This window comes from Haemaphysalis longicornis, unplaced genomic scaffold (genome assembly GCF_048455015.1).
Source record: "Haemaphysalis longicornis isolate Haplotype H1 unplaced genomic scaffold, Haemaphysalis longicornis Haplotype H1 scaffold_4, whole genome shotgun sequence".
NCBI classification, from domain to species: Eukaryota; Metazoa; Arthropoda; class Arachnida; order Ixodida; family Ixodidae; genus Haemaphysalis; species Haemaphysalis longicornis.
This window is the reverse complement of record NW_027526361.1, coordinates 226278438-226422616: the sequence shown is the minus strand read 5'-3', so window position 1 is coordinate 226422616 and position 144179 is coordinate 226278438. Positions and strand designations below refer to the sequence as shown.

The 144179-nt window shown below is 47.7% G+C and overlaps 2 protein-coding genes, 1 long non-coding RNA gene and 1 pseudogene across 5 annotated transcripts; 1 reads left to right on the top strand and 3 right to left on the bottom strand.

Moving 5' to 3' along the window:
• Nucleotides 1–8253: 8253 nt before the first annotated feature.
• LOC144180247 (uncharacterized) lies at nt 8254–10080 on the bottom strand (annotated as a pseudogene).
• Nucleotides 10081–13416: 3336 nt separating this feature from the next.
• LOC144178091 (acetylcholinesterase-like) lies at nt 13417–27324 on the bottom strand. The gene is made up of 3 exons (XM_077705622.1): nt 27241–27324; nt 18770–20269; nt 13417–13606 (listed from the first exon to the last, which is right to left on the bottom strand). The coding sequence occupies exons 2-3, from the start codon at nt 20251–20253 to the stop codon at nt 13465–13467; spliced, it is 1626 nt and encodes a 541-aa protein (XP_077561748.1). The 5' UTR covers nt 20254–20269; nt 27241–27324; the 3' UTR covers nt 13417–13464.
• Nucleotides 27325–86400: 59076 nt separating this feature from the next.
• Nucleotides 86401–130981, bottom strand: LOC144179674 (oligoribonuclease, mitochondrial). 3 transcript variants are annotated; one of them, XM_077708122.1, is made up of 7 exons: nt 130748–130981; nt 129250–129333; nt 127052–127129; nt 120292–120512; nt 111806–111862; nt 99490–99541; nt 86401–86869 (listed from the first exon to the last, which is right to left on the bottom strand). In XM_077708122.1, the coding sequence occupies exons 1-6, from the start codon at nt 130892–130894 to the stop codon at nt 99529–99531; spliced, it is 600 nt and encodes a 199-aa protein (XP_077564248.1). In that variant the 5' UTR covers nt 130895–130981; the 3' UTR covers nt 86401–86869; nt 99490–99528. The 3 variants fall into 3 exon arrangements, with proteins under 3 accessions (XP_077564248.1, XP_077564247.1, XP_077564249.1); XM_077708121.1 differs by lacking the exon at nt 99490–99541 and having other exon boundaries at nt 130748–130980; XM_077708123.1 differs by lacking the exons at nt 99490–99541; nt 130748–130981 and adding an exon at nt 129850–129965.
• A 684-nt stretch (nt 130982–131665) lies between these two features.
• On the top strand, nt 131666–137364 carry LOC144179673 (uncharacterized). The gene is made up of 3 exons (XR_013324324.1): nt 131666–132167; nt 135543–135700; nt 137235–137364. It is a non-coding gene; the product is annotated as an uncharacterized LOC144179673 (long non-coding RNA).
• Nucleotides 137365–144179: the final 6815 nt, after the last annotated feature.

Below are 144179 nucleotides of genomic sequence, written 5' to 3'. Positions count from 1 at the left end.
CACCTAAGGGTGGCTCTTGCCGACTCTAATTTTGGTGGGCCCCGAGGTTAAAATTGCCACTTCGTAGCATAACTGTACACAACATAGTGCTGTCCCTGTCCGCACTGGCGTGAGCACTGTTGCATTAGACTTCTCCATCTCTTCTTAAAGAAAGTCGGGAGAAGCGCAAAGGCTTTCTAACATCGAAATGGCGTGAGAAATGCGGCGAAACCTTCGCTAAAAATGCATCCAATCGATGGTCAAGCCTTCAAAGGCCCAAATTGTAAACAAAGAATGAAACCATGCGACAATTTTTCACGCACTGAGTACACGCATCTACGAACGACCTAAATGTATGCCGATGCGTGATTTTTGAGATAAAGGTATACTTTTGAACTCCTTCTTCACGATCGATGCGTGTATTGTCTTATCCCGAAGCGTTCCTTTTTTCGCGATTTTCAAGTGACCGTTTTGACACAATGGAGGCTCGGTTTCACGCACGCGCCGTGTACAGAGATCTCATCAGAACTTTTCGGTCGACCAACCGGTCTAAGGGGAAATGCATTAGTTTTTTGAGAGGACGCACTTGGTCACACTATGAAGGCGTCCGCTTTAAAAAGTACAAGTTCAACTAAGCACTCCTTACGACGTAGCAAACGCAAGAGGATGATTGTCAGATGGCGGAACGTGAGCTCTCTCTCTCTCTCTCTCTCTCTCTCTCTCTCTCTCTCTCTCTCTCTCTCTCTCTCTCTCTCTCTCTCTCTCTCTCTCTCTCTCTCTCTCCCTCTCTCTCTCTCTCTCTATCTCTCTCTCTCTCTCTCTCTTTCTTTCCTGTGCTTCTTCCTCTTCCACTACATTTCGACGGCCCTTGCCCGGCTGTGCTTTTTCCCACTCGGTCCATAGGCCATCCTTTTCTTAATAAAGTTTATTTCTTTCGACTTAATTTTTCCGCGTTCGAACTGGTAGCGCGACATGTGCTGGGACAGCTCGAATCCTTTCCTCTATCCTTTGTTTTTGTTGAGTTGGAAGATGCTCGAGCTGACATGTTTTGTTTTTGCATTTGCTTTTATCTCCCCTCCTCTTCGACGCCGTTTTAACACCTTGTTCTTTGTTTCATTTACTATTGCAAAAACCAATCCCACGAGCATTCTTAATTAAACGGACGCTGGTACTCTCGGTTACGTATTTATGTACGCATAAGCCCGGGTTTAGACTGTTGCCGTAACTGCCGTAGTAACTTTAAAGAATGACGTCATTTCACGTCTCAGCCAACCGAACTGTGCGACACGCTGTTTTTTTTTTTACGTCCATAGGTCACGATATGCCTGTTGCGTTGGTAGTCTGACATAGCGTAAGGTTTTCTTTGCGCTTAATAATGCTGACACGTACAAGCCATGCCCGCTGTTATAGTAGTTTGGAGTAGTCTTGCTTCCATATACATTTCGCGTTCCATCATTCTATCACCTGCACTTGAATTATTCTTGCCCATTTGATTACTTACTTTTACAGCAATTGTATTCAACACCGTTTTGGCGCTCTTTTCCCTCGTTGGCCTTGCGCCATTAAACCTATAATCACCATCATCCCCATTCTATAAATTTTTTTTATCCTTGTTTCATCCTTCAGCTATTTTGTGTGCTATCTGTTGGCTTTTCAGTTGGCAATCTCGTTGCAGACCCAGGATTTTTTATTTATTGATTGTAGGGATTAACGCGCCGACGGAACGCAGGCGATGATACCCTCCGTAGTGGAGGGCTCCAGATTAATTTTGACCATCTGGGGATCTTTCACGTAAGCCGAAATTTCGTACACACGGGCGTTTTTGCTTTTCGTCTCCATCAGAAAAGCAGCCGCCGCGGCCGGGAATCGAACCCGTGTCCCCGTGCTCAGCAGCACAACACCTTAGCCACTGAGCCACCACGGCGGGTGACCCGGGATGTTCGACATCCTAAGTTCTGTGCTTTCATATTAAATCCACGGTTCCCACCCGTGAAGGCTGAGAGTATTAAAGTGCAGGCAGAAGCACGAGTGACGTTTACGATTTGGCGTCTGTCCTTCAAAGCAGGCGGGGACGACCACTTGCAGCCACTCAGACCTTGACCCCCCTTCCAACTCGGCGCTATGTTTCTACGCCATGTTTGTCTGGGTGGCTCGGGCGACCGCTGGTATGCGGAAGGAGAAGGCTGCACAGGCCATCTGAGGTACTCAGTTTATATATATGTACGTTTCTCATGTGAGGGGAAAGACGTGCTCAGACTGGAAGGGTTTTTGTACAACCAGACGAATTATTTCCTACGCTTTGTTATTACGAAAAAAGAGAAAGCACGCTGGAACAAGGACGCGCAGAGAATGGTGCGAATACGCCGCTTTAGTGGCTGTGATAACCTTTGGCTTACCTCGACGTGAGTGCACGAGAACAGCGAGTAAACAATACGAGAACAAAGAGCTCCAAGGTAAAGTTGTTACCGGGAATGATTTTGAGCCTTGTTTAAAAAGCAGATTTTCAACTAACAATGTGTATGATGTTTGTCTCCGGGGTCTCTTGGGGTGCCATCTAGGCCGGTTCACAGCCTGGTCGAGTTAGCGCGAAATTCAGCAGCAAAGAACAGCTTTGCCGTGGATTTGATTAAGACAAAAAAGGACAGGGCACATTCTTCATAGATGGCTATAATTATAATAACTCACATTGGATGAAAACATTCCCCACTACATCAGCCACCATCGTATTTCAAAGTTGCTTTTCTTCTTCCGCCTTTACACCTCAATTATTGCCACACAGAAAAATTACAAAGCAAAAAAATTCACAGCATATCCACGGGGTGAATGATGATGAGTGGGCGAAGCTCCTGAGGGGAAATCATCGGTAAAACCGTGACTCTTCAGTGAAAGTTCGCCCACTACATCTGTGTCCGAACGTAACGTCTAGAAAGTCTCGCTTAAACCGCGCGTCGGCACCTTGGGGCTGAGCTCGCCTGATGCGTTTTGCAGACGCCTCACGAGCTCTCCCTGCATCGGGGTCTGCCTGCCGATACGCGCGCTTTCTCGCCGTTTCCCGTTCTCTGACGTTTTGGAGATCCTCTTCGAGCCGCAGCCGTGCCGCTTCGCGTTCGGCAGGGTCCTCGCGCCGTTGCCGTGACGCTTGGGCCTCTCGTTCTCGAACGCTGGGATCTTGGCGGCGTCGTCGCGCAGCCAGACGACACGCTTCGGCCTCCCGCTCTCGTACGGCAGGATCTTGGCGGCGGCGTCGCGCAGCTTCACGGAGCGCTTCTGCCTCGCGGGCTAGCACATCTGCAGCCTTATCCATCGGGCGACTCCGAGCGCGCGCCAACAGCGAGCGGATTTTATTACAACGCTCCTCGCCATCTAGTAAACAATCCAAGAACTAAACTAGAGGTAGCCACGCCATCTAGTAAACAATCCAAGCGCATCTTTTCATCATATACAAGTACCGCCATCTAGTAAACAATGCAAGAACTAAACTAGAGGTAGCCACGCCATCTAGTAAACAATCCAAGAACTAAACTAGAGGTGGCTACATACATACGTCGAGGATGGACAGACCCACGCCTTAAGGAGCTTCGCCCCTAAAAAGAAAACGTTGAATACTGTGGGCTTACACTACGAGTGCGGCACATAAAGAGCGTTTCTTTCGGCATGGGGCACACGGAGCAGATGTGTCAGGGGATTATTAGTACCGGGTTTTGAAAACGCGGCATAAAGAGCGGGGCTTCCAGCTCGGGGAAACTGAGACGGGGTTTTCATATCGTGGGCTTTGGGCACTACCCGTGCAAATCGTTTATATCCCAGCACTTATTTTGTGGGTAGTGACCATACTCTTTATCGCAGTAGGACGATGATACAAATTTGGGGGTTTTATGCTTTTCAGCTACATTCTTGGATAAAACCAGCGCGAACTCAGACCGCTGGAAGTGAGACACAAGGACAGCCGTACCTAAGGCTACGCCTTAGGTACGAGGCGCGCAGTAGCGGAGGGCTCCGTAGTAATTATGACGACCTTGGGTTCTTTAACCTGGCTGAAAGCTCGACACACGGGCGTTTCGACCACGTCGGAGAAGCGGTGTTAGAATGCTTAAATGTTCTAAGATCTCTTGATACTCGAACCACACACAATCACACGTGTTATTTTCGGGTAAAGGCATTTAAAACTAAAAAAGTGTCGGAATTTTATCATCCCCTTCCTCATTCCATCCTATTCTGCCGGCTATTTGGCCCTGCAATCGCAGCATACTCCATTTTACAGCACGTGCACGTCGTGGCAGGACGTGTCAAGAAGCCGCGCGATGGGTCCGGCGCGCAGAGTGACTCGTACGAACGCAGCGCCACCACAGACGTGTCACTTTAGGCTCGGGGCTTGGCTCAACGTGCCCCTTTATTTTATTTTAAAATAACAAGACAAATTGTTGACGCTTTTCTGGTTATGACAAGTGACCAACTAGGCTTGACTAACTATGAATTTGAGTTCATTATCATCACCATCATAACCACCACCAGCCTATCTACGCCCAATATATACAGTTGCGAAACTCCCCTTCCGAATCCGGGCGGCGCTAGCCCCCTGCTCCGTGGAAGCTGAGGGGCAAGTCGACGCGCGCGGCACCTAGGAGAGAAAAACTGAACTTCGATAAACTGTTATTATTCAAACTTTTTTTGTAAAATAAAGATTGGTTTTTAATAAAATACTGTCACGCATGTGGAATGTAGTTAAGCTAATCCAGGTATAAAACGGCGAAAATAGGAACAAAGGCCTAGAAAACTTCGAAGCTCCTTGACAGAACGTGGCTTGTGGAAATCGCTTACTGCTTGTATTTTCTGTGGGTCAGGCCTGACGCCGCCTTTATCGACCAAAAGGCGCAGCACAAGCGTTTGGCGGTCTCCGAATCGGCACTTCTTAGAATTTAGGACTACGCTAGCTTTTTCCAAACAGTCAAGAACGGTGGCTAAGCGACTGTTGTGCTCCCTGAAGGTTCGTCCAAAAATAACGACATCGTCTAAGTAGCACATGGATATTTCCCACTTGAGCCCGCGCAGAATCGTATCCATGAAGCATTCAAAGGTGGCCGGGGCATTGCAGAGCCCAAAGGGCATTACGTTAAATTCAAATAGTCCATCGGGCGTCACAAAAGCAGTTTTTTCTTTATCCTTAGTGTCCATGGGAATTTGCCAATAACCTAATCTCAAGTCAACGGAGGAAAAGTAAGATGCTGAATGGAGGCAGTCTATTGCGTCGTCTATGCGGGGCAGCGGGTAAACATCTTTCTTGGTTATAGCATTGAGACGTCGATAATCTACGCAAAATAGCCATGAACCGTCTTTTTTTTTCACAAGAATGACAGGTGCTGCCCAGGGACTGCAGGATTCTTGAACGACGCCATTTCTCAGCATTTCCTGGACTTGCTCGTTGATTACTTGTCGCTCGGAAGGGGAAACGCGGTAAGGTTTTTGGCGAATTGGGCGTGCTCCTCCAGTATGTATTGAGTGGTGAGACCGAGTACCAGGAATCACAGGACACCGTTCCAGCTGAGAAAAATCGAAAACACCCGCGTGCTTGGAGAGAACATCGACTAGGGCGCGGCGTTCATCCGGTTCAAGTGACTTGTTAATCATGTCGAGAAGCTTGGAGGAGTCCATTGGGTGAGTGTGGACGGATGGGCCCGACTCTTCAGTTAAAACGGCTATTGAAGTGGATGTATACTCAGTTCCGTGGGCAACAATGAGACCACGAGGTAACATTACTGGTTCGCTGGAATAGTTGACCGTCCACAACTGGGACTGACCCTGCACAACTGAAATGGCGGCACGGGGAACTAGGACGTTCTTCTTGACACAATTCTGGGTTGTAGGCTCTACTACAGCGTCGAAACCACGGACTGGGGAGCCCGGCCATGCAACTCTCACAAATAGTGTTACGCATGTGGAATGTAGTTAAGCTAATCCAGTAACTCCATCCTCCAAGCTTAAGAACAAGAAGAACGGGTACGCTCGAGGAAGAGAAGAAAGAAGCTGGGACTTCTCGACGGTTTGGACAATCGGCGCACCAGTTTAAAGGGTTCGTGCGAGGAAGAGAAGAAAGAAGGTGGGACCTCTCGACGGTTTGGACAATCGGCGCACCAGTTTTCCCTCCGCCTCAAGAGCCAACGTTCTGCAAATAAACCTGTCCCGGACGTGACAGATTGGTGGAGTTACTGGATTAGCTTAACTACATTCCACATGCGTGACAACTTGTGTTTTTGCGACTTTTGTTTTTATGACTTACGGCAGCAGCCGCAAGCACTTGAGTACTTCAACGTTCCGCCGACAGACGACAGGTTAGTCAGCTTGCCCCGTGCTTGCCCCGGCTCAGGGGGGCAACCAAAGACCGGCTTTTGATACATGGGGCCTATGGGGAGTTTCGCAACTGGTACATATCCAGTAATTTTGATCTACGCCAACTGCACGGCAAAGACCTCTCCCATTATTCTCCAATTATCCCGGTCCTGTGCTAACTGCGAGCAATTAATCCCCGCAAACTTCTTGATCTCGTCTGCCCATCTAACTTTCTGCCGCCCCCTGATACGCTTGCCTTCACTTGGGATCCACTCGGTTACCCTTAATGACCAACGGTTATCTTGCCTTCGCATTACATGCCCTGCCCATGTCCACTTCTTCTTCCTAATTTCTACTAATATGTCCTTAACACGCGTTTGTTCCCTGACCCACTCCGCTATCTTCGTGTCCCTTAATGTTACACCTATCATCTTCCGTTCCATTTCTCGCTGAGTCGTCCTCAATTGAAGTTGAACCCTCTTAGTGAGCATCCAAGATACAGCCCCGTAGGTGACTACCGGTAACATGCAGCTGTCATACACTTTCTTCTTCAGGGACAATGGTAAGCTGCCATTCATTATCTGAGAATCCCTACCGAATGCACTGCACCCCATTCTTATCCTTCTAATTACCTCTGCCTCTTGGTTGGGATCCTGGGTCACAACTTGGCCTAAGTAGATATATTCGCTTACCACTTCCTCTGCCTCGCCACCTATATCAAACCACTGTGCTGTCCCGAGGTTATTGATCATGACTTAAGTTTTCTTCATATTAATTTTCAGGCCCACAGTCCACTCTGTTTGTTCAGTGTGATAAGCATGCTTTGCAATTCGTCCCCCGAGTTACTTAGCAAGGCAACATCATCAGCAAATCTGAGGTTACTGAGGTAGTCTCCATTAATCCTTACTCCCACCTGTTCCCAATTAAATGTTCTGAATACTTTTGCAAACATGCTGTGAATAACATTGTATAGATTGTGTCTCCTTGTCTTATGCCCTTCCTTATAGGTATTTTACTGCTCTCCTTATGGAGGATGATGGTAGCTGTGGACCAGTTGTAAATACCGTCCAGTATTCTTACATAATGCTCGTCTACACCCTAGTTCCGTAATACCTGAATGACTGCTGCTGAAGTTTCGACCTAGTCAAATGCTTTCTCATAATCTATGGAGGCTACATATAGGAATTCCGTATACTCCGCGCACTTCCCTGTCACCTGATTTATCGTGTGAATATGGTCCATTATTGAGTTCAAGAGGGCTGTAATATAACATAAGCCTGGCGTACTTGTGCGGTATAATCTTCAATACAAGGGTCAAGTGCTTTACCAGTATCGCTTTTTTCTGTCCATTTTACCTGTGAAAATATTACAGTTGTGCAATAAACATTGGTTGATCATTGTAGCGTTCGTGTGAATTACTTGTCTGTGACCTTGGTTTTCAGAATTTATTCCAATCCCTATCATAAAAACAGAAAATGGTTGATGGGCCTTAAATCATTTACTGGAAGGAAAAATCTCAGGCTTTAAAGTCCTGAATGGGTATACAGACGTAATACAAAAATGAAATTGAAGTCGGTACACAATTTACATCGTTTATTATCGAAGAAGTTAATGATCCTTCAGCGGATGAAAACACAAATCTTGCTATTATTGGTAAGAGAAAAACTATATTCGACGAAAGCACCAAACGTTCCTATTCCTAAATTTTCTAGTCATCAATAATACTCGATCTTCAGGGTTCTGAAATACCATTGTCATCAGCAGCTATGCTACATTTCTGTGCAAAAAAAATATGAATGGTATTTGACGGAATGAATTATTCATACCTGTAAGGCATCAAAAAGCATTTTGAACATTCTTCTAATAGTTACATTACCTAAAAGTAATGGTTCTACAGCTGTGACTAATAGTATTACACGACCAACGTGACCCTCGACCGGTACTTCTCATCTACTTCTTGCATTTGCAAAACTGCTTCAAGAGACTCCTTGACAAACACTTGGTATCATTGCTGTACCAATCAAGCCTCTGGACCAAGTCAACAAGGTAAGGCTGCTCTGTTTCATTATCAATCGTTCCGTGGACCTCGAAATGCGCATTGGGCTCCGTCGTCAGCGTGACACGAAACACCACTTTCCCAGCTACTTGCCCTCCAAGGACTTCTGCGTCGTCCACAGAGGCGAGCGACCAGCGCTGGCAAAGTCCAGGAAAAGAAAACTCTGCTTTCGCATTATTGTACGCCAGAACGTATCGCCCCAATGCCTCCGCCTGTTCGTGATTGGTCACAGCACTCCGTGAGCCCAGGCAGGCGCAGAAATGAATGGGAACGAAGGCGTCGCTGCAGCTCCTCTCGGCGGGAACGGCACCAAAGAGGCTCAGGCCCTTGTCGGTGGGCTTGGCGTGCAGCGATGGCAGGTCAGCCAAGGAGACGAGCGTGGCGTGTAGATCGTAGGCCGTAATGAGCCGGCGCTGGTTTGTCTGGAGGTGCACCGCAGCTTCAGGGTGCTGGCGGAAGAAGTGCTCGGGAAGCACCAAGAAGCAGAAGGGTGTGAGGTCTTCATGGCGTCCTGCTTCGGTCAGACGGACAGTTCCATAGCGCACGCCGTGGTCACTGAGGAAAAGCAGGGCCGTCTTTTCGAGGATGCCCCGTGACGACAGTTGGCGCAAAAAGCCTTCTAGCGGGTCGTCCAGGATGCCAAGGAGAACGTGGTTGCCGTGTGGAACATCGGTGATCCAGGCGTAAGCGAAAAACTTGTCCTCCATGCTAAGCTGATCGCGAAGATAGTCCAAGTAGAGCTGTGTCTTAAGGCGTGATCCGGCACAAAATTTTCTCCCCTGCTCGTCGACGTCAATTGCTCGAATTAGCGGCTGCGGGTAGAAGTCAGTGGGTTGGTTCCAAAAGCCGGAAAAATTTGGGTAAAGAAAAAGTCCCGCATGCGCCATTTCCTCCAAAAAGAGAGTTTTGTACCCTCGAGCCTTGAAGGTGTTCCAGAGAAGTGGTAGCCCATCGAAGTATTGGTGCATGTAAAGAGCGCGCACGGCGTCGCCCGAGAGACCGGATAAAAGGGGAATCTGATTAGGAAAGGAGTTCTCACCCAGTTTGTTGTAGCCCTAGAATTCTAAGGCATTCAATTCCATCATCAAAAAGCGCCGCGTCTTCTTGAGACGACGGTAAAAGTTGAGCCTTGACGTAGAGTCGAGGCCCAGAACCAACACGTTGAGTTGACCTTGACGCCACGTGGTATTTCCGCTCGTCTTGCGAGGAATCAGGAAGTACTCCTTGAAGAGGGTGCTAGAATTAACGGTACACCAAACCTCGAAGTATTCTCCGATCAGCGCTTGGCCAATAGCTACTGTACGTTCAAGACTCTTGTGGTACACCTTATCGGCATAATGTTGCCCGAGATTCCTGAATATTTCGCGGTAGGAGCAGCTGATTTCGCTCGGGTCAAGGCCGTACCGTTCTCGAAGCCGGTCCTTGTCCACCGCAAGACTGCTGCCATTCAGGTACACAGCGGCGGGTCCTTGGCAGGACCAGTGCAGTCGTTCGTCCTGCCCGTAGGAAACCAAGCGAATGGTCCAGTGGAAGGTGTCATATTGCGGGAACCTACAGCCGGGCAGGTCCATGAGGAGGTCGGTGTAGTGCAAGTCCATCCGCGAGAATACGGCGCGCATGAAGGACACCTCGAACGGTAGGAGGTAGCACATAACTAGGATGTAGACTACACTGAAAACCGCAATCTTGAACTTCCGGGTTGGCCGAAAGAGCCGCCGCATTCTCCTTTATCCCCGTTTTTCGCTGTGTCACAATTATCCTGATGATACCCTCAACGGCTCTATGCTTACTCAGGAAAGGGGATTGGCAGGAGCTAAAACTCAATTTCAGGTTTTCTGAACCCCAGGGGGACAGAAACGTTTTTTGTTTTTTTAGTTGCGAGGCGCTACGTGCCAATATCTTCAAGCGTACTCGAAGATGGAGATTTAAAAGTGGCCAGGATGCCAATTTTAAGAACATTTGAATTTAATAGTGACTTGGTGGATGGACACATTGGTCACACGTCCTGCGGCTATCTGCCGTTGCCGGTATCGCTCGTGTAGTGAGCAAAAGCAGGTGAGGGGAGTCCTTCGGTACCCTGCATAAAGGACAAACTGATGACGACATGTACAGGCTCAGCGCTCCGTCTGTGTACTCTTTTCTGTGTCGCCTTGTGTTTTCGCACTGTGTCACGCCAAAATACGTACTAACTATCCCCCCTTCAATCATAGATGCAGTTAATTTCTTCTACATCGGGCTTCTCTCGTTTTTTTCTTCCGCTGTGTTTGCTAGACTCGTCAATGGGCATCAATCTTCTAGCTCCAGCCTGTTTGCATTCATTCCTCTGGAATACTGCTACGTCTGTGTACTTTTTTCGTCATCTTGTGTTTTTGTGCTGTTTCACGCCTACATGCTTGCACAGAAATGTGTGTACTGGTTCTTGCGGAATAAACGTTCTACTTCATCCTAGTTTACTACTGCCGGAGCAATAGACCGGGCTAGTTGGCGAAACTTTTTGCTCCCCATACGTCTACAGACCGAGGAAACAGCAGCGAACGAGAAAGCGCAAGGCTTTGGAAGCGCTCCCTTCGCGTGACTGCCGGCGTTGCTAGGGAGACGCCAGTTCGAAGGTCCACTCGCCGTTTTCCGTTGTGCCGTTCGCCCTGCGTCTCGACGGGTCCCTTGTACGGGACGGCTTATACTCCTGGCAAAATGGATCCTGCAGCCAGTGTAGGGCTGTGAAAGAGGAAGGAATCGAAACGGTGGCGACGGGATGCTGACCATAGTGGACAGCTGTACGCGCGACAGGCAGCCAACTAAAGGGGGCAAACTGACCACGGAGACATTAGAGCACATAAGATAGTTCTCGGGCGGTGTACGACCAGCGTGCGAAAAACGCCCTGTTTGAAACTTTCAAAGCCGGAGGACGGAGCACATCGGGCCGACCTTCATTCGCAAGGCAGAGGAACGAGATGCTCTTGCAATCTAAAGATCCAATCATGGATCTTCCTATCATTATCCTACTCCATGGCGATAGTGTGGCACAGAATTGGTCACCTCTTTAAAAACATTAGCGCCCTTTTGAACAGAACGCTTCGTTAAAGGTGTGACTGCAGCAAACGAAACACTCCGATTTAGTGTGGTAAACTGTCAAAGTTGCCCCACAAGGAAATACGAACTCAAGTTAAAAACTAATCATTTATCAAGAACGTCACTCATCAAGAACGTCAAGGAGAATTCTGCATGCTCTTGCTGTGGGCGATAGTTATAATCCTGGAGGGAATATTCTGAAATGGTGTTTAATGCGTGTGCTACACGGCAATTTTTAATTGACAATTGATACCTCACCCACAAGTGTGCTCTTTGTATTTACGATGGGGCACTCATAGACAATTGGTCCGATGTCCTTTGGAAGGACTTTGAAACGGCCGTGTAGCACAAGTATAAAACATCACAAGTTCCAAAGAAACACTCCTAATATCCTCAATTGCTATAACTGGCACACTTTGAACTCGACAAGACAATTAGGTTGACAAGCAGCTGGGTAAATTTCCCTGAAACGTTCAATAATATCTGGCATTCCAAAGCTGTACTCCTCGCTTGCAAAAATATGTAACTCAAATCACACTCACTAAGCTATTTTTGTTATTTTTAATTGAATGCAAGTTAACGTCTAAAATTTTCAAGGCCCGGCCCTCACGTGCGGCCGACGCTAACTCAGGCCAAAAATACAAACAAACTGGCTTCGAGGCATGCGTGCAGATTCTCTATATGGCAAATTCAATTACAAAGCAACAAAGGTGGAAAGTATTTTAACATTAGGGGGCACGCCTGTTAGAATGGTTGACAGACATAAAATAGTAGGAATCACCTTTTCTGCAGATCTCACATGGACGTCTCACTTTGCAATGCTAGCTAGATCCCTGTCATCCTTCGCTGGTACGATATCGCGATGTTGCCTTTTGCTCCTAGAACGTAACATTTTCCACGCCCTATTTGCTACCCACATTAACTACTGCCACCTAGTGCGGGGAACAACTACGATGGGTAACGTAGATTTATTATTACGCCTGCAAAAGAGAGCACTTCCATTTTTACTAAATGTCCCTTTCAGAGACCCTAGGCCACCGCTGTTTTCCCGACAAGAAATAGTTAGCGCGAAGAATTTCTATGATTTACGTCTACTTCATTCGTATCTTTTTTCTAATGACAAGTTCAGAAACTTCATTACAACAACTTCAAGTATTACTCTTCAAACAAGCGAATCTCGCACAAACAGCGGTGACAGGTGGCTCGTTCCCCTTCGACGCACCGGGTATCATCTACAGTCCTTGCAATATTCATTGCCCTCCGCCCTTAACAAATTTCAAAAAGATGGTATCGACTACAGCAAATGTACGAAGACGAATCTGCGTAAATATTTTTTTGGCCAGATAGCTATTTGCCAGCAGCGTCTTTTATTCATTTCTTGCCCATACATACTTCTGATGTCATTCATGCATAAACAAGCGTACTGGTTTAAGGCATGGGGATGACTGTATCAGTCAACTACATTATTTTTGAAGCTCTAGAAACTGTGAAAACTAAGCTTTTTTTCTTGTGTGAAGTCATGATGCAGCAGTAACTAAATCAGTCTTACTCTTGTGCACTTGTGTTGGTTTTTATTGTTTGTTTTGCTTTATTTTTGTTTCACACATAGAAGTGTCACGTGCCTTGGATAATGTATAGCTGATTCTGTTATATTTCAGAATTGTGTTTATTGTGTCTATGCATTTTTTCTGTTGTTACTTAATGTATGACATGATTAATATTATCTAGGAACTTACGTACGTGTGTGTACACTTATATATTGTTGTTCGTATATAGGTGTTGTTTCACGTGTATATACATCTGTTAATTTCATGTATATACTAGCGTGTGTATGCTTTTTGCCGTTTCTAAACAGCTGCTGTGTATACGGTCTGCAAGGCACACTTCAGTGGTCGCTGACCGCTTTTTAGCCTGGTGGACCCCAACCCTCTAATGTTGGAATAAACTTGAAACGTGCAACTTGAATATAGGTTGACCAATCAGTCGCAGGATGTATTTGGCCATACCAATAAGACCGTCAGGTCACCCCGAACTGATCACAAGAATTTTCGCCATCCATCGCAGGCAGTTCCATAGTAATCGTTTACAAGGCCGTAATTTCCGGGCTGAAGCCACATGAAGTATGGGTTCTCTAGGGAAAACTGGGGCCATGGCAGACCTCCTGGAACTTGCGGCTCTCTAAAAAATGACAAGAAAAGAAAATGACAGCACATATTGCCAACGTGAAATCAGGCGGCTATCGATGCCAGAGATAATTCCTTGACTTTTCGCAGCAGTGTGCAAAGTGGGTGTGCTAGACACATCATGCGACTGTAATCCCAATGAAATGCTTCGGACGTCGTCTAGTCATGATGGTATCTGAACGGCTAGATAAATTCAACGAGCACCTCTTAAAAGGTATATCAGCACGCGTGCCAGCTCTACTCTTTGAGCCAACTGGCTTGCAGCGTGATCGCATTGCCCTCGAGGTGACCTAACTGTTTCGCAACTTAATGAGGTAGCATGGTGATCATCCATTCTCGGCTACGAGCGCACCAACAAGAACATCTAGGTTACTTTGTAATTTCCACTGCAGCACATTAATGGCAATAATTTTATTGAATTTGTCAGTTACGTTGGTTTGGCCGTGAAGTAATTTGCGCAGATAATGCGAAATATTTTAAGCAGTTTACAAACAAATAGTATTAAATTACAAAATTACTTTATTAACACGCACATTGTTGTCGTTATGGCACAGCTGCGTGCATGTTGCTAAACAACGTTCTCCATAGCAGTTAACGTATTTATTATTCAACACCCAACCATTTTATTTGTGCACAATAACGCTGTATTTGTCGCATAAACGCACAACCCGTTTTAACGTGTTCACTCGTAATAAACCTATAACATGACATGCATTAGGTAACCTAAACTAGCACTGCCAAATTTTATTCCATGCAGTTAAGTGCCCATGAGTGTCGTTGACAAAAAACACACTTGATGTTTTTATACCAAAGTCACCGGGTCATCAAATGCAAGATAAACAGCCTGAGCAAGAAAGCCAGCAAGCAAGCAATGCCTCATCAAAAGGAAAAAGGTGACTGTCGTCATAGTTCGTCAACACCAATGCTACCAAAATGACCGCTGCTGTAAAAATAAAATAAAGACGCATTTGGGTTCGTGTGGGATTTGATCCCGGGCCGCCGGAGTAGGTGCGAAGTAAGTGAGCCAAGCCCGTTAATATTACTGCGAGGTGCTGCTACTGCGCTAACTCGACACTTTGTTTTAATACATAAAAAAAATCAAGCCAAATTCACTCACGACAATTAACGCGCAATATAAAAGCCAACAGACAGCGCTGAAGCACAGCAGTCTATCAAAAGTCGGCACAGTTTCAAAACTCAGGAAAGCAGACGCATTCATTCCAAAAGATGCAACCACCCCGGTGGATCACTCTGTGCCGCATAAACGCTCCGCACCAATGCTGCCAGTTCCAGAAAGATAAACTTGGTCGGCCTTAAGCACGGAGCTCCATGGCCTAGAGGTTTCCGCATGACGATCAATCATGCGGCACTTCCACAAGCTATTGTTGTTGTGGTTTGTAGGGTGTAACGCACCTATACGCAACGCAGGCAATGAGGCGCGCCGTAGGCTCCGGATTGATTTTCACTACCTGGGGATCTTTAACGTGCGCCTAAATCTCGTACACACGGGCGTTCTTGCTACTTTCACGAGCTAAACAATCCTAGTAGAAAAAACAACATAGAGCACTCAATCAACATCTTAAAAAGGCAATAAGCGAATTGTGTATGGAGCGATATGAGTCCGTTGCTAAACGTCCGGAAAAACACATTACCATTTCTGCTTTTTTATATTCGTGAGGTTAACAAGGATCCCCCTTGGGGTTTTGTAAGGGAAGTTTCAGACGCTTTTAATGTCTTCGCTGCGCCGTCTTTTTTTTTTTTCTTTTTTCTGAGACCTGCTTAACGTTTTAACGAAAGCTATGACGAACGCTCTAATTAATAATCTGTTTCCGGTGCCGGTTTATCGCCAGCCCTACTTTTGTGGCCACAAGAGCAGTGATTTAAATCTTGTCAAACGTATGTGCGTGCCGCCAAATTCAGAAACATTTGTTTTCTTTGATTTTGTTCGCGAACGCTTCCAGTGATAAATTGCCTGCGTGATCCCTTGGCCACACAAATACCGCTTGTGCGATCAACCCGAGACCATTGATGATTTCTTTTGAGTTGGAGCGTGACGCAGTTTTTAAGCAAGGAGCTGTTTAGAAAGTCGCAATTTTTCGTGTCCACACTTTAAAATGTCAAGAAATTGCCGAGCGTGCGCACGTGGGCGCGGGACTCGCGGCGACTACCCGGCAGTTAAAAAACCAAGAAAATGCCTAGCGCTCAGGTGTGCGTGCCTCGCGATGACTGCCCAGCGTCCCCTGCGCACGTTTGTCAAGCCAAGCATACCCACTTAGGGAGATTGGCCAAGACTGGCAAAAAAATAGCTCCAGCGTTCGCCGTTATCGTAGCGACACTTGCTCGGAACAAGACAGACACGCATAGCGTACACCCCTCGAAGGTGATGTCCAATGATTATCACTTCCAAAAACATGAAGGAAGCTCGTACTTACAGCAACAATGATGGGGTATACGTCGTTGCGCCAGCCATTATGAAGAAGCAAATCGGCTGCAATCATGGAGTTAAACCGTCATGGTGATCGTGAAGGTTGCGCACAGCTTCTGTATATTCAAGTCTTACGGTTTAGTGCGAGCTTCTTTCATTTTTTTCTCTGGGACGTTCTACGCTAACTCGGCACGGAGCCGAGATAGGTGTTGTAAATTGTATTTGAACCTCGCGCTACACTGTCATGTGGTTCGAATGAGCCACGCAAGGCAGAGGACGAGGAAGAAGAAATGTGCGTGCGGCACGCAGCACGTGCAGTGCCTTTTGCTTTGTGTTTTGGAAAAGAACACGACGCTTGCTGAGATGGATGCCGGGTTTTTGCGTCTGTTTTCTTCGGCGCCACTAAAAGCCGAGGAGCGGTTTTCCCACGTCGATTTTTGGTGCCTCGTGACTGGTGAATGGTGAGCGGGAAGCACGTGCACGCGCGGGGTTTCCGCACGTGCACGTGCGGGAAGCATAGGGGCACGCGGAGAAGAGCTCTGGCTGTCGGGAAGCTGCCGTGCGAACTGCGGCCACCCTGCCAGCCGGGGTGATTTGCGTCAAAGGACGAAGCAAATAAAGCTAATAACTAGCCTCAAACACGATGTAGCAGGGAAGAAGAATTCGACAACTGTATGACATGCGTCGCCTTGGAGGAGGAGGAGAAGGAGGAGGAGGAGGAGGAGGAGGAGGATCAGGAGGAAAGGAGGAGGAATCTTTTTATTGAGCCTTCGGCTGGTTTACGATAGCGGTGTGGGCGGCGGTTTGAGGCCGGCAGCGACGTTGGCAGCACGGGTGACCAGAAGTATCTGGACCTCTGGGTCCGAGCTGCCCAGCGCTCCCTCCCACTGCTCTTCATTAACTACGGGTGGAAAGAGGTCTTGAGGACACGCCCGCATGGAGTGAACCAACGTGGCTAGGTCGCCGCAGGGTGGCCAATTTGGTGAGGGGGATTGCGAGGGTTGAATTCGGTGCAGAAGTGCTCGGCAGGCCAAAGAGTCGTGTACGTGGAGACTTGTCGTGGTCAAGTGGGTTAGGAAGCATTGAAACTGTCTCAGCGACATTGATGGTCAACTTAACCACGAGTTCCGCGATTTACTAAGGAATCGTGAAGAGCACAGTGCACAAAAATGACGCTCAAAATTGTCGAATAAATAAAAATTACTTTCAAACGGCACTGTGTTTTCTCTCAAGAAAGTACCACTATACTTTTTCCGGCAGCGTAGCAAACCGATTTGGATAGGAAATTGGGGCCGGAGCAGGTCACCTTTTTAAAGTCAGCAAGACGCTACCCAAGTTGGTGGTGGTATAGAGCAGACTCCTTTCAAAAAGCCGAGCAAAGTGTGCAGTTGTTTTGCTTTTTTTTGTATAAACGTCACTTTAGTGGTGCCCGATTAGGACCGGTTTCAGCTTGGAGCCCAATAATTGCGCTATAGCTCTACCTTCTTCGGGCAAGTGTTGTAAGGAGCTCATATGCCATAAATAGCACCTAAAAAAACACAATTGCAATGTGGCACCAGGCCTCTCAGTGAAGAACTGAGGCAAGCACGATGGCTAATTATTTCGAATACGGGAAAACAAAGGACCCAGCTCAGCCCGTACGGGGCGATCAACCAGAGCGTGTTTCTCAAACAAATGTACATAATATAGCTTGTTTGTGAACTCGGCTTCGAATACAATACTCACGTTAAAAATTCAGAGGGACACTTAAGACTACTTACGTGTGTTGTAGGCGATAGCTTTGGAGGCTGATTCTATGCTATCCGTACGCCATATAAACCGGTCATAAGCTTCCCATAGCAGCTACCAACATCCCTGGTCAATCTATCTGAGCGGGTAAGTGAGCATTGTGGGTGGTATGTTCACGTTGTAGCCAATGGGAGAAGACCTGTGTGCTGACGTCTCAGCCAACGATGTTTATAGTACAACGCCAGACACCAACGCCTGATTTCCTCACTTCTGGCCGTATGAACTATCGACATAAAAAGGATGCGCACACACAATTAGGCACACCAGTATCGATATTTGTTGAAGGCACTCGAGTCCCCTGACATAAGAAAAGACCAGGCTCTCTGAAAGAGGAAAAATCCTCGCAGCTTTTCTTGCCGTAAACCTCAGATTTTACCGCCACCGCTGGCACAACGTCGCGTGTCTTTTCTTCCGTGTCGTAGCGGCAGCTGAGTAGACGGCAGACTACCACAACCGAGTAAACTACCACTCACACCACGAGGACAAATGGCCGGCAGTTCATTGATATTCACCGTGTAGATCCGGCACAACCCCAGCTTTTCCCGCTCCGCAAGGCAGCTGCCGGTGCGTCGAAAGGAGCGGTTTGAGATAAACGAACGGTTTTGGTACACACTGGCTCGGGAGTTTGTTCGAAGGTAGAATCCGGACGGGAAGTGGTTAGCGAAAACTGGACGCACGTGAACGCTCCTTTGCAGCAACCCAAAAAAGCCGACAGAAGTCATGGAAACAACGACATAAAAGGCCATAAATCGCAGTTCTCACCATCTAATGAGGAGCAAGTGAAGAGAAAAAAGAGGGCAATAGTCGCCAAAGAAAAGCGGCAAAGCGCGGAAGTGACTTTCTGCCTTGCCTTCTACTCCTATACTATGTATACAGAATATCCACGTGCGACACGCAGGACACTTCGAATGCCACCAACTAAGATGCAAGTCTTGTTCTACTCACCCGGTTTCTGCGAATGATACCAAACTCTTCATCAACTGCCGGCTGAAGTTCCTGTCCTCATCGGTGTAGTTCCCTTCTTCGATGAACGGAATTCCAAACGTGTACACGACGTCCTCCATATGCGGCACTCCCATCCATTCAGGAAGCGGAGATTTCTTGGACCTGTGCGCGAACACCTGCGCGTACACCTTAGCCTCTGCTTGGGAATGTTTCTCGACGAAAAAACGGCTTGAGCAGTAGGTGTTTTGCTTTCCAAAGTAATCGCACGCCGTCGCTCTTAGAGACACTTTGTCTTCCGGGATAGCGTTGTCCAAATATTTAACGGCGAGTGGGTAATACTTGTCTTTTAACCACCCTCGAAACAAACTTTTTATCGCAGCTCGAAGCGTGTCCATGCTTAATCGTTCCAAATCGGGGTCAAGAAGTCGGTCGTCGGGCTGAAAGATGAATGGGAAGCTTCCTTCGTTGGCCGTGACACTAACCACTGCGTCGACAGGAGGGAACGCTCCCGCTTCACTGGCTTCCGATGGCAACCATGGTATGAATTCAGTCTTATACGTTGGCATGAACAGGAAAAACTTCGGCAATGTGGTGTTCGCCGTAATTGATGCCATATCACTAGCGGTTACATTTCGGAGACAGTCAAGGACTCGCTTGGTGTGCGTCGTGAGGTCCTGGTAGGGATTGGAGCAGTAGGCATTCACCGCTACTTTATTTCCTTTCGCAATACTTTCAGTAACAGAATCAACCTGTGAATCAGTAGTCAGTGTTCCACTCATGAGATAAACGCGCCTAAACAATCCCTTGGTCTGCGATGAGAGTACATGAGCGTGAACCAGCATCGCTCCGGAACTGACACCGAAGAGAGTAACCCTTTCACTGTCTCCGCCAAACACTGCGATGTTGTCCCTGACCCATTCCAGCACCAGCAGTTGATCCCATAGACCAACGTTACCTGGGCTACCGTCGTCACTTGCATCGAAAAATCCAAACGTGGACATGCGATAGTCGCACGTTACGACCACAACATTGTTGAGGGCGGATAGGATAGTGGCATTGTACATAGACTCATACATTGAACCAACTTCGTAGATGCCTCCGTAGAACCAGACCAGGACTGCCCGGCGCTCGGAGTCAGATGTGCTTGGTGTCCACAAACTAAGGTATAGGCAATCTTCGGAAAGGGGCACCGGGATGGGGAGGTTCTTAGAACGTCTCGTCTGCATGCAAGAGTCTTTGGACTCTGTTGCGTCATACACACCGCTCCAAGCATTCAGAGGTTCTGGCTTTAGGAACCTCCGCTTTCCTACAGGGGGTTCCGCGTATGGAATACCAGTAAAACTGTTGATGGGATGGCCGAAAATAGTACTGAAGCGGCCACGTAACTGGCCCTGAGAAACGGTGACGATAACGTCTTCGCTGGCGCTTCGAAGTGGTGTCAGCAATGCCCATACGAGCAGAAATGTCTGTTTCCTTCCTTCCATGCTCTGGTTGGTAAACCTGTAAATGCGCACGATACCAATTAGACGGGTAGGAGGGGGAAACAAAGAGAGAAACGTTTCAGTTTTTGTAAGCAGGAAATTTCATTTCGGTTTTAAATGTTAAGAACCGTCTCCGGATTGTGATCGGCAGTTATGTTCGATCACAATCCAGAAAGCAAAACGTCGTTTCAGGCGAGCCAAGGCTCCCTCGGAACAAGAGAGTGTCATAAAAACAATACAGCCGCAAAACATGATATAAACATAACAAAAACAACTCAGTTGAAAATAACGACAAGAAAAATTTCTGTAGTTTGTCGTATTTTCGCCTGCCGTACTGTCGTCTTGTCGTAATTTTGTCGCGTCGGGATTCTGATGTTCGGTCATGTGTCGTATTCCTACCCTCATTTTGATGTTGCGTCGTGGCGAATTCGTATTTTGCCGTGATTTTGCTGCTCCATTAGTAGTTGCAAATGGTTTGAATGTTACTGCCCATTGTGAAGAGTAGTGTAAATGGCAGTTCTGTTGTGACTGATGGAACGTTTGTCGTTTAAAAAATTAGCGTTGTCGATACGACAGAAATGTGTGTCGTAACAACAGATGGTTTTGTCGTCAGAACAGAACTTCTGTTATCACAACACAGTTTTTTGTCGTACGACAGAAATTCTTGTTAGGTTTTTGCAGTATTCCTGTTGTGATTTTAGACTGGGAACCATGAAAACAGTACTAGCGTCTACAAGTGATTGGAAACTGCGAATTCAGTGTGAGTTCAGTATACGGCACTTTTGCAATATAGTTCAGCGGTACCAAGCGAAGTGATCTTCGTCCCCTGTAATTTAACCATTGGTCGTCTGCACTTCAACAGCTCATTGCCCGAATTCCCACCGGCATTCCCGTAATGCACTTGCACCTACGTCAGCCTTCAAGTTACCGTGGTTGACCTCATCTTTTTTCTACCAGCCACAAAGCTTTAAACTATGAGTCACGGCCGACGTAAGGAGGCATGCCCCCGGAAATGAAGCGCCAACGATTCGATGCAGAAAATGAGAATATGAAAATGCATGTTCTAATCTCTACGACGAAAATACGCACCTTCCTGAAACCCGTTAGTTAGGTATAATAAGCAAAAAGAAAACAGGAAAGCCGTACAGGTCGCAAAGTGGGGAATAAAATCGTGGTGAACCAAATTTCTTAACCCAGGCAGCAGGTAGGCTGTTTTTCAGCATCAGAATACCCTACCTTTAAGAAAAATTCATTATGATTATCCCCCTTAATCCTGTTTTGAAACAATGGTTGCATGCAAGATGTCATTACTTGGACGCGTAATTCAGGCCGGCTTCGCGGAATATTTACACCAACACGGTATTTTTAACGCGTATGAAAATATTGTGAACACGGGAAATTTTTTGTAATGGGTAAGAATTTCAATGTGGACTAAAGGAGAAAACACGTCTGTCCGTCTGTAACACTTGGTGCGGCACACTTTCGCGGCATAGGAAAATGCTGTGAATAAGGGTGCTACGGCCTTCATTTAGTTTGATCGCACCGCTTGCACTGCCCCTGAAACAATGTCCCCTTAGCAACGCTGTCTGCAAAGTTGTGAGACTGTTCTAGGGTGCCCCCTGCGATGCACTCGATTGGTGATATTTGGGGTCGTATGCGTTATTCAATAAAAGACGTTATGGACTTGTTCCGTTGGTATCAAAATGTTTGTATTGCCTTTAAAAATTGTCATTTTCGCAATGTATTTCTGCATATTAGTGAAGCCGACTTCACAGGGTTGAGGTGTATAGCGCTCCGTATAGCAACGTTGCTCCGTACGGTACATTGAGGCCTATGGGGATACGTAATGAATGTATGTTGTGCCATCGCTGAGAGTGTTATCTTGTTGCACAGTATTTTACGCAAAACAACCTGCATTCAAGCACCCTTAATATTAAATTCTTAAATTAAAGTCTTTTAAATTCCTTCGAGTGCAAAACTGGGACATCAATTGTAATGCAACAACTCATCTACCATAGCGTCATCACGTCCAAACAGATCAGTGATTATAAAAGAGTACAAGCTAAGTCTATGTTAGAGCAGCACCCATATGTTATAGTAGCTGCATCTTGTACGTTTAAGACAAAGCTCCATGCTTGACTTAATGTCCCGGCACCCTAGAGGCATCTGAAGCCATGTGCCGATATCACATCCATTTTTTATGATAGTTCAGAACCACTGCGATATTAAATGCATTAAAACGTCTTTCCTCATAGCATACATTGATGTTACCGTTGTTCAAAAGGTGAAACACCGAACGTTGCATCTACGTTTTTTTTAACCAAAATATTTCTCGGTAAGCAACATTCAGGCAACATCAAACAAGTCCGCGATTTCTATGATGTAATTGCGAAGAAACCAAAACATTTTGGTTAGGGAGTAAAAAGTAAAAGGACTATACAGAATAGCCTTCCAGTCGCACTATACAATCTGTATGCACTTGAAATTTCTTGCATAGTCGCAAGCTGTAAATTTCCAGTGGGCGGTGGATTTCAGGTAATATATATATATATATATATATATATAATTTGCGTATCCATGGGAGGTTGTGGCCGTTACTACACCAGGGTGGCCAATCCTGCTCTGGCCACCCTTTTTTAATACCGGCAATGGTCGCCGGGGTCAGGCCGCACCCCAAGCCGCTTTGTGCAATTCCATCAATACGCGGATTATCTTTTTTTTTAATACGGTGGGAATTGTCCGGCACCGGGATTCGAACCACGGTCCTTCTGCATGCGAGGCGGGTGTTCTACCTCTACGCTATCGCTGCACCTCGGAAAGGTAAGGTGTAGTGACCACCGTATGGTAAGATCTAGAATTAGGCTAGATTTGAGGAGGGACCGCAACAAGCTAGTACGAAAGAAGCCGATAAATGAGCTAACAGTAAGACGTAAAGTAGAAGAATTCAGGATCGCGCTGCAGAACCGATATTCCGCCCTTAACGAGGAAGCCGAGCTTACGACACAGGAAGCCAGCGACAACCTTACACGCATTATCACGGAGTGTGCAGTAGAAGTCGGGGGCACTATGGCTAGACATGATACTGGTAAACTTTCACAGGAGACGAAAGATCTAATCAGGAAACGGCAAATCATGAGAATCTCTACCGCAGCTGACAGAAAATGGGGTTCGGTCGGCACCAGAATCCCGGGACGCTCGCCGGCGAGTCTGTACACAAAGCAGCCGCGTCGGCGGATTGCCTCGAAAGCGCGTCATCCCTATTTCAAAGTTGCCGCGCTTTCGAGGCGCTTTTTCAAAGAAAGTGCTACGAGTTGTGCCGCGCCTCCGCCAGATGGCGCCACGGGTCCCGCGACCGAGAGAAGACGCCGTGAAACATCCCCCTCGCAAGGGGCACGATCAAATGCAGAGCATTTCCGGGGGCGCACGACGTTAAGTAGTTTGCGTTACGTTAATGTTGTTGCACTTGTGGCTACTGCTGACGAGATAGCGCTCGTCAGCAGTAATTTGAATGAGTCAACGATATAAGGCACGTTCGAAGCGTCCCATTCTGTGTCGGCTTTGTGGCGCAGTGGGTAGAGCACCATGTACATTGCGTTCCGCCAGTAGGGTCGAGGGATCGAAACCGGGCGCCGGATAGTGTTTTTTTTATATAGTAGGGAGGGGTGCGGTGCGGAATACGGACGCCAACGCGGGTGACATCGTGAGTTACTTAAATGCTCTGCATTTAATAGAACTAGCAAAGCTTTCGAAGCTAATCAATAAGCGCAAGACAGCTGACATGCGGAAGTATAATATGGAGAGGATCGAATACGCTGTAAAGAACGGAGGTAGCCTGAAAGCGGTGAAGAGACGTCTTGGCGTGGGGAAAAATCAGATGTATGCACTTAAGGATAAGCAAGGCAATGTCATCACAAATAGGGATAAAATAGTCACAGTGGCCGAGGAGTTCTATAGGGATCTGTACAGTAGCCGGGACATACAGGATAATGCTGAACGAGACAGTAGTTCAGAGGAGATAGACATCCCACCAGTAACGACCGAAGAAGTAAGGAAGGCTTTGAAAGAAATGAAAGGGGGCAAAGCTCCTGGTGAGGATCAGATAACAGCAGACCTCTTGAAGGATGGCGGAGAGATTGTACTTGAAAAACTGGCAAACCTGTATACGCAATGCCTAATGACCGCAATGGTACCGGAATCTTGGAAGAACGCGAATATCATCCTAATCCATAAGAAAGGCGACATGAAGGACTTGAAAAATTATAGGCCGATCAGCTTACTGCCAGTCGTCTACAAGGTATTTACCAAGGTAATCGCTAACCGAATCTGCAACCTTAGATTTCAGTCAACCTAAAGAACAAGCAGGGTTCCGTAAAGGTTATTCAACAATGGACCATATTCACACGATCAATCAGGTGATAGAAAGTGCGCTGAGTATACTGAACCCCTATATATAGCCTTCATAGATTATGAGAAAGCATTTGACTCGGTCGAAACCCTAGCAGTCATTCAGGCATTACGGAACCAGGGGGTAGATGAGCATTATGTAAGAATACTAGAGGATATCTACAATGGGTCTACAGCTACCATCATCCTCCATAGGGATAGCAGCAAAATACCTATAAGGAAGGGTGTCAGACAAGGAGACACAATCTCTCCAATGTTATTCACAGCATGCTTACAAGAAGTATTCAGAACGTTGGATTGGGAACAGGTTGGAGTAAGGCTTAATGGAGAATACCTCAGTAACCTCAGATTTGCTGATGACGTTGCCTTGCTAAGTAACTCGGGGGACGAATTGCAAAGCATGCTTTCCGCACTGGGCGAACATAGTAGAACCGTGGGCCTGAAAATTATTACGCAGAAAACTAAAGTAATGATCAATAACCTCGGGACAGAAAAGCAGTTTGAGATAGGTGGCGAGGCAGTGGAAGTGATAAGCGAATATATCTACTTAGGCCAAGTTGTGACCCCAGATCCCAACCACGAGGCAGAGATAATTAGAAGGATCAGAATGGGGTGGGGTGCATATGGCAGACATTCTCAGATAATGAATAGCAGCCTACCATTGTCGCTGAAGAAGAAAGTGTATGACAGCTGCATCTTACCGGTACTCACCTACGGGGCAGAAACTTGGAGGCTCACTAAGAGGGTTCAACTTAAATTGAGAACGACTCAGCGGGCAATGGAGCGGAAAATGATAGGTGTAACATTAAGGGACAAGAAGAGAGCGGAGTGGGTCAGGGAGCAAACTGGTGTTAAAGACATATTAGAAGAAATTAAGAAAAAGAAATGGACGTGGGCAGGGCATGTAATGCGAAGGCAAGATAACCGCTGGTCATTAAGGGTAACAGAGTGGATCCCTAGAGAAGGCAAGCGTTGCAGGGGGCGGCAGAAAGTTAGATGGGCAGATGATATCAAGAAGTTTACGGGGATTAATTGGTCACAGTTGGCACAGGACCTAGATAATTGGAGAATAATGGGACAGGCCTTTGCCCTGCAGTGGGCGTAGATCGGCTGGTGATGATGATATATATATACGATAGAGAAGTCACATTGAAAAACATAACAATATTTATTCTAACGTTTCGACCGGTCGCCGGTCGAACCGTTCGAATAAATATTGTTATGTTTTTCGATGAGACTTCTCTATCGTACAGTTAACCTTACAGCCAGGAACCTTTTCTCTTAACTATATATATATATATATATATATATATATATATATATATATATATATATATATATATATATATATATATATATATATATATATATATATATATATATATATATATATATATATATATATATTCGTGCAAACTTTTCTACGTTCGCTTTCACCATAAAAACATCGACCATGGGCGGGATGCAAATCCTCGTACATCGCCACCAAGAGCAAAATCAAACGTAACGCTTAAGGTAAACGGAGCCATAGAAAATGGAAGCAAGTAGTCCTCCTTGGGATTATGATTAGCCATGCTGTTTGTTGTAAATCGAAACTATTTGGTGTCGTATGCTCTTTGGGCTCATCCATCATTTGACCTAGCTTCCATCGAAAAATGGTTTTACTTGCGCCGCTTCAAGCCAAAGTGGCGCAGTTCCCTTGAGTTTTGCAGAAAAAAGCCATATGCCTTGCTGCCTTCCATTACACTCCCAGACGCACTATTCCGTGCAGGGAATGTTCTCTTTTTCTGAGAATTTTCAGCTGTAATGTTGCTCAAAGGGGAAAAAGGAATACTTGATAGAGATGCAGGGAATTTGAAGAGTCGTTGACTAAACGTTAAAAATATGTCCGCGCACTGGACCTTGCATCAATCATTCATAACGCGAAATTGTCAGGGCGAATTTTGAATAAATGATATGAACAAAATCATCCCCTACACAAAAATAAATTGATCTGTTTGTGTACGGGCACCAGCCTGGGCACGCAGGGTAAGCATGGTGGTTTGTATAAAACGTGAAACGTCTATTATCGCATCTATGCCCTGTAATAATTTGTCAACTTCTACTGGGCACCAAAGGTAGGGGAATTTCATTCACGCTAGAACATTAAACGCCGTCTGAGTCCGCAAGGCTACATAAAGTAGGCATAAGTGGCGCTGTCTAACACCTAAAACCAAGCTGGAACCGACATAAATATCATTCAGTCACAAAAACAGCCTTCTGGGAAGTGTACAAGGATTAGTGAAGAAACCCGCGTGGAAACGTGCTGAAAGTAACAAATTTCTGCATTTAAAAATGGGACTTTTTCTGCACAGTGCAGAACATCGCTGACTAGATGTTATGCCACCTTCCACGTTACAAGTGCCGAATAATTTGGGCCCGCACAAGCTTCGGGCGTTAATAATTCGTTATGAAAAGAGCCCTAACACACGTTATTTCTTTCAAAGGGCCGTCTCCTAGCAAAGATTCCTAACGAAATTTTCAGCACCCTTGCAGATTACTACGTAGCAATGGATGTAAGAACGGATCATATGTAAATTCTCCAACCTGTGCCTCCCCGCCACGCTATGCTCACGGCGCTCTTCGTACAAGTACAATTGTAACCACAAACATCAAGCACTGCGAAAAAAGTATGTCAACTAGCGTTTCAGCCCACTTAACCAAAACGGATATCAACTAGCGTTTCAGTCCACTTAACCAAAACGGATATGCTCAGTCCGACAATATAGGTTCTTTTTATCATTTTGTTTATGCATATGTTTCGCACGTCCAGTTTCCTGTCAAAAATGATTGAACTGAACACACCTCCTCTGCTCAAGGGACATACTTTCCAATAGTGACGTATGATAGCGCACATTTGCTGTCCCATTAACGACCTACCCACACACTCCGTACGTGTTCACGGCGTCGGAAAGGAATTTTGCAATATTGGCCAATTGGGTGGCTGGACAGCGTCGAGGGGATTTGATAAACACCTGTTCATACTTTTTAGCAATAAATTGATTGACTGACATATGTGAATTCCAAATGCAGTTACACCGCAGGATCTTCACATGGGTGATGACGCACGCAAAGGCAGACAGAAAGACCGTCATTTATTCCTATTAAGTGCGAATGCACTTCTTAAGCGAGCCTGAAGCGTCCGCCGCCGTCCGCATAGCAACAGCTGCGGGTGCGCGCGCTCCTCGTCTTCCTTGGCAACGGGGGGAGATGGGCGCGCGCTGCCTGGCCGCTGACATGGCACATACCCACGTGGGGGATTGGCCAGGAATCTCCTCGTCTTCCTTGGCAACGGGGGGAGATGGGCGCGCGCTGCCTGGCCGCTGACATGGCACATGCCCACGTGGGGGATTGGCCAGGAATCGGGCGTGAGAAGGGCTAATGCACCCGTTTAAAGGAGTACTGACACGAAATTTCAAAGCTGAGATCCGCTCTAGCAATCAAGTACAACGACAACACAAATAGGTGTCTGTGAATAAATGCATCTTTCTTTCTTTGTAGTTGTGTGTGTGTGTGTGATCTCTCTTTCGCGAACATTACCGAACCGCGCAAATTCAACTCGTGCATTCGCACTTTCACATTCTTCCCCTCGGGGAAATGCGGGGAATTTTTTTTATGCATACCTTAGATGACAGAACATTAGAAAATTATGAAAATAATATTTTAACTTATGTTTTTTTTCCTTAAGCCTATGGCCTAGTTATGATTCAAAACAAACGCGGCTCTAAGTAAAATGTCAAAAGAATTACGCTAAGCCGAAAATCAGCCGCATTGGGCACTCGGCGCCATCAAAACCCAAGATAACGGGCCCAAGTAAAACTTGTGACAGAGGCTTCTAAAAATCCCGGGCCATCTCCTCTAACGTGAAACCTGGAGAGGGACGAAGCATGCAGTGTATAAGTGTATTCTTGGCACCTTGGCGTTTTTCCCAACGGAGATGAAACCGTTGGGGGGTAGAGGTGTACATCTTTGCTTTAAAAGTCTCTTGTCTTTGAAGCACGAAGCTCTCTAGCGCGAGGCGTAAACTAGTTTCCCGGTGTTTTACTACCGTGACTACGTGAGACGACAGTTACGACGACTCCATGCGACACCAAAAGCTCGATCCTCTAATGGGCTTCGCCCCTAATAAATCAGAAGGATAACCTATATTAGGCCGCTTTGAAGGCTGGCATTATTGTTTGCTGCGGAGTAAACCATCCAGTTTTACACTGATCTTGCTTCATAGAGTGCCTTCGATCAAATAAATTCAAAATAACCATTTGGGTGCTTGTTTGGCATTAGTGAACCCTGCGTTTACAGCATGTGAAGGCGGTGTGAAGAATGCATGCAAGCCGTCTCTGGAATGGGGCTTAGTGCGCTACCAAAGGCTAGCTCTTTTACACTGAACAAAGTTTTGAAAGGAGCGAAGCCCCTTAGGGCCCCGGACAGTCAGCGTCTCCTGTCGTCGTCATCGTTTCATGTAAAACTAAAACACCGGGACTAAAACACCCGGACACTCATTTTCCAACGCCTCGTACTAGAACGTAATGCGAACTAAAACAACACACCGGGACACTCGTTTTCCAACGCCTCGCGCTAGAACGTGTCGTTCTTTAAAGACACGAGACATTTACAGCAAAGCTGTATACCTCTACCCCCAACGGTTTCATCTCCGTGGGCAATAGAGCCGAGGCGCGAAGAATACACTTATACACTGCATGCTTCGCCCCTTCCCAGGTTTCACGTAAGTGGAGATGGCCCGAGATTTTGTTGTCTTCAAGAGCCCTCTAATCGCGTTTTCTCATCGAGACAGAGGTCATTATCGCTAGCGATAACGCAGCCTCGCAGCTTCAGGGGCCGCAGCAGCAATAGCGCGGAAATCGTCGTTTGGTGGGAGCGGACGACAGCTAGTGGATCATATAGAGGATCTTAATCAATATGAATGCCATTTCCAGTGAGCCTGAAGTTGCGGAAGAGAGAGCACTTGTACAAGAGGGTTGTTTTAAATGCGAGTCATGTTTGTGCAGCGCTCGTATACACTTGTTCAGGTAAGTTGTTGCGGGATTTTGACAGTCCATGGCGAATAAAAACGTGATTCAAGGGCTCCTGGCGAATGAATGGAGATTTCAGGAAAACAACGCTTCAGCTGGGAAAAATTACCCGGTTATCCAAAGAAGTAATGGCAGGAGAGAAGAAGACGTCATACGACTGGTGCAAGCATTGGCAAGCCGGATAGCCTACAGCTTTCTTTACTGCAACCTTACATCGTATAAAGAACGAGTCGACATGATCATCCAAGCGGCCAAAAAGGCGACTTTAAATATGCCACATTTCACAGCAAATGAAAAGTTGCGAACGCTGGGCAATTACAATATTTTAGCCGACACCTGAATTTCCACTCTTCCTGCACAAAAACAGGAAAAACAAAGACAGTACGTGAAACACCAGAGCGTACGGTCTTAGAGAGGCAGCACAACCTCACCCCAGAACTACGGAGCCACATACCAGCCCTACCCCTCCCGGAAAACATGCACCTCATTAAGCACAACGAAAGACGAAAATTTCGAGTGAACTTTCTCCGTCGAAAGTTTACAACCATGAAAACAGCGTACGTCTATGCGGCCAGCTACGAAGACACAAAAAACGCCTTGATGGCACAACAAACGCCTATCGAGCAAGGAGAGATACTAGGCCGTCTCGCACAGAAACAATATCAGTATAAATCGCGCTGAAATCGGGGCAGTACTACATGCCATATAGATCGGACATAACACTGAAACCTAAAGTTACAACGAACTCCCGACATGCAACCACCACAGTGGGGGGAATTCCAAAATAATTTCGGAATGTATACCTACCGATCAACTGGAGAAGGGGTGTGGCCCGAAACAACCCATTCCCTGTTGAACCCGTACCGTTTGAACCCATTCCGAAAACGCCCTTCCCGTTCGACCCGTCCCGTGTGCGCCCGTTCCCGAAACGACCTCCCCATTGAACTCGTATCGTTTCAACCCATTCGGTTTTTGGAAAATATGCGTTACCGTTTCTGAAAGTGCATCCTAGGAATGGGCCATGGAATACTGTAAAAACTTCTATGCAGCAATTTTCTGTAACCATTGCAAGCATACGGTCGATATATCCGCCCGATAAAAGTTTGCGAATGCCTGAGGCCGATACTGTGCTCTTGAAGCTTTTTAATGAAGGAAATGCTGCCGAATTTCTCGGTCTTCTGGCTTCTTTACGGAATCAAAAACTTAGTTCGTTCAATAATGGCTCCTAAGAAAAAATAATCGCGCTAAAACAAAGTTATGCTCTCGAAAGACTTTTCTGGTACCGGTGCTCCTACGGCCACCACAGCGATCTAACCAGTCAGGGCCAAGAAGATTTCGCTGCCAAAAAACTTGTGAACGGAACATCCTGCGTCGGTGTGGGTTCAAATCCTGGCGCGTTTTTTTTATATAATCAAGAAGCGGGAACCAGAGTGCAAATGATACTACTGAAGGGCCATTTGACAAAACTGCGTGCATTGCATGTATTGCATATCTGTTCAGGCATTTCAAAGAAAATATCTCAAGCCAGCAGCTGGTTAAAATGAAATCAAATCAAATCAAATCAAGTTTATTATTTCAACAGAAGAACACAGGGGGTTATGTTTTGCAGACAAGGGTCCCACAAAGTCCAACGACTGCGTTTGGACCCTCGAAAGTAAATGCAACGGAAGCAGTCCTTATGTAGGGTAGAAGCAGAGGTGAATAGAGAAAATAGAGCACCGTTTAAATGTAATTTACGCAAAAATGCATAATAATTCACAACGAAAACGCTTATAAAATAGATAAGAAAAAACATTGAAAGGGTACAGACGTTCAGTGAATGCCGTCTAAACAAACAAACACAGTTAATCGTCCGGAATGAATAATAAAAATGATACAAGGCATGAAGAAAGAAAAAAGCAATCAGCAGTCCGGTAATCACAAGCAAAAAAACACAAAAACAACAAAAGGTTCGACAAAAAATGTTTGAAGTATTAGATGGATGACTACCTAAATATTATGCACTATATTTACTTTTCCACGTACTACGTGCCCCCCAAAAAATGTACATGGAAATGCATAAAGCTTGGGGTGTTCTTAACACCTGTATAAAAAATATTCGCGAATCATTTCCTCTAAGACAAAACTTCATCTTTAGACACCAATTGGCATCATTTCACAGACACTTGCGCATATAGTGACCGTTAGCCCCAAATTAAAATGGATCGTAAATCCAGTGGCTCGGTCCATACTATAGCATGGGCCGAGCCAGTGGACAGTATGGATCTAGTGTATATAGTATGGGCCGAGCCAGTGGAATAATAAACGTATTTTCTGAAAACGATAACTTTAGTTACCGATTCCTTAAAATAAGCTCATTAGAAGTAGTTCGTTAGATTTGATAATTAAATTTCGCGAGATCTTTTACTGCGTAGAAATAAAACAGTAGCTCTTTACTGCCCTTATTAAGTTATTGATCGTATTTGGTAAAATACCCCGTTTCGTTCCAACCAAGATGCGAACGCTACAAACTGGCACAGCGCCTCTGGGAATAGGTTCTATTTTGTTCATTTCCGTATTTTCCTTGTCTTTTCGGTGTTACATATTGTTACGGAGAGGAATACGTGAAAATGAAGGTGTATTTCACACACAGAGAGAAGCGAACACCGCGTTGGACCTAGCCCGAACCTCTTCTCCCTCCCAGCTGAGCCCTAACACATGTCCGCAATGCTTGGGGCTATGTAGTAACATTTCGTTCTTTAACTACTGACACACTGTAACATAACCCCCGCGGCAAAAAGCGCCGTCTCGATGCTTCCTAGGGCGATGTTGTGCGAGGGCGATGGTACGGCTTGAGGCGGGAAACGTGGATAATGTCTGTTTTGCCGGTGCCAAGGTGGTAAGTTGGCGAAGGGGCGGATTGGGAGATTTCGTAGGTGACTGGGGTCACTTGACGGATCACATGGTATGGTCCCGTGTAAGGGAACAGCAGTTTTTCAGAGAGCCCCACGCGGCGGGACGGCGACCACAGAAGAACAAGAGACCCAGGTGAGAACTGCAGGTCTCGGTGGCGGGAATCGTAAAGCGCCTTTTGGGAAAACTGCGATGAGCAGAGGCGAGAGCGGGCAACTTGTCGAGCATGGTCGGCACGGTCAACTGCGGCTCGGGCATATTCCGAAGTTGGAACTGAAGGCGGTAAGAGAGTGTCCAGTGGCCAAACAGGCTCGCGACCGTAGAGCAGGTAAAAGGGAGAATATCCAGCGGTGTCGTGACGGGACGAATTGTACGCAAATGTAACGTACGGTAACGCCACGTCCCAATCACGATGGTCGTCGGAGACATACATTGAGAGCATGTCGGTAAGTGTTCTATTGAGTCTCTCAGTGAGACCATTCGTCTGAGGGTGGTAAGAAGTCGCGATCTTGTGTTGCGTTGAGGAAGCACGAAGAATATCGGCGACAACGCGAGACAAGAAATAGCGGCCCCGATCAGTAAGGAGCTGACGAGGAGCGCCATGATGAAGGATGACGTCTTGGAGAAGAAAATCGGCAACGTCAGAGGCACAGCTGGTGGGGAGAGCACGTGTAATTGCGTAACGTGTGGCGTAATCAGTGGCGACCGCGATCCACTTGTTGCCCGAACTGGATACCGGGAAAGGACCAAGGAGATCTACGCCTACACGAAAACATGGTTCGGTGGGTATGTCCACCGGTTGGAGAAGGCCTGCTGGGGATGTCGTAGGCTTTTTACGGCGTTGGCAGAGGTCGCAAGAGGCCACATAACGCCGTACAGAGCATAAAGGCCTGGCCAGAAGTAGCGACGACGCACACGGTCGTAGGTGCGGGAAACTCCGAGGCGGCCTGCAGTGGGTACGTCATGGAGTTGCTGGGGAACGTCCGAGCGCAGACGTTCAGGAAGGACCGGAGCAACTCTGGACCCTCGGGGCGGACGTTGTAGCGATAGAGGACCCCATTGCGTAACTTAAAGAGGCGCAGTGAAGGGTCATGGGAGCCAGAGTTGAGACGGTTCATAATTGCGCTGAGAGATGGATCACGGCGCTGCTCGTCCCCACACTCTAAACTTTTTTTCCACCCATATACTCCCTATAGGTTCTTTTTCGCCTGTCCTCTAGTGATCCTCCTTGTAGGAGTTTTTTTACTACATGGAACAGGGAGGTTTTGTTTACCTCCTCAAAACAGGGTGTTTTTAGGTGATAGAAAGGAGGTAGTTAGGGAGTGTTAAGAAATGTTAGGGAGAATTTAAGGAGATCAAAATGGAGTATTCTTTACTTCCTCAAGGCGTTTTTAAGTGATGTTTATGGACTTTTTAGGCGGTTGAATAGGAGCCTATTATGGCTCCCTTGGGAAGTACTTATGTTATTTTAGGGGCGTTTTGAGGAGGTTCAAGGGAAGCATTTACTTTTTTTGCATGGAGTTTTACGTTTTGTAGGCCTCGCGAGGGGAGTTTTTAGGAGGTTCAAGGGAAGCATATATTTCTTTTGAATGGAGTTTTGCAAAGTTGGGGCGGTTTTGTAGGCCTTCCGAAAGGAGTTTTTTCAGGGCCACAAGGGAGAGTTTCTAGTTCCCTGCGGGAGTACTGATTTCACACGGTTTTTCTCGGTTTCAGGTTTATTTCAAACGAACTTTCGCATACAAGTTTACATGGTACATGGTGTACACAAGGAGGCTCCGAAATAAAAACTTTGGGCGACCTCCTATAAGAAAGCAAAAATGGTGAATTGCTAAAAACACGCCAGTTAGGAATGGAAGACAGCAATAGAATGCTAGTTGAACAAACCGTAGAATTAATATTACTACAAGAACTGGAAATACGCGAAAAACAAAGATAGGCGCAAACACAACCACATGGTAAGTGAAATCATTACATAATAATAGCGGGTCGGGAACGCGTCAGTACTTATCAGAACTTATCAGAACGCATCAGCACTCAGTACAGAAAGTGAAAAAAATGGTTGCAGTGGTTTACAACAACAAAAAAATTTCAGTTGGTGGTGAAATGAGTGATCTGTGTGCTAGTTGAACAAACTGTAGAAACAATATTACTACAAGAACTGGAAATACGCGAAAACCATATAGGCACAAACACAACGGCGTGGTAAGTGACATCATTATATAATACTAGATGATTGAGAACGCGTGAGTACTTATCAGTATGTATCAGTACTCAGTACACAAAGTGAAAAAAATGGTTGCAGTGGTTTACAACAACAATTTTTTTTTTCAATTGGTGGTGAAATGAGCGAGAGCTGTGTAACGATTTGATATTGAAAGGTAACGAGCATTTTGTAGATGGTAAAGGCACAAGAGATAAATGATGTAGGAGACAGACAGCAATGAGATGGCTATGGATAAATGAGTAATATAAAGAACGAGAAATATGCTGCGGAAAATACCAGTGCGTTTTGATAAAGACACAAATGCGCCAAGAAAAGTGACCCAGTCTGAGGGGTTAATTGCAAGGATATAGAACAGAATGCGTGGTTTTGCGACAGCTTCTTCAGAGTGAGAAGAAAAAGCCATGTAATTCGTGTTTTTCCGATAATTTTAAGTTGATTCATTTGGCACCAGTTGCCAACATTATTTAGATAATTGTTTCAAGTTATATTAGTTGGTTAATATTATTGCTTCACTAAAAGATAGCTGTATTATCAGCATACTGAAGGGCCCATCAAATATCCCCTGTTCAGTAAAAAAAAAGAAAACGTCAGAAACATAATACGAAATTCTTTAAACTACTATCCAATGATTACAGGATTGAAAACAAATAAAATATTGGTGAGGGATATTGATGCGATAAAAGTTAATTAGTTCTAAATCCTTCACACGTGGTTTGGTGCTGGCAAGGTCCAAAAAGGCATGTTCCACAAACGTTAGAGCTCTGTTAGCCTTCTTGGGATATTGAATGTTGAAAACCCAGAACGATGCAAACAGACTACACAGTCCTCCCAGTAAAGATGATGCAGTCAAGACACTCTGGCCATCGATGCGGAGGCTAATTTCCCCGTTCGCGGAATGCAGGCAGGGAGTCAAAGGAACATCTACCTGAAAAAGCAAAAAAGAAAAAAAAATGACCCACATGTAAAATTCAAAACAGACACTATGGTTAAATGAAATTAATAATTCGGTACAGTAATAAAATTGTTATGCCAGGTTCCCTGCGAAGATTCAGTACTTAAATTAGGAATGCAAAGGCTTCATAAAACCAAGCGCCAGTACATTAACCATCGTGGCTTTTGCAGCAATAAAAAAGATATTACTTCCGCACAATATACTCGAGCACAACTTTAAATGACAGTGAAGTTAAAATGCAAGTCTCTCTAGGTTGATAGATTAGCTCACGGAGAACACTATTATACCCCTCTTACACCTGGCATTTTTTTTAAAATAAGGTTGAAACTAGCAAAAACACGTTTTCACCGGAAGGGCTTAAGTGGCCTGACGCGCACAACTTCTTTCTTGGCTGCCGCTGGATGGTGCTACTCGTCCATACTTGGGGTGGCAGTACCGCTTTCCAAGGGAGCATGCGAGCTACGCATGAGAAAATCGTTCGACGCCAAAACTTGCGGGGCCTCAAAAGGCCAATGTTTTTCTTTAGTGAAGCGTAAATACTGATCACAGGTCCAATGGAGAAACATTTTGCTTAGTGGTCTCGAACGGCAAATGACAGGGGAGTTTGGGGAAGCATGAGCGATTTGACCGGAACTGACCAAACTGCTTGGTACGTGGTAATGTTGTATTCAGTTGCTTGTATACTGCTATTAATCACCGCTGCTTCACTTGCTTCCGGTTTATCCTGATGCAAACAGCGACTGCAGTCGTGTTTGCGTCACGTTTGATGAGCAGTTGAACAGCGATTTCTCAGCACTTAAGGCATCTTGGCACTAAATCAATGCTGAAATGGCTATGCGGAGGTCCGACTTCCGTTTGAAATCAACTTGCTGGTTGTCTTCAATGACCCTTTAACAACAAGTTACCCTTATGCCTCATCACTGCAACCGATTGTTCCTCCGTGTGGTGCAAAGTGTGTTACTGTGAGTATTTTCAACGTGAAACGAACCGTTTCTGTGATTTGTAGGACTGATTCTGCTATTAATTACTGCAGTGACAACAAGCTATGAAAGAAAATCCCGCCATCTCCACGAAGTGAATGATGACGAGAGGGGCGAATCCAAAATGCTTATCAGCAGACAATGTGACGCATTAAGTGCAAGCTGCTTTCATATTGTGTGCATTGACATTAGGATATGGCCCCCTGGCAGAATGATGCGCTGCGCGAGATTTTGCCGTACCTAAAAGGACAGGCAACTCATTTTTACGGAGTATAGGATCTGTAAAAGGGTTGCGAGTTGGGCGAGTTGGTAATTATGCATTGCGAAAAATAAACTGCGCGCAAATTAACGAGGACAAGAACACGTGAAGACGGCACAAGCGCACACTCGCAACTAGTTTATTATTGCACAATTCAAAGCTTTATATGTCCAAGCGCCCAATTGCCGCGCCCCCAATGCGTCACAGTTCTCGGCGCACTCAGCCGAAAATACTCAAAACCGTAACAACAAAACCACAAAACGAACTTTGAGGCGCAGGAAAGGCGAAAAATCAGCAAAGATAACCGCATCATACATGGATTAAGACCCCCCTCCCACCCCCAACACGCATTCCCAGAAGAAGCACCGAAATAGCGCTCAATGTGCGTCTAAATATGCGACTTCTCCATTAAGCAGGGCGATAGAGGGATGACTGACACATTCGGAACCAGCTTTTCTGATGTGGCTGGCTTCTACAATTTCTCGCGTTCGCTGGTTCTTATGTCGCAAAAGGATGGCTGTGCGCTCAAACACAGGGACACAATCAGGTCTGCATGCGCGGCAATGAGAAGATAAGTGGCTCAGGTCACGTTGAAAAATGAAAAAAAAAAAAAAAATATACGGTACTTTTAGACGTCGTACGCTCGAGTTTGTGACAACGTACCCGTGTGCGGCTCTGTCCTGAAGTTCGGAGAAATGCAGGCGGGTTGTGTTATATTTCTCGTCTTGCATTACGCTTTCTTTTATATATTAGCGCCCTCTTTCCCGATCTCTCTACCTTCCTTCCCGCTTCCGTCTGACTGCGCTGATTTTCGCCAGCACGAAGTAACCGTCACGTTGCTTTGAAACGACGCCGCGCGCGACAAACGATTTTATCTCGAATGCCCTGTTACAAACCGGCCTACAAAAGAATGCGAACGCATACCCCAAAACCCACAAACAAGTAAAATAATACGAGTGTGCGCTTTTTTCTTTGCCCGTGCGTGTACGAGCTGTGAGCGGCACGGGTACCCGGGTACTTCGCTGTTAACCCTATCCAAACGTTTGACACGCATCGACTGATGAAAGACCACTTACCAGCGAGCTGTCCACACCTGTCGCCGTATCCAAATGCTGTTTGCGGCCGTTCCTCGTGTGACAGGGGCACATGAAAATCTTTCCACCAAATGGCACTACTAGTCCTTCACAAATACGAAAAAACGACGGCCCAAGGCGAGGCTTGAAGCTCCGGCCGCGCCGAGTCACCGGCCGCGCTGCGTTGATAGTTGTTTACATCCGGGAAGCCAGTCGTGCCGCCAGGGCAAGTTGAGTCGCTGCAGTCGGGTGCGTTGGCGCGCTGGCACGAGAATTTAAATCGTCTATGTGTGCGCAAGCAAGCGAAGCAGATGAACATTGCAATTATTTGCAACGGCGAGAACTGCATCTTCGTTAGCAGCAGAGTTTGACAACACCTATCGCCAAAATAAACAGATTGAGACAACACGGCCGCGCTCTCTGCCTGTGATCGCGCTGGTTGAAGCATCTATACGGGTATACGTACGGTATTGGTTTTGTAGCTGCGTGCAACCGTCGCGTCCTGCTTACTCGTTCTAATTAGCATTAGGCCACGGTTGAAGTGCTGGTGCATCGAGACAACAGAAGACTAACATGGCGACCGCCCGCTTGAGATGATTACCTCAGATAGGGCGTTTATTGTGGACGTGGTAGTATACAAGGAACGGAACGCCATCTCACAAATGGTGTTAAGTTGTTCTAAATCCTCCCTTTTGCTACCCGGATGGGCAACGGTACTACCATGGAGGTTCGTCCACTTCTTTAGATCATGCCTAGGGAGTACATTTTTTGCTATAGGTACTTTTCAGGGCACATTACTTGATTAAAACTCCATTTCCGGCTAGTTTGCGTTTACAGTGCAAGGCGTAACAAATCCGTTATTGCGAGCACACTACTTGGGTTTCTCGAAACAGCAAGGTCGGGGTTGTCAACCGGGTAACGGGACAGGCAATCGGAGTCTTGATGCAAGCGGCCGGACTTATAAACTATGGTGTACGAATACTCCTGCAGACGCAGAGCCCAGCGACCTAGGCGTCCTGTAGGATCTTTCAGAGAAGAAAGCCAACAGAGCGCGTGGTGGTCGGTTATCACCGAAAAGGGGCGTCCATACAGATACGGGCGAAATTTTGCTACAGCCCGCACCAGTGCCAAGCACTCCCTCTCCGTGATTGAGTAGTTCTGCTCAGCGGACGTCAGGAGGCGGCTGGCGTATGCAATAACACGGTCTCTACCGTTCTGTCGCTGAGCGAGGATAGCGCCAATGCCATGTCTGCTAGCGTCAGTCCGGACTTCGGTGGCGGTAGTGGGATCGAAGTGGGCCAGGATAGTGGGATCGAAGTGGGCCAGGATAGGTGAAGTGGTGAGAGCGGATATCAATTTAGCAAACGCTTCTGCTTGAGATGCACCCCAATGGAACTCAGCGTCCTTTTTAAGGTCTGTCAGAGGGCGCGCAATGTCAGCAAACCCCCGTATAAAACGCCGGAAGTACGAGCATAGGCCGATAAAACTGCGGACGTCCTTGGATGAGCGAGGCTCGGGGAATTGCTTGACTGCGCGTACTTTGTCAGGGTCGGGTTGAACCCCGTTATTGCCAACAAGATGGCCAAGGATGGTTATCTGGCTGCGGCCAAAGCGACATTTTTTTTAGTTCAGCTGGAGGCCTGCACGTCGAAATATTATGAGGATGTCTGAAAGGGGCTGAAAATGCGTTTCAAAAGAGGGTGAAAACACTATCACATCGTCCAGGTAGCATAAGCATGTTGACCATTTGAAACCGCGAAGAAGAGAGTCCATCATTCGCTCGAACGTTGCGGGAGCATTGCATAGTCCGAACGGCATTACTTTGAACTGGTAAAGGCCGTCTCGTGTGACGAAAGCGGTCTTCTCTCGGTCCAACTCATCAACAGCTATCTGCCAGTAGCCAGATCGAAGGTCAATAGAAGAGGAGGAGGAGGAGGAACAACTTTATTTAGTCAATACTCATTGACTTTGATTAATGATGGGCTTCTTCTTGACACCGTGAAGTGGCCAGAAGACCTTGCTTCGTGGCGACTTCTAAAGCCCAGTCCACGGCCTGAATTTGGGTCTCAGGCTTGGAGCTGGTCACCGCAGTCTCCCACTCTATTTGGTTAGAGAGATGCCATTCGGCTTTAGGTTGGAGCTCAGGGCATTCATATAAGATGTGGGCTAGGTCGGCTTTTTCGGCCTCACATATTCTGCACTTTGGGGTGTACAGACCTGGGTACATTAGGGCCAATTTATAAGGGTTTAGAAAGGTATGAGATTGGAGTTGCCTCCATGTCGTTTGCTGGATTTTCGTTAGGGAATAATGAGGCGCAGGATAAACCAGTCTTTCATTTCTGAAGTGAGATGTAATTTCTTGAAAAGTAACCATACGCTCCTTAGACCCTCGCAGGCACGATTGGTCCACCGCCTGGTTGACGAGTTCGCAGGCAAAACTGTGGGCCGCTTCGTTCCCTGGATGGGACGAGTGCGCAGGAATCCAGATAATCTGGATCTGGCGAGGTTCGAAATGATTTCGTAATAGAATTTGAGATGCCGCTTCGTGAATTTTGTTTTTCGCAAAATTACGCACAGCCGTTTTGGAGTCGCTGAAGATAAATTTTGCTTTGGTACTAATAATTGCAACAGAAATTGCAGCCTCTTCCGCTTCTTCCGGCCGCCTGCCATAAACAGTGGCTGCGGTGATGTGCTTGAGTTTGTTGTCGATGGCTGCAACTGCAAAGGCATCCTGCACTTTGTATTCGGCTGCATCCACGTAGACTACCTCCTCGTGGTGTTTAAACAGTTTTTCGAGTGCTTTGGCTCTAGCGTTTCTTCTTTCCTTGTGATGAATAGGGTGCATATTTTTAGGAATAGAGTTAATAGTGAGGTGCTTAAATATATCTCGAGGGACCGGGTTCTCCCTTGTGTGTGTTCCTTCGTAAGATATACTTAGATCCTTTAAGATGTACTGTCCTGTCGGGGTCTTCGATAATCTTTCATATTGAGCGATTCTATGGGCCTCTATTAATTCTTCGAGGGTGTTGTGTAGGCCCATTTTCAAGAGTTTATCAGTCGGAGTACACCTCGGTAAGTGCAAAGCTGCTTTGTACGATTGCCTAATCAAACAGTTTACTTTCTCCTTCTCCGCCTTGTGTAAACTGAGGTATGGAAGGGAGTAGACAAAGCGACTCAGAACAAAGGCTTGAACTAGCCTCGTGAGGTCTATTTCTTTCATCCCCGTATGTTTGTTCGCTATGCGGCGAATTAGACGGTTCGTCTGATGTACACAAGCTGTCAGTTTACTGAGCGTGGCGGTGTTCTTGCCATTGCTTTGTAAGTACATCCCTAGTATTCTGATCGTTTGGACTTCGGGTACTAGTGCGTTATTCATGCGGATTTCTATTGGGACTGGTGTATCCTTGGCTTTTCTTCCAGGAGCGTAACGCATTACCAGGAGCTCGGACTTTTTAGGAGAGCAAGACAAGCCTATAGCCCTAGAATGTTCCGAAACTATGTCCGCTCCGGTTTGCAACGTGTACTCTATTTCTCCGTCGCTGCCCTTCGTTGTCCACAACGTAATATCATCAGCGTACAGGGAGTGGGACAAATTAGGTACTGCCGCTAGCAGCTTGGTCATGGGTATGAGTGTGATGTTGAATAGCAAGGGGGAGAGCACTGAGCCCTGCGGTGTCCCCTTGCTGCCTAGGGTGAAAGGGTCGGACTTGAGCTGCCCGAAATGAATCTCAGCTGTCCTGTTGGACAGGAAAGCCTTGATGTAGCTATGGGTTCGCTCACCGACCTGTAGGGCTGACAATGCTGCCGTAATCGCCTCATGCTCGATATTATCAAATGCTTTGGTTAAATCCAAAGCGAGGATTGCACGGGTGTGTTTATTATGTAATGGATTAACCACCTCTTCTGATATTCTGAGCATGATATCTTGTGTTGATAGGTGTGGTCTGAAACCTATCATAGTGTCTGGGAAGAGATGGTGTTTCTCCATGTGTGTTTGAATCCTGTTAAGGATCACATGCTCAAAAAGCTTCCCTAAACAAGACGTGAGGGAGATAGGTCTTAAATTTTGAATGTCCAGGCTTTTACCTGGCTTAGGAATAAAGGTGACTTTGGCATGTCTCCAAGCAGGCGGGAGTTCTCCTTTTTTCCAGCAGTGATTGAAAAGCTTAGTGATTGCCGTAATTGAGCTATCGTCTAGGTTTTTTAGAGCTTTATTTGTAACTCTGTCTGCCCCAGGGGCAGAGGAGGTGCGGAGTTTGTGCATTGCCGCCCTAACTTCCGCTGTCGAGATCTCCTCATCCATCTCTGGATTTGAGGAACCCGCGTACCCTGGAAGTTCTATAGGACTAGATGTATTTAAGTATATGTCTTTGAGCGCCTTTAGGAGTTCCTTATTTCCCAGCGGATGACCATGGATGATTCGTTCAATGTTCTTACTGTGTGCCGACTTACAGTTTTCCGGGTCTAGTAGGAACCTAAGCAGGTGCCATGTATCTTTAAGATGTAGGTTGCCGCTCATCTGATCACAGGTTTGCCCCCATTGCTGCTGTACTAGTTTTTTCGCATATTCTTCCATGTCTTTTACCAGACGCGCGATTTTGATTTTGAGTTTCTTATTGTGTTTTTGTTTGAGCCATCTTTTTTGGAGACTCTCGTGGGCCTGCCACATATGTAATAGTCTGCTATCAACGGACTGCATCTCTGTTGTAACCGGGACTGAGTCGGTTGCTGCTTCAACATCGTCCTCTAGCTGGTTAATCCAGTCGTCGAGATTTTCAATTTCTTCGGCAGTTTGTGAGCGTAGTGTCCTAAATTTGTCCCAATCTGTTATCGGAATTTTTTTTCTTCCCTTTCTCTTAAGGGAAGAAACAGGAACAACAGTTTCAATTATATAGTGGTCACTACCGAGGCTTTGCGCTGTGTTTTTCCATTTTCCATGTCCAATATTTTTACATAAAGTGAGATCCGGGCTAGTGTCCGCCTGAACACTGTTTCCTATCCGGGTGGGTTGCAGCGTGTCATTAAGCAGGGAGAGACCCTCATCTTGGATGTAATTCCACAATGCGGTTCCCTTTTTGTTGTTCTTTCGGTATCCCCAACTCGTGTTGCACGCGTTGAAATCTCCCACTACTACTAGAGGTTTGGTTCCGCATAGTCGGAGAGACCTGCTTATGGCCTCGAGGATTGGGGGGTGGGGCTCTTTTGGGGAGCTATATACATTAAGCAGGAATAGGCTAACGCTCCCTCTCGTTTGTGGTATTATCTCGACGAGGAGGCAGTCTACGCCTACTATATCAATCTTGTGCTCAATAGCTGTGAGATTCCTGTGAACCAAGACGGCTACGCGTGGGTTTTGCGTTCCGGGTATTTCATGAGCTTTATAGTTTCTAAGTTTAACTCTGGCTAGATTTTCTTGTAGAGCAATAATGTCTGGGGCCTCGGAGTTGTCCAAATTTTGAATGTGGAGCTGCAGGTTCTCCCGCTTATGGCGGAAACCTCTGCAGTTCCACTGCCATATTTTTACTTCTTTATGGTCCCCCTTCATGATGAATTACTGTCTGCATTTGAGTATTTGTGGCGGCGGGGTTGACGGGAACTGCGAGGGTCTCGGCGAGTTTTGCATTCGGCTTGGACACCATGCTAGCCTCCGTCTGGCTTTGTCTAGCTTCCATCTGGCTTTGCCTGGCCTCAATAGCCTCTATGCGTGTGGACAACGCACTCATCCACTTCTGGGTTTCGGCTCTGTTCCTGTCAATGTTAACCAGCAGTCTCTCCTCAAGCTTTTGCATAAAAGTAAATAGATCCTTCAACGTGGGGGTTTCATCTGCCTCCGTTACCTCAGTTGTTTTCCTTTTGATTGGGGTACCGCGCTGCGGTGACGGGGCTCGCGAGGATGTCGCGGAAGGGGGTAGCGAAATATTTTGCCTTGGTGTAGGCGAGGTTTGGATTGCAGGGGGAGGCGACCTGTCCTTTACGGATAGTAAATTTTGTAACATTTCTTTAATTTCTTTCATTTCCTTCTCCTGCCGTCTTATTTGTGCCCTGAGCTCCGCGTTTTCTCTCTCTAACTGGGAGTCCTGCGGCTTCCAGCTCACCTGGTTTGTACGTTCCTTGCTCTCGGACCTCCGGAGGGGTGGGAAGGAGTTGGAGCGGCTTCTGCTGTGCCTTCTTCCTGATGTGGAGTTAGACCTGAATTGACTTCTGGACTGACGATGCTCTCCGTTTGCCTGTCCTTGCTGCTGCTGTCCGCGTTGCCACGGGTTCTCGGTGCTGGTAGACGTCCTTCGCTGGAAATTTCCGGGTCTCTCGAAACGCTGCTTGCATTTCCTGGTGCCAGTGAAATGATCCCCATTGCACAGGATGCATTTGGGTGTACAGTCCGGTTGTTCTTTGACGGGGTGCTGCCCTCCACACCTGCGGCACAAGCCTGTCTTCTCCTTTGGGCACACGTCCGCCCTGTGTCCTGTTCGTCGGCAGTTGAAACAGGTCTCCACTTTCGCCTTGAAGGGGTAGCAGGTGTAGATCGAACCGAAGAAGACGATTTCTCTGGGTACCTCCTTCGTCCCGATGAAAGTTATCAGGAGCGACTTGGTTTTGCCTAGTTGCCTGGCATCGGCAATCGTGTAGTTCCTGCTCTTGTTCAGGTTTATGATGTCTTCGAAGATTTCGTCTTGGGTTTGGTCGTAGACCGCATTGTAGATGATGCCCTTGATTGCGTCGTCAGGGGCTGCCACGTATGCCCGGAGTGGGTGTTGCTGGTCCTTGATTTGCAGCTCTTGGAGTTTGACGTAGCGCTTCATCCGTTCTTCGGACGGAGTGCTGATGGTGAAAGAGTTGTTAAAGGGGTTGATACGCAACTTGTCCTGTGTGCGAGCAATGGCGAAATCCACATCGGCACACCGGCAGACCGTCTGCAAGAGCATGCCGCCGTTCACAGGTCGCAAGTCCAGGCCTCCTCCCGGTCTGTAAATTATCTTATAATCGGACATCGGAAGGCGCGGTAATGGTTGTCTTCTTTTGATTGGATAGTTGACTCTTTTTTGGGTTTCTTTCTTGGCATTTTTGCCCTGGCCGTTCTCGGTTCCGCCGGGTGGTGATGCGGTGGTGTCCACCGATTTCTTCTTCGCGAACAAGTGGTCGTGAGCCTTGACGGCGCGAGACCACAGCTTCTGGTCATTATATTCCTCCGGAGAAATATCTTCCCCTTCCACGGTATACTCCATCTTGCCTGGCACCGAGCGCCGGCGTGGCGGCGGTAGGAAACCAGACCGGTGGCGCTAGGCCTGCCCGGCGGCAGCTGAGCAGCCCTATCGCGGTAGGCGACGTTAGGCTTAGCTCGCCAAAGTGCAGTTCACGATCAGAGATGAGGAAAACACGAACGGGTCCTTCACAAAAACGTAGCGGTTGGGTGCCAGGCACCTTCACTGACCTCGGTGAGTCATTTCCAGGTCTCTTCGGTCCGAAATTCCGCTGACAGGACCCAAAATTCGGAGCCCATGTGGAACCGGTGTTGCTCGTTCGGCCCCCTGGTGGCGAAAAAAACGGTCAATAGAAGAGAAATATTTAGCACCGTGTAAAGAGTCGAGAGTATCGTCAATCCTGGGTAGGAGGTAGACGTCTTTTTTTTTTTTAATATGATTAAGGTGCCGGTAATCAACGCAGAAACGCCAGGTGCCGTCTTTTTTTTTACCAGCACCACTGGTGAGGCCCAGGGGCTGCACGAAGGCTCGATAATATCCTTGGAGAGCATCTTGTCAACTTCGGCTTGGATGACGTCCCGTTCAGCGCGAGATACCCGATACGGGCGCCTGTGGATGGGGATGGCGTCACCGGTGTCGATTCGGTGAGTCACGAGGCTAGTTCGACCCAGCACTGGATTGTCCAAGTCGAAGATGTCACCATACGAAGCCAAGAGCTCACGCAGAAGATGTACCTGATCTGGGGAAAGATCAGGGCTAATCATTGCGTCGAATTGAGTGGTGGGCGGAGGTGTAGCGGACGAAGTGGACGGATGGGATATGGGGTTTACGGTAAAAGCAGAAATATGTAAATGGGAGACCGGACAAACAGTAGCGGCAGTCATTCCTTGTGGAAGAACCTGGGTGTGGAATGCGAAGTTCAGGAAAGGCAAGGAGACGTGATTCTGCTGTATGGATACAATAGTATGGGGAAGGGCGACGTTTCGGGTGAGTAGAACGTCAAGGACGGGCGCAACGACGTAGTCTCCATCGGGGACGGGCATGCTTGAAGAGAGAGGGACATAAGTAGCGGCTTGAGGCGGCAGGCGAACGTGCTCATCAGAGCGTAAGTGGAGGAAAGGTGGGGCGTGGTCGTCGGAGGAAAGTGGGAGCTCAAGTCGAAGCAGACCCGTCGAACAGTCGATTAGGGCGGAATGGTCTGAGAGGAAATCACGGCCGAGAATGACGTCATGAGGGCATTTGTCCAGAACAAAGAACATAACAGTGACGGGGTGGCCAGCTATGTTCACTCGGGCGGTGCACATACCCGCGACAGCCGAAGTTCCTGCGTCAGCAACGCGAACGTGCGAAAGGGCAGCTGTGAGTACCTTGCGGAGGCGAGAGCGCTGCTGTGCACTCATGACGGAGATGTGGGCACCAGTGTCGATTAGGGCATTAACAGGGACGCCCTCAATTTCAACTGCTAGCAAATTGTCTTCAGTCGGCAACGTCAAGAGAGGGTTTGCGGGGTCGGTCGTTGACGCAGCGTCACCTCCGGGAGCTGCATCAGCTAGTTTCCCGGAGATGAACGGCGATAGTGGTGCGGCGAAAGTCGACAAAGGTTCCGGAGAGCGAGACGGGCGACGGCGTTGGGAGGTTGTACTCTCCGGTGGAGCATCTGCTGGTAATTGGGTCTCAAGGTGGGGCTGAGAGCGATAGTAGGTTGGGCGGTGTCCATCGTTGCGGCGGGAGTCGTCCCAAAAGGTACTCCTGGAGGACCAGCGGTTCCGACAGTAGCGCGCGACGTGCCCAACACGCCTGCACGTGAAACAAATCGGCCTGTCATCCGGAGTTCTCCATTCAGCGGGGTTTCGATAGCGCGTAGGGCCGTACACATTGCGTGGTCCGGGTGGGGCATAACTGCGGCGGGGAGCAGGAGTTACGGCGCATACTGGCTGGAAGCCCATGTTGGTAATTTCGTCACGAACGACAGCTTGAATGAGCGAAATGGCTGGAACAGGGCTGGTGACGGCATGGGGCATAGTTTCGGCAGGAGCTGTCGCTTCAAGTTCTCGGCGTACTATCTTTTGGACGGTGTGCTCTAGGGCGTCGCGGTAAGAAGGGGCGGGCGAAAACGACTGAGGGGCTGGTGCGTCGCAAGAAGAAGTTAGCAGCGGTGTTGGGCAGCCGTTAGAACTGCTGCGTGATGCGCCGACTCTTCGCGCATTCTTTCAGGGTAGCATCGACTGTCGTACAGTCCTTGCATATTAGCAAGTGAAAGGCGTCGTCAGCTATTCCTTTGAGCACATGCCCGACCTTGTCCTGCTCGTTCATGCTCGCATCGACCTTACGGCGTGGATGTAGGCGACGTACGGCTCGGTCGACGTTTGGGCACGGGAGGCAAGTTCCCTTTTTGCGCGTAACTGGTGGGCGACAGGGTTGCCGAACTCTTCCAAAAGCTTGGCTTTACAATCGTCCCAGCTGGTGAGCGTGGATTCATTCGTCTCATACCAAGTGAGGGCCGTACCTCTGAAGCAGCAAGGGAGGTTGGCGAGCATGATAGTGGGGTCCCAACGGTTGTGGGTGCTGATCCGCTCATAGTGCTTGATCCAATCTTCGACGTCAACGTTGTCAGTGCCGGTGAAGAAACCAGGCTCGCGGGGCCGAGTAACGACGACCAGCGGAGTCGCCGACTCGCTGGGCGGAGCCATGGTGGCAGGGTGAATATGACGCCCGCTGCGGAGTAACGTGATGAATGGTCACGAAGCCTCGAGGATTTCAGCGCCAAGACGAGAGGTAAGGGATGTCGGGCAACCTCCACCAAGATATTACGGAGAGGAATACGTGAAAATGGAGGTGTATTTTACACACAGAGAGAAGCGAGCACCGCGTTGGACCTAGCCCGAACCTCTTCTTCCTCCCAGCTGAGCCCTAGCACATGTCCGCAATGCTTGGGGCTATGTACTAACATATCGTTCTTTAACAACTGACACACTGTAACAATATGGAAAGAATCGCTTGTGTGTTTGTAAAAGAAATTCAATACTTTGAAACTCTTATGCAACCGTTGGGACTCGAACCCTGACCGCTGCCGGAGTACGCATGCGAGCAACACGCTCCAGACCACTCGACCAACCCGGAAGTAGACGGAAGGCTGCAGTTTCAGCTGTAATTCACCAAGTCGGACGTAAAGCACCAAACTACCAGTTATTTTGTCAATTGACGCCACGTATCGTACAGCGAACTACTGCAATAAGGTTGTGTAGATTAATGACGCCAGCCGTAACTTTTTTTTTACTGTGAAATACGTTTGACGTCACTTCAATTTAATTTTCAGGTTACGTCGGACGTAACTCAGAACATTGGGTTAAATTACAGATGGATACAGCTTTAATTTCAAAAATCACACCCCTCGGTCTGAATCACCCGAGTCGAACCGCGTACGTTATTCCGGGAAGTGTGGCCAGATAGGAAAATATGAAACGGGACTCGTTTTGTACTGGGTTGATTCGGGAGGGAACAAATGAGAAGGTCGAAAAGGGAATGGGTTCAAACGGCAACCTTCCACTGGAGATGACTCAAATCACCACGTGGACACCATGTGACGAAAGTCTAGAATGGACAAACTCGGCCGTGTGCAGTATCTCATGCCACAGAACCGAGTAAGGCCCCACGCTCCCCTTCAAACAAACATGCGGAGAACTCGTGTTCCGACACTCATGAGCTTTGTACCGTGCTTCACGCAAAGAACTCACGGTACATGAGGCACAACTCCAGAAAATAGAGACAAATATATTCATCCAAAAATCCACGTGGGCGAAGACACTGCGGCAGAAGCACCGGTAAACGACAGAAGATTGCGAATGCCAAAAAACGGCAATGCTTCTCAGCGCAACTTCGTCGTTTCCCCGAAACTGAGGGTCAAACAAAGCCCACACCCTTCCCCCATACTAGGTTATGGGGGAATGTTGCGGCCATTAGTGGGCCATGGGAAGGGCCCCTGCTTGGAGCCCCACTGCACGATTAGTTGGGCCTGCTGGAGGGAGCCAAAACGGAAGCTATCGCTACTGCATCCCTGGACTGGGAACCTTCCCCTGTGGCTCACCTTTCAATCACGACCGGCTCCCTCACCCTCGCTCGCCACCCCTATTTTTTTCAAAGAAATTTCCATTCACTCATTGAGGATACAAACAGTATAAACTGAACAGCAGGGCGGGGATGAGAAAGCGGTATTTTTTGCGTTACTTTTCAGCGCCCGGGATACTGCGCTGGCTCGCGGCTTTTGCACTAGGAAAGCCGCCCACTTTTAGGCTCTGTAAACGTTTTTCAAACGACCGGAATTCCTTTTTAGCGGAACGTGCTAGCGCGCGTTCCAGGTATATCCTCATTGGTGAATCGGTGGCTGCGTCTCCGGCTTGTGTTATGATTGCTGGTCGTGGCGCTAGAATTAGCGAGCCTGTTCTTTCAAGTGCAGAACACTTTAGGGGCTCGCCTTGCCGCCGTAGCTTTTTTTCTTTATTGTCTTCTTTGACAGGATGACAAAACAAAACACACGTAACTGATTATGTGTACACTCAATACTCAATGCAAACACTACAACTGCAGCCCTTCTTGGGCAAGCGGGTGATTCCAATATTCTTTAATTACCAACAATGTTTCAATTGTGGGTAGCCACTCTGGTTTACAGGGCTGAAGTTTCTGTATCTGCACAAAACAACCTACTGAGTATTTAAAGTAGTGTCCGGTGGGTCTGGCATCTGGGTCGGAGTAGCGTACCGCCATCCTGTTTCTCCAGATGCTACGTAGTCCATACAGCATAATTGTGTCAAGCGGCACACCCTACTCATTTTCAACCTTCAAAAACCTATTGCCGTAAGCATCCACACAAAAATATTTTTGAGTGTTCGCTGGAGGATGTCCCAAAAGAACACCGCTCGCCAACAGTCCAAGAACACGTGCTCAATTGTGTCTGGCTTTCAACACAGAAACAGTGCACACCCCATGGCACAAACCATGTAGCTGGCCCCATGGCATACTGTCATCACGGCGTCACACACAGGCTTCGAAAAACAAGCCGTTTATATAGTCATAACCGCTTGAAACTTGTGAACCGCTGGCGCTTGTCGTACATCTCCCCGTTGCTTATAGCAAAGAAAACTGCAGGTAGATTTGAGGCAAAATACATGTTATTAACCGGCAGGCCCCACGTTCATTTAGTTAGGAACGCTCGTTGTGTTGGTTTCTACGATAGTAGGCGGGAAAAAGTGGCAGTGCAAAGAAAAAATGGCGCGTGCCAAACTGCGCAGCAAGGCGTTCACGTGAGGAATGAAAAGCAAGCACACAAAAAAACTGCCGCTCGCGCTATTTCCGGCAGGGGTCGCGCAAGCACTGCGAAGGCGAGAAATTTGAAATGTGTTAGACAAACCTCCATACAATTCATCAGGAGAGGAGTCTTGTCTCCGTCATGTATTCGGTCTTGAGTGAGTCACAAGCAAGGAGGTTGGTTCTGGAGGTAGCCACGATGATGGCTTACTGCTGCCCTTGATGTTGGGAGGCGTCTGTGTAGATAACAGCATGAACACCACCGAGGGTGGTGTTGAGCGCTTGAGCCCGTGCTTGTCGGCGACCCTCGTGGTGTGAGGGGTTCATATTTCTAAGCAAAGGGAGCATCTTTAGTTCTTGTCGCCAAAAGTCCAGGAGTACATCAAGCGGAGTGACATTCTGTGCTGCCCAGCCAATCTGGTGAAGGATGCGGCGACCCGCCACAGTTCTGCTCATTCGGAGCTTCTGGATAGAAAGACGGCCCTCTATCAGCTCTTCCACCGTGTTGTAGAGTCCCGTGCTAAGCAGCCTCTCTGTGGACGCACCCATGGGAAGACCAATGGCTTGCTCAACCGCCTTCTAACCATTATATAAATCATCTTTATGTCCTCCTTGCCGAGAAGACAGGAGGTTGACGTAAGTGATTCTCGAGAGGACAAAAGCTTGAACTTATCGAAAGGTATCGGATTCCTTGAGGCCTCGTTTCTTTGTGGCAACTCGCCTGATCATGTGTATGATTTTATTGATGCTGTGTTTGAGGAAGGCTACGTCACTCTTGGTGTTGGCCTGAAGATGTAGGCCCAGGATCTTGATGCTGAGGCTTGGAGTGATGGCCTGGCCACCAAGGAGTATTGAAATGTGTTCCTTGAGGTGTCGTTTGGCGTGAGAGACGACGATAAAGAGCTGAGATTTTTTACGTGAACACAGCAAGCCACAGGCTTTAGCATATTGGCGTGCTAGAAGTGAGATGCCATGGGTTGGTGTGAGCTTCCTTGAATCGCTATCGCGTGGCATTCAGAAGGATGCAGGGGTTAAGCCCGTAGATGTGCTTAGTGAGTGCACCACTTGTCGTCCCCGACTCCGCTTGGGCTCGTAGCTACATCGGTAAGCCAATGGGCTCTGGCTTTGTTACTGTATTTGTTCCACGTTCGATTCCTGGCGGTGCCAGTAAATTCTTTTATTTGTTCGCGATTCGCGGGAGTTTTCTGTTGACACCAACGGTCGCGAAAGAACCCTTGGGGGGTAGAGGGGAAAAGCTTTGCTTTAACATTTTAAAAGCTAAAAAAACAACATCGGTCTCGAACCTGAGCCTTCTCGTTCAAAACCAAGTACTGTACCACAGCGCTACAGGACAGCTGCAAACGCCGCTTTTCAGGGAATATTTATCCCATAGACTCTCCGGGTAGCGTTCGTAGCCAATAAGAGGCGACTGCCTTGAGAAACTTCTGACGCTAATTCTCACGGGTGCCGTGATAATAGACACTACAAAAAAAACAAATTTGTTTCTAGATTAAAACCAGAGAAGAATTCTGAATTCGTTTTAATCAAAAATACTGCGTGTCAAACCTTTTTCACGAGGCCGCCCAAAGGTCAAATACTCTGTGTGTAAACGGCCCTGCACAGTCGCCCAACGTCTCCGCTGGAGCAACGCTTTCAGCACTTACCGCCTTCTCCCTTCTTGAGGTAAGGTAACTTTCGCGCAGCTCTGAAGTTAAAGGTGGCACTGAAGTCCTCAACACTGGTTTGAATTGTTTTTCGCCAAAATGCTCGAGCTATGCCACGCTAAAGTAGCAATGTACGTAGACGACTGTACAAACGAAGTTTTTAATTTTAGGTGCGGAGTACCTTAGGACCGCACAATGTCCGTCCGCGTCCGTGCGGACGGACGCGGACGGACGCATTTACAATCGCAAAAAAAATCACACCGGCACCGTTACCGGCACCAGCAGGATTCGAGTCTGTGTCTGGTAGACCAGACAGAGTTAGGGCCGTATTCTGAGTCCCTCCTCCACTCAATTCGCTCCCTCCACTCGGCTAAGGTGAGGATTCCGCAATGCTTATGCACGGGGAAATCGATTTTAAGGATCTCCTCCACTAGAGGCTCAAGTGGAGGAAGGATTCAGAATACCAGGGTTAGTGTCAGTCTTCTTATCCATTGGGCTACGACCGTGAGTTAGTACCCGAGAGTCAAACGGCTTCGCCCGTGATGATGCGGAGTACGTTAGGACCTCCCAATGTCTGTCCGCGTCCATCCGTGCGCACACCACCATCAAGCGAAAATCAAGCGAAATTCGATTTGAGCCGTGAGTTGCGGTTTCATTCAGGGAATAATCAAGGTGCAACTCACGGCTAAAATCAAATGACGGTCGCGGCGCAACTTGGATGTCACTTGAGTCCCCGTACTCCGCACCCTCGCCATCATCCACGGAGTGGAGATGCTGCCATTTTTTGCCCAGGTAGACTCATTTGCTGAAATAGTAGTGAATGGGCCATGTGACAGGACCGTTCGTCGGTGCAGCCCTCCCTCAAAGTTCGAAGGATGCGAGCCCCAGATGCTGAGCGAAAAAAAATGGTCGCCATCCCGCCGTGCGAAAGTGGATATCCAGCGAAGCTGTTGTAAACCACTACGAACGCTGATGGGGGAGGGTATGAAAGGTTCCTTGTCGTCTCGGCGGGCTTCTCGCTTGCCCTCGGCTTCTCTGGCGGCGAATGCTGGGTCCCGACTAGCCTGACGCATGCGCTCGGCGTCTTGGGCAAGAACTGCTCTTATTAGTGACAGTAGTCGTGTCTAGTCTTCAAAAAAATCTGCAAACATACCGTAATTACCCAATTTTAACGCGCCCCCGATTCTAACGCGCACCTGACTTTCCAGGCAAAAAACCGAAAAAACTTGCACCTCCGTTTGTAACGGGCAAGGAACTTTGTGAGCAAGAACAACGAATGCGAGAGAAACGGGCGATTTATTCCCCGAAGTAATCTGACTCATCTCACTCCTCGTCGCTCTCCGAGGGCTCCTTGTCGCCTTCCGCTGACCGCAATATCTCGTCATTGGTGCCGTCAAGCGCGTTCGCGATGCCACACTTCTGAACGAATGTTCAACCATGTTCGATGGGATCGTGGCCCACGCCTCGCATGCCCATCCCGCGAGCTTCTCCAGAGGCATACGCTTCAGCCAACCGCTCGTTGTGAACGCGTGGGAGCCGCTCGTAAGCCGCGGAAGCGGCGCACCTTCGTTGCCGCTACTGCCATTGCTGTTATCAAGCACGCAAGTGGAATAATTTCACGATTTGTGTGAACGCCGAAAGAAAAGCCTAGGCGCCTAGATCCGAAAAATTGTTGCTAAAATCTTTGGCGCCATCTTGAGATGGCGATGGTGATGGGTGGAACGAAATTTCAGCTGTTTTGGCAGTTTCGGTTTCATAGCCGATTCTAACGCGCATGCGATTTTTCGGCCTATTTTCGGAAAAAAGGTGCGCGTTAGAATCGGGTAAGTACGGTAGTCTTTATCAGGAACAGACGGGGGGGGGGGGGGGGGTCCCATTGTTCACAAGAGCCTTATCATCCATAATGCGGTTTCGACGCGTGTTTTGTTATTTCCTTAAACAAATTCTCTGCTCTATGCGGTATGCCTGATTAGTCTGACGAATGCGCTCGGCGTCTTGGGGGTGAGCTGCTTGGTCCTGCCTGGGTTTCTTGTTTACGACGTGGAATTATCCGTCAAACTAGAGGCTAGCACCTTCGCTGTAATAAACAAGGAAACCAGCAAACAAACGAACGTTCTGTTTGCGTGAAATCTACCCACTTGGCGAGCGTACCTACACAGCGCTCTCCCACTCGCCTCCGACGTAAGACAATCCACATGACCTGGTCTCGTAATTTCCGCACAATGGGAGGCCTGCAGGCAGCGCAGTCGTCGCCTGCGCACGTTAGTGAAAGTGGGGTACCGTGGCCACTTCACGGAGAAAGGTCGCAGCGGGCAACGCCGAAGCCAGCGTGCCTGCTTCCTCGCTTCCGCATAGCCTTGCAAGAGACGGAGGGCACCACGGCTGAGAGGGATGAGTAAGCTGGTAATCGTCGAGCTCGCGAGACCCTGTAGACAAGATGAAGTAACGTTTGTTGACAGAAGAACACTAAGCCGTGCACAAAGGGCTTTTCAGCGGGGAAAGTTGATCCCACCGGCTATTGTCCCCCTCTATCAGCTTAAGCTAGTTGAAATTGGCCCTGTGTGCACTAATCCCTGTCTTTGTTACGCATGGCGTGGTTGACGTTGGCGGCGGAAAAATTAACCCGGTAAATGAGATTGCACGTTTCATCTCACGGGTATTAGCGAAGAAACTACGAATATGGCTCATTTATAACTGAAGCAACAACCATTCTTCCGCCTCGGGTAATCGTTGTGGAATAGCGTGGCCACCCCTGTAAAAAGCGCCGGTTTCCATCCCCCGTCCTCCACCACGCTGATTTGGCGACGTTTGACACGCTCGTTAAAGGAGTACTGACACGAAATTTTTATGTTACGTTTTTTTCGCTGCTATGCGTGCCTACCAGCCCACTAATCATAGAATGACAGATTAGACGGTCGAGCGCAGCGTAAACATTCATTTACGGCGTCGTTTATTCGTGCCAGTTTCGGTTTCGACAAAAAAACGCCCAGCGGCCGCCATGACAGCATGTATGACATGGCGTCACCATTCTTGCCGTATCGCTGCCTCTCTGGAAGCGCGCGCAAGCGAGCGCACGCGCGCGCCCAGACCGGCCGAGGTCTTCGCCGTCCCCACAGGCCCGGGCAGCATGACGTCAGCCCCAAAACCATGACGTGTACACACGCCCGAGCAGCGCGCGCCAACCACAGCCAGCGCGACGGCTTCGTCACGGGAGCCCCGACGTCGGCAGTTTGGGGCACGTAGCAGATGATGTCACGTCGGCCCGCTCTGGGCTTTCTCGTGCGGGCGAAGATTAAAATTGATTTTAAATATGTTTCGCTGAACGGTTGCTGTTGAAACTTGCTGGGAGATATCTCCTGATAAAAAGGAAGCGTTTTACATAGTTATCTCAGCTTTGAAATTTCGTGTCAGTACTCCTTTAACATCCGCTGGGGAGAATCGAATGAATCGTGAACTTGTTTAAAGGTACCCATCCTGCAACACTTTTTTTTTACTTTTTTTTTCGAAATCTTAAATGCTTGCAGAACGTAGTTCACAAAACACATCCAGTACTTAGATTAGGGGGTCGCAAAGTACCTCAGTCATAAATCACTGCTCTATGCCCATCAGATAACTTGGAAGCTTGCTCAAAAGAGTTTTTCCTCTTTCTCAGGCTTGGCGTTCTTCGACCGCTGAAATTACATCATTAGAGCGATGTAGCGGCTATTCGCCGACTTTCCTTCAGTTTCAGCGATGAGTATACGTTCGATAGCCACGTTGACAAGAATGCCATAAAAGCAAAGCAGAAATGGAAGGCGTGTCTGGTGCGACGAGCAAATCACACAGTGCCGCTCCGCGCTTGAGATAACTATATCTTTCGCAGTGCTTCCTGACGAGAAGGAAAGAGTGAAAGTGTTTATCGGAAGGGTTGCAGAGTTCCTTTAACCCCTGCGCACTGTCGCTGAGCGGAAAAACAGTTGCCGTCAACAACGAAATAGGTTACGGTTCAGATTTCGACGACCGAAACCGCCCTGAAAACCAGTGCGACGTCGCCGTATTCTAAACCATTTTAAAGGGACCCTGCAACACTTTCGATAAGCGCTTTCACTCTTTCCTTCGCGTGTGGAACCGCTGCGAAAGCTATAGTTATCGCCAGCACGCAGGGGCACTGCGTGATTTGCTCGTCGCACCAGATACGCCTTCCATTTCTGCTTTGTTAATGTGGCTTTTTTTTTTTTGTAGTTGCTATCGAAAAGCGTTCATTTCTGCAACTGAAGGAAAACCGGAAAACAGCCGCTAAATGGCCTTAGTGACGTAATTCGAGCCGTCGAAAGACGTCAAGATCGGGAAAGAAAGAAAATCTTTTGAGTGAGTTTAAGTCATCTGATGGGCATAGAGCAGTAATTTTTGGCTGAAGTACTTTGCGACCCCCTAATCCAACTACTGGGCGTGTTGGGTGACTACGTACTGCATGCATTTAGGATTCTTAAAAAAAGTTGAGAAAACTGTTGCAGGGTCCCTTTAAAAACAGTTGTTTACCGAAGGGTGGTTTTATTAAATTCCAGTGCACGTCGTGCGTATATGAGAGCACACCCATTCCGCGATGTACAGACATGTGCACACGAAACTCAACACCAACGCGTGAATCCGAACACGCCGAAACAAACATTAGGTTGTCACATATTTGCGTTCTTGGAGCATGTTTCGACCGTGATGTCAGTGGACGTTACTATTGTAACAGTAACATGGCTACGCGATAATATTACGTAAATGGAAAGTAACCGCGCGGTTTCTCTGTTCTTCACATTTCCGCATCCCCGTTTCATTTGCGGTGCATGACTGTACGTCAGGGGGAACCGTGGGCTTGCTGCCTGTCAGCTAACTCCTGCCAGGCCGCACCGTCGGAGACTGAACTAGTCAAGCATGGAATCGAACACTCTTAACAAAAAATGCTAGTAAAAAGGTAGTAACGAGTTGTATTTACTAACTCATTATGAACTTCACTACCCCCAGAACCGTACGTAGGTCCTGCCACTAAGTATGGAACCTAAATGCTGTCGTTACGAGTCTATACCGCGCACTTAGTTAAACTGCTGCTTCTTTGAGACTAACCTTCACTGAATATAGTAACAAAATTCTATGAAATACCGAACATACTAACTTCAGCACTTTTACCACTCCAAATCACGATGTTTTTGTTTTAAAAAAAGTAAAAGTACATGCTGACTTGTATATGCTAACATTAAAATGCATAATTCTGAAATTATCGCTGAAATATTTGATTTTTGGGACAAGCCCACAGACCCTATTAGAGGACTATCCGCTGCTGGCTGGCAAGAAGAGAAGTATTTGTAAGATACCTATGTTATACCCGCTATCCTCGTGCATCCCGTTGGTTTTCTTGCCCAATTTATTTGTTGACTAAGTGAGATATGTCCGTGTTCAATGTGTCTCTGTCTTGCTGCGCGCTCAGCCGACCCACCTTGTTACGCGATACTATAGGCTATCACTAAGTACCCTGTGGATACTGTGACAAGTAACTGGTTAGTGTTCGGTTAGGAAGTACCGCAGCCTATTCTTAAAGAGTTAACCATGCTGAAAGATGAACCCTTCCAGGTTGAATTCCGGAATTTTTATTGCGGACGTTATTAGGAACTACAAACAGCTTGCGCCATCACTGCAACTTTTGCTTTTTTTTTTTACTTGGGAGACTGAATAGGTGGCCCCAAAATAACACGCAATCACAATGGTACTCAAAATTTCAACTTTCGAGGTTAATTTCTCTGCTCTCTAGGGGCTAAGCTCCTGGTGCGCGTATGGCGATAATACCCCTAGTCGTGATGCTTCGCTTACAAATCCTAATTAAGTGCTGGGCCCCCCGGGAGCAAAGAAAAAATAAAGTCGAAAGAGGAAATCGTGTCCTCTTAACTTTTGACCCCGTGTGTTCAAATCGTCATGCTCCCCGTTAACTCAGGTTGTAGTACACAACATACACTAATACATCTTAACCTTTCACTGGCAATAAGAGGGTAGGGAGGAGCAATAAAATATCAAAATGTGCATTGTAAGGTTACCTAACGGTCCCATCAGATAAAAAAGAACTAAACACAAGTACCATACACGAGGCGAGCAGTAAAAGTCACAGCAGCCGGACACCCTTACGATTGCTGCATGGACATAAAAACGAAGCACAACGCGAAGAGTCACGACGACGACGCAGGTGACGACGTCGATGTCAACGACGGCGGCGGTGGCGATGTCCCGGACTGTGGCTGTGGATTCTTTCCCGATCTCGCGCCGATTATTTGGCCCTGCTCCGCGTACCGGAAGATTCCGGGCCTCCCGTGCAGACCCTGTCCGCCGTGGCGGCCGGCACCGAAGAAGTTGAGGAGCAGTCCCACGGGGCGATTCGGCTGGTGCAGACCCGGGGTGTCCAGTCGCATGTTGAGGATCGAAGGCACGCTCAGACCCAGGCCCGTTCCGCCGAGCCCCGTGCCCAGCTTCATGTTGAAGATGTGCGGGATGTTGATGCCCATCTTGAACGGCTCCAGGCCCAGGTGCTTCGAAGTTCGCTGCCTCCACGGAAGGACTTCGACGACTTCGGTGGCCCCCACCAGGACGCTGCCACGCCCTGATAGTTGAATCAGCGGCACAACAATCACCGCTATGGATGTCAAAACGACCACCTCGGAGACCATACGCGCCTTCATGGCGACGTTCTGTGCAACTGATGCGCGGACAGCGGCGGGTGGCGAGGCTTCATTCTTCCAGCAAGAAAGTGAGACAAGTTACTGCAGACCTTTCGCAATGTCCCGGAACAGGAAGCTTAACCCGTTCGGAGCGGAAGTTCGGGCGGAGGGGTATAATTTAGGCATGCAAGAGAGAGCTGGCAAGCAGCCGCGCGTGCACGCACCGTACCTTCTTACGAGGCAGGCAGGCTTGCTCAGACAGGGAAATAACGCGCACGAAAGCGAGCACAGTGTTTTTGCCCGCCTGGTTGAAGCGGTTAACAACGGGTCTCCGAACCGTTGCGGTTCAAAGAGTGCAACGCAACGCCAACGTGCGCTGAACGTATACGCAATTTGCTCATGCCGTACGTGCGCTTCTAATCGTATACGCAACAAAAATACAAATCCTGCGTGATCCCCGCTGTTATATTACAACGCGAAAGCGTTAAAACAGCCACCGGTAAACAGGTAGCCTCCCTCGTAGTACGACCGACGCAATGCATGTTTGAATCGGAGGGTCGAACACATTGTGAGCTGCTGGTGGCCTGCATATTTCGTTTCCTCCTTTCTTGTTATGGTTGACCTCTTGCCGAGCATTGTTTTTAGAGGCGAGACAGGCAGCAACAAAGCACCTAACTGCACGGCAAGAAAAAATCAGTAAAGAAAGGCGGCTGCGACGGTGAACAGGGTTCACGCCACAATACTTCCCTCGAGTACATTTTTGCCTTCGCGTCCGATCGTTCTGTGCCCGGCAATCACCACCCGTAGTTCCCCGAAGGGCGCGAATGAGTAAGTGAGCGAGAGAAAGAAAAGGAGAGTCTGTCTAGGAGGAAGTGATTTCGCAGCGAGCGCTAGCCGTTCCAGTTTGCGGCTTCGTGCTTCCTGGCCTTTTACTCATGCAGCGCGCGTGAGGTCCGCGTGCAAGCGCAAACGTAATAATGCAAATGTGCCCGCATATAACCTATTTCGTGGCCGCAGCTGTTTGGCTAAGGGGGAAAGCATTCCACTTCAGAGATATTCCGCGCTGAAAGTTGGTCATTGCTCCCAGTGGCGGCAGAAATAGGGGCGCCGGATATAATCCGGGCTGTTTGTGTTTGTAAATATTTTTTTTTTCATTGAATTATACCTCAGTAGGTATTTCCCAGGACAGCGCGCACGTTGCGATTCCATCGGCGTTAACGAAGAAAATTTTGGATGTTGTTTGGTGTACCCCCAGATGGATATCTAGCAAGCGTGTAAGTGTCGTACAACAATTGTGGCGTCGTTACTCGTACCCGGTTGCATATTCAGCAGTTTTTTAACGGAATGTTACCTGAGTTTAGGACGAAAGCCCCAAATGGGCCATACAGACAAAATACAAGTTTGTTTTATTCGAAATATTTCGTGTTTTATAGTGCCCCCAGCGCTTGTCCGGAAGCAAACGATGCTTTATTCACTGAGAAATTAATAAATTAAGTTAAAATTTTTATTCTCACGCCAGGCTTTGGATACATTTCTCGTTATTTATCCTGGGAAAGTCCCGGGCGACTGGAAGATAGCGCGAGTTGTGCCCACATATAAAAAAGGTTCCCGGTTTTCTGTAGACAACTATCGACCCATATCTTTTCTATCACCGTGTTCCCAAATAATGGTGCATATTGTTGCTAACCACATTGACGATTTTGTCCAACGTAACTCCGTACTAACCAGGCATCGGCACAGATTTAGGAAAGGATATTCTACATCCACCCAATTAGTTTCTGTGATACACTCCTTCGCTTCCGTGCTAAATGGTAATGGCCACATTGATGCAATATTTTTGGATTTCAGTAAAGCCTTTGACAAGGTCCCTCATCACAGTTTAATCCTCAAATTAAGGAATATTGGACTGTCTAGTGTTATTTTTTATGGATTGCGGACTACTTAACTGATCATAAGCAATTTGTTTCGCTCGGCGATGAAAAATCAGACTTTCTTCCAGTTTTCCCTGGCCTTCCCCAGGGAAGTGTCTTGGGACCATTGCTTTTTTAACTTTTTGTTAATGATATTGTGTGTGAAGCTTGCCCCGGTGTGGAATTGCGGTTATTTGCTGACGATTGTAACTTCTTTTGTAACATCAGGTGTCCAATGACCAAGGAAACCTCGCTAGAAGCCTCAGTAGCATAAGTGATTGGTGTTCCCGCTCGGGAATGGTTTTAAACACGGGTAAAAGTGCCCTAATGCGCACGACATGCAAGAAGATACCAGTGAGCTATAACTGCATGTTGGGATCATCACCATTAAAAGACGTCACTTCTGTAAAATATCTGGGTTTGACATTATGATGATGATTTAGGGTTTTATGGCGCAAGGCCGACGAGGGCAAAGAGCGCCATGACAATGGTGGGATGCTGTGAGAGGATGTTAAAATGGAATCTGTAAAACATCCACTACATTAAAATTAAACTATGGAAGTTGGTGTATAGGGCCATAATTAAAAGCAAGAAATAATGGTATGCAAGGTGTTAAAAACCCCACAATACCGCCATTGTTTTGTGACGGAACATGAGACCAAGTGAGATCATGGCGAGTATGTTATGTACTTTAAGAAGTCAACATCGGCAAGGTAATTAAAGACTCTTCTGTAAGAAAACATGGGACTATCTGCTAAAAATAATGAAGGGTGCAAGGGTATGCAATGAGTGTATATTTCTTGAAAGTGACGTTTTCTCTCTATGTTGCACATCTCGCATTCAATAAGCATATGAAGAACTGAGAGCTGCCCCCCACACCGATGACAGTGTGGCTTGTTTGCGTCTGTTAAAAGGTATGAGTGTGTGATGTGTGTGTGGCCAATTCTCAATCTGCATAAGGCTACCTCCACAAATCTGTCATGTTTTTCAGCAGGGGGCTTTTCTATTTTGGGTTTAACGACACGTAATTTATTCTCTGCTTCTCTGTCCCATTGTTGCTGCCAGTGGCACGGCCGCTGGATGAAAGGCGCACTGACGTGCGGCCTGCCGCGTGCCTCCAAAGCGGCGTGAGTGCGCCTAAGCCAAATACTGTCACCGCGGCGCCACCGTTCCGGGACTGGTTGCGGCGAGCGCGGCCCGCGGGACGCCGGCTTTCGGGCCGCTTATTTCTAAGTGTGGGCTTATCATCGACGTTCCACGCTCCACTTAAGACATCTACCACCACAAATGTTACGCCTGTTAAACGACGAACACGATTAGCGGCTTCCGAGCTTCATTTGGTCAAGATGGAAGGTAAATTCCGCTCGCAGCAGCAGCATTACGCGTTGATAGTGTGCCTTCTGTCTCGCATTGCTCTGTCGTGTCTTACATCACCCGGAATGCTCTTTGTGACCTCACCCCCGGCAGAGATTTACGTTTTGTCTGCAAGCTGCGACTGCAGAGAATATATTAAAATTCCGGACAAACAGGAACAATGTTTTTGTGACGGCGCTTGTTATTTGTGAGTGTCAACACTTCTCAATGTTTAAGACATAACCAACTTTTATGTGGGTTTTTCCTCGTGCACTAAATAAAACGCCACAATTCGTATTGATCTCACGGCCCATATGACTTGATTACACGTTGTTTAGTTATGAAGTAGTACTACTGTCACAGCTATGTCGGACCTTTTTTATTTTGACAATAATATATATATATATATATATATATATATATATATATATATATATATATATATATATATATATATATATATATATATATATATATATCAAAGTTGCAGTCCTCATTGCCAGTGCTGTTTGGCGTTTTAACAGTGTTTTATAGTGCCGAATGAGCTATGATTGCCTTTTTTTTAATGCAGGAATAAATAATTGAAAATTCAAGTCGAGAAAAAATGCGCCGTTTTTTCCGGAAGCGGGAATCGAACCCACAACCTCCGCATAACGCGTGCGGTGCTCTACCATTGACCTAGTTCCGCGGCGACTTCTCTTTCGACTATAGCGCGGGGTTTTGTATTTACGACTGCTCAGAGCCCGGTCAACTAGCGCCTCCCCTCGACCACCGCGGGAAGACGTAGAACGTCTTTTTCCCAGCGGCCGCACGTAAGACGTGGTCGGAAGTCGGGGATAGCCAAAGGCATTTCAGACTGCTGAAGCCAGAACCCTCGTCTTACGTGCGTCTTACGTCTTACGTGCGGCCGCTGGGAAAAAGACGTTCTACGTCTTCCCGCGGTGGTCGAGGGGCGGCGCTAGTTGACCGGGCTCTGAGCAGTCGTAAATACAAAACCCCGCGCTATAGTCGAGAGAGAAGTCGCCGCGGAACTAGCTCAATGGTAGAGCACCGCACGCGTTATGCGGAGGTTGTGGGTTCGATTCCCGCTTCCAGAAAAAACGGCGCATTTTTTCTCGACTTGAATTTTCAATTATTTATTCCTGCATAAAAAAAAGGCAATCATAGCTCATTCGGCACTATAATAGCACTGTTAAAACGCCAAACAGCACTGGCAATGAGGACTGCAACTTTGATATGTGTCCTTACGGAATCCCTCGTCCCGTACGTCTCTGTTCTACAAAATGCATTACGAGGGTTCTGGCTTCAGCAGTCTGAAATGCCTTTGGCTATCCCCGACTTCCGACCACGTCTTACGTGCGGCCGCTGGGAAAACGACGTTCTACGTCTTCCCGCGGTGGTCGAGGGGCGGCGCTAGTTGACCGGGCTCTAAGCAGTCGTAAATACAAAACCCCGCGCTATAGTCGAGAGAGAAGTCGCCGCGGAACTAGCTCAATGGTAGAGCACCCCACGCGTTATGCGGAGGTTGTGGGTTCGATTCCCGCTTCCGGAAAAAACGGCGCATTTTTTCTCGACTTGAATTTTCAATTATTTATTCCTGCATAAAAAAAAGGCAATCATAGCTCATTCGGCACTATAATAGCACTGTTAAAACGCCAAACAGCACTGGCAATGAGGACTGCAACTTTGATATGTGTCCTTACGGAATCCCTCGTCCCGTACGTCTCTGTTCTACAAAATGCATTACGAGGGTTCTGGCTTCAGCAGTCTGAAATGCCTTTGGCTATCCCCGACTTCCGACCATGTCTTCCGTGCGGCCGCTGGGAAAACGACGTTCTACGTCTTCCCGCGGTGGTCGAGGGGCGGCGCTAGTTGACCGGGCTCTGAGCAGTCGTAAATACAAAACCCCGCGCTATAGTCGAGAGAGAAGTCGCCGCGGAACTAGCTCAATGGTAGAGCACCGCACGCGTTATGCGGAGGTTGTGGGTTCGATTCCCGCTTCCGGAAAAAACGGCGCATTTTTTCTCGACTTGAATTTTCAATTATTTATTCCTGCATAAAAAAAAAGGCAATCATAGCTCATTCGGCACTATAATAGCACTGTTAAAACGCCAAACAGCACTGGCAATGAGGACTGCAACTTTGATATGTGTCCTTACGGAATCCCTCGTCCCGTACGTCTCTGTTCTACAAAATGCATTACGAGGGTTCTGGCTTCAGCAGTCTGAAATGCCTTTGGCTATCCCCGACTTCCGACCACGTCTTACGTGCGGCCGCTGGGAAAAAGACGTTCTACGTCTTCCCGCGGTGGTCGAGGGGCGGCGCTAGTTGACCGGGCTCTGAGCAGTCGTAAATGCAAAACCCCGCGCTATAGTCGAGAGAGAAGTCGCCGCGGAACTAGCTCAATGGTGGAGCACCGCACGCGTTATGCGGAGGTTGTGGGTTCGATTCCCGCTTCCGGAAAAAACGGCGCATTTTTTCTCGACTTGAATTTTCAATTATTTATTCCTGCATAAAAAAAAAAGGCAATCATAGCTCATTCGGCACTATAATAGCACTGTTAAAACGCCAAACAGCACTGGCAATGAGGACTGCAACTTTGATATGTGTCCTTACGGAATCCCTCGTCCCGTACGTCTCTGTTCTACAAAATGCATTACGAGGGTTCTGGCTTCAGCAGTCTGAAATGCCTTTGGCTATCCCCGACTTCCGACCACGTCTTACGTGCGGCCGCTGGGAAAAAGACGTTCTACGTCTTCCCGCGGTGGTCGAGGGGCGGCGCTAGTTGACCGGGCTCTGAGCAGTCGTAAATACAAAACCCCGCGCTATAGTCGAGAGAGAAGTCGCCGCGGAACTAGCTCAATGGTAGAGCACCCCACGCGTTATGCGGAGGTTGTGGGTTCGATTCCCGCTTCCGGAAAAAACGGCGCATTTTTTCTCGACTTGAATTTTCAATTATTTATTCCTGCATAAAAAAAAGGCAATCATAGCTCATTCGGCACTATAATAGCACTGTTAAAACGCCAAACAGCACTGGCAATGAGGACTGCAACTTTGATATGTGTCCTTACGGAATCCCTCGTCCCGTACGTCTCTGTTCTACAAAATGCATTACGAGGGTTCTGGCTTCAGCAGTCTGAAATGCCTTTGGCTATCCCCGACTTCCGACCATGTCTTACGTGCGGCCGCTGGGAAAACGACGTTCTACGTCTTCCCGCGGTGGTCGAGGGGCGGCGCTAGTTGACCGGGCTCTGAGCAGTCGTAAATACAAAACCCCGCGCTATAGTCGAGAGAGAAGTCGCCGCGGAACTAGCTCAATGGTAGAGCACCGCACGCGTTATGCGGAGGTTGTGGGTTCGATTCCCGCTTCCGGAAAAAACGGCGCATTTTTTCTCGACTTGAATTTTCAATTATTTATTCCTGCATAAAAAAAAAGGCAATCATAGCTCATTCGGCACTATAATAGCACTGTTAAAACGCCAAACAGCACTGGCAATGAGGACTGCAACTTTGATATGTGTCCTTACGGAATCCCTCGTCCCGTACGTCTCTGTTCTACAAAATGCATTACGAGGGTTCTGGCTTCAGCAGTCTGAAATGCCTTTGGCTATCCCCGACTTCCGACCATGTCTTACGTGCGGCCGCTGGGAAAACGACGTTCTACGTCTTCCCGCGGTGGTCGAGGGGCGGCGCTAGTTGACCGGGCTCTGAGCAGTCGTAAATACAAAACCCCGCGCTATAGTCGAGAGAGAAGTCGCCGCGGAACTAGCTCAATGGTAGAGCACCCCACGCGTTATGCGGAGGTTGTGGGTTCGATTCCCGCTTCCGGAAAAAACGGCGCATTTTTTCTCGACTTGAATTTTCAATTATTTATTCCTGCATAAAAAAAAGGCACTCATAGCTCATTCGGCACTATAATAGCACTGTTAAAACGCCAAACAGCACTGGCAATGAGGACTGCAACTTTGATATGTGTCCTTACGGAATCCCTCGTCCCGTACGTCTCTGTTCTACAAAATGCATTACGAGGGTTCTGGCTTCAGCAGTCTGAAATGCCTTTGGCTATCCCCGACTTCCGACCACGTCTTACGTGCGGCTGCTGGGAAAAAGACGTTCTACGTCTTCCCGCGGTGGTCGAGGGGCGGCGCTAGTTGACCGGGCTCTGAGCAGTCGTAAATACAAAACCCCGCGCTATAGTCGAGAGAGAAGTCGCCGCGGAACTAGCTCAATGGTAGAGCACCGCACGCGTTATGCGGAGGTTGTGGGTTCGATTCCCGCTTCCGGAAAAAACGGCGTATTTTTTCTCGACTTGAATTTTCAATTATTTATTCCTGCATAAAAAAAAAGGCAATCATAGCTCATTCGGCACTATAATAGCACTGTTAAAACGCCAAACAGCACTGGCAATGAGGACTGGAACTTTGATATGTGTCCTTACGGAATCCCTCGTCCCGTACGTCTCTGTTCTACAAAATGCATTACGAGGGTTCTGGCTTCAGCAGTCTGAAATGCCTTTGGCTATCCCCGACTTCCGACCACGTCTTACGTGCGGCCGCTGGGAAAAAGACGTTCTACGTCTTCCCGCGGTGGTCGAGGGGCGGCGCTAGTTGACCGGGCTCTGATGATGATGATGATGGTTGGTGTTTAATGGCGCAAGGCCGACGAGGGCAAAGAGCGCCAGAGAAGTTATTTAATGAAAAGAAGTGATTCCCACAAAAGGTAGGTATAAAAAGAGTAAACTGGACATAGTAAGATCGATAAAGATAATGGCGATGGCTGGTGTGTAGGGCCAGGTGTGATTACGCATGGTAGGAAATGAGGTTTAAAAACTTAACATCTGAGAAGTATTTAAAAACGCGTTTTACAGAAACCATGGCATCGTCACCTAGAAACAGAGACGGGTGTAGGGGAATATGTTGTCTGTAGAGTTCTCTGAAGTGTTTGTGTCGTGTTGTGTCAAGTGCCTTGCATTGTATGAGTATGTGGACTACGGATAGGCCCTCCCCACACCTGCTACACAGGGGTCTTGGAGATCCCGTGAGCAGGTGCGAGTGCGTCACATGTGTATGGCCTATCCGTAATCTATAGCTAAGGTAACTTCAATGTGCCTGTTGTGTGAGTCAGTAGTGTATTGTCCCAAGTGTGGTTTTATTACGTGCAGTTTGTTGTCTGTCTGTTTGCTCCAGTCGGCTTGCCACGTTTTACGGAGTTGCTGTCTTATGTGTGGCTTGAGGTCTGTGTAAAGAAGTGTTGTTATGTTTACTGTGTTTCGGAGTGCAGCATTGGCGGCCATTTCATCCGCCAGTTCATTTCCGCCGATGCCAGAGTGGCCTGGCACCCAACACACAGTCACTTCAAGGTTTGAAGAATACGCCAGCATAATTGATTTCAGGAGAAGGTTAACTACATGGTTTTTCGATGACTTTCCGGATAATAATGCACGGACGACGCTCAGCGAATCTGTATAGATGATAGATTTAGGAATATTATGTTCAACTATGTGATTTACAGCCAGAAAGATGCCATATGCTTCTGCCGAAAAAATACTTGTCTTTGCATTCATGGCTCTACCTCCTTCAAAATTGGGTCCATGAGCAGCACAAGACACCGCAGTGAACGTTTTGGAAGCATCAGTGAAAAACTCTGCAGCCCTGTATTTATCCTGCAGATACATGAAATGCTGCTGAATCGCAATTCTTGGTGCCCTGTTCTTATCAAGATGCGTAAAAGACAGGTCACAGAGCACAGGGCGCAGATTCCATGGTGGTATAAAATCAGTGATGGGTGTCTTGTGAATGTCTAAAAAGGGTACCTCATGCTCAGAGGCTTCCTCTCTCACCCTAAGTGAAAAGGGCAGAGAGATGGATGGACGATTTAAGAACAGTTGTTGTGAGGATGTGTTATTAATGGTGGAATTAAAAAGGTGGTCAGTCAGGGCCATGATTTTCGAGGCATACAACAAATCCATGTAAACCCTCTGGTGATATAGGGGCCATTTATCACACTCGGCGTAGAGGCTCTCGACTGGGCTAGTGCGAAAAGCACCACATGCAAGGCGAAGACCCAGATGCAGCACTGGGTCGAGCATTTTCAGTGCCGTTTTTGTTGCAGACCCATAAATGACGCTTCCATAGTCCAATCGGGACCCCACTAGGCTTGTGAAAATACGTAAGAGGAGTTGCTTGTCCGTTCCATAAGACTGGTGGGACAAGATTTTAAGAATGTTGAGAGCCTTTAGACATTTATGTTTCAATTGCTTAATGTGAGGTATGAATGTAAGTTTTTCATCCAACACCACTCCTAAAAACTTGTGTTCCTTCCTCACAGGAAGCGAAACGCCATTAAGTGTAATGTCTGGGTCCGGATGGATCCCACGCTTCCTGGAGAAGACAACACAGGTGCTTTTTTCTGGATTAAGTTGAAACCCATTCTTGTCTGCCCAGCTGGCAAGTTTATTGACAGCGAGCTGGACTTGACGCTCACAGATGGACATATTGCATGATTTAAAAGATACCTGGACGTCGTCTACATACATGGAATAAGAAACTGTAGGTGGCAATGCCTTCCCAAGGGAGTTCATTTTAACTATGAAAAGAGTGCAGCTTAAAACTCCACCTTGCGGAACGCCGTTTTCTTGTACATGAACCCTTGAGAGTGCGCTACCAACTCTCACACGAAAAGTTCTTTCGGACAAATAACTAGCAAGAATGTTCATCATGTTCCCTGAGACACCAAATGACTTCAGGTCACTGAGGATCCCGTAGCGCCAGGCGGTGTCATATGCCTTCTCAAGGTCAAAAAACACCGTTGTGCAAAACTGTTTGTGAATGAAAGCGTCCTTTAAGTATGACTCAAGAGCGACAAGTTGGTCATTTGTAGATCGCCCCGCCCTGAAGCCTGCCTGGCAGCTCTCGAGAAGACCATGGTACTCTAAGAAGTACACGAGTCTCCTGTTTATCATCTTCTCAAAGAGCTTACACAGGCAGCTTGTCAGGGCAATGGGACGATAACTGGCGGGAGAGGAAGGGTCCTTTCCTTCCTTCAAGAGAGCCACCACTATGGCCTCCCTCCATGAGCGAGGAATGTGCCCCGAAAGCCATATGTTGTTGTATAGATGTAGGAGTGTTTCAAGAGTGTCTGGGTGTAGGTGTTGTATCATGGTGTATGTGATTTTGTCTGCACCTGGAGCTGAAGGCTTACATGTGCTGAGAGCAACCTTCAGCTCATGAATTGAAAAAGGACAATTGTAAGAAGTGCGAGACTTGTTGTGATCACGCAAGGACTTCTTTTCTACAGATGTTTTGTGTTTCATGAAAGTGTTCGTGTAGTGTGCTGAACTGGACACGTGTTCGAAGTGTTGTGCAAGCGTGTTAGCCTGGTCTTCAAGTGTGTCCCCTGTTGTGCTAACCAGGGGCAGGCTGTGTGTCTGTTGTCCTTTGAGCTTGCGTATACGTGTCCAGACTTTGTGTGTGTCCGTGTATGAATTAATGGATGTCAAGAAGGTGTGCCAACTCTCTCGTTTCGCCTCACAGCGCAAACGTTTTCCTAACGCCTTGGCCCGTTTGAACAAAATGAGGTTACCCGACGTGGGGTACCGACGAAGGACACCCCACGCCTTGTTCTGGGCCTCTCGCGCCCGCCTACAGTCCTCATTCCACCACGGCCTCCGCTGGTTGCGCGGGGCACCAGAGGCGTGGGGAATGGACTTTTCGGCGGCGTCGACGATGCGCGCCGTGAGGAGTTGGGTAGCTTCTTCAACGTGTAGGTGTCCTATGGATGTGTGGTGTAGTTTGGATGTCTCTGTAAATGTGTTCCAGTTAGCTCGTGCTTCATTGAACCTATTATGGGAAGATGAACTGCTTGGGCCTTTACCTATATATGTAAGTGAGGTGGGGAAGTGGTCACTGCCATATGGGCCAGTGCCCACACCCCACTCAAGACATGGAAAAAGAACTGCGGAGCCAATCGCCAAGTCAAGACATGAGTATGTGTTGTGTCCTATGTTATGGTATGTAGGCTGTTTATTGTTGAAAAGGCATGCTCCTGAAGATGTAAGGAATTTCTCTATAAGGCGACCTCGGGCATCCGTGCGAGAAGAGCCCCAAAGAGTGTTGTGAGCATTAAGGTCGCCTGTCAGGATGTATGGTTCGGGCAGCTGGTCAACCAGCGCCTCGAAGTCAGAGCTTAAAAGTGAAACATCAGGAGGAATGTATATGGAGCATACCGTTATCAACCTATTAAATATTATCAAGCGTATTGCTACAGCCTCAAGGATAGTGTTCAGAGTGACAGGGTGGCAGGCTAAGGATTTCCGGGCAATTATGGCCACACCGCCAGAAGAGCGTGTGCAGCCATCCCTGTCCTTTCTGAAGACCATGTAACTATTCAAGAAATTTGTGTGCTTGGAATTCAAATGTGTTTCCTGAACACACATTACACTTGGCTGACTAGCATGCAGTATTTCGTATACATCGTCAAGATTTTTAAGAAGGCCTCTACAGTTCCATTGAATTATGTTTTCTCTTCCCATTATTTAGTGTGAGAGCTACTGGAGTGTGTGTGTTTGCTTATGTGTCGTCTTTCGGGGCTGTGACTCTCGCCTTTTTGGGCTTGTCGGGAGGCTTTGGTGTCGGGACGCGTTCCTTGCGCTGCGTTGCAGGCAGGAACGGCCCGACATCCATGTCGTCGTCGGATGTCCGAGGGGTGCCCGACGGACCGGGCCCCCCGGACTTGGCCCCCCCTCGGGAGCCCTTCGTTTGAGCCGCCACCGCCGAGGGCGTCCGGGGCGCCAGAGGTGGCACGGGCGGTGCGGTGGCGGTGGGAACCGGTGCGGGGCCCGTGGTGTCCATCACCTCGGTACCCTCCAACGCATTGGAGGATGGGGAGACAGAGGCGGGAGCGGCACCGGTCCCGACGGAAGAGGTTGCGACCACAACCGCTGCTGCCTCAGCAAGCGGCGTGGTGGCGGGTTGGGCTGCCAGAGGCAACCCAGGGGGGGGCGGAGGAGGGACCAGGTCAGACTCGCTGAACTGGGTCCCTGTGGAAACCAGACGCCGCTCCGCCCCCCGGCGAGCTGCGTCGGCGTACCTCCCCAGAGGGAAAGAGGCGAACCTCTTTCTCGCCTCTGGAAAGGTGATGTTCTCAGTGACCTTTACATTTATGATTTGTTTTTCTTGCTTAAATTTCTCACAAGTGCGAGACCACGCTGCGTGGGGCCCCTGGCAGTTGGCACAGGTGAAACTCTGGGTGTTGCAGTTTTCGGACGGGTGGTCATGTTGGCCGCATTTCGCACAGGTAAGGCGGCCGCGGCAGGAGTTGGTGCCATGCCCAAACCGTTGGCACTTAAAACAGCGCCGCGGGTTAGGGATGTAAGGCCGGACCGGACATCGAACAAAACCTGCATTTATGTATTCTGGAAGGCTCGACCTGTCAAAAGTTAGGATAAGATGCTTTGTAGGTATTTGTTTGTCCTCTCTACGTATGTTTATGCGCCTGACCCCTGTTACGCCCTGACCTCGAAGGCCCTCCAGCAGGTCGGCTTCAGTTTCGTTCAGTAGATCGGGATCGGAGATCACGCCCTGGGAGCTGTTTAAGCTGCGGTGGGGCGTGACCCTGATGTCAAGATCACCGATTCGGGTCTGGCTCAAGAGTTTTTCTGCCTGCTGCTGCTTGGTCACTTCGACCAGCAATTGCCCAGTTCTTTGTTTCTTGGCTTTGTACGCCTCACCAATTATACTCGTCAGGAACTTCGATACAAAGAAGACAGACAGTGAAGCGACAGATCTTTCTGTGTCAGTTGACTCAACTACAAGAAAACGGGAATAGTTGTTTACAGTTGTTGGAAAGACAGTTGTTGAAAGAGGTGGAAATTGAACTTCGGTGCGGCCCCTTTTCGGGGGCCGATCACGTCTGGGGGGGGGGGGGGTTTGAAAATGCCATATAGCATAGTATAAAAGCAGGGAGACGGGGGTACTTTCTTCTTTGACCTTACCCTGGTAGCCAAAAGAGGTCCCGGAGCTCCCTGCCTGGTAAACAGACAGGGAGCCCATCCGCCGGAGCTTGACCTGGGCTCCGACGGCCACCGTTCGTGGTTTCTAACCCTCCACCTATAAACACATCGCCACGGTTGGATTCAGCTTATGTTTGGGGGCTCGGGGTCCGCGGTATCGCCAGTACCGTCACCAGGATTGCTCAAGGTGCCCCGTGCGGGGTGACCGGGCTCTGAGCAGTCGTAAATACAAAACCCCGCGCTATAGTCGAGAGAGAAGTCGCCGCGGAACTAGCTCAATGGTAGAGCACCGCACGCGTTATGCGGAGGTTGTGGGTTCGATTCCCGCTTCCGGAAAAAACGGCGCATTTTTTCTCGACTTGAATTTTCAATTATTTATTCCTGCATAAAAAAAAGGCAATCATAGCTCATTCGGCACTATAATAGCACTGTTAAAACGCCAAACAGCACTGGCAATGAGGACTGCAACTTTGATATGTGTCCTTACGGAATCCCTCGTCCCGTGCGTCTCTGTTCTATATATATACAGTTGAATGAAAAGCGATTCCAGTTTCTACCTGATATTATTACTTGCTCCCTGTAGCCTCGAAAAAAAATTAAGGAGAGCACGTGGGATGTACGGGTTCAAAAAACTTTTTAAAAATATTTGGCGAGCTCGGCAAGCTAAATTTTTGCCCGGACACAAAAGAAAAAAAGCGAAATTGTACAGAAATTACGAAAATTGCCTAATAATGCGTAAGCATTTTAACACCGTTTTTCCATTTGACATTTTCTTCTTTTCTTTGCTATTTTAAACCAACAATCTACATCTTGAATATCATAATTATTAATTGTTCAAACTGCGTGAATTACGCATTTTTTGTGCAGGTACAAGGCATTACACTTCTTGCATTACGTAGAGATTATGCTTGGGTACTCAAAAAAGAAAGCTGACGTATTTATTAATAACGCATGTGAAAATTTTCCTTCGCTACGAAAATTGATTCGAATTGGAGCGCAGTATGTTCACAGAGCAAAACTATCGCAACGTCTTTAGAGCGCGCTAATTTGAGCACATACTTTTGCTGCTCCAGGAGGCCGACCGCTAGCTTCAGGGATAAATGCATATCGGTTTGAATCGGCGTTGAAATAACGGAGGAAATGTACCTAGCGCTAGTTCTCAATGCAGAATGTCAAAAATGCTTAGAAGCTAGGAGCGTGGACCGTACGCACTGCCTCTTAAACACAGCGCGTGCATTTATTTTTCTTTCGATACAACCTAGCTCTCTGATCAAGTTTTCAGTAGCGCGTTTAAAGGCATTGTCGTGCCTGCGAAAATGAAACAAGCCAAATCTCTATGCGCGGCAAGACATGATCGAGCCAGTATAAGAGTATCAAAAGACACGCATAGAAAAATGTCCAGTCTTTTCAAATCCTTTTTCAACCATCCTATCGCGTGTCCTCGTTTTATGAGGTGCGCATTCCGCCCGGCCTACATTTTTTTCAAAGTGTCTTTACGGCAAGCTTTAATCCATCGCCGGCAAATATTCATCGCTCTCCCGTGCGTCGACACCGCGTTTCCCGAGAAAAGGTGACATTTTTGAAATTTCGAACGAATAAATTCCCACCATATACCTGCCGCTTGAACTGTAACTAATCAATTTTTGGCTTTAAACTGTGCAACGCGGTTTACGTGCTGTGTGTGAGGCGTTTTCAGACAAAGCTAACCCGTGGTTATTATTTTTTTGTTGAATATTATCTTTTTTTAACAATGTTGTCGAATATGGGGCATGTTTTTATATTTTTAGGTTGAAAATGTATTGCCTATATCTCTTTCAAGAATTACTTTAACTTCTGGCTGCTTCAGGCGCGGCCGGGCGGTTGGATCGAGCGACAGACTGGCAGACATACATACATACGGACAGACAATTTTCGCGGTTGAGTAGCCCAGGAATGACAACAACATCTTTTAAAACCCGTGCGCTGGCTGTCTCTCAGTCGGCGCAAGCGCTCGCCTACGGGGACCACCCCGCTCCGCCCCGAAACCAGTCCCCGAACGCTAGCGCCACGAGGGAGTCAAGCGGCGGAAAACGTAAACACCGCCACTCACGCCCTTGCCCGTTGAAATCCGGGCGACGCGGCAGGCCGCACCTTGCGTGCGCTCTCATCCAGCGGCCGTGCCAGTGGTCCCGCAGCTTCCTTTTAAGTGCGAATGCACTTCTTAAGCGAGCCTGAATCGTCCGCCGCCGTCGTCCGCATAGCAACAGCTGCGGGTGCGCGCGCTCCTCGTCTTCCTCCTCGTCTTCCCTAGCAACGGGGGGAGATGGGCGCGCGCTACTCTCCTCCTCCCCTCTCCGCTCAGTGACTGCGGGTGTTGGGCGCCTCCTCTTCACTTCGGGCGGGAGAGCTCTCGCTCGCGTAGCAGGCGCTCCGCATTCCGACGCGTGAGGGCGCTCGTGTAGCCCTCGCCGTAACGGCGGGCGCTACTCTCCTCCTCCTCTCTCCGCTCAGTGACTGCGGGTGTTGGGCGCCTCCTCTCCACTCCAAGATCACGATATCCACCGTAATCGCGCAATCAACAACCGTGCATTCGAACTTACACACTCTCCCCCTCGGGAAAGTGCGAGGGAATTTTTTACAAAAGTTTTAGATCTTGATATGGGACCTTGTTTACCATTGTCCCTGAAGAAGAAGGTGTATGACAGCTGCATTTCACCGGTACTCACCCACGGGGCAGAAACTTGGAGGCTCACTAAGAGCGTTCAACTTAAATTGAGGACGACTCAGCACGCAATGGAACGGAAGGTGATAGGTGCAACATTAAGGGACAAGAATAGAGTGGAGTGGGTCAGGGAACAAATGCGTGTTACGGACATATTAGTAGAAATTAAGAAGAAGAAATGGGTGTGGGCAGGGCATGCAATGCGAAGGCAAGATAACCGTTTGTCATTAAGGGCAACAGAGTGGATCTGTAGAGAATGCAAGCGGGGCAGGGGCGGCAGAAAGTTAGATGGGCAGATGAGGTCGAGAAGTTTGCGGGGATAAATTGGTCGCAGTTAGCACAGGACCGGGATAATTGTAGATTAATGGGAGAGGCATTTGCCCTGCAGTGGGCGTAGAGAGGCTGCTGGTGGTGGTGGTGGTGGTGGTGGTGGTGATAATGATGATGATGATTATGATGATGATGATGATGATGATGTATTAGACTAGGCTTTTCCCTACATTGTTCGGTGTCCTCACATCAAAACTCCAGAGGCTGTGCGTGTCTTTGAAGCACGAGGCGTTTCACATCCCGTGCTTTATTCAACGAGGCAGTAGCGAAAGGAAACTAGCAGGGGCGAAACGCGTAGGAAACGGATCGAAACCATTCGAGCGCGCATGGCGGATGCAAATCGCGAAGCAATTCATGTCAAGCGGAAAGAGGGGCTTTACAGACTGGTCAATAATTGGCACCTTTTGAAGTCGAAAACAGCGCTAAACACGAGACATGAGTAAAAGCAAATACACAGCTGGCGACACATCGCGTTTTTTTTTTTTTGGGGGGGGGGGGGGGTTGCAGGACAATATATGGGAAAGGTGAAGAAAGTATATCACAAAGATTTGGTTAGCTCGGGAAAATATCACCTTTTTCGGTTTTCTCATACATTCTTTTTAAAGCGCCCACAGTTGTTCGTCACCGCATCTGTTGTGTACTTGTCTATACCCTTGTCTCATCCTTAGCGCTGCAGTTTTTCCCTCAACAAACAAAGCGTCCCAGGAATTCAATTGGACATTAAGGCTTTCTCACTGAGAACTCCTGGGGAGTGCTTAGGTGTCCTCGGGCCGTCTTTGGATCATGGGTTAGTTGCGATGAAATAATCCCTATAGTCGCAGTCAGCGATTTCAATGTAGATGTGTCGGTATCGAAAAGAAGGTGGTTTACGCGCTTCAGGTTGGAGGCATCTGTCTTACGACGCCACACCCATCCCCGGCCTGAGAGTATTGAAATCAATAAAAAACAGTGGCAAATAGGCCAATGGTCTATCTGTGAACAATTATTCCAGGTATGATGCGTGCACTTTTTAGCATGGTGCTTGCCTTTTATACGCGGTATTTCCAAAGCACCAAAATTTATTCTACTGGTAGCTGCTGTCGCGAAAGCTGAATGCGCCCTATAGGCCAATCCCTCGATTGGCCAACGGTTGCTAGAAATGGCCACCAGAGTACCTGAAGCTTCGGCCATCAGACTTTGGGACGATTCAAATATACCTGATTTACTCAATTCTAAGCATCCATCCATCCCCCCCCCCCGATTATATGCACCCTCCCCTACTTTCAGGAAAAATTTTGGAAAAAGAAATGTTGGCATGCGAATCTATAAGCAGCCCCTTTTCTAAGCAACCATCGTAAGGTGGATTTCAGACGCGTGGAAGCGGGCTCGAGTTCACGTTGCGGTCAAGTCGTTTATGAAGCTATCAATTGCAAACCACTTCAACAAAACAGCATACGACCTGTTGGAAGATACTGGAAGCGGCGGCCTAGGCGGCACAACGGACTCCAATGGTAGGTGACTGGGTATCATACGAAAGCGGTGAGGTCACTGTGTGTACCTATTTTTCGGATGAATATTGGTCAGATGAAACATTACTCGTTGCGCCCGTCTCGTCGAGATATGGCCGCGAAAGAAAGTGGAGGGGGAGGGAGATTTATAAGTTTTTCGAATCTAAGCACCCCCTTCACTTTGGGAATCGCAATATTGGAAAATATGGGAGGGGGGGGGGGTGCTTAGAATCGAGTAAATACGGTAAGTTCATTCACTGTAGTCTAAAGATGAGCAAGGTATGTGCTTCGCCTTCTTTGTCAGCACGGCCAAGTTTCCATAAATTTCGTTTAATTGTAAGTTATGCTGCAATGCACATCAAAAAGCTATGATCGTTCTTCACACATCAATGTACCGTCTCGCGCGGGCATGTGCAGATGGCGACAGAACTACGACGACACCCAAGTGCTTGTGAAATAGCAACTGCGGAAGTGTTCGTGTCTTACTGTACGCTCCTACGCGCTTCGCTGCGATTACACTTTGCTCTTATGCGTGCACGGTGCCACAAACCTGAGACCTTCGAACCACACCGCTGAGTTTGCCTTTGTGTCGGCCTATCAGTTTGGCAATGTGATGTACATGGGGTCACGTTGAGTGGTGATCCATTCATTGCGCCCTATATCTCTGGTGACCCCTGCGCCGCAGGGCAAGGGGATCATTAGCGGCTACAGCAGCAACTAAGGGAGCAGTCCTTTTCTTTGCGTGTTATTTCTGGTTCACGCGCTATGAAACGCGTCGCAGTCAATGAGGATTTATTTTCGCTTCAAGTTTCCGCATTGAAAGGTACGCGCCATCCTTTATGAACTATCCACGTGGAAGGAAGACGCGCTGTGGGGCACAACACATAAGCGTATGCTGTATGAGGGCTCCGTATCCTTGCTTCCAAACGTTTGCTACTTCTTTGTAGGAACCACCTAAAAATACATTACAAACTAAACGGACGAAGACCGTGGCCTAGATGACTCTGGGGCACAGTTCTTTTGTCATATTTGTTCTCTGTCCTTTATTTGGGTTACTTACTTATCGTATCAGTTATAACTAGTCCTAATGACTCCTTTTTCTCAGTCTTTGACCCAGCTCTGGTTCTTTTCCAACTGCACACAGCAAGAAGCCTATCAACGGCGGTGACACAGCGGCCTAATTGACAATCGTGAACTCCGGATGCAGACAAGCAAGCGTTTCTCCGACTCGATGTCACGACCACAGCGTGCGCCGTCAGCGGAGACCTCATTCTCATTCCCCGATAATCTCCGTACAGCCGCGTTAAAAAGCTCGTGCACAGCGTCGTAGTTTTCCCAAGAAACAGCAAGCGCATCAAAACAGCCATGCATCTCATAGCAGCCACCTCGACCGCCTTCGCGCTGCTGGTTCTCGTGAGCTGTGCTCCAACGACTCGACCACTGAAGAAGGCGGGGCACGTCATTGCCGTCAGAGACGTGCACGACCACGGGGACCCCATCGACATGGCCTTTGGACTGCCGAACGTGTTCGGCGTGAAGGTCAAGAGGAGGCCCACCGGCACGGGCGTGGGCGTCGAGGTCCCGGCCCTGTTCGGGTTCCACTACCAAAGGCATGCCGCCGTCCCGCCCGTCAAAGTTGTCGGCGTCCACAGTGCGAATAGCGGCTCTCCGTTTTCTCAAAGCCACCCGCTGCCTCCTCCGGACAACGTGCCGTCGACGCCCGCGAAGACACCAGTGCGGTGCCAAATCATTTACGGGGCGGACTGATTGATCTCCCTGCAGTGTTTTGTGCTTTCACGTGAGCCCCAGCGAGTTCTACGACGGCGGTTCAAGCGTTCCAACCGGACGATTGTTTAGTTAATCCGTTTTGTTGTATTTTCTGGCGGGAGAAATGTCAGTAGAATTGGAACTTTCTCCTTTTGTGAGAGTCCCCGTAGCAGGTTCACGTGGTAGGGGGAGTAAATCGCTGGTGGGCAGAGATTATCTTCGCAGGTGTCTGGGGATTGCCAAAGAAGTCAAAAACACGCTACAGGATAGTAGGGTCGTTACGGTAAATGAGGGATTTTGCTTAATCAGTGGTACCCAGGCAGCCCAGCTTCTTTGAGAAATTCGCAAAAGTTGCAGAGGTATTCTGTGACAAGTGACCGAGGGTGGCAGGGGAAATTTTTCTTTAATGTTCAGCGGTGCAGACAAGGAGACGTGAAAGTGAAGCTTTTCATTTGGGAGGTGCGTTCTTGGTAAAAATAAGGGCGAGCGAGTGTGAGACAGTTACTTCTCTGTAAATTGCTTGCATTTAGGTGAGCCACTGGTGCTCAACCGGAGAACGCAGTCCGCAAACATGCTGCAGCCACTAACGAGATATATATGAGGCGGCTGCGTACGGATAGAAGTGTTGGTCCGGCTGCCAGCTGAGACGCTGGCTGCATGCTGTCTGCTCAGCCCATCACTTGGTCTTGCGATGTGGCATGTTTCACCCGACGATTTCCCTATTGTTTGGGTACAAAGATATTGCACGCCTTTTTAGCTATTGCTGTTCAATAGTCTCAGTTGATGCAACCCATGTTGTGAGAGGAAACAAATTCTTTTGTGATGTCATATTCTTTGTAGGCCGGAGAGGTTAGTCGATGGTTTTCACGATGTGACCTTTTATATGCGTATCATTTCTATGTGGACTTAATAAGCAAAACTGCCTGTGCAACTCCTGATGTCACACTTCTCCCGCATAAGAAAATGCTGTTAATAAAAGACGCCAGGGCCTCCGCACTCTGATATCAGACTCCTTTTATTGCTCCAGAAAAATGTCTTCCCAGCAATGCATTTGTCCGGTTGAGCCCTTTGCACTATCAGAAGTGATGGGGGTCCCCTCGACCATATCATGCGCACAGGGGGAGGGGCGGGGGGGGGGGGGGGGTCAGGGGGCGCCACCCCTCCCCTAATAATCTGGAGGGGGGCGCCAAATTTGCCCCATGCCTTAACTCAATCGAACCTGTCCCTTAGGGTTACGACCACGCGTGTGTTTTCACGATCATGGCAGCCGATGAAGCCTCATGTTGCCTTCCAAAGGCTGTTCACTTTCAGCCCCGGAAGTGCGTCGCTGTGAGAAACACGTTACCACTTAATTTTCATATTTGCAGCTACTGCGGAGCTTGTCCTCCTACTTTTCCTCGCAAATGATGTGAATAGTACTGAGCAAAATAGCCGTGTAAAAAGAGTTTCAGAGCAGACCTTCTTAAATTCTTACGAATTTCAAAAGCTAGCGTTTGAGCTGTGCGCACGGGAACCACGTTGCAGTTTACAAAAGACCGATGTGCACATATGTTTCTGTGCTTTAGGGTAAATGGAAGTCCTTCCGGCAGCGCGTTGTGAAATTGATGCCGCATCCGCCCTGGGACCTGCCCCCTTTGCCGATGTTACACATGAAAGTAAAAACTTCTGTCCAGAAATATTTTGTAGGTGTTGCAATTCCATTTCATCGAAATGAAAATTTTATAACAATCCCTCGTCTTTCCACTGCGTTCTGACCGTTAGTTAGGCCTTTAGTGGGAGGAGGTCGGGAGTTCCAGAGGAAGAGAGGGGGGGGGGGGGGGGGCGGGGCGCTCACTTAAGACTTCGCTCCCCCTAATCGAGAACCCTGCGCACGCGTCATATGCCCTCGACGAAATACTGTTACGTGGCGGCGGGATGAAGGTGACACGAATCATGGTAGATGAAGCGATGTATTTGCAAGGTGAGACGATCTATTTACAAGCGGCCATAACAGCTAGTCCCAGCCAGGCTGCGAGCTACCACCCTCTCCCTCGCAATCGTGTGTGGTGGATAAACATGGCGCTTCGCTACACTTGGTCCTTGTTTTTCTTCTCGTGGCAATATTGGGCCGTGTCATATTGGGAAACAATTTGCTCTTGTAGCTAAGGTAGCTCGTACACCTGACCTATTATAAGCCTGCATTTGGGTTGTTCGGCTTTTCCGCACAGCTTGTATGTTGTGCGAGAAGCCGACTTTGAACTGCATGCTGCGTGGAGACGCCACTTTCTTGCGTTATGGACACGGAACAAGAATACAAACAGGAAGAGAAAACTATTGCGGCAGGTGTGGACGAGCGACCGGATACTGTCACGATGCAAATAAACGGTGACTTCAAAGCTTCGTACCTGGGACGACAAAGGAGATGGTGGCGTCAACCGATGGACGTATACTGATAGCGTCCACAACCCATTCCGGGGCTGGGCAGAGAAGTACCTACCGCGGCAACCGCGCAACTTCTTCCGCGGCAGACTCCACAACTAGCTTAACCTTGGACGACCGCTTGCGACGTTATATGACCGCCCTAGAAATTGCGCCGTTTCTCTCCTCTAGGATTTATACACACCCCCTAGCGATTTGTCCTGATTGTCCTGTTTGCTTCTTTCTAGGTGCCTGTCTTTTTTCGCTGGTGAAATGTTTTTAGGTCAACACCAAATAACCCAACTTTCAGCCTTCACTGTTGCACTCGCCCAACACCTCCCGAAGCATTTCGATACCCACCCCCCCCCCCAAAAAAAAAAAAAAAAAACAATATTCCACAGCCACGAGCACCAAGCCCAGGGATGTACAGCCCCCCCCCCCCCCCCCCCAAAAAAAAAAAAAGAAAAACCAAAATTCTGGTAAACCCCTGCCCCTCCTGTATTGATTCTACTCCTTGGTTGTCGGCTATGTTTGGCAAAAAGGCGACAAAAATTGGGGGGATGAGGGGGGGGGGGGGAGGGGGCTTTGCGCACTCCCTGAAATGCCCTCGCGGACTCCTTGAGGTGTATAGTAGTGAAGACGACTTCAAAGCGGCTTGGTGTATAGCAAAGCCGCGTACACATATTCGTTCGACAACTCCCACTTGGGAATTTCTGCTTTTCTTTTTGTTTTCTTCTGATCTGACCAGATCTCCAAGGTAAACTTCGAGGTACCTCAGGATGACTGCTTTCAACGCCTTCTTCTGCTGCCTGATCCCACTAGAAGCGATCGAGTTCAAGGGGAGAGCACAGTGCTTGTGCAACAAAAGAAGGCAAACATTGTTTTTCAAGGAAGGAATTGAATGGGCTGCCGGCAGCTTATTCTGAATCCTGACACGGTCTAGCCATCTGAGAGAGCTCGTGAGTGTTGGTAAAGTTGATGATGGTTTGATGTTTATGGCGCAAGGCCAACTGGGGCAAAGAGCGCCAAAACAATAGTCGTATATGAGAGGTGATACCTTAAACACTAAGTAAAATCAGCAAAAACAAAAGTAAAATCACAAAACGACAATGAGCATGGCTGGTGTATAGGGCCAGATTTCATGATGCGTGATAGGAAATGAGGTTTAAAAACTTGACTTCTGACAAATACTCAAACACACGTTTCACGGAAACAATGGCTTCGTCACCTAGAAAAAACGATGGATGTAGGGGAATATGTTGTCTGTAGAGTTATCTGAAGTGTTTGTGTCGTGTTGTGTGAAGTGCCTTGCATGTGATTAGTATGTGCACTACGGATAGGGCCTCTCCGCACCTGCTGCACTGGGATCTAGAAGATCCCGTCAGCAGATAAGAGTGCGTCGCATGGGTGTGCCCTATCCGCAGCCTACCCAAGGCGACTTCCATGTGTCTGTTGTGTGAGTCAGATGTGTACCGTCCCAAGTGTGGCTTTATTACATGTAGTTTGTTGTCTGTCAGTTCATCCCAGTGTGTTTGCCATTTCCTACGAAGGTATTGTCGAATTTGTGGCTTAAGGTCACTCTGTGGTAGTATGGTTATATCTATACTGTGTTCCTGAGTGCAGCAACTGCGGCCTTCTAATCCGCAACCTCATTGCCAGCAATTCCAGCATGGCCTGGAACCCAGCACAACACCAGAACAAGTTTTTGGGCATATATAGACATGATAGTGTTGAAAACCATATGGACAATTCTGTTTTTGCATGGCTTGTATGATGCCAATGCGCGCACAACGCTAAAGGAATCTGTATGTATGATGGACTTCGAGATTTTGTGTTCAAGAATGTGTTGTGCAATTAGTAAGATGCCATATGCTTCAGCTGAGTAAATTGTGGTGTATGTGCTCATGGTTCTGCATGCATCAAAGTTTGGTCCATGAGCAGCGCAAGACACTATGGTTGCAGTTTTTGATGCGTCACTATAAAACTCTGCACATTGATACTTGTACTGCAGGGAGAAGAAGTGCTGCAAAATTGCAGTTTGTGGTACCCCGGTTTTATCAATATTCATGAAAGACAAGTCACAACACACAGGTTGAAGCTGCCAGGGTGGTAAAACATCAGTAAAGGAAGATGTGTAAATGTCTGAAAAGGAGATGTTGAAATCCGAAGCTTCCTGTCTCACTCTAAGTGAGAATGGCAAAGGAACAGACGGGCGATTTACAATCACTAGTGATGTGGATACATCATTAAAAACAGGTTTAAAAGGATGGTTATTCATCGATGAAATTTTGAAAGCGTAGAGCAAGTCCATGTACGTTCGTTGGTCCTCAAGGCACCATTTGTTACATTCAACGTATAGACTCTTTGCCGGGCTAGTGCGGAACGCACCCGACGCAAGGCGGAGGCCCAAGTGGAGTACTGGGTCAAGCATTTTTAGTGCGGTTTTTGATGCCGACCCATACACGACGCTGCCGTAGTCTAACCGGGACCCGACTAAGGCGGTAAAGACCCGGAGAAGTAGTTCCTTGTCTGCACCATAGGATTGGTGGGAGAGCACCTTGAGAATGTTTAGTGTTTTTAGGCATTTATGTTTAAGTGCTTTGACGTGAGGTATGAACGTGAGCTTGTTATCAAATATGACACCTAAAAACTTGTGCTCCCTTTTAACAGGAATAGATGCACGGCCAAGAGCAATCTCAGGGTCCGCACTAAGCCCGCGCTTGCGGGAGAACAGAACACAAGTACTTTTGCCCGGGTTCAGTTTAAAACCGTTAAGGTCCGCCCATCTAGCAAGCTTCTTAACACCGAGCTGTACTTGACGTTCGCAAATTGACAGGTTACAGGATTTAAAAGATATTTGAACATCGTCTACATAGATGGAACAGGAAATGGTTGGTGGCAATGCCTTTCAGAGGGAGTTCATCTTAACTATAAACAATGTGCAGCTTAAAACTCCACCTTGCGGCACACCATTTTCCTGCATTTCCTGAGAGTGTTGGTAAAGTTCTCATGGGTATTCGTGGATGGCGTTCCCCATTTCTTCAATTACATGGTAGAGGAGAGGAAGTATTGAGTGCAATAAAGGCTAGGTACGAAACTGTTTTCCTTTCTTCCTACCGAACATTTCTCCAAGAATGCAAAACATTTAGTTCCACCAGACCACAGGTCCCAAGAAAAAATGCTTGCCTCAATAGCGGGCCTACAGAGTTTGACAAAGCAGGGCAGTTCATTACAATGCACGTTCACAACTACTCGCATGAAAAAGGGACATTTCTTTTTTGCGATGTTGCTTTATAGTGAGTAAGCAGGTCCGGAGTGGTACCCCATTGACGTGCATGTTTATGAGCAGAAACCATCCACACTGTTCAACAGATCTTTCAATTGTGAATGCAGCACTGTCTGCTTTCCCTTCTTTCTTCTCTGTTGTCACTGCGCGACGTTTTGTTTCAATAAATACACACTAACCCAGTTTTCCATATTGCTCCGTTCCTGTTCCTATGGAAGTCTCAATTTTCATCTGTTCCAACATCCTCCCAAAGCAGCCATGCCAGCTCACGTTATCAATTTCGAGCTAAACTAGTTCTACCGAATCATTGACGTCAACACAATAATTTCAAATAAAGAGCAATTGCAATTACACGGCTATGGCGTTACTGGTTTCTTCATGCAAAGCATGTCAAGTACACAATGTTTCCCTTTAGCCATCGACTTTAGGGAATCAAATGCTTGTAAAATGACAGTCCCGATTTTATGAAGCTCTCAATTTAACGAAATAATTCGCGGTTCCCAGCGACTTCATTACATCAGGTTTTAACTGTATCTAGATATTGTATAGTACTTTACTATTGCTCGTTTTACACTCAATTGAGTTGTCTCCACGTTATTATGTGACGCATGTCCTTGATGTTGCACTTATGTTCACCCGTTCCTGCTGAAAGCCCGGCACTCAGGCTAGCAGTATGTAAATAAATAAATGTGACGTCATAGAGCAAGGGGTCCGCAACCTTTTCAGGCAGAGGGCCAGATGGCATGAAGCCAACATGACAGGGGCCAAATGGCCAATTGAGGATGCAGGGGGGGCTTTGCAGGCAGGCAGAACTTTGAAGTTTGGTCCCCTTTTTTGGAAAGAAAGGAAGTGAAGACATTATCTGTCTAAGTGCGAATATGGGGGACAGGGCCAACTGGAAGCAGTCCTTCTTTGTTCCTGTCTAACCCCATTTGATGTCATCTGTCTTCATCCGTCTTCTTTAATATTGTTCGAAGCTTGCGATAAAATTGCTACCTTTGTAAATGGGACAAGGCAACCTCTTTAATCAACAGAACATATTTTCTCTTCATGGCTCCTTTCAGCTGGGTTCCCACAGGCATTTTTTTTCCCCCGCCGCCAGCTATGCTGTGCCATCGCTGTACACACAAACCTTGTTTTAACGAAGTTGAAGGGGAGCAGTAATTATTTCATTATATCAATTATAACAGTTTACGGCAATGTATGCTCAGTTGGGCGCACAACTATAACCGCGCAAAAAAGGAAACTGCCTCGAGGACCACTGCACCGCTATGCGACGACACATGCGGCGGAAATTGAATAGAAGACAAATATTTTGCTTGCTCAATCTGCACACTGCAATTTATTGACCGTTAGACATAGCTGGAAAAATGTCCGTGATGCTGCTTTTTTTCCGACGACGCAAGCGAAAGACTTTCTTTTCAGCGGTGGCCGCTGCGTTGATGCCGTTTTTGCCGTCGCCACGCCACCGAAGAAACTACGTGCTTGCGACACGTTGGCACGTCAAACATGTGTGCATGGCAGACCACGTCGTCTTCATCATCGCTTGCGGCGGTTTATCCGCTGTTATCTGCGACAATAGCATTGTCGGTCGGCTTCTCCGTAACCAGCGTTGGTCCACAATTTCGATGCTTTTTTTATGAGGGGGGGGGAGGGGGGGGAGTGTTGGGGGGCTGGTGTATAAATTCCTGGGCATAAATTCCTCAGCATATAAATTCCTGAGCGTGTATAAATTCCTGGGCAGACTGGAGTGCTCATGGTCGTAAAATCTTTTTGGCAAGGTGGCGAAATCCTTCTGTTGGGGGGGGTGTATAAATCCTTGCTTCGTAGTGACCGCGTCAGCAACGGCGTTGACAAAATCGCAAAAAGAAGTCATCTGCCGCAACAACACCGGCATCATCGATCGCGTCACTGGAACAACACTGGTGTCGCCCACTCACCCATTCGCTCGCTCTGCACCACTGGCTGAGCCACAGACGAGCAGAGCGGCTGCTGCTCGCGGTGAGCCTGCGCATGGCCGTGAGGTCGACGCGGGAGTTTTAAAACAGCCACGCCGAATGAGTGTCGAACTCCGCGGAATACTTCACGCACCGTGGTCGGTTTTTAGAGGGGGGGAGGGGAGGGGTTGACACTAATATAGTTCGTTATATCCACTCACAGGTCAATTTTACTTCGTTACAACGACGTTTCAAATGCATGATTCTCCATGGAGATTTCAAGGGGGATTTCATTTACTTCGTTGTATTCATTATTTCATTATATCCTGTTACATTACAATGAAGCTTGAGTGTACTGCATGTGTCTTCTAAAGGAACAAATTCTGACTGAAATGCCTATTTTTAGGCACCACAAAACGTGCCGCCTTCAAAAAGTATTTATCACACCTTAGATCAACAGCACAACAGCCCAAACTAAAACAACCCGTGATCCGTGAGCTTCTCGTTGTACAGCTTTGAACGAAATGAACACAACAGCCACGTCTTTGCCCGTTTCCCACTTTAAATATATTTCTCGAGCTGCACACATATATTACTTTGTACACATTGTCCGTTGGGTCTATGCACAGAGGTTGGTCAGCAGGAGGCCTTGGCTTCTGCTTCCCCTGAGGCAGCAGCCTTCGGCTCCCTGACTAGAAATATCTTCTTCCGGTAAAACTTGAGCTCCTCTATGCTCTCCATAATGTCCGGCATGGCCCTGAAAAGGAAAGAACGCACACAAACAAGCGGTTACTGCATTTTCGCGCATATAATCTGCACCAAAAATGAAAAAATTTCAGTGGCAAAGTAGGGGTGTGGGTAACACGCGGGGTTTTTCCCTTTAGTGCAGCTTCACGGCAATGTGCATTGTGCCGCAAAGCTCCTGTGCAGTAACATTGACCAAGCCTTCCATGGTAGCGATTGCACAAAACATACAAGGACAAGGTAGAAAACAAGGACGAGCGCACTCTAACAGCTAAATTTCACGAGTGAATTGTGACTTTCGCCTTGCAGTTGGCGTAGTCTACTTGCTAAATATACGCTTTTTCTGTCTACATAGTTTGTGGTGTGTTGTTTGAGCATTAGCTTCGGTGCAACTTTTCCTGTATCAAATCTGCAGGCAATACACGGGGATTTTTTTTCTTTTCCCGCGGGCTTAAAGTCGGGGTGGGGATTATATGCAGGAGTGGGTTATACGCGCGGAAATACGGTATGCACCTCGCAAACGCTCACCCATTAGAGAGGCCATAAAGACAAAACGCAACTTCGTTCAATTTGAAAGGACTAGCCTTTGGTAACTCAGTCAGCTTTATTCCAGCCACAAGACACTTGTTGCAGGAAATATTGAAAAAATTTCAAGTTTCACACGACAGCGACGCAATATGGGCAGGGCTGATGTAGCACCAGCCATCACTAAAAACATAATCAGTGTGTTACCTGCGTGTCGGCATTTACGTGGTACGATCAAACAAAACTAAAGGCCCCACCATAAATGTCCAGCCATGTTTCTTGGAGGCAGATTCGGCTGGTGGCAAACAAGATTTTGTGATGTCATAGAGAAATTGCCCGAAAGTCGCTGGGAGCCGCCACTGCTTTTGTTTTCTTCCATAGTTTTCAATTATTTATTTCAAGTTTGCGATAAAAGTGTCATCGTTGTTATCAGGGCAAAGTAGTCTTTTAAATGAACCAAACTTGTATTTCGTCTTCATGGCTCCTTTAAAGGAGGGGCCATGCGGACAAAATACAAGTTGGCTTTATTCGAGAGAGAGAGAGAAACAACATTTATTCATGCCTGCGTAAACCCGGTGGGTTACCTACTGGCGCTACTCGCCGGACCCCGTGCAAGGGGTGGTGGAAAGTCGCACTTTCGGCCGCTGGCGTTCGATGGCCGCGAGCGCGAGCTCGACAGCCATCTTTTGGAGTTCGTAGTTGACGCTGGTGACCGCGTCCCTCACGCTTGGTGGGAGCGGATCATCGTCGTCCTCCGTTGTTGTTGTCGGTGGTTGATTGAGGCAACCCCACAGCATGTGCTGCATGGTCGCACGAGCGCTCCCGCACAGCGCACACTCGTCCGTTGGGTATAGTTCGGGGCACACGTGCTTGGCGACCACGGGCGTCCATATCGCCCGCGTTTGGAGCTGTCGCACGAGCACCCCTTCCCTCCTGGTGAGTTTACGGTGTGGCGGCGGGAAGGCGCGCCTAGTCTCTCTGTACCACGCAAGCACATCCTTGTAGGAGCTGACCGGGGTTGCCTCCTCTTCTTCCCTGTAGTTAGTAGTCTTCCGCGTTCGATGGAGTAGGAGGAGGGGGCAGACTCGCCTCGGCCGCAGCCGCCGCCCGAGCCGCCGCCGCACCCTCCGCGGGCGCAGCACCGCGGCAGCGGCCGCGGCGCCATCGTGTCTCGTTAGCACGCGCGCCGCTCGGTCCGCCTCCTCGTTGCGGTTGGTCCCGGTCCCCACCGGTCCCACGTGTGCCGGGAACCACTTGAGGACCACCGGTAGCGTCCGTCGGGGCAGGGCCCCGCACACCCTGTTTGCGCACTCCGACACCGAGTTCCGAGCGTAGCTCAGTATCGCGTTTCGCGAGTCACTGATCACTGTCGCGCACCGTGGGTCCACTAGGGCCAGCGCGATCGCCAGCTCCTCCGCTTGCGTTGAGTCCCGGGCCCTGACGCTGCCCGCCGAGCACAGCTTCCCGGAGGTCGCTGCAATCACGGCCACGGCGTACGTGCCCCGGCGGCCTGGGTATTCCGCCGCGTCCACGTAGAAGGCGTTGGTGTCCGCCGCGTGCACGTCCGTCAGGGCTTTCGCTCTGGCCGCTCGCCGCTCTCGGTTCTCTTCTGGGTCCATGTGCTTCGGCAGCGGCGGCACGTGCATGAGGGCGAGCAGCCCGCGGGGCAGCGACCGCGCCGGCTTCGGTATCGGCGGCCGGCTTGCCGGCCACCCCCCGCCTCCACCACCGCGACCACCGCCACCGCCACCGCTCCCGCCGCCGCACCCGCCGCTCTCGCTTTCGCCTTCTCGCGTTAATTCCGACCGGTAGCCTACCCTACGTAGAATAGCCCTACCAGTTCTCGTCTGCGTAAGCCTCGCGATCTGCGCGGTGCCCTGGGCCTCGGCTATCTCGCTGAGGGTGTTGTGCACCCCCAGTTCGAGAAGCCTTTCTGTGTTGGTATGTGCGTATAGGCCCAGGGCCGTCTTATAAGCTTTGCGTAGCAGAGCGTCCACTTTCCCTCGCTCCGCCACCGTCCAATTGTGGAATGCAGCTACATATGCAACGTGGCTGACGGCGAACGACTGGACCAGCCTGAGGAGATTCGCCTCTCTCATGTCTCCGTGTCTGGACGCCACTCTTTTGATCAACCTCAAGGCCATTGCGACTTTTGATTCCAACTTGGCAACGGTGAAGCCGTTGTGTCCGTGGGCGTCGATGTGTAGTCCGAGGACTCGCAGCGTCTTCACCCTCGGAATGGCCGTCCCGTCCCGTGTCTTCAGGTGGATGTTATTGTTTCTTTCTTCTTCTCCTCTCTTGTGGCTTCCTCTTCTCTGTGGTGTTAGTACCAGCAGCTCCGACTTGGTCGGGGAGCACGTCAGACCCGTGTCTTTTAGGTGATCTTCGACTGCGTCGATGGCCTCTTGCAGGGACGCCTCGATCTCGCCGTCACTGCCGCCGGACACCCACAGCGTTATGTCGTCCGCGTATATGGTATGTCCGACTTTCGGGACGCCCTGGAGGCGCTGGGCGACCCCGATCATTACGATGTTAAACAGCGTCGGCGAGATCACGGCGCCCTGTGGCGTCCCCGTGCTCCCCAGGCTCTTCTTTGGCAGCTCCATGTCACCGGCAACGATCCTCGCGGTGCGGCGAAAGATTTCATGTTTTGTGATGCCCCCAGCACTTGTCCACATTGAGTTTCTTGGTAAATATACTAAAGAGGAAACTGACCCTCAGAATCCATGTCGTAATGGGAGCAGTTATGGGAAGACCCCTTTTTCTGGCTGGGGCTTGGCATGACAATTAGATTCCTAAGCGGTTTTGGGGATTTGCTTTCTTCACTATGCATTAACACGTCTACTAGCTACTGTGGTAGCCGTGAGCAGTGGCAACTGTGTGTTCAGCGAAAGAGCAGGCAATGAGTGATTGTGTCTGACGTTGGTCATGCGAGAGTCGAAGGAATGTATGACTGAGTGGGTAATATGCCGCCGCAAAAGTTGTAGCTGACGAAAGAAAAAAAAGGGAAACCAAACGTACTTTGGCTAAGACAAGATACGACAAATATGGGCGCCTGTATCAGCCCTATCTTGTCTTCGTCCAAGACTGTTTAACGCCACTTTTTCTTTTTTCTTCATGTATGAACCAACCTGCCCAGCAACAAATTTTGTTAAACTGCAGCTGACGGTCGGTACGCCGGTTCACCACGGAGGCGACGTTTTCATGGGAACACTCAGAAACATTTCGAAGCTCTTCAAATAACTTAATATTTGAAATAATTAATAAATTAATAAAATAAGAGTGTCTAATGAGTTTCTTCTAAAATATTACCGTTGTTGTTAACTGGCAGCTTGGCCTGCAGAATAGTAGGCACAACCGTTCTGGCAGAAATACGCTTTACTTCCTTTTCCCGTATCTTTAAAACAGCCTGTTTTATTTTCCACTTCTATAATAACATACCATTCCTTGCGTTTTTCTGGCACTGTGTTCAAATATACGGCCACTAAAACGCTTGAATCCAAGCCAATGACGAAACTAAGGCGAGCGCATGGTATAATGGCGGCCCATGACGACAGACAGCCTCGATATGAGCCGCATAGATGCTAGCGCCAGAGTCCTTTCCAGTGTACGTAGTAAGAAACTCTATGCTTGTCCGGAAGCAAACGGCGCTACCCGCCGTGGTGGCTCAGCGGCTAAGGCATTGTGCTTCTGAGCACAAGGTCGTGGGTTCGATTCCCGGCCGTGGCTGCCGCTTTTCTGATGGAGGCGAAAAGCAAAAACTCCCGTGTGTACAAGATTTCGGCGCGCGCTAAAGATCCCCAGGTGGTCAAAATTAATCCGGAGGCCTTCACTACGGCGTGCCTCATCGCCTGCGTTGCTTTGGCGCGTTAAACCCTACAATCAATAAATCAAAGCAAACGACACTTTATTCATTGAGAAATTAAGCAATTTAAGGTAGAAAATAACCTTTTCATGAAACATGGGGTATGCTCGACAAACAGGGTCACGTAAGACAACGTCGCTTCCTCCACTTGGCCAGTGTTGTGTAAGACAACCCCAAAGCGCCGCAGCGCTGTGCAGCTAGAACAGGCATAGTGCATGCAGTACCAACAGCAGTACGCATCGGTACTTCTATGTTTACATGTAGTTGCATAACTTCCACTGTTTACTCCCCTGTTCTTACTGCTATGAAAATAAGGTGCCCTAAATTTGAGCGCAGATAGCTCGTTTGGCAAGCTTATAAGCCCCGCCTAATCTGCCTTCGCTTTTGCCGGCCTCAGCCAATCGCACAGCGGGGCATGTGACATCGTAGGTTTTGTAGCGGGAAATGAGCTAGTGGGTCGCATGGCCATTCCCATTTTTCTTTATTATGTAGGTTATCTGAGCAAAGTTTACGTTAAAAGTGGTGTCACTGTGATTCTAACGAGGCAATCTTTCGGATGAACAGGGGTGAGACAGCTTAACCAGATTTGGGAGCAGTTTTTGGAGCAGCAAAATCTCGATTTTGGAGCAGGAGAACCTTGATTTGGAGCAGAACGACATTTATTATGTCACCTTAGGAGCCTAAAGAACCAAATTTTTGGCAAATCAGGGGGGAGGGAGGAGGGAACTGCACCTATTAAATTGATTTTGAACGTACATAACACTGAAACAGCAATCAAAAAAGTTTTTTCTATCAGAGTATCACAAGGTACGAACTGTACTACATTTCAGAAGGGTATGCTGACGGGCCAGTTGGTACATTGTTAAACTAAGAAAAACAGCGCAAACGACGGGATATATGTTTTCTGCTACAATAAAGCGCTCAGTTGTTCGTCAGCGCCTGTGTTTAGTCTTACCTTTCTTCGTCCCGTCGTTTGCGCTGTTTTTCTTAGTGTACTACATTTATACAAACCACTTTTAAATTTCTAGGCTCTATTCATAGGTAGCGTGGAGCGCCGTTGAGAATATCGAATTGAAAAACTAAGCAGCTCCAAGATATTTTTATTATCACGTGGATGCCTAAATTATTAATTTTGCAATCCCAGACTGGGCTTTATGCAAAAGTGTAGAGCAACGGCAAAAGTTGCGCAAAGCGAGGTGACAGTCGTCACACCCCCCCCCCCCCCTTCCTCCCCTATTTTAATCCCCAAGGTACACGTTCACAACGATCGTAATTTGAGTGACGTTCGTATGATGACTCACCTCCCCTTGGCTCCAAATTTCACTTCAGATAGATGAACCATTATTACTAACGTGCAATAATAGCCCGTCCTCAGACACTTCTTGAATATTTTGCTGCGATGTAGCCCGTGCCGCCACTTCTGCAGTGTCTATCGTCCCATTCCCGCCACTCGCAAGCTTGCTGTCAGAGGCAGCAATAATTCAGCGTTTTATTGCACCGCAACGAGTCCGAAATTTCACTTCAAGCACGCACCGCACCTCACACTCAAGGCCGAAACACGGCGAATTCGCCAGCACCACGTCGTTTTTGATGAACTCCCGTCTTTCGAGTCACGCAACTTCCCGCAACAGATCAAACGACTAAATGTAAACCCAGTCACCCCCATAACCAAAACTACGGCACAAATCGGCAAAGAGCACTCTGCCTGAGCAACTGCTTCGCCCGGCGGCCATGTTTTCCAATCTTCACCACACCAAGATGCGGCGCCCGCTCATGTCGTTCTGGAGATAGGACGCTGCGAAAATTGTCGTTTTTTCGTCAACTCGCACAAGTAGTTTGTCGCCTCAGTACACATAAGCATTTTTTCTACAGGACTTTGGAATGGCTTTCGATTGGGAAACTTTAAAACTCACAGAATGTAACATGTGCAACCTGACGTGACTTTCGAAAAAAACTATCTCGGAGGCAGTTTTCTCGGAGGCAGTTTTATCATTGAATGATCAATCAACTAAACCTTTACAAACAAAATCACCTAGGGGGTGCTGGAAAATTATGCCGTCAGTAAGCATTTTTTCCCACTGAGACTGACGGGAGCATTAAAATCATTGGCTCTCAGACTGTTTTGGAGCAGTTTGGCGCAATTTTTGCAATTTTCAAGCTTTTGGAGCAGCCTGGCGCAGGAAGGCAGATTTGTATCAAAAGTGCGCAATATGCGCAGCTGTCTCACCCCTGGATGAACCAAACTTGTGTTTTGTCTGCATGGGCCCTCAAAAAACTGACCAAGCCCCATAAACCGCTTTGTTCTTTGAAAGAAACTCCAAGGACACCAAAGCACTTCTTAATGGTGTGAAGGCGACAGCATTAAGGTCCAGCTGAGACGACTTGTTTCCGCTTAGCGTTGTTGAAGGGCTCTGTAATCTTGCCGTTTGAGATGCTTTGCTTTGCGGTCTGCCTTAACGCGTTCGAATGGCTTCGATCTGTCCCTTACGTGTTGCGCCACAGCTCGTTCCTGTCACAGCGTATTGGGAGAGTTGACGAGGTGAATTTCGATGTTTGTTTCTTCGCTCATTCACCTGCATTTTCCCATTCCCTTCAACTGCAATGTACTGCCATGAATGACCACTTCTCCCTAGAGCCAAAGTTTGTGCTTTGGAACACATCGTGCTATGGAACACTTATTCCCAGACATGGAGGTTAGGGGCTGTTTCATGGCTTCTGACGCTAATGCTAGCTTCAACTATTTTGCTCAACGGGCCATTTAATGCTTTTGCATTGAAATAAAAGTGCCCCATCTTTGTAGCTGTAGTGCCCAGAACAGTTTTTTTGCCACACTGGAGCGAAATTCCCGAGCAGTGCGGCAAAATTTGCGCCGTAGAAGGTCTGCTGTTGTGAATTTGGAAAACAAAATTTACCTTGACAGAAATGCAGAAGCTCTACCTTTGAGTAGTCATTATGCGCAGATGTTCCCTCTTCTTTGTCAACAGCACCAATAAGTGACTGTTTCAGTACAAGAGATCAAATCTTTTGGCGATCTAGAAAGGTGCACTCACTACGCAATAACGATCGATTTTCCGAGCACCTAAAAGCAACCTGAATGTGTAGTGATGTGCCCATATATGTAATTTGAAACAGGAATTATACAGGTTAGTCAAACGAACTTATGCAGCACTGGCGCCATTTTTTCATGACATTCATGTCTGTATAGGTGCATGTGTGTCTGAACAGCTACGCTCTCAACCCAGCTAAGAATGTTACGAGCCATTGTCGCAACAAGACTATGCTATTTAACTTTTGTAATCTGGATTCTTGGCCCAAAAGAGACATAAAGAGTTCATAGACTGCAAAGATGAGCAAATCGAAGTCATGGAAGCCCGATGCCATGTCCTGAAGTTTATGTTTGCTGGTGCAGTTGACATGCAAAGGCTATACGCCAAAAATACAGCGCTAAGACAGCCTCGAACATTTCATTAGCTGCCTGTTCCCCCACAAGTTGCAGTCCAAAGCTGCAGCAGTCCAGGTTGCAGTCCAACCAAAGCTGGCGAATTGGAGAGTTGAAAATTTAAGCCATTCCACTCAATGTCAAAGCTGTTGGAAGTGCAGAGCAGTGATTCGCCATAATGGGCTGTAGCGCCGTTGTCCGCTCACTACTACCACCCAATGCGCTTCAAATTTCCCGCCTTCGCAGTGCTCGTGCGCCCTCTGCCTGAAACTGCACTAGCGGGAGTTCCGTTCTTTTTGTGCTTGCTTTTCGTTCCGCACGTGCCGGTGTTGTACTGCCACTTTTTTTTTCTTACGTAAAAACCCACCCAACGAGCGTTCCTAACTAAAGGAACGCCGGCGATTCCGGTTAATTGCGTATATTTTGCCTCAAATGTACCTGCAGTTTTCTTTGCACTAAACAACGGGGAGATGTATGACAAGTGCCAGCGGTTCACGAGTTTCGGACGCTTATGACTATATAAACCACTTGGCTTTCGAAGCCTCTGGGTTCCGCTGTGACGACGGAATGCCGTGTGGCTCTACTTGGGTCCAGCAAGCGAGCTACGACGACAAGGCAAGCCCCTAAAGTGCTTTAAATGTACAAACTTGCTGAAGAGTGCAGCCTACAAGCAAGGAAGGGTGTGAAGACCTTTTCACCAAAACAGCAGCTAGCTTTTGACCAACTTTTCAAGGCATCAAAGACAAAGAACTCCTCAGGGCACTTTTAAAGGGACCATGAAAACACATTACAAACGTGTTCAATCGGAAAGAACTAGCCTTTGGTAACTCAGTCAGCTACATCCCAGCCACCAACGACGTTTTTAGCTGAGAAAGCGCAAAAAATGTTGGACCTGTTATGAGCAGGAGTGACATAATATAGGCCAGCAGTAAAACATGGTTAAAACATAGCGTGTTAATGTACAATAAAACATAGCATGTTAATGTATGTTGGCATTCAAGTGATGAAGTCGAACGGAACTAGGGGCGCCACTACAATCGCCCTGTTATTTGTTGGCGGTGGTGGTGACCGCCATTTCCACAAGCAAGATACGGTGAAGTCACAGAAAAATCGCCAGAAAGTGGCAGTGGAGGCGCCACTGCAGCATCTGTTTTCCCTAATATCTCCATTTTTTCTTTGAAGTTTGCGATAACAGTGGTATCGTTGTTATGAGGACAAAGCCGTCTTTTTAATTAATCAAACCTGCATTTTGTCTTCATGGTTCCTTAAGGTCTGCTTATGTGCCCTAAAGGAAAAAGCCTGGCAATACTTATAAACAACTTCTTTACTGCTACAAGGCATTTGCATCTTCTTCATTGATTTCGTTTGTCTTGTTTGCGAATTACTCTGACCAAATTTTTTTCCGGTACATTGTGCTTGTGCCTCTTTGTTTGTTGTCATTTCTTCGATCAGCAAGCAGACTGGCACACCCCGCCAGTGTTGCGGAGTTACCACACCGAGATTGGAATAACTCCGGATTCATTGCACCTTTTCGAGATGCCGGAATGGAATGGGATGAGGACAACGCTTGGAGGAATGGAATGGGAATGGAATTAAGCGTCTTTTGTCCGGAATGGAATGGGAATTTTCAGACAACGGCGTCACCCTTGCTGGCGCCTTCCGGCTACTTAAAAGTTATTCTGTGGCGACGACTGCATCGGTATATCTCAAAGGGAGCACCGGTGACGAAAACGAGAACTCATACCCTTGATCTCGAGTAACTGAATCCGCGTGGCCTGCCGCAGCGCTGGGAAAATGAACTTTGAGCGGCACAAGCGGTTCTGGCCGGTGGCGCCGTTAGGTCGGCTCTTCGTGCTTCGGCAGGCTTTTTGAGGCATACACTTCTCTGTACAACTGTCCGCGGCGCGGTTGGAAGACCGACATCTCTCTTAGTAGCAGGCGCCGTGTGGCCAGGCCAGCATGCCAGGAATAGCATTGAGAAGAAGGGGGGGGGGGGGATACGAACAGCACGCATCCGAAGCGGCGGTGTTTCTCACCTCAAGCTATAGCTGCGAAATCTTGGAGCTCACAATATAAAGGGGTCACGCATGAAACATGAATCAACGAGTCTGCTTGGCATTCTCCTCCCACCCTCGGTACCCGGCACACAATGAATAGCCTTGATACTTGTAAGCCAACCTGGTAGGAATCTCACAGGAAATCGGCGCCAACCTGTCGACTGTCAGTTCGTGTGTTGCAGCGGGGCCCTAGGGTTCCAGCAAATCAAACCAAGGCAGTAAAAATAAAATTGTGGGTGGGTCAGGGATTTGCGTGTCCGGCACTTGCCATAAGCGTAAAAGGTGAGCTTCGGATATGTTCCTCCACGTTCTGTTATGGCGGCTACAGTAGTGGACAGCTGGGATATACTATTACACTAAATATTATATAAGACATCGCAGAACACACAGCTGCCGAAGGGTGTTTCTTTCTAACACTTCCGTCTGCAATGGTGCCCTTTTTTGTGAGTGCTTTGACAGCTCTCAGCTGTGTGACACCTTGTTTTGCTTTGACGCAAATAAGCGGCCCTGTCCTCCTGTTGTGCCAAACTTGTTCGTAGTTTGGTTGCTGCGCTTCTGTGCACGTGGTCTTTGAGCCTGGGTACAAACGTACCTGATTACTGAAGCCTTAAGTCGCCGGCTTGAAAGTTGGAGCATCGCCACTATTCAGGTAGGAAGATCTCATTTCAAAATTTTGATCAGGTCCTGGTGCACATTGGTTGCGCATTCGTGGAAACAAACTGTCTGACCATACTTCTTTGTTTTGACAGGGCCCCCATCACGATATGGTTCTGTCACTTTAAATGAGGGGGTCATAAACAATGTCTTGTATTGAACGGATTGGGCTGAGGTAGTGCCAGGGCAATGAACAAGCACAATGGAGGTTCATGTGGAAACGGTGGCGACCTTCCTACGGTGAATGCAAAAACTTAACGGGGTTCCGTGCCACTTCCCTCCCATCTCTCGCGTTGATACAGCAGCATTATTGCTCAATACTGTAAAAATCCTTCAAGTAAGCATTTCAAACAGGTGTACATGTGAGTACGCTTCGCACGACATGCCTGTGAGTTATCCACAGCATACTAGTAATTACGCTGGTACGACGGCACGCAAAGTTTACAGCAAGTTATCACGTCACAGACTGTGCAACAAAACGGAAGAAAGCAGACACCAACGTAATAGCTGCTTCATGTTGCGTCGCGCAGAACAAACCATTAAAATTTGCCAACAATAAGTAGTTGGATCCAGCTACTTACTATGCAAATATTATGCAGCGTGACACTGCCCCTTTTAAAGTGAAAGCTTTTTTAGTAAGATTGATCGCATTCTGTAAACAAACTAATATATTACCCCTTAGACCAGTTGTTCGACCGAAAAACTCTGATAAGGTCTCTACACACATAGCGCGTGCGTGAAACCATGTACCAGAAATTAAGGCTCTCTCTCTCGATCTTCCCCTCTCTGTGAAACTGGGGTTCCATTGTGTCAAACGCTTACTTAAAAATCGCAAACAAGGTGAAACAACGAATGATTCTAATTTCTAAATAAGACCACACACGCGGCTATCATGAAGAAAGAGTACAATAGTACACCTTTATCTCATAAACCACATAACGGTGCACATTTAAATTGTTCGTAGTTGCGTTTACTTAGTACGCGAAAAATTGGCCACATATCTGCTCCTTTCGTTACAAATGTCGACAAAAGATGATAGTATTTGCGAACATTTGTCAAGTAAATGCCTCCCTTTGCTTTCCCGCTCACCTCTCATGCTGTTCTTCTTTCGTCGCGCTCCTCCCAAAGTACACACACTAAAAGTTTGCTGAATTCAATTTAAATTTACCGCGTTCCACTGTTACAGGCCGGTTCCTTGATGCCAGCGCTGTAGTACGGTGGACACGTGCGTGAATCAAGGCTCCCTACTTCAACGTTTATAGAAACATGTTGCCCTACTCCACGTGCGTTCCAAGCTGAACGTGGAAACTATCTAGTGGAACCTTTCGTAGCTGTTGCCGCGTGATTTCTCGAATGCCGCCAGGAGCGCGGGCAAAAGCAGGCGGCAGTTTTCTGCAGTATATGTAGTACATCATTTGCTATCGCAAAAACCAAGCATCCGTGACTTTCTAATTAAGGAACACTGCAAATATCCCTTATGTAGTGATGTTCTGCATTATGTTTGCGTAATGACTTGTTCTTGTTCAACAATGTTGACAAGTATGAACATTGACATCGGAATGAGACGTTTAGATTTGGCTGTGAGTATAGAAGACTATTGCGCCGATTATATTTTACTTTGGGCGGGTGGCCGAATTGAGTCACAGACGGACGGACGAAGAGACCAAAATTTCTGGGTTTAAGTAGCCCAAGAAGGACTATCGTCTTTAAAATCGTTGCATTGGTTCGTTCTTCGCTTGCGGTTTGGGTGTCTGAAGATTTGACGATCGGTTAGATGCACTTTCAGCGAAAGGTGGGTGCATTTTTAGCTTTCTCGCTTCTCTCTACTTTCTTTAGGAAGGGACCGTAATTTTTTGCATGGGGTAGTTCTTCTGCACAAGGTATGCAACCAACCTGCTACCACTTTGGTAGCAGGTTGGTTGCATACTTCGGTGACAACTCCCAACTTCGGTGACAAGTGACAAATTTTGCATACTTTTGCAGTTTTCAACCCGTATGATAACATGAGATTCATGTTGCATTCCTGGGTAACTCGTTAGAGCACCTGAGGCAGTTTTTACGTTGAGGAATTAAAGGAGTGGAATTGAACTAACTTCCCGTCCATTCCAGGGGTGGGAATGGGCCAACTTCTGTCATTCCGTGGAACTGAAAGGAATTGAACCATGACAAGTTGTAATTCCTCAGAATGGAATCGGAATGGAATGGGAATGCCCACTCCAAAACACTGCACCCCACAGCTTCCCTAGAAATGGGATTTGACGCGGCCAGTGTGCACCTGTTCCAATCCCATGCAACCATGTCCTGGTATCACTCGGCACGCACTATTCTACAAATTTTACATTTCAAGTTCACCGTCTTGCGAATTTTGGTTGATCATTATGAGGTTCAATGCTTCGACGCCACACAGGCGATGAGGCGCATCATAGTGGAGGGTTCCGGATTAATTTTGACCACATGGGGATCTTTAACGTGCGGTGAAATCTAAAATAAAAGGGCGTTTTTGCATTTTGCTTCTATCTGAAAGGCAGTCGCAGCAGCCGGGAATCCGATCCGCGTCTTTGGGCTCAGGAGCATGTTGACTTGGCCACTGAGCCACTGCAACGGGTTTTTCTGAATTTTGTGAAGTGGGCACATTTCCCCCTCTAAGCTCCCTATTCTGAGCCAATCCCCCAAGTGGGCATGTGCTACAAAGACAGGTACAACAGAAGTTTTGTTCCACCACTCGCAAAATGTAGTTGCCTCCTTGCTCCCGTCGGGGCAAGTCATGTCGAGCGAGAGTTCCCCAGAAGCACGCGACGGGGCCGCCGGACGACAGCTGGACGACAGCTGGACAACGTGGCTAACACCACCTGCCCCGGCTGCCTAGCGAACCCTCCTACCACCCCTGCCCACCAGAAAGACTTCTGAAAATTCACTTTTTCTTTACGATCTTTTATCCACGAGGCTGTACAGAGTTTTTACTCAGCCTTCGCCGACATTACAGACCTGCAGAAGATCGAGTGCCTCGGACCGTTCCAATTCAACCACTTTTGGATGGCGACATTTACATCGGAAGAAAACACGCAACAGTTGGCAGCGCATTCCGCGATCACATTGAAAGGAAGGTGGTGCCTAGTGATCAACCCCAACCACTCAGAAATTGCGTTGAAAGTTCACTGGGTACTTCCGAAAGTCCCTGACGAGCTCCTGATCCGTCAGGTTGAGCGATTCGGCCAGGTCCAGAGGGTGGTTCGCAAAGGATGGCAAAAACCTGGACTCGCGCACATGACCGGAACCACGAGGGTTTTTCACGTGATCCCATCGACTCCAACATCCCTCGAAGCGATCCCCCACCAGGCCACTATAAATGGAAACGCCATCCTCATCAAAGTTACTGGTCGTCTACCGCTGTGCCTCCATTGCTACAGCACCAAACACTACCCGGAAAAGCTGTAACACACCTTGGTGTCATGCATGCCACGCCTAGGGGCATGACCATGAAAACTGCATGCAGCCTTGAGCTACAAGAGCGGCGCAGCAAATGCCAGTGAAAAACCTCGAGTAGTACATGGATGCCAATGAAATGATGGACATGATGAGAGCCGAGACAGCAGCAGCATCCCCCCTACTGCCTCCTCAGGCCTCCAGCGGAAGGAACAAACCAGCTAGGCGAGCTAGAGGGACAGGCGGAAGAGAAGAATGAAGACAGAGAGCAGCTCGGCCCCCAGGATACGGACCAAGTTGAACGTGCACGCTGAGACAACGAGTGCAAGCAAGACACAACACCCCCCCCCACCCCTTCACCCCCGCCGTCGGAATCACCGCCGACAAGACGGAGGGAACAAAAGGGATGGAGGATACCAGCAGCGCCGATGATATCGGCGCCCTTTTTCACGGTGTGACCAGCCAGCAAAAGGAACCACAGCGAGGCCGCCCCAACACCAGGAAGCAAACGGCCGCTGCCCGCAAGCCTTCAAAGGAAAAAGAGGGTGCGCCGGCGATTTCAGGCATGTATAGTGAAATGGTCAGGTGAGCCCTCTCCATCTCCCCCCTTCTTAAACCACAACAGCTACTCTCCAGAATTCACTTAAGCTTCCAACACTTAATGCCGTGAGTCTCATCTCCGCAAAGCGCAGATGCTGGACATTCAATTTATTTGAAGACCATAATATTGATATCGCCTTCCTACAGGAAAAATCTGGCTGCCGCAAAGAACTTCGTCCAGTTTATCAGAAACAAATACTGGTGTTTTTGTACCGTGGCAGGCGTCCGAGCAGGGGGGTCAGCCATTCTCACAAAGAAGGAAGAACTTGTCAAAACTGTCGACTGCGAACTGGCGAGAGACGGCCGCGGTCTATGCGATCGCGGGGTAGGAAGCTCACCCGTTTCCTGTGCACTTACGCCCCCAACGATTCTCCCAGGCGGGCTGAGTTGTTTCGTGTACTCCGCCCACTCCTGTCAGCCCCCGGAAAAGGTTCTTCATGGGGGTGACTCCAACTGTGTCCTAAATGCTGGGGACCAGTCAGGAAGAACAGGCAGGGCGGCGGACCCACTGGTGCGAATTTCGATATCTGTACTACAAGGCTGCGACTTGGTGGATGCTGCCTTAAAGCAGGAATGGGATAAAGCGTGCTAACGCGGTGGCGCGGCCAGTCACAGGCCCATTTGGACCACATTTATGTTCCTGGGGAGTTGTTGTTGCATGTGGTCAGTTACGAGGTCAAATCAATAGACCACGGGCTCGTTACTTGCGACGTCCAATTCGGCCACACTTTTGAAGCTCCAAAGCCATGTAAAGCGTTGGATAACGGATGCCACTGTTCTAAAAAAAAATAATTTATCAAAAAAGCACTGACGAAACAGAAAATCTCAAATTAGGTGCTGCAGACGCTGCCGCCTGGGAAATGTTTAATAAAAAGGTCAAACATAGGCAGAATGGCTGAAGGTAGAGCCAAGGAGCGCAACCTTTTAGAAACACTTCCCAAGCTCATTAAGGTCGAGGAGAAACAGGCAGAAGAATTCCAAAAGGACATCCAACTTGTAAAAAAAAGAAGAATTATGGAACGAGCTGGAGCGGCACTACTGGGTTGCCCTGGTGCGCAGTCGGGAAATGCAGGTTGAGCACGAGGCACAACCATCAAAACTCTTTCAAAAGCCTTCGAGGGGGAGTGCGCTGCTCAAAAAAAAAAACATTATCGAGGTTGAACACAATGGTGTTCACAACGGCGTTCTTGCCTCCAAGAGTGGGGAAGTAGCTTTCACCTTCTCTGACTTACTTTTCCGAACTATTCAGCACCGGCTAAGAGCCCGAACCCATCCCAGAGGAAATACTGCAATACGTAGAGAAAGTGTCAGAGGATATTAGGGAAGCAATAAACACGCCCATAACATCCTCTCTGGTAGAGCAGCAGACAATTAAAAAGCTGCAGAAAAACAAATCCCGGGCCCAGATGGAATCGTCGCATAGTTCCACTCAACTTTCCACAAAGAGCTTAGCCCCATCCTCGCGAGTGTCTTTGAAGGCATACGGAAAGATAAACACCTGCTGCCGTTTATGTGGGGCAGTCATCTGGTCCCAATACCCCAAAAACCGTTAACAGAATCCACAACAGGTGTGAATGACTTCCACCACACCAAGCTACTATCAGCTGACTACAAAATACTCGCAAAGGTCTTGGCCAAGCAACTTGAGGCGGCAGTAGGAGGCGTGGTAGGAAACCCTCAGATCTGTGGCTTCAAGGGCCACTCTATCATCACCAACACGCATCAGATGAGGAAGGCATGGGAGGCGGCAGCACTGGACACTACTCCATTGGCAGTGCTCCAACTGAACTTAAGGGAAGCTTTCGACCATGTAAACCTCCCCTACTTGCTTACACTTCTGCATCACTTAGGGACTGCGGACGTAATGCTCGAATGGGTGGAGACTTGTTACAACATTACCACCAGCCTTGTTTTAATTAAACGGTCGACCTGGAGTCCCAATCGCAGTGCACAGATCAGTGCGTCAGGGGTGCCCGATGTCACCAGTACCTCAAGCAACTCTGCCGGAACATCACCACGTCAGACACAATCAGAGGCCTTGTTTCCGGGAAGGAATATCGAGAGTCCTGGCATATGCGGACGATGCGGCCTTCTGTTGCACATGTACGGTGCAAGCAGATGAGGTGGCATAGCTGGCTGGTCACTTCTGCCGCGTCTCGAAGGCAGAAATAAACATAGCCAAGTCAGAAGCAGCTTGGCTTGGTGAGTACTTCACAAGCCCCGACACTTCTTTGGCATGAATTGGAAAGAGAGTGTTGGAAATTACCTCGCGTAAATCTCGACCTGGAGAAGGCATGCATGCTAAGATGACGGGGGTAAGTGGTGATGATGATGATGTTTGGATTTTAATGGCGCAAGGCCGACTAAGGGCAAAGAGCGCCAAACAATAGTTATTACATGAAAGTGGCATGGAAGTAAAAGTAGAGCATTTCAGTAAAAATAAACAAAGTAAAACACAACGTAATGCAGATGACTGATGTAAAGGGCCAGGTTGTCAACATGCATGATAAGAAATGAGATGTAAAAATTTTACATCGGTAAGAAACTCGAAAACGCGTTTGATTGAAAACATGGCTTCATCTCCTAAGAAGTATGATGGGTGGGGTGGAATATGTCGCGTATGTAGTTGTGGGAAGTATTTGTGTCGTGTTGTGTCAAGTGTGTTACATTGTATAAGGATGTGGATCACGGATAGGGCCTCTCCGCACCTGCTGCACAGAGGTCTTGGAGACCCCGTGAGAAGGTGCGAGTGCGTTGCATGAGTGTACCCTATCCGTAATCTGGCGAAGGCGACTTCAGTGTATCTATTACGTGTGTCGGTGGTGTATGGTCCCAAGTGTGGTTTTATTACGTGTAACTTGTCTGTTTGTTCCCTCCAGTGTGTTTGCCATGTTTTGCAAAGTTGTTGTCTGATGTGTGGTTTCACGTCGGTGTAGGGTAATGTGGTTATGTCTACTGTATTCGTGAGTGTAGCAGCAGCAGCCATTCGGTCCGCTGCTTCATTCCCGGCTATACCACAGTGGCCAGGGACCCAGCAAAGAACCAGTTCAAATTTGCGTACATATGCAGACATAATACCCTTGACGATCAGATTGACAACGTGGTTTTTCGAAGGCATTGTTGATTGATTGATTGTGGGGTTTAACGCGCCGACGCAACGCAGGCGATGAGGCGCGCCGTAGTGGAGGGCTCCGGATTAATTTCGACCACCTGGGGATCTTTAACGTGCGCCGAAATCTCGTGCACACGGGCGTTTTTGCTTTTCGCCTCCATCAGAAAAGCGGCATCAGAAGGCATTGTTGACGACAGTGCCCGCACAACACTGAGGGAATCTGTATAGATAATGGATTGTGGGATGTGGCTTTGAAGTATATGATTGACAACAAGAAGTACACCGTAAGCCTCTGCCGTAAAGATACTAGTATGACTATTCAGAGTTTTGGTGACACTAAGGCCGGGCCATGCACCACGCAGGACACAGAGGTGGAAGTCTTAGAGGCATCCGTACAAAATTCAGAGCACTCATACTTCTGCTGCAAATACAAGAAATGCTGCAGAATTGCACATGTGGGAGCTCGGTTTTTATCTACATGTGTGAATGATGTGTCGCATGAGACAGGGCGGAGATGCCATGGTGCTATTAAATCTGTTACAGAACTTTGGATGGTATCTAAAAAGGAGACAGCAAGCTCTGACGCTTCCTCTCTAACTCTGTAAGAGAAGGGCGCAGAGAACGATGGTCGATTTAGAAGGAGTTCAGTCATGGAGGTATCATGAAAAACTGATTTAAAAGGATGGTGAAGCATGGATGAAATTTTAAAAGCATAAAGGAGGTCTGTGTATGCTCGCTGACGCTGTAGGTTCCATTTGCTGCACTCTACATACAGGCTTTCGACTGGACTAGTCCGAAAGGCGCCACACGACAAGCGGAGCCCTAGATGAAGCACAGGGTCCAGCATTCTGAGGGATGTTTTAGTGGCTGACCCATAGACAACGCTGCCATAGTCCAATCGTGAACCTATCAAGCTGGTAAAAACACGGAACAGAAGCTGTTTGTCAGCACCAAAAGAGATGTGCGAGAGAACCTTCAGGATATTCATTGTTTTTAGGCATTTATCTTTTAGTTGTTTTATGTGTGGGATGAATGTGAGCTTTTCGTCAAAGATTATACCTAAAAACTTGTGTTCCTTTTTTACAGGAATCGAGACACCGTGGAGTTGAATGTCTGGATCCGGTCGGATACCACGCCTCTTGGAAAACAAGACACAAGTGCACTTCCCTGGATTAAATTTAAAACCGTTGCTATCTGCCCAACCAGTTAGCTTGTTAACACCAAGCTGGACCTGGCACTCACAGACAGACAAGTTACAGGATTTAAAGGAGAGCTGAACGTCGTCTACATAGATTGAACAGGAAATCGACGGTGGCAGCGCCTTCCTAAGGGAATTCATTTTCACAATAAAAAGGGCGCAACTTAAAACTCCACCTTGCGGCACTCCATTTTCCTGCACATGAACCCTAGTGAGTGCAGTTCCAACTCGCACACGAAAGGTTCTTTGAGACAAGTAGCTGGCAAGTGTGTTCATCATGTTACCTGCCATGCCGAAGGACTTGAGGTCGCTTAGGATGCCATACCGCCACGTGGTATCGTACGCTTTTTCTAGATCAAAGAATACTGTCATACAGTACTGTTTATGGAGGAAAGCATCTTTTATATACGCCTCTAATGCAACGAGTTGATCGTTGGTAGATCGCCCTGCCCTGAAGCCTGCCTGGCAGCTCTCGAGAAGACCATTGTACTCTAAGAAGTACACGAGTCTCCTGTTTATCATCTTCTCAAAGAGCTTACACAGGCAGCTTGTCAGGGCAATGGGACGATAACTGGCGGGAGAGGAAGGGTCCTTCCCTTCCTTTAGGATAGCCACTACTATGGCCTCTCTCCAAGAGCGAGGAATGTGCCCCGAAAGCCATATTTTGTTGTATAGGTGTAGGAGTGTTTCAAGAGTGTCTGAGTGTAAGAATTGTATCATTGTGTAAGTAATCTTATCTGCACCTGGAGCTGAAGGTTTACATGTGGTCAAAGCAGCCTTCAGCTCATAAATTGAAAAAGGGGAATTGTAAGAAGTGTGCGACTTGTTGCTATCACGCAGTGACTTCTCCGCAGATGTTTTGTGTTTCATGAAAGTGTTTGTGTAGTGTGCTGAACTGGACACGTGTTCGAAGTGTTGTGCAAGCGTGTTAGCCTGGTCTTCCAGTGTGTCCCCTGTCGTACTAACCAGGGGCAGGCTGTGTGTCTGTTGTCCTTTTAGTTTTCGTAGTCGTGTCCAGACTTTTCGCGTGTCAGTGTATGAGTTGATGGAAGTGAGGAAGGTGCGCCAACTCTCCCTTTTCGCCTCACGACGCACTCGCTTCCCAAAAGCCTTTGCCCGTTTAAAAGAAATGAGGTTATGTGACGTGGGGAACCGGCGAAGGACACCCCACGCCTTGTTCTGGGCCTCTCGCGCCCGCCTGCAGTCCTCGTTCCACCAGGGTCTCCTTGGGGTGCGGGACCCACTGGAGGCCTGGGGAATGGACTTTTCGGCAGCGTCGAGGATGTGCGCCGTGACGAGTTGGGCGGCTTCCTCCACGTGTAGGTGTTTTATGGATGTGTGGTGTAGTTGAGATGTTTGTGTGAATGTGCTCCAGTTTGCTTTTGATTCATTAAACCTTTTATGGGAAGATGGACTGCTTGGGCCTGTACCTATATACGTTAATGAAGTGGGGAAATGGTCACTACCATATGGGTCCGTGCCCACACCCCACTCAAGACATGGAAAGAGAACTGCGGAACCAATAGCCAAGTCAAGATGCGAGTATGTATTGTGTCCTAAGTTATGGTATGTAGGCTGTTTTTTGTTGAAAAGGCATGCTCCGGAGGATGTAAGAAACTTCTCTATCAGGCGACCTCGGGCATCCGTTCTGGAGGAGCCCCAGAGAGAGTTGTGCGCATTAAGGTCGCCTGTTAGTATGTATGGTTCGGGCAGCTGGTCAACCAGCGCCTCGAAATCAGAGCTTAGAAGTGCAAAATCAGGAGAGATGTAAATGGAGCATACCGTTATCAGCCTATTAAATATTATCGTACGGATTGCTACAGCCTCGAGGACAGTGTTCAGAGTGACAGGGTGGCAGGCTAAGTATTTCCGGGCGACAATTGCCACACCTCCTGAAGAGTGTGTGCAGCCGACCCTGTCCTTTCTGAATACCATGTAACTATTTAAGAAATTTGTTTGTTTAGAATTGAGGTGGGTTTCCTGGAGACACATGATACTTGGCTGACTGGCATGCAGAATCTCATACACATCGTCAAGATTTTTAAGGAGGCCTCTGCAGTTCCATTGGATGATGTTTTCTGTTCCCATTATTTAAATTTAAGAATAACTGGAGTGCGTGTGTGTGTTTGTTCATGTGTCGTCTTTCGGGGCTGTTATTCTAGGATTTTTAGGCTTTTCTGTCGGCTTGGAAATCGGAGGCCGCTCCTTGCGCTGCGTAGCAGGCAGGAACGGCGTGACATCCATCTCCTCGTCGGATGCCAGAAGGGTGCCCGGCGGACCAGGCCCCCCGGACTTGGCCCCCTTTCGGGAGCCCTTCATTTGAGCCGCCACCACCGAGGGCGTCCGGGGCACCAGAGGTGGCACGGGAGGGGCAGTGGCGGTGGGAGCCGATGCGGAGCCCCCATTGTCCATCCGGTCGACACCCTCCAACGCACTGGAGGACGGGGAGGCAGAGGCGGGAGCGGCACCGGTCCCTACGGAAGAGGTTGCCACCACAACCGCTGCTGCCTCAGCAAGCGGCGTGGCGACGGATTGGGCTGCCTGAGGCACCCCAGGACCCCAGGGGGGGGGGGGGGCGCGGGGAAGGGACCAGGTCAGACTCGCTGAACTGGGTCCTTGTGGACACCAGACGCCGCTCCGCCCCCCGGCGAGCTGCGTCGGCGTACCTCCCCAGAGGGAAAGACGCGAACCTCTTTCTCGCCTCTGGAAAGGTGATGTTCTCAGTGACCTTTACATTTATGATTTGTTTTTCTTGCTTAAATTTCTCACAAGTGCGGGACCACGCTGCGTCGGGCCCCTGGCAGTTGGCACAGGTGAAACTCTGGGTGTTGCAGTTTTCGGACGGGTGGTCATGTTGGCCGCATTTTGCACAGGTAAGGCGGCCGCGGCAGGAGTTGGTGCCATGCCCAAACCGTTGGCACTTAAAACAGGGCCGCGGGTTAGGGATGTAAGGCCGGACTGGACATCGAACAAAACCTGCATTGATGTATTCTGGAAGGCTCGACCTGTCAAAAGTTAAGATAAGATGCTTTGTAGGTATTTGTTTGTCCTCTCTACGTATGTTTATGCGCCTGACCCCTGTTACGCCCTGACCTCGAAGGCCCTCCAGCAGGTCGGCTTCAGTTTCGTTCAGTAGATCGGGATCGGAGATCACGCCCTGGGAGCTGTTTAAGCTGCGGTGGGGCGTGACCCTGATGTCAAGATCACCGATTCGGGTCTGGCTCAAGAGTTTTTCTGCCTGCTGCTGCTTGGTGACTTCGACCAGCAATTGCCCAGTTCTTTGTTTCTTGGCTTTGTACGCCTCACCAATTATACTCGTCAGGAACTTCGATACCAAGAAGACAGACAATGAAGCGACAGATCGTTCTGTGTCAGTTGACTCAACTACAAGAAAACGGGAATAGTTGTTTACAGTTGTTGGAAAGACAGTTGTTGCAAGAGGTGGAAATGAAACTTCGGTGCGGCCCCTTTTCGGGGGCCGATCACGGTTGGGGGAGGTTTTAGATAATACCATACGGCATAGTATAAAAGCAGGGAGACGGGGGTACTTTCTTCTTTGACCTTACCCTGGTAGTCAAAGAGGTCCCGGAGCTCCCTGCCTGGTAGACAGGCAGGGAGCCCATCGGCCGGAGCTTGACCAAGGCTCCGACGGCCACCGTTTACGGCTTCTACCCTTCACCTTTAAACACCTCGCCACGGTTGGACACGGCTTATGTTGGGAGCTCGGGGTCCGCGGTGGCGCTGCTCACTGTCACCATGAATACTCAAGGTGCCTTAATAATACGGATTTCTTGCGAACTTGTCTCGGCTTGTAATGTCTACTAATGTCACCTAAACCAGTGACTGTCTTATTTTTATTTTAGGAAAATAATCGTTTGTTATGTTTTAAAAAGATATTATGTATGAAAACACTTTAGATGCAGTTGAAATATAATTTTACGGGTTTGTGAGCTCGCTAATCGTCACTATCAAATGACATTTGTTTCACCGTGTAGACCTGCACGGCCAAACCGAATGTCATTAACAGCTAATGTCATTCACTTTTCATGACATTAGATTTGCTGTGTCGCAGAGGTATAAGACTGCTGCGAGTGCTTTTTTTTATCGTGTTCATGCGTACGTGGTGTAACCTGTGAATATCTTCTCAAACGCAAGAGCACCACCAAATTTTCAATGCGAGCACGATCTAAATTGAAGGAAATTTTCCTCCCGAGAATTCAACCCACTGATGACATAAACTGCAAAAAGCTTTCGAACATGTGTATTGCGAAAAATGCATATGCCTTGCAGGGCTGCGTTGCGGTTACAGGAAACTATAATAACAAAAAACATTCATGACTACAAAAAAGAAAACAGTGTAAGTGAAAGAGAGAGAGGGAAGGGAGGCTGAAACAAGCAGGAAAGAATATGCGTGCGTAGGAAGCAGACACGTAGGTAGATACAGTACAGTTAAGGGGGCAGACTGGTCTTTGAAACTTTTGTTTTTTACTTTCCAACCAATTTTGACGAAACTTCATAGACTTGTTCAGTTTTTTTAGCTGACTTCAAATATCTAATTAGTTTGGATGTAAGGTAACTGTGTTAATCAAAAAAATTCCTCGATTGTTCTTGAGAACAATAGGAAAAAAACTATTCAACAAAAGATTACTAGCAAGACATGAATAGAAACCAGAAGTTGTGTAGAAGGTTATGTGGGAAGCAGTTTTTTTGTTTTTTAATGACATACAAGTTTCAATCAATTCTAACTTTTAAGTTTGAACTGCTCCTGCTAACCAATTAAAATAATGCTAGTTAAACAACTACTGAAACACAAAATGCAAAATCTGCTTCCCATACCAAATGGTTTAAACATTCAGCTTCACAGTGTGAAAGAAACAATCTTTTTAGCTGCAGTACATGCTAGGATGTACCTCTCGAGAATTTTGTATCACTGCCATACCACTCGTGGCAAAAAAGTGGGGAATTATGGGAAAATAATCATTTCTTTGTTTAAATAGGGCCTCTATGGCTTTTATAAGTACCTGGTACTGTTCCAAGTACAAAATTTTCAGAGGAAAAACTGTGCAAATCGAGAGAAAAGCGATACCTAAAAAAATGTTTTTTGGGGGGCAATTTTTTGGTCCCAAAGACCCAGGTGCCACTTTAAACCTAGACGTATTGAACCTCTTTGCAACGAAATCCTGGCTTTAACAAAGTTTTTCGTTTCCCCATTGCAAGCCACACTGAAACCCATGTGTTTCCAACATCTATGTAACGAAGGCATTGCGACGGTTCTCCTTGATGTAACGACTTTGGTATGCTAATGAACCATTGCTTTTTGCAATTCTTCCTGAAAAATCAGCTGGATAAATCCACTAACTTAGCGAACCTCCCCCGCACTGCAAAACACAGTGCTATTTCAGCGCGATTGCGATGCCGGTTAGGTGCTAGGCCGGCCAATCGGCGTGTGGTCGCGCGTGTCATCCGATATCTGTGGTATCAGTTTGTCGGTGACGAATTCTGCTTCCACAAAACGAAAAAGATTTGTCTTTTCGAGGCAAGCTCGCAGTTTTAAATGTCGTCTCCGCCAGATAGAAAGAAGAATGTCGCCACCCGGTACAGCATACTAGCTAGCAATCTCTCAACAATTTTGAGTGCGGCGAAGAGCATCGATTTCGGGAAGAGGTGCCCGCTCGGCATAAGTTTGGTCCTCGAACCTGGTTAATTAAGGCACCGAAAAGTGTCAAAAGGCAAGTGTGAGACTTAGGCTACTTTTGTGAATGTGGGGGTTTGCTTCTTTGCGGTGCCGTGCAGTGACTAAGTTTGTGGGAAAGCAGCAGGTGCAAATGACGCAGTTTTTCACTGTGAAACATAATACTTTAATGGCGGATTCACCATCACTGATGTCTAGCATACTGGCTTCGTTTATGCTTCGTTCACGCGACCCTAAGCTCGAAACCTGCATGTACCGAAAATTTGCGTGTAACGAAAAATTGCGAATTTTTGTCAGCTCCGTCATATCCAAGTTTACCAACTGTACTAAATTCAGTCACTCAGCACCTGCAGTTTCTCCTCCCTTGTTTCACAAGAATCTCACCTGTGGGATGCCGTCTTCAGCCTGAGTGCTTGGTAGTACTCTTCCTTGAACCACCGCCTGCAAGGCAGCACGCAAGAACACTACAGGTCAGGCACAACAAAGCAGCCTCCCTGCTGAGTCATGTACAACCAAACGCCCCCAATGCCTGCATGAACCCACTTTGGTTTGCGTGAGCTCACCTACTATGACAGCCTGAGTCCCAAGGCTGCGAAAGCATTGCACAGTTCCCAAAGAATAAGTCCTTCGTCAAAAACCTAGTGCCACTAACTTCCAGCAAAGCAGGATAGGTTTACAACAGTGACAAGAAATTGTAAACCTGGATACGCTGGCCCGAAGTAGGAAGAGCCTGCCTCACATAAAGCTTATTTTAAGTGCAGAGCACTTTAGGGGCTCGCCTCGTCATCGTAGCTCGCTCGCTGGACCCAAGTAGAGCCACACGGCATTCCGTCGTAGCGGCATAACCCAGATGCTTCGAAAGCCCAGCGGGTTATACAGTCATAAGCTTTCGAAACTCGTGAACCGCTGGCGCTTGTCATACATCTCCCCATTGCTAAGCGCAAAGAAAACTGTAGGCATATTTCAGACAAAATATACGTAACTAACCGGCAGCGCCTGCGTTCATTTAGTTATATACGCTCGTTGGGTTGGTTTTTACGATAGTATGCGAAAAAAAAAAAGGGCCAGTGCAACGCCGGCAGGTGTGGGAGGAAAAGCAAGCACACAAAGAACAGGGCAGTTTCAGGCAGGAGGTGGGCGAGCACTGCGAAGGCGGGAAATTTGAATTGCATTGGGCATTAGCAGTGAGTGAATAACGGCGCTACAACCCCTCATGGCGAATCACTGCTCTGCACTTCCAACAGCTTTCCCATTGAGCGGAATGGCTTTAATTATTATTTACTGCTCCAACAGAACGGCTCATAGGCAGAAATTGCATAAAATGCAACCAATGTGACTTCACACCTCATTAACGAAAACGTGGCAAGAATATGTGATGTGCCTGACGCCCCTTAAAGTTACAATAAAGGCTGAATGAAATTTTGCTTTCACTCAAAGATCAAATACTTCATAGCTCTCTCAGCTTCTGTTCGGCGAGCAACGATGCGTTATTTGATGAGAAATAAATAAATAAAGCTGTTTCCTCCTGTTTGTTTCATTTTTTCGTGACGTAGCCATTGCGTCACAAAGTAGGAGCGAGGCACTGGTGCGGTCTAGGTGCTATCACGCTGGCAACGGTAGCTTTTATGCCTCTGAGCCATGGCCAACCCGCACAACGTTTCTCTGGCCAAGAAGACTGGCTCGGCCTTTGCATGATTTTTCACCGATGAAATGAGAAATGCTTTTCGATGCCTATACTGGCCTCCCAGACACCATCAAGACAGCAGCGAGTGAAGCCTCTTCTGAAGCCACAAGCGCCGTTTCGGATATCAAGCACCGCGTCCCGGGCTCTCGACTACCACCATTCAGGTGGGCGCCTTCACCTCACCATGTCTGGCGATGACAGCCATCACACATTACCTTCTGTCGCCTTCACCTAGCATGAAATAAACACTCTTTTAACAGCAGCCGTGTAGAGCAGTCATCGTTCCCCGCGCTCGCCCTGGCCCAAGCATAACGAGGGCTGAGCGCCGCACGGTTTAAAGATTATCAACAGCAGCTCGCGGTGAAAGGAGTAGCACAAGGTCAGATCGGTCGGCTAACCACTGCAGTAAGTACAATTCACGGGCAATAATGTTTGAAGCGGGTGCAGGCACACTTTACCGATAGCAACATCCGTGCACGGAAAACGAGAGATTAGAAGCTCAGACGGGTCACTCAACCACCTGCGGCGCATCTCGTTTTTTTTGCTGCTTCCAATGAAGGGACTTTAGCAGCTTCCTGCAGGGGGTATTGCTTGCAGAATCTCGGACATTCACCGTCGCAGATTATTGATTTCGCTAAGTGCGCACCAATGCGTTTCCGAAAGGAAAGTGAAGTCATGATGGCTGACTAAATAGTGAGGGAAGCACCCTCTCTCGCAATGTACAAAAGCTGTAGTCTGTGTTTTTTAAATAAGATAAGCTCACGGAAAGCATTGATTTACATTTACTTACATTGATTTACCACTTAGGAAGTGTTTAATTGAGGAAAATATCTATAGATGTTTCTCTAATGAGAAACATGTTTCTTGAGAACATGAGAAAACATGAGAAAAGATGTTTCTCTCGCCCTTTCCAACTTTTGTGACATCACAAACCGTAGTACCCAAAAGTGTACGGGGCGTCCTCGCCTGTTTTCGCGTTTATGGAATTTTCTGCCTTATTAAACAACTGCTACACATTTGTGAGAATGGCGTATTTAAATTCCCGGCACCGTTACCTACGAGTACAGGCCAACTTGCTTTCACACTTTAGTGTCCCTTTAAGCTGCACAGCGTGGCAAGTGGTGACATAGTGTTGGCAGCGATACGAAGGGACACAGGTAGGCACAAGTACTGATTGTACCCATTCCTGGGAATCAAACTTTTGGCACAAACCAAGTTGTGCTACAGGCGGAAATCACACATTGCACTAGGAGTCGTTATCCTGCTAGTGAACAATGTCATCAAATATTGTAGCGTAAGCTACACTGGCCGTGTGCCGTGAAGGGCCGTTCTGCGCAAGCGCGAGGGACATTGGCTTGGATTGGATTGCATTGGATTAAAGTGGATTGTGTTGTATTGTGTTGCGTCATAGCCGCGGCAGACGCACTGGCGCCGGCACGTGCCAAGGTGTGAGCCTCAATTGCGCAGTAGCCAAGTCTGACGCTGAGCCAAAGCCGCTTGATAGCCGTTTCGCGTGGCTCGTGAAGAACCGTGCTGAGCATGCGCCAGGAGCAGTGACTGGACTGGACTGGACTGGACTGGACTGGACTGGACTGGACTGGACTGGACTGGACTGGACTGGACTGGACTGGACTGGACTGGACTGGACTGGACTGGACTGGACTGGACTGGACTGGACTGGACTGGACTGGACTGGACTGGACTGGACTGGACTGGACTGGACTGGACTGGACTGGACTGGACTGGACTGGACTGGACTGGACTGGACTGGACTGGACTGGACTGGACTGGACTGGACTGGACTGGACTGGACTGGACTGGACTGGACTGGACTGGACTGGACTGGACTGGACTGGACTGGACTGGACTGGACTGGACTGGACTGGACTGGACTGGACTGGACTGGACTGGACTGGACTGGACTGGACTGGACTGGACTGGACTGGACTGGACTGGACTGGACTGGACTGGACTGGACTGGACTGGACTGGACTGGACTGGACTGGACTGGACTGGACTGGACTGGACTGGACTGGACTGGACTGGACTGGACTGGACTGGACTGGACTGGACTGGACTGGACTGGACTGGACTGGACTGGACTGGACTGGACTGGACTGGACTGGACTGGACTGGACTGGACTGGACTGGACTGGACTGGACTGGACTGGACTGGACTGGACTGGACTGGACTGGACTGGACTGGACTGGACTGGACTGGACTGGACTGGACTGGACTGGACTGGACTGGACTGGACTGGACTGGACTGGACTGGACTGGACTGGACTGGACTGGACTGGACTGGACTGGACTGGACTGGACTGGACTGGACTGGACTGGACTGGACTGGACTGGACTGGACTGGACTGGACTGGACTGGACTGGACTGGACTGGACTGGACTGGACTGGACTGGACTGGACTGGACTGGACTGGACTGGACTGGACTGGACTGGACTGGACTGGACTGGACTGGACTGGACTGGACTGGACTGGACTGGACTGGACTGGACTGGACTGGACTGGACTGGACTGGACTGGACTGGACTGGACTGGACTGGACTGGACTGGACTGGACTGGACTGGATTGCTGAACCTTAGCTCACGCTACGTACCTATGTCCTGGCACAGCAAAGCTAAGCCACTACTAATTTTTCACCAAGGTCGTGTGCCTAAACTTCTTCACGAAGCCCAGCCAAGGAGACCTTGGCTACTCTGAATGCTTTAAACCGCCGCCACAGGCAGGCCTCTCCCTACTGGTGTAACAAGACAGGGTCTGCCCACAAAAGCACGATAACTGGCGTGATGAGGCGGACACTGTCACGGGGACAACATTCGGTGGAGGGCTGTCAAAACAACATGAGCCCAACGCTTAAAGGGGGACATGGCTTTTAAAACAATTTCTTTTAATTTTTAAAGTTGTTGTATCACGATGAAATTTTGCACAGATGTTCATTATAACATGTAGAGTGCACAAATCTTGTTCGTTATGCAATTTGTGTCCTTAGATTATTTCTGACGGTCATAAAACAAAAATATACAGAACAAGAAAAGGAACACTACCAGTCATTTCTTTTTTCGTGGTGAGTAAAATGAATATGAGGCTTTTTCAGGTAGATTAGTGCACTCTGCAGTTCATAAGGAACCCCCTAGGCTATTTTAAAAGTTTCAGGAAAAATTTTTACTATAAAAAAAACTGTGCACAAAAAAGCAATTTTTCTGCAAGTCATGCTGCGTAACATTTTATCCGGAGCAGCTATTCGAAATCTGATTGCATATATGATTAGAGAGGAGCTCAATCTTTATACAAGCTGTGAAAATTTCAGCCTCCTAACTTCATTATTAAAAAAAAAGTTGTTTCGAGGACCATGTCTGTGAAACTTGTCAGTCTTGCTGCTTTTTTTCCACTGATTTCAAATACGCCATTATTTTTTTCAGTTGGTCAATTGGTTGCCAAGATAATTAGAGATAATTAGTCATTTTCGGAGGAACAATATACAAAACAGTGCTAGCCATAAAACTGTAATCTTTATATTTTGTAGAACATACTATGAACCCTGGTGAGTGCAATAAGAGAAATGGTTTTTTGGTGCACCATTTTACAGCTCATTAAACTTTGGTGTTTCGAATCGGCATTCGAAATGGTTTTTTGCCGCTGGTGCCGCCAAAGTTTAATGAGCAGTAAAATTAGTTTCAAGTGGTGCACCAAAAAACGGGTTCTCTTATTGCACTCACCAGGGTTCATAGTACTGGGAAATATAAAGATTACACTTTTATGGCTAACACTGTTTTATTTACTGTTCCTCCAAAGATGGCTAATTACATCTAATTATCTCGGGAGACAAGTGACTGACTCAGAAAACAATGACATATTTGAAATCAGTGAAAAGAACCCAGCAAGCCTGACAAGCTTCACAAAGTGTAATTAAAAATAAAGGAAGCTGTTTTAACAGAAGTGCACCCCCCTTAAAGTAGTCATGAAGACAAAATGCAAGTTTGTTTTATTCGAAATATTTCGTGTTTTATTGCGTCCCCAGTGCTGGTACGGCAGCAAATGATGCCGTATTCACTGAGAATTTAATCAATTTAGGTTAAAATTTTGATTCTCCCACCGAATCGTGTGTTTTGGTGACATCTACAATGAAGTCATAACGGCGTATACAAAGCACCTTCCACTGCGCCATTTGGCTTGCAGCCTTGCTTGCCGTCAAACCTCCCAAGTGGCTCTAGCATACTCAGCACTCCACCGTTGCTTTGTTTTTGACCATATTTACACCTGGCTTGTTTTTGTTACGGTAGAAAGTAATCGCTTCATGAAACACGGGGTATGCTCGACAAACAGGGTCGCGTAAGGCAACGTCACTTACACCAATCGGCCAGCGTCGTATAAGACAACTCCAAAGCGTCGGACTGCTGTGCTGCTAAAACAATCATAGTGCGCCCAGTACCAACAGCAGTGCGGATCGGTACTTCTATGTTTACGTGTATTTTCGTAACTTTCATTGTTTACCCCACCATTCTTACTGCTGTAAAATGGATATGTATTATATTTAGGCGCAAATAGCTCGTTCTGCAAGCTCTGCCTAATTTGCGTTTCTTTTGCCGGCCTTCACCAATCGCCGAGCAGGCTGGTATGACATCATAGATTCTGTTGCAGGAAATGAGCTAGTGCGTCACATGGCTATTCCCTCTTTTCCTATTTATAAAGTTTATTTAAGCGAAGTTTCCGTTAAAAGTGGTGTCAGTGTGATTCGAACGAGGCAATCTTTTGAATGAACCAAACTTGCATGGCTCCTTTAAATGCCAACGCCAAGATGTGCACGTGACAAGACACCATCCAAAACCAAAACCAAACACTTCCGCTACGTCAAGCACTTGATTATCACGTGCTCAATGTTCATCATGCCGTTCTTCGACTGCTATTCCAGTAAGCACTGATCGAGTAGTAAAAGGCGAACACAAAGCTTTGCTGTTTGTGCTCCATCGAAATTTCATCAAGTGTCATAACTAGGTTGAGAAACTTTTCAACCAAAGCATGGTGACGGAACAAGGCCACAAAGCAAAGCCCAAAGAACTTTACTGTCTGCTCAGAAATATGCACAGGGTGGAGCGAGCATAGTCCATGAGAGCCACTTACTCAGGAGCTACACTACGAGTGCCAGACCTAACAGCTGTACAAATGGTAGCGCTGCATATGATTGCAAAGGTTAGCTTTAACTGTCACCCTAATATATGGGCAACGAAGTTAATACAAGCACTGCATCCCTTGAACAACCAGCAGGGAAATTCTCCGTGAACTGTTTATGCTAAGCATAACCCCAACAATGTTTGTAGGCGTTGCTTTTTCCACGGAACCTTTTAAAGACGATAGCCTTTCTTGGGCAACTTAAACCCAGAAATTTTGGTCTGTCTGCATGTCTGTCTGTCTGTCCATTGAAATTTTAAATGCTCCAGAGGTCTTTTCGCTGGGGGTTCATCCATAACATCCATATTATTACTGCCGCGGCAGCAGCGCACAGCTCTTTTTTCTTTGTCCATGATCCAACAAGAAGTTGAGGAGTACATACAGTACAAGCAGCGCACACGCCAGTACGCACTAACGGCTTCAGTCGTGGAGCGGCGACACGATACTCCAATTTTGATTAGAGAAAGAAAGAGATCCCCGGCAGAGAGGCGAGGCGGCGGAGTCGACCGTCGCGGGGTTGTCGGTGTGGGGCGTCGCGCGGCCGTCGGTGTGGTGTGACAAGCTCGTCGGCGACACGGGCTACTGAGCACTACCGTGTCCTACAGAGCGCGGGTCAGGTCGTAGTACAGCTGCTCCTCACAGCTGTTTTTTGCGACATCACCACTGCTGTTCCAGATTTTAGAGCCGATATCCCGCCGCTGGGGCTTTTCTAACTGCAGTGGCGTCGTCACTTAGTTCAGCATGAGCTATATTGAAACGCTTTAGCCAGTAGTGGTCCCTTCTGAGACACTCATATCACGATAAGCACGTTTTCATAACAGGTGCTCATGCGCGCACTGCGTTACAATGACCGACGAAGAAGATTGCTGCTGTTGCCAGGAGATACGGGAGGTTCGAAAGAGGCAAAGGCACCCCAGGTGCGCCACAACCACCAGAAAACTCAAAAATGTGTGTCTCAACAGGGCTGTGCTGGAGGTTGCGCTTCGACAGAATGGCACCCCGATACTGCCGAGAAGCAGCCTGTCTGGGAATGTCTGGAACACAACACACTCGCCTTTGTGGGCTTGAAGTGTTCCCTCTTTACAGTAACAACCCACTGAGCAGCGAGTTTCGGCTCCCGCGGGAAGCTGTGAAAGACCACTTTATCGCGGCCATAGGTGCTGTTTCAACCGAATGCCGAGCAGAACCTCGGCATGGTTACTCCGCTTCCTCGGTACGATTGTAAAGCAGTACAACGCAGCACTGAAAAAGTTTGCACTACTAGTTGCTAAATAAAAACAAAACACAGCACGGGGCCCAGGAAAGCCAACGCTGGCGGACGGCACGCTCAGAAAGGCAGCAGCAGGGGCCGAACACTTGCCGCGGCTCCCGATCGCTCCTCACGACGACGTCACAACGACCCCTTTCACTCTCGTGCCGTCCTCCTCCCCTGCGCTCTGCGCGTCGCGGGGGCGTGGCGATGGCGCTTGTTTATTTGCCTATTACGCCACTATTTCAACAAAAAAAAAAAAAAAAAAAGAAAAACACCGCGTAGGTAAGGTGTTTAAGGTCTACGCTTCCGAATTTCTGTGTATTCAGCAGATTAAAAACTGCCTCAGTTTCCCTTTAATAAACCTATCACATTGAACAGGAAGTGACAGGCTTGTATTTATCTCGAAATGGAATATTGTGCTCCTAACAGCGACACATTAAATTAAGAAGAAATGAAGTAGAAAATAAGAAGAAGCAAGCGTGTTAGGGGGCGGCCGAAAGTTAAAGGGGCAGATGAGATCGGGAAGTTCACGGGGATAAATTGGTCGCGGTTAGCACAGGGATAATTGGAGATCTATGGCCTTTGCCCTGCAGTGGGTGTAGACAGGCTGATTATGAAGATGTTGTTGATGATGATGGTGGTGATGATGGTAGTGGTTATGACGATGATGATGACGGCGGTGGCGGTTATAACGATTATGATGATGATGATGAACAGTGACAGGGTGCTCATAGCAGCTGTCCCAATACCTGGCAAGCTCTTTGACGGAGCTGACGTCGACAATGCGGTAGTGCATGAGGGCATTCAGGCGGGGCATGTCCCTCTGGAGAAAGCGCCGGTCCATGTACACCGTGCTGCCGGCCAGCGGGCACACGCCGGGCGCCACTAGTCCCCCCACGTGGGCGCACAGCTGGTCTTCCGCCTCCACGACTGTCAGGCGACTCGACCGGCACGCCGCGGTCAGACCCGACTGCATCCCAAAGACACGACATCACAAACACACATTGGCACTGACGTCAGCAACGACAGCAGTTTTGAATACTGAAAGCGCACATTGCACTTCATTTCACTTGTTTGTTCCTCAACCCCTTCCTCTCTAGCGTCTTCACCTGATGACACTGTACAAAGTATCTGCGACAGCCTCGAAAACAAAATCGAAGCTGCTAACTTTATGGGAAAGAGTTCTTTAGGGATGCCTCTACCGATAGAAATCACAGTTTAGTGTGTGTTCGTCGAACTGGACGCTACAAAAAATATGAAGCTACACTGCGCACAAGCCATGACGACAAGACAGTTGAGGAAACTGAAATCCTGGCTTGTCAAAATGCCCATAAATTTATGACTTTTAACCACCTAAATAGTTGTTGTGCCTGTAAATTATCAAGCACTTGCATTATCAGCTCAATCCCTTGTTTGTAGCATGTGGAGTGCTAAGCACACAGAAAAACATATTTTGCTCAAACAAAGATTCCAGGTCTGAAAGGGTCAGCTGCACTCACATTTCTCCTCAACTAAACTTACTTTGAACGAACAGTACGTACCACCAAACCAACTGTGACATGACTGCTGGCTCTATTAAATGCGCTATTAATTAGTTACAAGCATTTAAAGCATCTACGTCCGCAGGTGACAGTGCATATCTCTCTCTCTCTCTCTCTCTCTCTCTCTCTCTCTCTCTCTCTCTCTCTCTCTCTCTCTCTCTCTCTCTCTCTCTCTCTCTCTCTCTCTCTCTCTCTCTCTCTCTTTTTTGAGAGTCAGCACACATTCCAGTCACTGCATGCTTGCTCGCTTTTGCGTGGGTGAGCCTTTGTATACGGGCCAAAGTGGCAGCTAATTAAATGTTCAGCAGACGGTTGGGAGTGACAGCTGTCCATGTGACTTTGGGCCTACCCCTATGCATGTACAGAAGCTCAAGTGGCATACCCGAGAGAGAGAAACACCGTGGTTTTACAAGGCCAAAGTTGGCCAAAAAGGAGCGTTCTTGCCTGAAAATTTGAGCTGGCAGATCACGGTGAGATGTGGGTCTCGACTATCGAAGATAGGTTGGCATTTATGAGCCCACTAAGTGAGAGGTGGATTTGGAGTTGAGGATCGCGTGGGAAGTTAACGGTACAGCTGTGTACCGGGCAACTAGACGGATCTTGCAGCGGGAACAGAGTTTCGGCCAAAGTTGCTCGAGTGATTCGTATACATTTGGAGGATAAGATAGTTAGATTTTAGGTGCTCAAAGGATGTGTACACACCTAAGAGCTAAAGTTTAGCGGCAGTTTGAAGTTCTTGTTTTATTCCATATGTGCTCACTTATTTTGATGTAAACAGTCGTATACAAAGTCTTCATCTCCCTTCATCATATCAAAAATGTCTCGGCCATCACCTCCGAGAACTTCAATCCCCATCTCCCCACCGGGCCCCTTACCAAATCAATCGCAGCCTGGGCAACTGGATTCCTGATCAACACCGGTCTTCAGGGACACAAACATCACATCTTTACCAGGGCTATGCGGAAACTAAGGACAGCAGAAATGTCACTTTGAACACCCTCAAATTCCTTTTTCTGTCAGGAAAGAAAGGTAAGGGCACATTATAAGAAAAATCGCAAAGCCCTTTATCACAACTTGCCAACTGCCTCCGCTTGAATAATTTTCATGCCTGCATATTTATATTCGACAGAATGCAAAAAACAGGATACAGAGTTACTAGAAATAAGGAACTAAAATGTCTGAAAAATTCCGGGAAGCTTGCGCCCACGCGCAAGACTTGAATGACGAAGCTGTTGTAGGTGATCGTTGACGGACACAAAGTTGAGTTTTAGTATTGTTGTGGTGCCATGGTTGATGTCGGCAGCATGGCACTTCAATGACCTTATGTTGAACAAGGCCAGAGCCAGCTCGTCGCTTTGGTCGACATTTTCGTACGTCATTCTGCAAGCGCACCTTATCGTCTCTAGCAGATGCTTTGCACGCAGAGTCTCTCGAAGCAGAGCAGCCTGTTCCCACTCGGCCGTGCAAACTATATGTGGCCGGGCCATGTGGGGTCAACGATCACCTAGAGCAGCTTCGACATTCAAGTCACTCTTCTACGGCACAGAGCACCTGCGCACGACGATGCGAAGATGAACAAACGAGGGGCGTACACTATGACGTGTCGCTCTTGTTCAAAGCAAGTGTTGCCACGACACGACGAATGCTTTGCCACGACACGACACGGCGAAGGTTTTGTGGCCAATGTTGGCCAATCTCCCTAAGTCGGTGTGCTTGGCTTCACGAACGTGCGCTCGAGGCATGCGTGCACGAGCGTTCGGCATATTCTTGGTATTTTAAAGACGATTCTTGAGCTACTTGAATGGGAAAATTTGGTCGGTCTGTAACGCCATTCTGCCACCCGGTCAAAGTGAAACATAAGCTGCACAATAGGTTTATATACCCACAGCCAAGTCTAAATGCATAAGTCCAGTGGCAATGTTTACACTTGTCAACATTGTTGAACCAGAACAAAACATTGTGCAAATATGAGGCAGAAAATCAATACTTAAAAGATATTTGCAGTGTTCCTTTATAACAAATTCATGGATGCTTGATTCAAATGAAACACTGCATCTACTGCATAAAAAAAATTCACTCCGTCGCCTGCTGTCACCCGTGCCACTATAGCGTCTAGCGGCATTTCCAGAAATCAAACAGCAACAGTTACGAAAGGTTCTACTAGATAAGTTACACGTTCCACTTGGAACGCACGTGGAGAAGGGCAACGGCGTTCTATTGGCGGTGAGCACGACCACGGGTGGCGCTGCGGAGCACGGCCTCCGTGACGTCGGCTTAGGGATTCTTGCATTTGTCGTCTGCTTCACTCGGGCTTGCTCTCCCTGCTGTTTCTTTGCGCTCGGTTGCCATCTGATGCTTGTCCGCACCAGATTTTGCGTGTGCGTAACTTTTTATCACAATAACACACTTAAAATCGCATGCACTAGCTCAAGGGGTGAGTTGAAGTATAGTTTTGGATACCGCTACGGAAGAAACATTGCCAGCGTCGCCCCATTCCTTGCGAAGTCGGTCCTATGCGGAGCGCGAAGATTCGGAGCTAGGCGGCAGCTTCTGTATTAAGCAATCTTTTGAACAAAGGAAACAGCCAGCTGCTGGTAATTGACAACAGCGAAAATACAAGGCCAAAACAAATTCCAGTCCTTCGGGGCTCTCGGCTTTGGCAAAAGGCATTAAGGTTCACGGTAATCATATGTGAGGTAAAACAGTTTTTGCAACTTTGCCGAGTGCTCGACAGTATATTATCACATCACTTTATGTTGTCATGGCATGAAAGTATGCCGACATGCACTATGGGCTTCGAAAACTGCAAATTGAACTCCAAATAACCCACTGTGTGCTGGTTTTACACCATGCTTCTAACCAGTACGGACGTTTATTGAGCAAAATGAGTCACGTCTACCGTAAAGATACAGTGACACTCTGTTTTTACAAACCTGGAGGGATATTTCGGTACATTTCCCACGGCCATATCTTCCCAATATTCAGATATGCGTTATAGGAAAACTACACTCAAGAGGAGGAGGAGGAGGAGGAGGAGGAGGAGGAGGAGAAACATTTATGTAATAGTAAAATAGAGCTGATTATTTGGTGAAGTCCTTAGTCCGAGACAAGAGAGTAAGAGTAATTTTCTTCAATTCATACAAGCCCTCCCTAGTAGGGTAGGATTTGTTCTTGAAGCCTGAAGAAGTTGGAAAACAATAATTAACTGCTCGAACATATTCACTGGTTTTGATTCCTGTAATATATGCACGTACAGCTATTTATTGCGTTTGTTAGCGAGAATATCAAGCCTTCAACACCGTAATCTTGTCAAAATTGTTCGGGTTGAGAGCCAGTTCGTTATGATAATGATGGTTCAGATAAAAATTCGGAGCACAAAAGCCACCTTCGAGTACTCTGGACAACATTAATTGTCTGGGGCGCGATCGCGGTGGCGTATACCAAAAACCTTCTCATTGTATTTGCATGTGAATAAACAACACACACTGCGGATATGCAGCTTCTTGCATGCAGCCATAACGAAAGCCAATTTGTGAAGAAGGGTCTTCATAAGAGCATCTCAAAAATACTGAAGGAAGCCTCCGCATTTTAAACACCCATTGAGGAGCTCCGAGCACTGAACCTCGTGAATAAGCTAGAAAGGACGAGTTACACATGATCTTCTGACCGATGCTCTGAAGAAAGTCGTTCTCTCTCTCCTCGTGTGTTGCAAACTTGTGGGGGATACAGCTTGAAATTATTCGGGTCAGAAGCTGGCAAAAATAACTGAATTACCAGAAATACGCTCTTTAATGCACTAAAGCATCAAAGCGGGCGATTTCTAGCACAGGCACTGCTGCCCTTCACAAGCGGAGTGTAGCAGACGACAGCGGCGCGAGTCCCTAAGGTGACGTCAGAGCCAGGGGGCGCCACTCAAACATCTCATCAGCAACAAACGTTGCAGTAAACCACCTTGATTTACACACGGCTCCGCCGTACGGCAGCGCTGGCATCGAGGCACCCGACTTTCAGCAGTGGAACGCAAAAACTTTAAACTGACTTGAGCAAACCTCTGGCGTGTTATCTTGGGAGGAACGAGATGGGAGAGGAACAGCATGAGAGGTGAGCGGGAAAGAGAAGGGAGGTATTTACTCGGCAAATGATGGCGAAAGACTGTCGTCTTTCGTCGACACTTGCAGCGAAAGCAGCATATGGGCCGCCAATTTTTTAAACTGCAGACACCATGCACAAACGATTTGCTCAACAGCGTCGCTGCTAAAACAGCTATTGGTCGCAACATAATGTAAGAAGTTCAAGCGTCTTACTGAGAAGCATGCTACAACTATAACAAAACTAGTCACCACTAGTTTTTTGCTTGTCAAATGATGACGAAAGACTATCGTCTTTCGTCAACACCTGCAGCGAAAGCAGCAAAACAGAATTTGGAACAGTACTGAAACCAGCTGACTTAGCAACTTGGAAAGGGTGTATACAGCTGAACCTCGTTATAAGAGACACTGATGTAAGAGACAAATGGGTATAAGAGACACTATTCACCCACATGGTTGGCTGCCCTATCTTCCCCATTAAATCGACCTCTTTTATAACAGACATTGGATGTAGAAGATTGGTTATAAGGGACAAGTCATCCTTGAAGTTTAATCAATAATCTCGCTTGTAACAGACATTTTAACTTCAGATGCAGTGCCACCAGTCACTAATTGCAGTTGCTTCAATTGTGGAAACACAGGTGGACGACAGACACCTGCAGTCGCTATTTATTATAACTTCAGCAAACACACAGTGGTTCAGTCAGCTATGAAATGACAATGAGAAGCCCTGCCAATGGAAATGCAACTGACAGAAGTGGTTGAAGCTTACTGCCATCCATTGGATGGAGCACGATCCCACATGCGGGCTCTCCCACTGGCGTAGCTCCCAATCAAGAAGCACTGCAGACATTGAGTCCTGCAAGCGTAATGAATAGCCTGAACACACAGCGGAAGAAGCTGTGCGCTCTGGCTATTCATCAGGCTTGTGAACTCAACATCTACGATTCATCTTCCACAAACAAGGAAAGGAAAAAAAGCTTGTAGAATCGGTTGTAAAAAACAGTGTAAATACAGTCATGAAGCAAACAAAGTTTCATAACTTCTGGGACCAAACAATAATTAGAATGAATCTTTTGAAACATGCTATAGCGTTCTTTTGAGCTTATTTTAGTCATACGGTGCCCACATTGAACTAGGGTCTGATTAGTAAGTGAAAACATGGTTCCCTGCTTATAAGAGACATCTCGTATAAGAGACAGAAACTGCTCCCCGGTACGTGTCTCTTATAAAGGGGTTCAACTGTACAACCAATTATGGGCAGTGTAACTTGTTTGCGGGCGAGAAACGTGCCCATGGTTTGATCACCTCATCCATTTTAGTCTATTTTGGTTACCACCAAAATTTACCCAGTTACTTCACCGTGTCAAAAAAAGCACTTTTCTTTTTACTTTTTTTTTAAAAAAACAGGCACAGCCACCAGACAGCAGGGACTGCCTGGTACTACGTTGCTAATGATGCCTGGGTAAACTAAAACTGGTTTCTGCTGGATTTCCAAACTTGCATCCTCCTGGCCACAAATTTGGTCGAAAGATGTCACAATTTGGTGCGGGCACTCGAGCAGTAACAGCACGGCAGGGATTACAAAGCCAGCATAGGGATGAAAGGCCAACATGGGGGCCTAAGTGGGCAAACAATGAAACAGTACACAAGCCACATGTTCGAACGGCTGCTAAAATATACAGTCGAGCCCGCTCATAACAAACACATCAAAACAGCGAAATCAGTCCACTATATCCGCATTTCACTATATCTAGACACGAAATCTATGTATACAAATGGTAACAGGAAACAAAGATTTGTTTGTTATAGCCGCTATTTTGTTAAAACCGGGTTCATTATAAGTGGGCTATACTGTATAGGGAAAAGGCCCAACATGCCTTGCCGTGGTGTTCCTTGCACCAGTCGCCCATCTTCTCCAAGACGTCGTCTGGCTGGTGAAGCACCAGGTTTAGACCCTGCAATTGGGAAGAGAGAACTCTGCACAAAACAGAAAAGGTTTGCACAAATGTGGCTGCACAGACATCATCTGTGCCCCTGAGTTCTGCAGCAGTTGAGGAAATCCTACTTAGCGGGTGTTGCACACATCCTATTGCAGGAGCTGTGCCAACGGCAACGTGACATCCCGTCAATTGGTTTTGAGTAACCCAAATTTTCAAGTGAAGGAAGACGCACGCCACACGGCAGGTGTTTGAAGTAAGCCGTGCTAACCACTGGAAAACAAAAAGAAAAGACTGCGAAAATGAGTAAAACCTTTCAAAGCAATCACTGATTAAGTGTTTGGACGGAAGAAAAGGGGGCGCATGTTGAAGTATAGTAGTACAAATCTTGCTGCACAAGTAGTACGAATCACACTGCAGTACAAATCTTGCACGCCAAATGGCACACGCACACCTGAAAGCGCACTCGTTTTTTAAGCTATGTATAAAGTAAAAAAGGAAGCAATCGCGCTGTATAAGACGTTCACACCACGTGACCTGCTATACTGTGTGCAGCAACGCTAGCTTCCCAGTGCTGAAGAAAAGAACAGAAAAGTTGCAGGGTTGCACCAGTGCTACGGCATATTTAACGCTGAAGTCCAATGACGGACCAGCTGCAGCTTCTGCGTTGCCAGCAGTGCTCCAGGCTAGGGAGTTGTTTGGAAAAGGAAAAAAATGGTCAGCCCCTTGAATCTAATATAGTCAAAATTTTTTCCTTCATTCCAGTTCTGTGAGTGCTTTGACCACCAAGGCGAATAGTTACCAACTAGCCCGCCTGCCCATTCTTCTGCTGGACCACAGAAGAGGCTACGACAAAATAAGCAGGTATTCTAGTCTGCATCAGAAACTTAGATAGTAAGAAGGATGTTCCAAGCTGAAAGTACCATGTACTTGCTATTACATAAAAGATTATTAATTTAACTACTGCAAGTGTAACCCGCCAAGGTGGCCCAGTGGCTATGGCGCTGCGCTGCTGAGCACGAGGTCGTGGGCTCAATTCCCAGCCGCGGCAGCTGCTTTTCTGATAGAGGCGAAAAGCAAAAACGCCCGTGTGTACGAGATTTCGGCACACGTTAGAGATCCCTAGGTGGTCAAAATTAATTAAGATGTCTCCACTACGGCGCGCCTCATCGCCTGCATTGCGTCGGCGCGTTAAACCCTACAATCAATCAATCAACTGCAAGTGTAACGTTAGTTCGAATAAAGCATTTGCAGGCAGAAACATGATGTAGTCAGGGGGTAGAAGCATAAGTTCCTCTCTTGGATCTGAGGCTGATTCTGTAAAGAGCCTCACTTTCACTGTTAAGGAAGCGTTGGGGGTTAACTAAATGTTCATTTTTGTTTATAAATTCCTCAGAATCATGTTAATTTTGCTGTTCAATGTTGCAAATGATTTCTCCCTTCTGGATAAACCAGGAATGTATTCTCCCCAATGTAAAAAGTTCTGTGGACGCCCTTGGCCAGGCATGTGACACGTTCTAGGACAAACACCTCCTACTCCTTAATAACGTTTATGCAGGAGGAGGAGTTCACAACGTACATGCATATGTACGTTGTGATTTATGAACCAGGCACATGCGTTACGTTCTTCTAGAAAAATTAAATTCACCAAGGCAGTACACTCAGTCCTCTTCCCCTTTGACAACGGCAAGGGTCTCCGATAGAGCCTACATTAGCTCATTCAGTGTATCAGTTAAAGAAAAAGTTTGGGCTCCCCTCTGACGACGGCAAGCCTACATTGGCTCATTTAGTGTATCACCTAATTAAAGCGAAAATTTGGGCAAGTTGGGTGCCAACTGTAATCAAGCTAGCAGGTGTAACTTTTCTTCAGCTTCGTCCTGTGTAATTGTCACTAGCACCATGAATTCCTGGCTATCACGAAACTGGTACAGTGAACTGGTATCTCTTGGTACTGGTATCTGGTAACTGGTATCCCTTTAATTGTACTTACCTCTGTCGGAACCTATACAGGATCTCCCCTGGAACCAACAACAGGGCCCATAATTGTGCCAGCACGCTCTGAAGCCCCCGTAACTTGCACTTATCTCACAGCACGCATGCACAGGCTACATGCCCAAAGCACCGGAAAGCGCACTCACCCCCGAAAGGGGGTTCAGGTCCTTGTCGGTCACCACACAGGCCACCTCCATGATGCGGTCATTCACAAGGTCCAGACCGGTCAGCTGCACGCACCATTGAGAAAAACTATAACATTAGTACCAGAACAGGAATCAATTGTAGGCTGAATTTCTCGCCACGCTCTGAGCACAGATTTCCTCCATCGCATAAAAGAACTGTGAAGGGAGCACACAACTTTGCTCCGTTCAAACGATTACGCATTTCACAGCTCACTATGATTTCGGTTAGTGTGAAATGTTGCTTAAATCAGTCTACTGTTGTCGTCTATATCAGTTCCGTGTTTTCCACACCGGCATGACTCATCACAGCGGCTTGTCTTCACTGCATGAAGAAAGAACTAAATTCTGCAAAGGCAACTTAAGATTATTACAGGACAGAAAATTTGTCCCTCCAATACCACTGCTTCTTACCATGCTCAGAGCATACCGCACCAAGTATCCATAAACTGTAACACATGCGCATAAACAGAGAAAACAGCATTCTGCCTTCTATAAAACGGAGACCAAAAAAAAAAAAAACACACAGCCTTGCTATTACTCCCAAAAGACAACTACTTAGACCATCATGTGGGCGGCTGTTTCGGCAATCTGGCTTTAGGAACCCCAGGAAGCCAGCACGCCTCCAAAAACTGTAGTTTTTTTAGGTGTTATCTGTATCGCAGTTAGCATGAATACTGTGGGATGAAGAAAAGGGCACGTCATTCAGTCTTACTAGAGCAGTCTTGTGACTTTACCGCAGATGCGCAGTGCTTGTGCGCATACCTAATGAAGCGGTCACCCTATCGTCTGCTGCACATGTCGTCTGCTCTCAGCATATTACTTGGGGCTGCAAAGATTCCGACTGCCCTTCTCGCTTCGCTGCGAAAATAAGGGCACACACTGCCCAATTTTGCCCAAAATATGCAGTCTACTTGCTGCCAATGAGATACGTATTCATTTTCACACAACTTAATAATCAACTAAATAAACCATGCCCACTGAATCAAACAGGGAGCACGGCTTGCTTAAAGTACTGCGAATAAACTGCATCAATAGAACGATGACCAATGCTTAATCCGAAGTGTAAGCTGATTTGCCGACCTAAAACAGTAAGCGGAATTGTGTCATATGTGTAACAATCCCTTGCACAACTTCCATCAATGCACAAGATCCATATGCAAGGAAGTGACAAATTCCCAAAGCCCTGTAATCGTGCAAAATAGTAATTCAGGTACAAGTCTCCAACTAAACTTGTAGAAATCGGCGTGCTCAGAAACATGTTGCAATGTGCCGGATGTCGGATTGATCTCGAAATTAGGAACTGAGGACAGGCTGCTATATGCCTAATGTTGCCAAGAAGCGTGGAACGATTAGAGAGAAGATCTCCAACGACAGCACTCCTTCTCTTCCGTTCTCTCCGCACATCTCTGCATTGCAGTGATGGAAATGCAACGTTTACCCCGACGTTATGTATCCTTACTTCCATGTCTATCCAGACGAGTCCGTCGCTGCAAAGGGTCTTGGTGGCTTCTCCTTGGCTCATCTGGGTGGTCGCAGATCTCCGACTGGATGTGAGGATCGATTTGATAACCCTCGATTGGGCCGAAAACAGGTTGCGAATGATCATTAGGTCAGAATGGACGCACGCGATCGCAGACGATCGCGAATATTGCAAAGCGGCAGAGCGGCAGTCTTGTTATAGGCTGCGACTGCTGTTGGCTTGCGTCGTCTTGTTGCGAGTTAGTTCTGGTTTCGGAACCGCCACGCAATGTTGTTTTTTGGTTTGTTTGTTTTCCAGAGGACGGTGTCTATAAACTCACACTCAATAATGAGGAGGCACGAGATGCACATAAATATCAGATTCAAAAAACGCGTATTGCGACGGAAATTCCGTCGCTTTGTCGCGCGACGACCGTTTTTGGCGAATGGTCGGGACCAATTTTTGTCGTCGCGCGACAAAGCGACAGAATTCTCGTCGCTTTCGTCGCAGTGTGAACGGGCGTTAACGTCGACAGCGAAACACCGAGCATGAGACGACGACCAGAGAGAGCTCTGGTCATAACTACCTCACGGACCGGGGTTGCCCCGAATATCGGCGTGGTGCACAGTGGCACCGTGCTACACGAAGGTGGCCGCCGGCACGGAGTGTTGGTCCAGATCTCGAACAAACTGAGCGACTGTACTCGAGCGCTATCCCGGGCTATGGGAGTAACCTGCAGGGAAAGCCTGGATGCGGCCTCCGCGATCGGCTGCCGGCGGCGTACCGGCACGCCGGCGTCAGCGCCGCCGGCAGCCGATCGCGGAGGCCGCGGCCTGGACATATGTACGTTACAATAAAGCAGCTCAATATGTTACAGCGCTGTTACAAACTGATGGTTATTCCCAGACAACACACAAGGTCCTCAGGACGTCCTCAAAAGGTCCAAACGTCCTCACTGATTTTGCTATGTCCTCAGGTGATCCTCAGTACGTCAGTGCGCTTGGTGTCTTATAAACGTTTATTTGAGGACTTTCTCAGGATGTGCTAATTTTGGTCACTAGAAGACAATGGGAACGCTCGCTAATATAGTTTTCACGCGCAGGTATTTCACACAGATAGTGATTAGCGTTCTCGTCCACATTGTTTGTTGGTAATACAGGTAAAAAAATAGCGCTTCTAATTTACTGGCTGGGTACCTTTTCAACATTCAGAAGAATACAAACATCTTCTGCAAATTTTAAAATTAAAAATGATGCATAAGAGAAAATGTTCAGTAAGTGCATGCGTTCTGTGTGAAACAATTTTTCAGCACTTCTATTTTGTTGCTGGCCACCATGCGCAAGTACTTATTCTAGTCAAGCCAAGTAGAAAGTTGAAGACGAGCCAGTCGGCTTCAGAAAGATGGCCGCCACGCACGGAGGTAAGTACCTGTCGCGGGTGCAAATAACAAACGTGAGCTCTCTGTATAATTTTACTGGATTCCAAATGTCAGAAAGCAGCGAGCGGCAGCTCAGGCGGGAACGGAAGCGCCACGTCGATGCATTTTACGCGTTAGTTGGCAGCGCGCAAATCGACTTTGAGCCCAAGCCGTCGACATCGCAACAACGTGGGCTTTGTTTAGAAGCAACTTAATTAGATGCTAGCACCCGCTCGAGGTGTAGGCGTAATCCCAGTCCGAGCAACCACCAGCAGCAAAGTTCGTGACATACTGCTGTGTCTGTAATAAACCGCCGCCACATCGAGAGTCGCGTTGCGTGGCCCCTGTCCAGCGGAGATCACGAGTTGTCAGACCACAGTTTTGTTAACGAAGACGATGGAGACACCACGTTGGCGTTTCGGCACAAACTGCAGGAGAGGGCGGTAAACTCTAAATCGACCCTTGCCGCAGTTACATCATTGCTTGGTGTGTTGCACAGCCACACGTGTTTTTCATCACTGCCATCGTCTGGAAGAGCCCTGCTGCACACACCAAGGTCCAATGGTACTTCGCAACGTTCAGGGGGAAAGTACACTCAAAAGCTTTATACCGGGTGTTGCAACGATAATTGGAACACTTTAAAAATTTTTCTTGAGCGATCCGTCACTCGGTTCGCTCTCGAACTTCACACGAAGGTCGCATTTTGTGGTCTATTTTGTTTGACACCGTGAACAACGACGGTACTTACCTGTTTATCCTGAAAATAAATAAAAACGATTTTCCCCTGTAAAAAAATGGCGCTGATTTGGACGTGCGAGCCCGAAAACAGGGTTTTCTGATCGTCTGCTAGTTCATTCCTAGTTGCATTTTCTGATCGTCTGCTGCTCCATTTGGCTCCTTCCTACCTTGAATCCCAAACGTGCGTTTCGCTCTGCATGCCCCCGGTGGTTCCGTCGTTCCAACATCAACTTGCGCTGGCTCGCACGTCCAAATCAGCCGCCAGTTTGCTGTAGGCTAAAATTGTTTTTATTTATTTTCAGAATACAAAGGTAAGTACCGTCGTTGTTCCCGGTATAAAACAAAATAGACCACAAAATGCGACCTTCGTGGCAAGTTTCAGTGCAAACAGAGCGGTGGTTACCTCAGGAAAATTTTTTAAAGTGTTCCAATTATCGTCGCAACACCCTGTACAGCAAACACGGGAGCGTGTGTCGCTCAGTACATGCATAGAGGTCTAGTGATGGGATGGCGAACTGTCGCAGCTCGTACATTTGGCGGATCGACCCCCTGGCAACGGTTGATTGCGCTGCTGCAGTAGCTACGTTAGATACCAGGGCATGATTCCAGAGAATACATGTGCCGATGAAGGGCTTTTTATCAAGCGCGAAACGGCGCGAATGGATTAAAACGTTTTCTTTTCGCTTCCTAATTGGGTGATAAAAAAATGTCATCCTCCGTGACTAACTGATGCAGCAGGCAGGCATGCGATAAGGCGTTTCAGGGAGTGCATCCGCCAATCGCGCAAACTGTGAGAGCACGCCATCCTCTCACCAGAGCGCTCTGCATGTATTGAGCGGCATTCGCTTCCGTGTTTACTGTAATAAAGCTTTCAACTGTACCAGCACTTCAGTGTAAAAGCAGAACTGTGCAAAATACTTCAGGATTGCCCAGAGCTCCCTGCAGAACTCAGCCTTTCCTTCAATATAGACGGCCTAGAAATATGTAAAAGCACGAGAACTACCTTTTGGGTCACTCTTGGCCATGTGAACAATGTTGAGAAGGAGCTATTTGATGTGAGTGCTTCTTCGGCCGTAGCAAGCCCAGTGACGCGAATGATTCGCTGTCAGGTTTTGTTGATGAAATGAAAGTGTTGTTTGGTGATGGCATAACTGTTACATTACAAACCCCTTTTTATGATGCTGCATGCATTAGTATGTGATGCTCCTGCTAAAGCATTTGTTTTGTGCACAAAAGGCCATCCAGACTTCTTCTGCTGCTCAAAGTGCATTGTGAAAGGCAAACATGAGAACAGGGTGTGTTACCCAGATATGAGACAGGAGTTACGCACAGATCAGAGCTTTCGTGACAAGGCACAGGAAGAACAGCACGCGGGTATACCTATAGGCCTTATTGAGAACGTTCCCCTTGACTACATGCAACATGTTTGTCTTGGTGTTATGCGCAAACTACTTGCTCTGTGGTTTCGGGAGCCACGACAAAACCTGTGGACACTTGTAGCCAATGAGGTTTCAGAAGGAAACTTTGAATTAGCCGAATTTGTTCCGTGTGACTTCAATAGGAGGCTACGAAGTCTTCCAGAACTGGATCACTCGAAAGCTGCTGAACTACGCTTTGTTTGCTGTACGAAGGGCCTGTAGTCCTTTCCACAGCATTACCTGAAAACTTGTACCAGAACTTTCTCACTTTCCATGTGGTTATCCTAATCCTTACAACATCTTGTACGCCGGCATGCGATGTGCTGTATGCAAATAGACTTTTGAGGTATTTTGTTAAGGGCTTTGCTGCTGCCTATGGTGAGCACAATGTCACGCACAGTGTGCATGGATTGTGCAATTTGGCATCTGATGTTGAGCATTTGGGCCCCTTGGACGCATGGAGTGCGTTTCCATTTGAGAACCATGTCGACACTAAAGAGGGTGGTGCGTAAGCCCCAGTATCCCCTAGTGCAACTGTGCTGTAGGTTGGCGGAAAAGGATATAAATCTGAAAAACCTCAAAATCCTACAAGGTGACCTTGTTTGTCCATTGCACATGACTCTGGACCACTTGTTGCTCCCTATCAGGACCCACAATTTAAGAAAGTGATGGGTCCCGGAATTGTGGTTTTTGGAGTTGTTGCAAGGAACAGCTGCTGCCTGCTCAGTGATGGGTTTTCATGCTACCGGTTTTCAATGTGTTTTCATGCTACCTGAAGCTTCTAAAATGTTATTGTAATACACTTCACGGTCAGTATCGACTTTTTGCTTAACAGGTTCAGGAATAGCGATCTACTTAAATTTAAATTTAGCCCACCTGTGAATTGCGAGTATGTTGATAGATCTAATTGGCATGGAGGATGGTGTGAGGGAAAGGGCACTGTCAATACCTTGGGAAGAAAATAGCTTAAAATTTTAGAGAAACATTTGGAGCGTGGTCTATGCATTCTGCATTCTAAGCTAATTGGGTAAAGGTAATTAAATAATGGCTACTACTCATTCAGCACACCTTGGAAGGCACTGCACCATGAACGGCAATACTTCCCCTTTAGAACTTTGAAAATATAGCCGTGCAGCTGGGTGAGCAAATTTTTTAGCATTTTAGTCAGGTTGTCAAAGTCTGTAATAATGCAACGAAGTTGTAATGCTCTCATTTTTTATAGACAAGAATTTTGCCGGGTTGGCCATTTTCTGGCGACCGATGCACCACCTGGCGAGCATTTCTTGGGGACTGCGGGGCCAACAGACGACGACGCAGTCACACACACTGTTGGGCTGTACCGTGCGTGGTTATCAGACATCCCAGCAGCATGGAAAATCGGTAAGTGTCACTTATTCGGTATGTTAGCAGCGTGAAGTTTAACAGTGCCTAAAGGGGGACGTTTGAAGCGTTGGACAGCTATCAGCTTTGCCCATTAATTACGTTCTCAACCCACTAAGCTAGCGTGCCCCCCAACGCGAGCTTTGTCCTGATGGGGGTTGCCTGTGAGGCTACATTTCGCCGCACCAGCAGGTCGTACACCCGACCTTTTATCACCAATTGATATTTATTTTTTCTTCATTCAGGGCAGGTTGCAGTCATTGCCTTTACTTGGAAATGTACAGAAGCTATCCGTCTGAGCGTCATTATGCCATTGTTGGCTGCACCAACAATCCGCGTAAGCGCAAAGTGCTCATACAAGAAACGTGTGAATTGCACCACAGCAAAGAAAGTGTCGGCGTGTGGGGAGTCTATTTGCTGCACAAATTTCCTGCACCCCTCGAGTCCCGCCGCGAATGGGTCGTTGTGCTGAAGCGGAGGGACTTCAAAAGTAGCAAATTTGTGAGAGTAAATACCGTCGTACTCTACTTTGGGAGCACTGTTTATTCACCCTCATGCTAAACACTTATTGCACGTTTAAAGAGGTTTTGCGTTTTAGCGATTTACCGAAACGACCGGGCATGCTTCGCCACCGCGACACTCCTATTTCGGTTTCAGCTCGCCGTTTTCGCGTACCCTAGCTGCAGCAAAGGTGTAGGGTTGATTTTTACCACTTTCCCGTGGATGAAATGAACAGAGAATACCTCCAGAGCACAGACACATGCGATAAGGATTTAGCATGACAGTAAATAAACAGTGCTTACAAAGCAGCGTAGGACCGTACCTTCTCTCACAAATTTGCTAGGTTCGAACACTTTCCGATTCAACACGACGACCCATTCACGGCGGCTCTCGAGGGATGCAGGAAATTTGTGAAGTGAATAGACTCCACACATGCAGACACTTCTTTTGTCGTGGTGCACTTAACACGTTTCTTGTGTGAGCACTTTGCGCTTATGCCGATAGTTTGTTCAGCGAACAACGGCGTAATGACACCCGGACGGGTGGCTGCTGTGCATTGCCAAGTTAAGTCAATGACGGAAACCTGCCCACAATGAAGAAAGTAAACGTCAATTGGTGATAAAACGTTGGGCATTCGTCCTGCTGGCACAACAAAACATATCCTCACAGGCAACCCCCATCACGACAGCACACGTAGGGTGCACGCTTGCCGCCTTAGCGGGTTGAGAACGGAATTAATGGGCAAAGCTGGCTGCTCCCCGTCGCTTTAAACGTTCCCCTTAAGCACTGTTAAAGTTCACGCTGTTGACATACCGAATAAGTGACACCGAGTTTCGATGCCGCTGGGATGTCTGATAACCAAGGACGCCACAGCGCAACAGGGTGTGATTGCGCTATCGTCTGCTCGCCCCGTAGTCCCCAAGAAATGCCCAGAAGCTGGATCATCATTAATTACAAAATGGTGGGGTCCAGTTCAGAGAAAATTCTTGTGTATATGCTTTGCTAATTTGTTCTGCTTGTATCATTTTTCTAGGGTCGTTGGGGCAGTTGGACTCCAGTGACTACTAGGCTCTCCAGTGGACTGCGGTGACGATTCACAGCATGTGTCGCCTCACATTGCACTACGATGCATTTGCTTGTGCAATAAATTATTATCTCCAGCATATTTTGCATACTTGTGTCATAACGAGGAGGCTTGGGCAGTACTGGTTTTAGATTAATGCAACACATAAAGGATGTACCCAGTGGAGATTCCAGGGGTACACAAAGTGACATACCTTGGCAAAGAGTCAATTGCACAAATACGTCGGGGATGGCAGTATCAAGCCCAGGCCCCTCCTTTCTCGAACACCCTGTGCATAACACCTAGCAAAAAAAGCATGACTAGAAAGTAGTCCTCAAAATGTCCTGACGTCGTACAGTAGTCCTGCGAATGTACTGTAATCATCCTTGGCTGCATCTTGAGGATGTTCTGAGGATGTGCTGAGGCCGGACAATAGGACCTTTTCAGTACCAATTGAGCATCAGAAGAGGACATACTGAGGACATCATGATGTCCTCAATAGAACGTCCTCGGGATGTGCTCAGGATGTGTTTGTGTTGTCTGGGTTGAACCACATGCTCGACAACGTAATCCTACTAAACAGACGCCTACAAGCTGTTTCTCGTCTTCTGAGAGCGTTAACAAACGCGAGTGCCAGCAGTCATAGCCTCAGCTGCGGCAAAATATGTAGGCAAATATATAAGACGTGATCTGGGCACTCTGACTGCGCGTTATACATCATTCGAACAAAACAAATGCAAAGATCCAATATTTACTCGTACTGGATGGTCGTGCAGCCTTCATTGCAGTAAGCGAAATCCCTAAATTGCACATATGTTTGCGCGCTCATTTGCTATCTTTGACTTTTATTAGCTCTCTCTCTCTCTCGAGCCCTTCGCATCGCTGTCTGGTCAATACGTAAGCAACTCAATTTCATGCTGGTGAAGCCCCTCAGAACGTATTCACATCATATGTACTCGGGTTCTGTGTATAAGTAAGCATGCCTTTTCATAAATAAACAGTTCGAATTGGCACTTGGATCGTATATATATGTGCCTACCTCCATGTTCGTCTATTTAGCGCCCTATTCTTTTTACTGCATAGAGGTATAATAAAATTCAATTAAATCGAAGAGGCGCTTGAGACAGGCGTCCTCATCCAAGCATATACAGTTGAAACTCGATTTTACGAATTTCCCGATATAACGAACAAATTCGGATTCTCCCCGCCATTGCCCATACTCTTAATGCTTTGACGAACTCGATATAACCAGACAAATTTCTCTGCCAAACCCGATTTAAGGAAGCATTCATGGAAAAAAGATGCATAGAAAAAGGTTTTTTTTTTTTTCTCCAAATTTATGGCGTCTGAATGTCTGGCAGTGTGCTGGCAGCGCAGTGCGAGCGCACGAGCTGGCAGTGGAGCTGGCTGTTAGCTCGTGTTGCCAGCTCCCCAAGCCCGCAACACGAGCACGAAGAAGCATCGCCCAGTTGTTGGGAAGAGCTTCGTCGGCGTGACGAGGTGGCCGCAGCACAGAAACTTCGACGACTTCGTGAACGCTGTTAGGACTGGGCATCCCAGCGCTGTCTCCAATGTTGGGACTGGGCCCTCTAGCCGCAGTCACCAATTTGTGACTCGCATCCAGCTTGTCACCAATGTTGGGAATCAGCCATATCCCGACGCTGTCACCGTTGTTGGGACTGGCCATCCGAGCGCAGTCACCGGCGTAGCGACGCTGCCTTGCTCCGTCTGCTATCGACGCGGCGCAGAGCACAGCGATGAAATTAAGTTCTCGAGCCGACGAAAAGTTGCAGCAACATTTATATACAGTATGTACAAGGGTAAGCAAACGTTACATGGCTCGCACAAAGGCGACAGCCCCTCTCCACTCGGTGCCTCCGAAAAGTACCGCCAAAGAGTGCCGACGAAAAGTGCCTCCGGGCGGGTTATTATACCCCCGGAAGTCCGTTGGAGCCTCGAGAAGTTTTAATCACTCCAGTTGGGACTCTCGCTGGTCGAAGTTTGAAATCCAACGATAGGAAGCGAAGCGGTTGCGTCAGCCGAGCCGCCACGATGGGGAAAGGGAGGGCGACGCCCACACCGTCTCCACGAAGCCGCCTCTAGGCGAGTGGCGGCATGTCGGTTGCCCGTCGTTCACCCGATGCAGGATTCGGCCGAGCCGCCGCGACGCAGAAGGATGAGGCGACTCTGCGGCGGTGCATGTTTGAGCCTGTCGGCCGCGGGCGGTTTGGCCTGGTTTGAACGACACGTGAATCGGCCCCGCTGTTTGAGCGTCGCCCCGTGCAACGAATTTGGGCCGAGCGCTTTGGCACAACAACGCCGACGCAGACGCGCACACTGGCACAACAGAGCGGACGACGAGCAGAGAGTGCACGTTATTTCCGGCGCAAAAGAGGAGCCTGAATATGCGAATGATCCGGATATTGTCGAAGCTCCCGAGAGCACACCAAGCCAGGTGATGGACGGCGTCGACCTTCTGAGGCGGTTTGCTGGGGCACACGAGGGGGCCGAGGACGCTTTGACTTCACTGGCCAGCTACGAGGAGTGTGTGCTCACGCTGCTCTCAAAGGGCGCGCAGGTGAAAATCGCAAGCTTTTTCTCTAGGCAATACATTTGTCGTTCTCTCGATTTTACGAAGTTCCCAATTGAACGAAATAATTTGCGGGTCCGGTGACTTCGTAAAATCGAGGTTCAACTGTATTGAGCTCGGGCCGCGTCACAGCCCTTCCGATAAAGCGCAGCTGATCGGGAAAGCATAGCGACCGGCCTGTCGATGCCTCAGTAAGGTATACAGGCATGGAGGAAGTATTAAATGACGGGCAAACGGGTTGCGGAAATTCCTTCGAGAATCTTCAACCCGATGCAACAGAGATTTTGTGTAGTATATGCTCTCTATCTCAAGTGAAATGACAGCACTCGAGACACTATGAATCGAAACGGGTTTGCTGATAGCGCCCGCTTGAAAGCGGAGTTTTCACATCTACCAGCAAGTATGCTGCCAAATCGAATGCCGGCTACCATGACAGTGAGTGACGCGGCAATATTCTTATCTTATCTGCACGTAAGATTAAGAGCGGTACTAAAAAACTTGGCCTCAACTAAAACCGCAATAAAATACAGCCTGGTTTCGAATAAGCGTTGTGAGCTCTTTTTTCTTTCGCGTAATAGGGCCGATGCGACGCGAATAGCCAAGCCCAGTTTTCGAAACCGAAACACTGCAGTTAGTTGCACGGTACTGAAGTTTCGCGCCGCTCTTGGAAGTATCCTCCCTGCAAAACATTTGATTTGATTGTGGGGTTTAGCGCGCCGAAGCTACAACAGGACAATGAGGCGAACTGTAGTGGAGGGCTGCGGATTAATTTTGACCCCCTGCGGGGGGGTCTTTAACGTGCGCCCGAATCTCGACACACTGGCATTTTCGCTTTTCGTTTCCATCAGAAAATCAGCCACCGCGGCCGCGATGGATCTCTGGAGAACAGGAACAAGCAGAAAAAAAGTTCGCAATAACAAAACTTGGACCAGTATTAAAGCATTATTGCAGCTGTGAGGGTTCCAGGTCACGTGATGTGCATACGAACGACAACGTCATGTGTACACACCAGATATCGCCTCCTTTCAGATTTCAGAAAGTTTAGCGCACAATAAAAATTATTCACACCTATTTATTTAGAACTAAATTGGAGTTACCCAGCTATATAAAGCGCTAGTTTAAAGGGGCCCTGAAAGGCGTTTTGAGCACACTAAATGAACTAGCGCAATCGTTAAATTGGGCCGTCAACATCATCTGTGCCAGCGGAAAGCTCAGCGCAGCGGAAAGCTCACACTTTTGTTCACCCCACAGCAGAGTTCGCGCTCTGTGTTTTGCGAAAGTTTGCTGTTCAGCGTAAAGACAACTGTATATTGTAACGCCAGCGAACAACTTGAACTGCCAAGCTTTCTTCATGGTTTTCCCTGCATTTATTTACCATCGGCGCATATCCTTCGTCTTCCTACCTTATCCGTTCATCATCAGCACATCATCGTTTAGGCACTGCAGGCGACTAAGGAGAGACTGCACTGTTGGTTCAAGGCGGCATGCCGGCGAAACTGACCTGGGTTAAAAGTTGTGGGTGTTCGGACGTTGTGCTTTCGATGGTTTCCTCTGTGCCATGTGCTGACTTTCGTGCTGACAATGCGCTGACTTTCCGTGTTCTATTTTTGATGATCGTTAGAGTTTTTTGGCGCAAGGCCAGCTGGGGCAAAGAGCGCCAAACAAAAGTATCTAAAATAAAATAGTGGCTACTAAAGCCAAAATAACAATAAAGTCAATTAACGGCAATGGTGATGGCTGGTGTATAGGGCCAGATATGATTATGCGTGATAGGAGATGAGGTTCAAAAACTTCACGTCTGACAAGTACTGAAACACACGTTTCACGGAAATCATGGCATCATCTCCTAGAAACAGCGATGGATGTAGGGGAATATGTTGTCTGTAGAGTTCTCTGAAGTGTTTGTGTCGTGTTGTGTGAAGTGCTATTTTTTCTATTTTTTGTGTTTGTGATATGGGTTTGTGTCTGTAGGTATATATGTGTGTGTGTGTGTGTGTGTGTGTGTGTGTGTGTGTGTGTGTGTGTGTGTGTGTGTGTGCGTGTTAGGGTTACCACCTTTCCCCGAAAAAAAACGGGCCTTCAGGGGGGGGGGGGCGGGGAGGGGGGATATGTGTTGAAAAAAGACGCCATATTTTTTAACATGCAGTGCCATTTATTGTAGTGTTTTCTTAGAGAGAAATCGACATAACGTTTGTACTGAAAGTGATTGAGAGCTTGGTTAATCGCTGTGCATGTGCTTCAGTGAAAAGTGACCGCAATTGCTGACCGCGGCGGTAGAATTTCGTTATTTTGTTCTTGTATGTATGTATCTGTTTGTTTTATGGCGCAAGGGCAACGATGGCCAAAGAGCGCCAATGCAATGGTTGATCATTTTGAATGATGTTTTAATAAAATGGTGCTGTAAATGTGACGATTTTAAAAGAGGTTAGTGTAGGGGGTGTATACAGCCCCTCATTTAAAACAACAATAAAATTGGGGAAATGGGAATGGCAGGGTAAGAATGTAAAAAATAAATAGACACTCATAGCGTCCTCCCACTCTGATGATGATGATGGTTTTTGTTTAATGGCGCAAGGCCGACGAGGGCAAAGAGCGCCAGAGAAGTTATTTAATGAAAAGAAGTGATTACCACAAAAGGTAGGTATAAAACGTGTAAACTGGACATAGTAAGATCAATAAAGATGATGGTGATGGCTGGTGTATAGGGCCAGATTTCATGATGCGTGATAGGAAATGAGGTTTAAAAACTTGACGTCTGACAAATATTTGAAAACGCGTTTAACAGAAACCATGGCATCGTCACCTAGAAACAGGGATGGGTGTAGGGGAATATGTTGTCTGTACAGTTGTCTGAAGTGTTTGTGTCGTGTTGTGTCAAGTGCCTTGCATTGTATGAGTATGTGGACTACGGATAGGCCCTCCCCACACCTGCTACACAGGGGTCTTGGAGATCCCGTGAGCAGGTGCGAGTGCGTCACATGTGTATGGCCTATCCGTAATCTAGCTAAGGTAACTTCAATGTGCCTGTTGTGTGAGTCAGTTGTGTATTGTCCCAAGTGTGGTTTTATTACGTGTAGTTTTTTGTCTGTCTGTTCGCTCCAGTCTGCTTGCCAAGTTTTACGGAGTTGTTGTCTAATGTGTGGCTTGAGGTCTGTGTACGGTAGTGTTGCCATGTCTACTGTGTTTCGGAGTGCAGCATTGGCGGCCATTTCATCCGCGACTTCATTACCGCCAATGCCAGAATGGCCTGGCACCCAACACACAGTCACCCCAAGGTTTGAGGAATAAGCTACCATAATTGTTTTGAAGACAAGATTAATGACATGGTTTTTTGATGACTTTCCGGATGATAATGCACGGACGACGCTCAACGAATCTGTATAAATGACGGATGTAGGAATACGATGTTCAACTATGTGACTTACAACCAGAAATATGCCATATCCTTCTGCCGTAAAAATACTTGTATTAACATTCATTGTTCTACATGCTTCAAAATTGGGCCCATGCGCAGCACAAGACACCGCAGTGGACGTTTTAGATGCATCGCTGAAAAACTCTGCAGCCTTGTATTTATCCTGTATATACATGAAATGCTGCAAAATCCCACTTTTTGGTGTCCTGTTCTTATTGTATTTTAAGAAAGACAAGTCACATGCAACAGGACGAAGATGCCATGGTGCTACAAGATCGGTGATAGATGACTTGAATGTGTCTACAAAGGAGACCTCATGAATAGTGACCTCGTCCCTTACTCTGAGCGAGAAGGGAACAGGAATGGATGGGCGATTTAAAAAAGAGCTTTGATGTGGATGTATCATTAAAAACCGGTTTAAAAGGATGGTTGTCCATTGATGAAATTTTAGAGGCATATAACAAGTCAACATAGGTTCGCTGGTGTGATAAGCACCATTTGTCACACTCTGCGTAAGGACTCTGTACAGGGCTCGTATGGAATGCGCCACAAGAGAGGCGAAGCCCCAAGTGGAGCACTGGGTCGAGCATTTTAAGTGCTGTTTTAGTGGCTGACCCATACACAACACTCCCATAGTCCGATCTAGACCCCACTAGGCTTCTGAAAATACGTAACAGGAGTTGCTTATCCGTTCCATACGACTGGTGGGACAAGATTTTAAGAATGTTGAGAGCCTTTAGACATTTATGTTTCAATTGTTTAATGTGAGGGATGAACGTAAACCTTTCATCCAACACCACACCTAAAAACTTGTGTTCCTTCCTCACAGGAATCGATACGCCATTAAGGATAATGTCTGGGTCCGGATGGATCCCACGCCTCCTGGAGAAGACAACACAGGTGCTTTTTT

Excerpts from the sequence above, each read along its gene's own strand:
- LOC144179674 (XM_077708121.1), bottom strand. The coding sequence starts at position 130,894 with ATGATCATTCGCAACCTGTTTTCGGCCCAATCGAGGGTTATCAAATCG. Across the intron at positions 111,863-120,291 it reads TCCGTCAAAGAGCTTGCCAG|GCGGTGGTTCAAGGAAGAGT; the intron begins GTATTGGGACAG and ends GCTGCCTTGCAG. Across the intron at positions 86,870-111,805 it reads CTGAAGACGGCATCCCACAG|GGCCATGCCGGACATTATGG; the intron begins GTGAGATTCTTG and ends TTTCCTTTTCAG.
- LOC144178091 (XM_077705622.1), bottom strand. The coding sequence starts at position 20,253 with ATGGAAGGAAGGAAACAGACATTTCTGCTCGTATGGGCATTGCTGACA. Across the intron at positions 13,607-18,769 it reads GTATCATTCGCAGAAACCGG|AGAGCCGCAAGTTCCAGGAG; the intron begins GTGAGTAGAACA and ends GTCATTTTTTAG.